The sequence below is a fragment of the Muscardinus avellanarius genome (assembly GCF_963383645.1).
Source record: "Muscardinus avellanarius genome assembly, chromosome: 13".
NCBI classification, from domain to species: domain Eukaryota; kingdom Metazoa; phylum Chordata; class Mammalia; order Rodentia; family Gliridae; genus Muscardinus; species Muscardinus avellanarius.
The window spans coordinates 1,384,464-1,495,643 of record NC_137799.1 but is presented as its reverse complement, the minus strand read 5'-3'; the positions used below and the strand labels follow the sequence as shown (position 1 = coordinate 1,495,643).

General features: G+C 59.1%; 2 protein-coding genes across 2 annotated transcripts; both read right to left on the bottom strand.

The window, feature by feature from the left end:
* Nucleotides 1-1,331: 1,331 nt before the first annotated feature.
* SEC16A (SEC16 homolog A, endoplasmic reticulum export factor) lies at nucleotides 1,332-35,459 on the bottom strand (the record flags this gene model as incomplete). Its single annotated transcript, XM_080709477.1, has 28 exons — nucleotides 1,332-1,400; nucleotides 2,389-2,466; nucleotides 5,435-5,514; nucleotides 5,654-5,791; nucleotides 6,134-6,245; nucleotides 7,159-7,215; nucleotides 7,347-7,424; nucleotides 8,624-8,815; nucleotides 9,918-10,000; nucleotides 10,448-10,678; nucleotides 11,709-11,892; nucleotides 12,151-12,264; nucleotides 13,839-13,979; nucleotides 15,783-15,888; nucleotides 16,057-16,168; nucleotides 16,297-16,414; nucleotides 16,578-16,659; nucleotides 17,363-17,460; nucleotides 18,453-18,692; nucleotides 19,707-19,845; nucleotides 19,941-20,002; nucleotides 20,518-20,660; nucleotides 21,306-21,489; nucleotides 22,021-22,219; nucleotides 22,709-22,832; nucleotides 25,153-25,250; nucleotides 28,782-28,918; nucleotides 31,818-35,459. The coding sequence occupies 28 exons, from the start codon at nucleotides 35,457-35,459 to the stop codon at nucleotides 1,332-1,334; spliced, it is 7,041 nt and encodes a 2,346-aa protein (XP_080565603.1).
* A 19,640-nt stretch (nucleotides 35,460-55,099) lies between these two features.
* Nucleotides 55,100-97,809, bottom strand: NOTCH1 (notch receptor 1; the record flags this gene model as incomplete). The annotated part of the gene is made up of 34 exons (XM_080709394.1): nucleotides 55,100-56,581; nucleotides 57,459-57,556; nucleotides 57,647-57,794; nucleotides 59,357-59,652; nucleotides 60,263-60,428; nucleotides 60,518-60,605; nucleotides 60,693-60,909; nucleotides 61,594-61,742; nucleotides 63,110-63,490; nucleotides 63,600-64,171; nucleotides 65,200-65,312; nucleotides 65,401-65,658; nucleotides 65,908-66,040; nucleotides 66,317-66,501; nucleotides 66,584-66,737; nucleotides 67,260-67,461; nucleotides 68,471-68,699; nucleotides 69,269-69,421; nucleotides 69,674-69,793; nucleotides 71,250-71,363; nucleotides 71,513-71,658; nucleotides 72,431-72,623; nucleotides 73,157-73,267; nucleotides 73,347-73,580; nucleotides 73,789-73,902; nucleotides 74,527-74,640; nucleotides 74,951-75,136; nucleotides 75,216-75,371; nucleotides 75,515-75,748; nucleotides 75,972-76,094; nucleotides 78,995-79,333; nucleotides 79,808-80,070; nucleotides 96,345-96,423; nucleotides 97,746-97,809. 34 exons carry the CDS (start codon nucleotides 97,807-97,809, stop codon nucleotides 55,100-55,102), a joined length of 7,614 nt encoding a protein of 2,537 aa, XP_080565520.1.
* Nucleotides 97,810-111,180: the final 13,371 nt, after the last annotated feature.

Below are 111,180 nucleotides of genomic sequence, written 5' to 3'. Positions count from 1 at the left end.
GCGCGGCGCGGCCCCGGCCCGCCCGGCCACCGCGCCGCACTGCAGCGGCCCCTGGCGGCCGGAGGACCGCGGAGGGATCCCCGCGGGAGCCAGGCCCAGGGGCCCAAGGCACAGACAGGCTGGGACGCCCCCAACTCAGAGGAAGCCACAAGGCGAGGTGCTTGAGAGCGAGCCCAAAATATTTTATTCAACAATTTGCATTTAGGAAAAATAGCGGCTCCCCCTGGGGAGGGAGCGTCTCGGGTGGGACTGGCCTGCAGCCGACAGCTCACGGGCTGTGCGGAAGGGCGAGGGGCTCCGTCCCCGCAGGGACACCAGCCAGCCACAGGGGCCAGCCTCTGGTGAGAACAGGTAGGTACAGGCATACTGGTCTGTGGAACATTCTGGAAACTGTTCTGGGGCATCTTTCCTGGATGAAGTGAACCAGAAAACTGGGAGGGGCTGTGCTATCTGCACACTCTACAATTTCTACACTAAAACACCAAACCAACCGTTTATGTTCCCTCAGCAGACTCTACCCAAATGATTACCTACTGATTTTATAAGTACTGAAATGTCCCCTCTCCTTCAGTCTCCTTAGATCAACAGAGTAAGAACAGCACAGGGACAGTCGGCGAAGCCTTAAAGCTGAGTGGGGAGGTGGTGGCTTCCTCGCGGGAAACATGGCTGCGCAGGCCCGGGGGCACTCGGGGCCAGAGGCCGGCCTGTCCCTTCAAGGTGCCAACTCCTCGGCAGATGTCCACGTGGGCACTTCCGCTACAGGCACTGCACCCCCTGGGCAGCCGCGCTGCACGGGGACCTGCCATTCCCACTAACACACGCCAACAAGACCCACAGCAGCTGTGCAATGGCCAGGTTCCAAGGGGCTGGTTGAGTGGACAGGTCCTTCAGCCTGTCAGTGCTCCAGGCCAGCGCTCTGGGCGGTGACCACCAAGGGCTCAGCGAGGCCACGCAGAGCGAGGCTGGAAAGGTCTTTATACCGGGGCAGAGCTCCTAGGCGCGGCTCCTCCTCAGCCTAGGCCTCGCTGCACGGGCGCTCAAGAGGCTGCGCTGTGTCCTCGGACTGTCCCAGGCAACTGCCAAAGGACACCGTTCTTTCAAGTAAAATATTTTGAGTCAGATTCGCTCTATCCAGCATCTGAAAGGAACCGTGGAATTAACTTTGCGATAATTCATACAGACAGATGGCGACGAGGAGAGAGACGCACAGTATGGCCGGCTCTGAGTTACAGCACGTCACACGGGGACTGGGAGACCCGCGGCCGTCGGTCTGGTTCTTGCGGAGGACAGTCGCCTCAGGGTTCCAACGCAAATCCAAAGCCGATATGCTCTCAGTCCAGTGCTGGGTATTTCCTCTGGCCAATCCTTCCTGGCCGTGAGCTCCCCGCGCTGGCAGAGGCCTGGAACAAAAGGAACAGCATTGACCCACGCCCGCCCCCAGGGCGCGCAGCGCCCAGGGACTGTGCACCAGGAGGCTGCTGCCAAGGCCCACGGGCAGGCTCAGCTGGACTGAGCCATGGGGCGTGCCAGGTGGCCCAGACCTCCCTGGCCCCCGCGCTGCCAGCACTCGTTTTCCTAGTGCACAGGACTGACTTCCTCTGGTCCCGCAGACCTGTGAGGACTGCGGCCCGCTCTGCGGAGCATGCCCAGCAGAGCGTCCAGGAAGTCCGGGATGGATGGCGGCCTGACCTTTGCTACAGAGCGGGGCGACGAAGTGAAGAGGAAAGAAGGAAGTGTCAGACCCTGAGCGGGAAGACAGACACGCAGGGGCCCTGGGGCCAGGGTGGACAATGGGTCGACCGGGGGCTGGGGGAGAGTGCAGAAGCAGGGTCTGCGAGCAAAAGGGCTGGCGGACCTCAGTCCAGAACATGGAGGTGTGACCCAGACACCTTTCCCTGCAGCGCTCCCCACGAGCTGGCGGCCGGGCCATACTCTACAGGGATAGGCTGGACAGAGGAGGACACTGAAGAGGGCAGTCCAGCATGCTTCCCTGGTGGATGTTCAAGAAGGCCAGTGCTGGGCACGGCGGCAGAGGGCCAGGACCCTGGTCTCCACGGTGGGCATGAGAAAGTAAGTTTCCTTCACTTCTGAAGAAAACCCCTGCCAGAGAAGGCCGCCTAGTCCAACCAGCGGCCAGGACGCAGGGCCTTCGCAGCCTGGGCCTACAGCAGCGCTGCCCAGCGAGCCACGCCCTCGCCCCGTGTCAGGAGGTCAGAAGGCCCCACTCCGAGAGGCCCCAGGGGCCAGGGAGGGAATGCAGCACGCTCCTCACACCCACAAAGTGCAGCTCCCGACACAGGAGAGCGTGTGGGAAGAAAAGACAGCTGGTAAGCAGTCAGGCCGTTGGCAGGAGAGCTGGTGCTATTGGGAAGGGGAAGGGCTGCTCACCTGTGCCAACTGGGCAGGGCTGTAGAAGGGCACAGCTCCGTGGGAAGGGCCCCCTGCAGGGTGATGGTCACTTGGAGCCTGCAGAGCAGAGAGGTCACCTCAGAAGAGCCGGGCAGCACAGGAGCTGCTGTCCCAGCTGCAGACACCGGCTGCTGCTCAGAAAGGGCCACTAACGCTCTCAAACAGGCCAGGAGCCGGGGCGGCTCTGCCACACCAAAGCAGCTGCACACACCGCTGCCAACGCCAGGGCTCGCACGGGTGAGGCGCTACGGGCCTGTGCCTGCATGCACCCCATGAGAGCGCCGGCCTTGCCTGAGCCCGCAAAGCCGGCTCCATGGCACACACCAAAGATGGAGCATTCCTTTCTTCCCCCAGACCAGCGGTGCGGCTGTCAGGCCGAGCTCCCGCTGCCTGCAATGACCCCCTTGGGCCTGAGCAGCAGGAGCAGCCCTCCACCAGGACTCCTCCTGACTCAGAGCCACTCGCAGCGCGGCAGGGCCCTGGCTGCCGCACGGACGGCCAGCTCAGGAGCCACGGAGCGCGAGGCCAGTTCCGGCAAGGCACCAACAGGGCCAGCCAGAAAAGCCCCTGGGGCGAACAGAAAAAGGAACACTGCATCCTGGGTTAGCAGGCTCGAGCGGGACGGGCGGTTAGTCACAGCGCAGGACACGCAGTAGCACGGGCACGCTCAAATGCACACGCAGACACACGAGCAGCTCTGAAGGACACAGCCGCCGGCGCAGGTACCTGGTCAAAGTGCCAGCTGACCTCCTGTGACAGCGAGCTCACTGAGCTACAGCGCGACAGCTGCCAAACAGCAAGAACACACACGAGAGCAGACGTGGGTCAGCGCTGCTCGGGCCGCAGCAGGGCCTTGCAACAACACGCCTCACGCGGGGAAGGCCACTTAGCATAGCACCTGCTTTCATGTAGCGGCCCACTGACACACTGCCGCTACGCTGGGGAGGCTGGGGAGCGCGAGGGCCCTCGGCCCGTGCCAGCTCACCCGCGGCACGCTGGAGTTCCTGAACCTGCACAACCCCTGGAGGGGGCCTCAACTGAGGAAGGGGCACCAGCCTGTACGCCAACCTACAGCTCAACAACCGTGAGCAGAGTCCAGGACCGGGGCACTTCTCAGTGTCCACTCTGCCCTCCTCATTTGAACACATTTTTTTTGTGGCACTGGGGTTCCTGGAAACCCTTCTACCTCAGGGCTACACTCCCAGACCTATTTTATACTTTTTTTAAAATTTGGAAACGGTCTCTTCAGCCAGAGTGGCTGGCTTCGAACCTGCACGATCCTCCTGTCTCTGCCTCCCAAGCGCAGGGATTACAAGTGTGTGCCACCACACCTGGCTTGAACACACTTTTAAAGGAAGAAGTCGCTGGGTGATAAAAACAGGCTGCTGAGCCTGGGTCCCAGGGGGACGCTCGTGCCGGGTGCTCCCTACCCCTCCTCCCGGGGAGGCATCCAGTCTGGAGGGCGAGAGTTCAGGACCGGGGGAGAAACTGCTGAGCTAAGCGACAGGGCATGGGGCAGGTCCCACCCTGGGGGGTCTCGTACCAGGCGGTGGTCCCGGAGGTGAGAGGGCACAGAGGCGCCCCGGGGCCCCCGCTGCCCCGCTGTGGGTCAGGCCCGTGCTGGAGCTGAGCCGCAGCAGCCTCCACCTTGGCTCTACTCTCACTCCCACCTCACAGAGGGAACAAGCAGCCATCAGGAGCGGCAGCCAGCCTCACCCGGCCTCCACAGCCCCAGGGAGCACGCCGGCGCCGCTGCACTGGAGCTCGGTTGGTCGTTTTAGGGGGAGACGTGTATTATTGAACTTTACTACTGCTATGTAATACCTCTTTCTTTCTCTTTCTCTCTCTCTTTCTCTCTCTCTCTCTCTCCTTTCTTGTGTGTGGTACTGGGGCATTCTACCTCTGAGCTATACTTCTAGTCTTTTTTTTCTTTGCGATACTGGGGATGGAACCCAGGGACATTCTACCTCTGAGCTACACCCCCTGCCCTATTTTTAGTCTTTATTTTGAAACAGGGTCTCACTGAGTTGCAAAGAGTCTAAGTAGCTGAGGCTGTCCGCGAACTGCGATTCTCCTGCCTCCGTCTCCCAGTGCTGGGATTGCAGGCTGCACCCACGCCCGGCTCTCCTAGCCCTATTTTATTCTTTGTTTTGAAGCAGGGCCTCACTAAGTTGCAGAGGCCTCACTAAGTAGCTGCAGCTGCCGCAAACCCCGATCCTCCTATCTTGGCCTTCCAAGTAATAGGATTATAAGCCTGTGGCACCATGCCCAGCTACTTCTCTCTTTTTTGACTTCAAATAATTTTATTTCATTTTTAAAATTTTTTTATTGTGGTAAAAATAAACATACTGGATACGGTGGTACATGTCTATAATCCCAATGAGACAGAAAGGTTACAGGTTCAAGGCCAGACTCAGCAACCTAGCGAGACTTTCTACAATTCAGCAAGACCCTGTTAAAAAAAAAAAAAAGACTATGGTGTAGCTCAAAGGTATAATGCCCCTGGGTGCAATCCCCAGTATCAAAATAAATGCGCGCGCACACACACACACACACACACAGAGACATAAAACCATTCCTGAGTGTACCTTCAGGGCACTGAGCAGTCACAGCTGTCCCCATTATCCACGCACAGAGTTCATCTTTTTTTTCTTTTTTTGGTGGTCCTGGGGGTGGAACCCAGGGGCTTTTCTACCTTTGGGCTATACTCCCAGACCTATTTTATATTTTACTTGGAAACGGTCTAAGTAGCTGAGGCTGGCTTCGAACCTGTGACCCTCCTGTCTCAGCCTCCCGAGCGCAGGGATGACAAGTGTGGCCACCGCGCCCAGCTGTGTTTCTTCATCTTTCCAAACTGAAACTCCATCCTGGGGAGCAGTCATCGGCCCCCCTGCCCTCGTGCCCCCTTCAGCTTCCCGTCCCTTCTCACCTAGGTGTGGCTATTTAAAGCAAAGCACTCTCTGCACACCAGGCGCTGGCCTGCAGGGGAAGGGCACTGCCCGGCAACCCTGGATGTGCGGCCTACCTTGGGTTCAGAGGTGGGCTCTGGATTGGCCTGAGTCCCCACCCCGCCAGCCCCGTCCGCAAGATGTGGTTCCTCTGCCTCTGTGAACGAGAAGGAGGATGCCATCACACACCCTGATCCCCAAGGCGTCCTTCGCCACATCCCAAGGGGCGGCCACCCATCCAGAGGGAGCTTTGGGATGGGCGCTGGCAAGGACCGGGCACTCCCCTGCCGCTCTACCTGGGCTCGGTGCAAACACGCTCGGCGGGATTGGGAGCGGGGCGAGAGGCGCAAAGAAGTCCGCAGGAGCAAGAGCCGGTTCATTCCTCTTGGTCCCGCCAGGGTTTAAAACATCCACGTAGCGGGCTCTGGACCCACCTACCGAGGAGGAAGGGAGGCAGATGTGGCAGGCACCCAAGCTCGTCGAGCCCACAGCATCCCCCGTGTCGGAAGAGTGGGTGCCCCTCAGACTCGTTCTGGCTCCTGCCCAGCAGTGAGGCAGCCCACTCCACAGTGCCAGCCTCGCTGACTGAGGGGCGGCTTCTCCGCCCGGCCGTGTGCGACAGACCTGGGCTCTTTCCTTGGGGACTCACCGACACAGAGCCTGCTCTCTCCCCAGCACCACGCCAGACGTGCACCCACGTCCCCGCGACGGCTCGGCGTGCCTGCCTGCGGTGTACTGGGCTGCCGAACACGGCTGAGTGCCAGTATGGCCGTTACCTGCTTTCCTGGAAAACACGTTCACAGAGGCGGCAGGAGGCCCTGGGGGCCCGGGTGGAGCTGCCTGAGAAGTCCTGGGGAGTGATGTTGGAGGCGGGGGTGGCGCCTTCTTCTGCAGAGGGAGAAACAGCTCAGAAATCCACTCGGCGCTCCAGAAACCCGGTTAGGATTCTTTAAAAGGAGGGCCAAAATGCCCGCCTCCATTTTTTTTTTTTCTTTTTGGTGGTACTGGGGATTGAATTCAGCAGTTTCTGAGCTACACCCCAGCACTTTTAATTTTTTAATTTTTTATGTTTTTGCAGTATTGGTGGTAGAACCCAGGGACATTTACCTCTGAGCTACACTCCCAGCCCTATTTTTTTTTTTTTATTCTTTATTGAAACAGGGTCTGAGCTGCAAAGGGCCTAAGTAACTGAGTCTGTCTGTGAACTGCAATCCTCCTGTCTTAGCCTCCCGAAAGCTGGGATTACAAGCGTGGGCCACTACACCAACTGGCTCACCTAAATTGTGTGTGTGGTACTGGGGGTGGAACCCAAGGGCTTTCTACCTCTGGGCTATACTCCCAAACCTATTTTTATACTTTATTTGGAAACAGGGTCTCACTAAGTTGCTGAGAGCCTCACTAATGAGCTGAGGCTGGCTTCGAACCTGTGCGATCCTCCTGTCTCAGCCTCCCAAGGGCTGGGATTACACACGTACCCCACCATGCCAGGCTTGGCACACCTAAATTTTTTTCTTTTTTTTTTTTTTTGAGGGTCTGGGGATGGAACCCAGGGGTATTCAACCTCCAAGCTACACCCTCTGCCCTAGTTTTTATTCTTTATTTTGAAACTGGGTCTCACTGAGTTGCAGAGGACCTCACTAAGTAGCTGAGGCTGTCCGTGAACCGTGATCCTCCAGTCTCAGCCTCCCGAATGCTGGGATGACAAGCGTGCGCCACCACGCCCACCTCGGCACACCTAAATTTTAAGGAGCAAAAAAGGCATTCCTTCCATTTTCAACAAAAACCTAAAATCACCATTTACCTCCTCTTCCGGCTCATTCAAATTCACCCACCGGTTTTTCTTTTCATCCCAAACAATCTGCCAAGATTTTAAAAATAAGAAGAAACAATCAGCAGCACGAAGCTAAACAAGTCTGCTCTGAACGTGACGCGCACTGCGCAGACCCCTGGCCCGCCCGGGCCTTACCGGGGCGGGGCTCCCACACTCACCGACTTGTTCTTGTCGTCTGGCAGATAAGCTTCCGTCCTTTTTTTCCCAGGCAGCCAACGAGAGAACCAGGACTCGTTCTAAAGGTAAAAGCACCCAAGCCGGGGTAAGGGCACTGGCGTAGCGAAGTGAGCCAAGCCTGGGGCGCCAAGTGCCGCGGGCCCGCTCTCAGCGCAGCCCCGGGGCTGGGGCCGGAGCTCAGGGCGGCTGCAGGGACGGGGTGCTGCGCTCGGGGACAGTTTCAGCTTGGGAAAGGGCTGTGTGGGCAGACGACAGTGACGGTCGATGACGACGTGAAAGCACTTAGCACTGGACTGTGCGCCTGGGAGGCTGGAATGTGGGCTCCATTTTAACTCTGTTTTACAGTGTTAGATATGTACCTAGGGCTTTCCATGCTAGGCCTACCACGGAGCCACACTCCAACACTGGGCCTATTGTGTGGGGAGGGCGTACTAGGCATCGAACACAGAGCAGTTCTTCCTCCCAGATATACCACAGCCATAGCTAACATTGTTTTTAATCTGAGATAGAACCTCCCAGGTGGGTGTAGTGGCTCACATTTATCATCCCAATATTTGGGAGACTGAGGCAGGAGGATCACGGGTTCATGGGCAGCCTCAGAAAGTTAGTGAGGCCCTCCACAACTTAGTGAGACTCTATTTCATAATAAAAATAAAATGGGGCTGGGGTATGGCTCAGAAGTTAGACTGCTCCTAGGTTTAATCCCCAGTAACGAACACACACATAGACACACACACCCCCCCAAAAAAAGCAAAGGAAAAGAAATAGGGCCTAAGTTGCCGAGGCTGGCTTTGAACCTCCGATCCTCTCATCTCAGCCTCCTGAGTACTGAGATCACAGGTGTGTGCCACACCTGGCTACTGGTTTTATTCGTAATAATTCCAACTAAGCATGATCCAATGCCTGTCCCTGGGACAACTGCAACTGTGGCACGCACACGAGGCAAGTGCTACCAGGCGGCAGTGGGCGGCGGCCACCCGGCGGCCCTGGGCTGCTCGGCCTGGAACTGTCCTCACTGACGTGGGGGTGCCCGCCTGTGTGCAAACACCAGACCCTCAGCTGCTAGCACTCCGCATCCCAGCCTGGCGTGAGCGGCTGCACATACGCTACAGCCCAAGAGCAGAACAAGACATGTGTGGTTTAACTGAAGCGCAAACAAAGGCGCCTTGCCGCCAACTCTCCAGACAAGCTGCCCGGGAGGCGGAGCGCGCCGCCTCTGCCCAGCTGGCCAGGTGTGCTGAGGTGAGCTCTGCTGTACCTTCTTGGGCTCTTTGGTCTCCTTCTTGACTGCTGGCGCAGGCCTCTTCGTTTCGGGAGCGGGTGTCAGAGATGGAGCCGGCTGTGTCAGACCTGAGTTGGTGCAGTCCCAGGCCGGGGGGCTCTCCGAGTCCTGCGCCGTCCTCAAGGAGCCCTGTCCCAAGGCAAAGCAGGAGCTGGCTTTCCTGGGGCTCTTCACAGGAACCGGGAGGGGGGGTAGGCGCTCCCACCACTGAGAGGGGCGGGCCAGCCCTCCTGTGCTGGCAGTGAAGTGCAGGCCACAACTACCAGGCGAGCCAGCAGCGACTGGCACCGCGCATGAGTAAACATGCACCGGGGGGAGATGGGCTACAGCTGGGCAGTCAGTGCACATTTTAAAGGGTAAAGCATTTAAAATATAGCCTGGATTAAGACATGCTACACTGCACTACAGTTACACCTTCAATTTTACTTTTCCAGGGATAGGGTATTCGGAAAGTCTAACTCATAATGAAAGTGCAAACTCTGAAACCGTCTATGTTCCAGAACATGTTCCAGAACATGCTTTGGACCAACATTTCTGTGCCTCCTGGTTGGGAGCAAACGCAGATGTCTATACCACACATATCTGCTAAAATGAGTTGCAAATGCAGGGGAAAGTCCCAAGTTCTGCTCTGCAAACAGGTGGAGCCAGGGAAGTGCTCCACCAGGAGACCCACCGAGGGCGTCTTCTCCTGGGCTGAAGGAGGTGCTGCCCAGGGGGAGTCTCTTTCCCTACCAACATTTTGACCAACACTTCATATTTTAAGGATCACAGTGATTTTAAGAGCTATTTATTTATTGCAGTAGTGGGGGGGTGGAACCCAGGGGCCTTCTAACTCTTGAGCTACACTCCAAGCCGAATTTTTTATTCTTTATTTTGAAACAGGGTCTCACTAAGTTGCAGAGGGCCTCACTAAGTAGCTGAGGCTGGCCAAGAACCTGGGTCCTCCTGTCTCAGCCTCCCAAGTACTGTAATTATAAGTGTGCGCGACCATGCCCGGCTTAAGAGCACTTTACAAAAAAATTTTTTTTAAGTAATCAATAGCTAGGCGTGGTGGCGCGTGCTTGTAATCCCAGCATTTGTGAGGCTGAGACGGGAGGATTGGGGTTCACAGGTGACGCTCGGAGGCAGAATGGGTTCCATCATCCCCAGTACTGAAAAAAAAAGTAATCTGTAATCTCTCTCTTCCTGCTTACAACTGAAGAATAGGGATCTAGACACCCATTCAATAAGCTTTATGGAAAACAAACACTGATAGAAAGACGAGGTGTACCGGAGCGGCAAGGCCTCCACCAAAGTCCTCTTCGCTGGCTTCCGGAAGGGCGTTCCTGACGGGCGCCTCCCGCAGTGCTGTTCCTGCCAACACAGAGCGCGCCTGGAGCAGGGCAGGGGCAGCACGAGGCACACCCACAGCCAGCGCCATTTCCCAAAGGCTTCCCCAGAGGAGAGGAAATTATTTTGTTTTTAAAAGCCAGGCTTGTTTGTTCAAAAAGACCAAGGCAGTTGGCACGGACCCAGGATGCAGCCCACCAACGGTCACCTCCAGACAGGTCTGCCCTGACCTGTGCACTGCACGGGGACTTAAACTGACTGCCCGAGACAGGCCTGCGCCAGCATGCCAGGCCCTGTGGTCACACCCCAAGTGGCCATTTATGCCTATGTCACAGCGTGTCCCACTGGAGCGAACTCTAACCCAGTGTATAACTTCTAACAGCTCTGGCCTGCAGCCTCACCGCCACCAATCACCCTGGCCCACCAGAGCCTGGTTCTGCTCACAGGACGGCACGGCACCTGCACACACACCTGGGTCCAGGCTCCTGGCTTCCGGGAGCGGAGGGGCGCTTTCCTGCAGAGCTGGTGCGCCAGGCGTCAGGCCCAGCCCCGGGAACAGAGCTGCGGAATCAGGCCCGGAGGACTCTGGGAAACCGGGTACAGTCCCTGGGGGTCCATAGCCAGAACCTGGGTCCAAGGAGCCTGGCGGCGGCACTGGGAACATAGGCACCCGGGCAGCGTGGGTCCGCGGGCCATCAGGAGCTGTGGGGACAGTGGGGAGCGAGGTCACCAGGCTAGCTCTGGCCACAAGCAGCTTCAAGGTGCTCCATAAACACACTTCTTACAAATTCTTCTGCACGGCCTCATTTCTTCCATCAATGAGATGGAAGTCCCAGTCATGGGCTAGAGAGAAGCACTTTACGTTCTAGGGGACGGAGACAGGACAGACACCGCGGGCTGCAGGGCGTGGGGTCAGACCCATAGCATGCCCTGAAGGCACGGTGGCCACCTAGCACGGGGCCTGCCGCATTCAGAGTCTTCTGCTCCAACACAGGTGCCACGCAGCCACTCAAGCCCTCACACCCAACTCCACACACGAGCAGAGGCCTACCCTGCCAGCAGCCAGCTTGGCGCTAGATACATGGCGAACAAAATGGCGAGCGGGACGCCTACAGTCCCAGCTCCTCAGGAGGCCGGGGCAGAAGAGCCCCCCAGGGTACATGGCCAACCTGAGCAGCAGCTTGAACCCCGGCTGTGACGAACTGAGCACCGAGGATGGAGGTGGGTGAGGAGGACGGGGTCTGCTAGGGAGGTGGACGTGTGATGAGGCCGCAGGGCACAAGGGGGTCTGTGCAGGAGGCCAGGGGGCGAAGCATACCTGGTAGGACTAGGGCTGCCACCGGACCTGTCTTTTCCAGATCAGGTGAGCCAGGGCAGAAATGGCACTTGCCTAACCAGGCAAGAGGCACGGGGTTCAAGTCAAAGGTCGAGACCCAGCTCCTGGGGAATGGGACTCCTTCTCAGATGGGCGGGGCCAGGGCAGCCGCTGCAGGGCGCACGGTGGGGCCTTGCCCGAGGCAGCTGGAGTCCAGAGGAATGGGCCAGGCAGCAGCAGCAACAGCCGCTATCTAAACTGCATGACTTCACAGCTTACCCAGGGAAGTAGAAAGAGGGAGGAGGAGACTGAGGGGCCCAAACACCACGGCGGCACCCTATGTCAACAACTGCTGGCAAAACACAGATGTTTGCTACTGAGGCAGGTGTGAGAGCAGGTGCACGCCGGCCGTCCCACCTGAGGGCAGCAGCTGCACGCCCTGGCTTAAGTGCTCAGAGCCTGGCATCAGCAGGGGGTGGTCAGCCCCCAGTCCCGCTGGCTGGCCGAGTACCGGCCCATCTAACTGCTCCACTTCAGAGCCCGGCGTGCTGGAACACCGCTGGGGGTCGGCTCCATCCTGGCTCCATGGCACAGCACCCTCCTAAAGGAGAACAAAGGCAGATGCCAAGCCTGGAGGGTGCTCTAGGGCCCAAGCTGCCCTGCATGAGCCTTCCGCCCCAACCTGCTCAGTGAGACCCGATGCTACGCCTCTGTAATCAGGGAATTCTAACAACACGCACGCTTCTAAAGTCAGACTGCCGAGACTGAACAACTTCCATGTGAACGCCACAGGGCACGAGCCATCCGGTACTAGGCCGGTACTAGGAGAGGCTGTGCAGCCTCAGCGCCAAGGCCATACCTGGACCTGCCTCTCCACGTGCTGCAGCTGAGCCAACCAAGTGGGCTCCACAAAGGACTCCTCCTCTGGCTTCTCCTTTAGCTGAGGGTCAAAGAGGCGCAACTGCGAAGCCACCTAGAACCCAGAGAACACGCAGCTGTGTCCAGGGCCTGGCGGCGCACAGCCACGGTACCTGGGAGGCTGACAGGATGATCGCAGTTTCACGGCTAGCCTCAGCAACTTGGTGAGACTCGGTTTCAAGATGAACAAAGAATACAATAGGGATAAGGGTGTAGCTCTGAGGGAGAATGCCCCTGGATTCCATTCCCAGAACCACACACACACACATACACACACACACACATACACACACACACACACACACACACACACACACACACACGTGTCCAAGTGCGCTGTACTCTGGGACCGCGTTCCTGGGAGAGGAAGTCATATTCAGCTGCAAGTGTTTGGAGAGTGTGCATGTATGCTATGCACAAACCCAACAAAGCTGGATGAATGGACGGAGCCTAAAAGATGAGGGTCTCCATAGATCTAGCGAGTGTGTCCAAGAGCAGGGCCTGGACTCCACCAGGCAGGTGTCGGGACCGCCCGCCGATGGCGCACCCTTGTGCGTGCTCTTTGCAGGAGCGTGGGGGCCGCAGGACGGCACAGATTAAACGCGTTTGGCTTGTGTCGGTAACTGCCAAAGCTGCAGAAGAGGATGTGGGTTCATTCACTAGTCCTTGTGGGGTTTTTTGTGTGTGGTGTTTAGCATTGAACCCCAAGAAATTCCACCTCCGAGCTCTACCCCCAGCCCATATTTTAATTCTTTATTTTGAAATAGGGTCTCGCTAAGTCGTGGAGTGCCTTACTAAGTAGATGAGGATGGCCTCAAACCTGCAATCCTCCTGTCTCAGCCTCCCAACTACTGCAATTATAAGCATGCACTACCACACCCGGCTTCCCATTGCTTCTGTATAAGTCTAAAAATTTCCAAGCCAGGCATGGTGGTGCAGACCTACAATCCTGGCAGTTATAATCCCAGACAAAAAGACTGCAGGTTGGAGACCAGCCTCAGCAACTCAGCAAGATCCTGTTTCATAATAGAGAAAGGGCTAGGAGTGTAGCTAGGAGTAGAATGCCCCTGGGATTCAATTCCCAGAACCAAAAATATAAAAATGTCCAGAATGCCATTTTCTTAACGTGCACATTTTCAAACCCGGAGCTGCAGGGGGAGGGGAGTGCCAGGACGCCGGCGCTGAGGCTGAGCTGCTGAGAGCAGCGGAGTGCTCTGCTCCACCCTGCCAAGCATCTCCCACCGCACAGTGAGGAGCGAGGGCGGCCGCGGTCCGGCCACCGCTCCGCCAGCCGGGGCCAGCTGGACGCAGGCTGCTGGCCACAAGCTGAGCTCTTGCCAGACAGAGCTGCCTCCCGAAATGAGCGGCCGGGCCGGGCCCCTTACTGTGAAGCATCCGGCTCAGTCTCTGTGGTGGCACGAGGTGACCCAAAGAGCTCCCGCGCCAAGACTCCAGAACACACAACCCCCTCCCCAAAGTACTTATGTACCTTGATGCATCCAAGAAGCAGGCTCCGGGCACCTGCTCCGGGTCCACTCACGGGGCCCCAGTTCCGCGTCCAGCAATCCTGGAGCCCCGCGCTTTCCGAGAGTCAGCCCGGCCCTGGCAGGAAAGGCGCGGGAGACCCACCTGAGCCAGCTGGCTGATGAGCACAGGAGAGTGCGCGTCCGGCTGCGCCAGGATGCTCTTGGCGATCACTTCGCAGTAGTGAAAGGCCTGCGTGGCCAGCCCCATCTCAGCCAGGCGGCAGGAGTAGATGAACTTGAACACCTAAAACCACCAGCAAGGCTCAGCGGCCTGGGGCCTTCCCGCCGTTCCCAGCGAGACCGAGAGACCGGATGGCTGCTCGTCGCTGGCCCCGTGCCCACAGGCCCGCCAACAACAGTATGGCTCCCAGCCCGCCACGCTCGAGGGTCAGCGTAAGCAGCTACGCTAAGAAACCTGCGCCGTCCTGACACCTCTCACAGGCGACGGCTCAGGACCGGAGTGCCATGGCAGCCGGGCACTCCAGTCACTCACCCTGCCTGTGGTACACGCTGTGCAAGAACACCCTTCACACACACGCGTGCGCACAACCAGGTCAGACTACAGAACCCCGTATTAAAAACACGTGATATATGAAAGCACTCAAAAACTAGTTTTTGAATATTTAAAGTATAAAGACCAGGTATGATAGTGCACACCAGTCATCAAAGCACCTGGGAGGCTGAGACAGGAGGATCGCAGGTTTGAGGCCAGACTCAGCAATTTAGCTAGAACCTAAGAAGCTTATCAAGACTCTTTCTCAAAATAAGAAATAAAAGCTGGCCGTGGCTTGTAATCCCAGTACCTGGGAGGCTGAGACAGGTGGATCACAGGCTTGAGGCGAGTCTCAGCAATTTAGTTAGACCCTTAGCAACTTTATCAAGACTCTTTTTCAAAATAAATAAGATCCGGTCATGGTGAGCATGCTTGTAATCCTAGTACCTGGGAGGCCGAGACAGGAGGATCACAGGTTCGTGGCTGGACTCAGCTACTTAGTGAGATCCTGTTTCAAAATAATGAATGCAAAATAGGACTGGGGGTGTAGCTCAGAGGTAGAATGCCCCTTGGTTTAGTCCCCAATACTGGAAAAAAAAAAAAAAAGAGCCAGGCGTGGCGGCGCACATTTCCAATCCCAGTACTTGGGGGCTGAGACGGAGGATCACAGGTTCGTGGCCAACCTCAGCAACTTAGCCCGTTTCAAAATAAGAATAAAATAAAGCCGGGTATGGTGGCGCATACTTGTAATTGCAGCACTTGGGAGGCTGAGACAGGAGGATCGTGGTTCGCAGTGGACAGCCTCAGCTACTTAGTGAGGTCTTCTGCAATTCAGTGAGACTCTGTTTCAAAATAAAGAATACAAAAATAGGGCTGAGAGTGTAGCTTGGAGGTAGAATGAACCTGGGTTCCCCAGTAACCCCTGCAAAAAAAAAAAAAAAAAAAAAAGAATAGAGCTGGGTGTGTTGGCGCATGCTTGTAATCCCAGCATCTGGGAGGTTGAGACTGGAGGACTGTAGTTCCAGGACAGCCTTAGCTACTTAGTGATGCCCTTTGTAACTCAGTGAGACCCTGTTTCAAAATAAAGAATATAAAATAGGGCTAAGGGTATTGCTCAGATGTAGAATGCCCCTGGGTTCCATCCCCAGTATTGCAAAAAAAAAATTTAAAAAGAGTAAAATAGGGTCGGGGGTATAGCTCAGAAGTCTAATGAATGCCCCTGGGTTCCATCCCCAGTACTACAAAAGAAAAAAAGTCTGGGAGTTAACTCAGTGTTAGAACACCCCTGGGTTCAACACCCTCAGTACTGAAATAAATAACAAATGGACAAATAAATAAGCTATTAAGATCCAAAAAGTAAACAAAAATCCTCAACTTGGTATGGTTTGGTTTTTGAGTTAAACGCAAACCATCCTGTATCCCGAGACATCCCATAAACCTCACCATATCAGCATAAGGTTAAAACCGCCTAGCAGCATCAGCTTGCTGGCACCAGCCGCCCCACCAGCCAGCCAGCCAGCCAGCCTGCAACCTGCGGCCACGCCCTCGGCTCACCTGGAAGTTCGGTAGGGGGCAGGTGTGCGCGCCCAGCGACTGAGCGTACTCATAGGCTTCTGTCCTCTGAATGGCCTCGTTGGTGGCAAACTTCAAGAACGGCAAGCTGCTGAGGAAGTCGAGTGTTCTGACTGGGAACGGGCAGCTGTGAGCCTGCCTGGGGCAGCCCCGAGGCCCCCCCGTGGCAGAGACGCAAGGCCGTGCTTCCAAGCCCACTGAGGAGCGGCCTCTCCTTGCAGGAGACAAATGCCGCTGCCTCCACCATGCTCCTCACCTGTGATTTGATCCGATCAGGACAAGTTTTGTAGTTTTCTTTGTATAAACCCCAAACCCAACCTGGGCCATAAGGTAGCAGAAGTGTGCAGCCTCCAGGAGGCCTTTTGAGGCTACAAGAGAGATAAGGCAGCTACGTCTCAGCCCGGGCTCTCAGGAGAAAGACCAGAGACACACGAGGCCGAGAGGCCCTGACTCTGGAGACGCCGGCACGATGTTCACCGCCCCGGGCCCGACCCACCTAGGGTGTCCCCCATCGTGGCCATGGTCCTGGACTCGACATCCACGCTGTTGTTCAGGTTGGACAGAACCATAGCGAGATGTGGCCTCCAGTCTCCCCACTTCTCATCTCCACAACACTGCGAGGGGAAGGAATACAAAACGCCCTCATCCTCAGAAGGCGCGCTTCATTTTCCTAGTGGCTGAGCCTCCCACACCACAGCAAGTCAGGGATGAGGAAGTGTTCAGGCAGCAAGCCCCGAGAGAACGGGGAGCCTGCAGCCCCGGGCACTGTGCGCTCACCGTGGACGCAGCGGGCATCCGCCCAGACATGAGCTGGTAGACCGTCTGCAGAGGGTCATTGATTGGAAGGCTGTTGGCAAACCTGGGTGGACAGAGAACAAGGAGATGAAACTCCGGCTCCTTCAAAAGAACCAAAGCCCATCTTAGCCCTTTTATCAATCATACTGAGGTTAGACTTTGGAAAAGCACACATATCTCCACTTTTAAAAGCTGCAAAGAGCCAGGCGTGGTGGCGCCGCTTGTATCCCCGCACTTGGGAGGCAGAGACAGGAGGATCGTGCAGGTTCGAAGCCAGCAGCCTTGCTGGCTTAAGAGACCCTGTTTCCAAATAAAAATATAAAAATTGGGTCTGGGAGTATAGCCCGGAGGTAGAAGGGTTTCCAGGAACCCCAGTATCACCAATAATAATAATAATAATAATAATAATAATAATAATAATAATAATAATAAATAAAAGCTGCCAAGGACCTAGGAATAGTGGTGCATTCCTGAAGAATTCATGGAGATTTTAGAGATTTTACATAAAATCTTTAAAGCCACCAGTTAAGGTAGGTGTGGTGGCATAGACTGGCAATTCCAGTACTTGGGAGGTTGAAACAGAAGGACTGTAGGGCTTGGCAACTTAGCCAGACCCTGTTTCACAATAAAAAAATAAAACAGGGTTGGGGGGGCTCAGAGGCAGAATGCCCCTGGGTTCAATACCCAGTACCACACACACATAAAAACTCGAGTTAATAAAAAATCTAAAAATCTCTTAGTAGGACAACCCAAGGACAAGCCCGTACCTGGTCATGACGCGCGCGTGCGTGCGGCTGTCCATCTTACTTGCAAGCAGGAGAGCGTGGCCCCACAGGCCGTTCTTCATGGCGGACTCCAAAGCGTCCTGCAACACGTTTCAGGGCGCATGTGAAGCTCAGAGCAACTTAGCACGCAGGGACAGCAGGAGGCCGACAGCAGGCTGCGAGGCGAACTGGAGGCCACCGAGCACACGCGCCCACGGGAGGCTAGAGGACTCCATCTCCCATCGCTGCCCCGCTTCCGCACTGTGTGCAGACCCTCGCGGAGGCACACTGCCTTCACTCTCCAGTGCAAAGCACAGCCCCCACCCCGATAAGCAGCACCCCACCACCCTGTGCCGTGAGGACTGCCGCGTCAGCACCGGGCCTCGGCCAGGAAAGCCGCCAGCCTCCACCAGCACTCTCCCAACACGGGGCCTTCGTTCACGCAGCAGCACAGGCGCCGGGTTTGCACCCCAGCACCAGAGAAAACCAATGCACACGGGAGGCTTTGGGGTGACCTCAGATTAGGACAGAATTTGGGCACTCGCACCCCGATGTGCAGAGCCTTGGGGCAGTGTGGCACTTGCTCCCCAAGCACACCTCGAGCAGGCCACCTTCCGCCCCGGTCCAGCCCTTGTGTGCGTGCCCCTCTCCCCGCCACTGCTCTCCCAGACTGCCGGCTCATCTCTGGCCTCCTTGCTCTGCACAGGGCGCAAACACCCAGGCAGGGCTCTAGGATCCAAGGCCCCTCTCCTCCCAACCCCAGCACTGCACACTTAAGAGCCGAGGACTGAGACCTGCTGCGTGAGAACACCTCTTCTGCCTGGCGCATGCACACTGTCGTCCGTGGGACTCGCAGGCGCAGCTGCAGTCAGTACACATTTATTTACTAAATGACGGGAAACCGAACCTGATCCCAACCCAGGCACTGTGTGGAAGGAAACACCACTGACGCCTTCTGCCACCTTCAGGTGGGCATCGTCCCGACAGCAGGACATATACCTGAGCAACCACAGTCCTCCAGGAGTCCCCGCCTTGTACCCAGTCCAGCAGGGCGCGAGAGAAGACACCCGTGGCCCTGCGCACAGCCGCTCACCTTCTTACGGCCGTAAAGCAGCAGCTCCCGGAACCGCTCGGTTTCCTTCTCCAGGGAGTTGGTGGTGGCAGTCGGACTGTCAGTGAGAAACGAGAGCTGGGCCTCACCAGACTCCTCCACGCGCTCCACAGCTTCGTTGGTGAAATCGATGAGGTTGGCTTCATTGGGTGACTTCCCAGGAAGCCACACTGTCCTGTGATCTCGTAGCAAAAGTTCCGCGATGTCCGTCCCCACCACAGTCTGGAGGTGAACAGGGATGGGACAGAGCAGCAAAAGACATTCTTCCCTTTTGTGGCTGTACTGGGGATTGAACTCAGGGTGGTGTACCACTGAGCTACAGCCTTAGCGCTACTCATTCATTTATTTATTTATTTATTTATTCGTTTATTTATTGCAGTGCTGGGGGTTGAACCCAGGGCATTCTACCTCCAAGCTACACGCCTCAGCCTTATTTTTTATCTTCTATTTTGAAACACTCACTGAGGTCTCACTAAATTGCAGAGGGTCTCACTAAGTAACTGAGGCTGGCCACAAACCCGCGATCTTCCTGTCTCAGCTTCCCAAGTACTGGTATTACAAATGTGCGCCGCCATGCCTGGCTAGCCCTTTTTTTTTTTTTTTTTTTTGGTGATAGTGGGGATGGAACCCTTCTACCTCCGGGCTACACTCCCAGACCTATTTTATATTTTTATTTGGAAACAGGGTCTCTTAAGCCAGTGAGGCTAGCTTCAAACCTGAGCGATCCTCCTGTCTCCACCTCCAAAGCGCAGGGATGACAAGCGCGTGGCACCACGCCAAGGTGGCTAGCCCTTTTTGAGACAGAGTCTCACTAAGTTTCCAGGGCTGGCCTTGAACTTTCCATCCTCTGACTCAGCCTCCCAAACTGGGATTACAGGTGTGCACTACCACTCCCAGCAACAAAAGCCTCTAAGATAAACAGAACTTCCGCAGGAGGGCAGGACAGTGCCCGCACTGTCAGGTGAAGGTCTTGGCCAGATATCCACAGCGGACACATGGTAGGATAGCCCGGCACAAAGCCTGGCTACCAACACAGCCGGGATGTGACAGGCTGTCACCTCCCAGGGCTAGTACCTCAAGTCAACCCAAACTTCCTCTTTCCCAGGCTGCTGCTATGACCTCTTCCTGAGGGGGCAGCCACAGGCCTGAAGCCCCCAGCTCGGGACACAAATCAGAAACAGATCCTGTGACCAAGGCCAACAGGGACAAGCCTCGCTCAAGTGAAAGGCAACATACCCCGTTCTGCCTGCACAACAGAATAATAAAATTCCAGAGAAGACTCGCAGACTCTTTGTCCATTAGATTTTCATTCTGCATACACTTTGTAGCTTTGTTCTGGGCAAAGTTAATAACATCCACTTTATGGGTGTCGTCTCTGGGAAAAGAACAAGTGCCAGTGAAGAGCCAGGCCCGGCCTCAAGGCCAAGCTCGCGGTGACATCACGGGCGTGATGCTCTGATGGGGACTCACTTGCCGAGCGGACCTGGGAACGCGCGCATCTCCTCCTGCTCGGGTGTGTGCTGCATCAGGGTCTGCAACGAGGGAACACAGGACTCAGGGGGGGCAGTGCGAGCCACATGCGCTGGCTGCCCTGGCAGACTGGGTGGCACCGCCACCCTGAGTGCTGGCCTGGACTTCCACACAGGCAGGAAAGGGTCGCTCAGGGGCCTGCCATAGGCCCTGATGGAAAGTCATCATCTTTAAGCAGCAGACTCCATTTTTTCCCCTTAAGCCTGACATAAGGTCCCACCACATGCAACAGGAGAGACTTCCGGGACTCCAGGGCAGGTGCTCCTCTCCGCCCCGGTCCCCTCCTAGCAGCCCAGCACTACGAAGCACCCTGCTCACCAACTCAAAAGGCAGGACTAAAGATAAACCACAAACAAACAGAAAAACCATGTCTCCACCCAGGGCAGCTGCTCCAACTGTCGTGCTCTCAGAAGAAAACAGAGGCGCCAAACGGAACGAGAGCCCTGAGCCCGTGCTCCAGGGACCGCTTCCCACAGGGCGTCTCCGAGGCCGGGCGCGCGCGGCCAAGCCCCGGTACCTCCATGCTGTGGACCTCCACCAGCGCCGGCTGTCCCTCCGAGGGCAGGTTGGGAACCACTTTGATGAGCTGACCACCAGGACCAAACCTGGCACAGATGTGAGGCACCGAGAACTTTTCAGGAGAAGTTGGTCTCGATGGAACTACGTTTAAATAAATCAGAAAAGAGCCGGTCAGCTCGCCACTTTCCGGTGCTTCTGAACCTGACCCACAGCTTAAGGGTCCAGTCACAAGTTCCCACCAGCTCAGCTCCAGACTGGGCTGGAGACTGAGCACCCGGGAGGAAGGCACCGTTAAGCATCCTGAGCGGAGGAGACAAGACCGTAAGCTGAAGTGATGCTTCAGGCAAGGACGACCACTGCCGTCTTCTCTAACTTCACACATATTTTTGTTTCCCAGAAAAGCATTTGATCACTTTGGAAGGGATGTTAGAATATGACACGTGGCCCAACGCTAGGGACGGGAGTCCCGAGGGAGCTGGAAGTTCCTTCTAGGACTGCTCAGGCACAGCAGTGCTGGGGACGTGGAGAGGAGCTATCTGGGTACAGCTAGGAAGGGAGGCCGTCCTCCACGTCACACTCCAAAAACGCACATGCAGCCACCGGGCAGCACTCTGATCCAGAGCCACTCTGCAATCCAGGGCCGGCACCGGCCCGTTCTGACGGGCTCTGCCACCAGGATGAGTGGGGACAGAGCCACCCTCGGGCTACGGGCCAGAGCCGAGCAGGCTACAGATCCCAGGCAGAGCCGCCCCCTCTTGGCTGTCAGCCTCTGAACTGCTCACGCACCTTGCTCCACAGCAGGCCAGCCGGTGTCCGCAGGGTAGCCATACTCTGGGAAGCCGTGAGCACTGCCAAAGTTACTGCCATACGTGCCAAATGCACCATAGGCATAGTCACCGTGGAAGGAGCCTGGGGGAGGCGGGACCTCGAAGGGACCAGTGGTCGCGTTGTGACTTCTGTAAATCTGACTCTTGGAAAAGAAAGTGAATGGGGAAAGTGAGCCGCCACGAACACCGGCAGGACCACGCCACGGGAATGGGTTCTCTGGGTTTTGGTTTGCATTTTTTTTTTTTGGTACTGGGAGTGGAACCCAGGGGCATTCTACCTCCAAGCTAAACCTCTAGTCCAAATTTATTTTTATTTTTATTTTATTTATTTATTTTTTTATGGTACTGGGGTTCTTGGAAACCCTTCCTACCTCCGGGCTACACTCCCAGACCTATTTTATACTTTTTATTTGGAAACAGGGTCTGTTAAGCCAGCGCAGCTGACTTTGAACCTGTGGGGTCCTCCTGTCTCTGCCTCCCAAGCGTGGGGATTACAAGCGTGTGCCACCACGCCCGGCTCAAATTTATTTTTATTTTAAAACATGGTCTCATTAGGTTGATGAGTCTCACTACTTGCTGAGGTTGGCCTCACACCTGCAGTCCTATCTCAGCCTCTGTGCTGGGACTACAGAGCTGCGCCACCACACCAGCTACGAGCTGGGTTCCAGACACACCTGTTGTGAGTGGGAGCTGAGGCTGCTGCGGCGACTGGGCAGGCTGTGTGCACTGTGCAGGCTCCGAGCTGAGTGCTCGCTGTGGACGCTGCGCCTGTCCGCCTCTTCCCCGTAAGGGTCCCTGCGGGGCTCCGTGTCGTCGTCGAAGCTCCCTGTGAAGCGAGGGTCGTACCTCCAGTGGTCGTCACCCTTCTCAGGCCTACAGAAGCAGAGCCCCAGGCAAACAGGACGGCCTCAGCTGCCAGACCAGGCCAAAGCCACAGCTGGCCCATGCTGCTCCCTGTCCCCCTCCATCCTGAGGCACCCCATCCTCAAGTGTCAGCCAGGCACTGCAGACCAGGCACGAGGAGGCGAACCCTGACTTGTGACACGCCTGCCTCGAGGACACGCTGCAAGTGTACCTCGAGTGTGGTCCCCTCCCTAGGCCGGGGGGGCAGTGAAAAAGAAGGGACACCCACAAAAGACAGAGCCAGACCCCAGACCCCAGGAGCTCCCCAAGCCGGCGTGTGCTGGAGGCCACTTCTCCTCTCTCAGCCCAGTCTGGAGATTACAGCCTATCTTTTCCTTTAGACCAAAACTCCCCCAAGCCCCAGAAGTACAGCTAACAAACTCCGAGGACAGGAGGCAGGTAAGCACACGCACACCTTCACTCCTGCCAGCCTCCGATGTCCAAGCGCATCTTACCAACCTGTCGCTGTAAGCATAGCTTTCCTTCCTACGTGGCTCGTACTCTGGGTCAAACCAGTACCTCCGGTCCCAGGAGCGGGGGTCCCTGAATCTAGAACTGTAGTAGCGATCCCAGCGACCTGGGTCTGTAAGCGAGGAATACTGCGTTAGCGTGGGAACAACAGAAGAGACCCAGTGCCACCGAAGGGGCCGCGCTGCCCGGGGAGCGGGGACGGGCTCCTGAGGAGCGGCAGCCTCTTCCTGGAGGGCGGGCCCGAGGGGGAGCCGGCTGTTCCTGCCTGCGTCCACACCTCCTCACAGCAGTCAGTTGGCTGTTCTCTCCATACGAGGGTTTTTGGTTAAAAAGCAAAAGAATGCTAAGAGACTTCTTTATTACATTCTTTGTCATATTTACTACCCTTTTCTTGTGGTGCTGGGGATGGAACCCAGGGGCATTCTACCTCCGAGCCACAACCTCAACCCTACTTTTTTATTCTGTATTTGGAAACAGGGTCTCAGTGAGTTGCAAAGGGCCTCACTAAGTAGCTGAGGCTGGCCGTGAACCGTGATCCTGTCTCAACCTCCCGGATGCTGGGATTACAGGCGTGCGCCACCACGCCTGCCTGGCTTTCCCTTTTTCTTCTTTGTGATGCTGGTGATGGAACCTAGGGCCTCACACGTTCTAGGAAGGTGCTCTCCCGCTGAGCTAACACCGAGTCCCAACTATGACTACTGAGAGTTAATCTCTGACCACCAAGTTTACTAATATTTCTTCCTCATGTGATTCAGAAGACTTTTGTATGTGTGTGGCACTAGGGATGGAACCCAGGAGCGTTCTACCTCTGAGCTATACCCCTAGCCCTATTTTGTCTTTTAATTTGGAAACAGGGTCTCACTAAGTTGTAGAGGGCCTCACCTGCTACAGCTGTCCTTGAACCTGCAATCCTCCTGTCTCAGCCTCCCAAGTACTGGGATTACCAGCGTGTGACACCACGCCCGGCTGATCCCAATGATTTTTTTTTTTGGTGGTAGTGCGGATGGAACGCAAAGGCATTCTACCTTAGTGTTACACCCCAGCGATTTTATTTCTTATTAAAAACAAGGTCTTACTAGGTTGATGAGCGTTTCACTACTTGCTGAGGCTGTCCTCAAACCTACGACCCTCCTGTCTCAACCTCCCAAGTACTGAGATTACAGGCATGTACCACCATGCCCAGGTGATCCAGATTTTAAGAAATAATCTCAACATTAAGCCAGGCGTGGTGGCACACGCTTGTAATCCCAGCATTTGGGAGGCTGAGACAGGAGGATCGCGATTCGCAGGGAGCCTCAGCTACTACTTAGTGAGGCCCTCTGCAACTTAGTGAGACCCTGTTTCAAAATAACGAATTAAAAATAGGGCTAGGGGGCCGGGCGTGGTGGCGCACGCTTGTAATCCCCGCGCTTGGGAGGCAGAGACAGGAGGATCGCGCAGGTTTGAAGCCAGCCGCGCTGGCTTAGGAGACCCTGTTTCCAAAAAAAAAAAAAAAAAAAAAAATAGGTCTGGGAGTGTAGCCCGGAGATAGACGGGCTTCCAGGAACCCCAGTACCACCAAAAAAAAAAAAAAAAAAAAAAATAGGGCTAGGGGTGTAGCTTGGAGGTAGGATGCCCCTGGGTCCCATCCCCAGTACTGCAAAAAAAGAAAGAGCTAGGCGTGGGCGCACGCTTGTAATCCCCGCGCTTGGGAGGCGGAGGCAGGAGGATCGCGCAGGTTCGAAGAGAGACCCTGTAGCTCAGAGATGGAATGCCTTTAGGGTCAATCCCCAATACTACCAAACAAATAAAAAAGACTAGTATCGTGAACAAACAGGATATACCATTTTTGGCAAGTGTGCAGAGAATTTCTCCCGAGAACAGGTACAACCCTTTGAGGGAAGAAACAGCCCTCCGGGGAAGCAGAAAGAAGGGCTGGCCAGGTGGGCACCACGGGGCTGTAGGCCCAGATCACAGGGACACCGGCCAGGCAGCGGCAGCTTCCAGGCGCGGCTCTGTGCTCCCCGAGCTGCATGAAGAAGGCTGGGAGGCAGCCGGGGCCTGGTGTGGCCCACGACCGCCGCCAGCCTGGGGGCCTCTGAGCAGCAAAGGCGACTGCTGCCTGTTGACTCCCAGTTCGTCAGCTCACAATGAGTCAGTCACAGGGACAAGGCAGCTCCGAGCTCCTGAGCGTCACGCTTCGCCAGGAAGCCCGACGTCACCCAAACCAGAGACGCACGCCCAGGCGGCAGTCTCGACGCGAGGTCTCGACGGACACGTCGCTGTGATTATTCTCAGATGCAATCAGCTTCCAACTACTCTGGCTCGTGGGTCAAAACACAAAGAAGGGACGAGGAAAGGGAGCTCGCTCCAGCCACCCAGCGAAGCAGGCCCCACACGGCTACACGCAGCCTAGACACAGCGCCTGCGATGGCCGCAACTCCTACACGTACCTCCGTAGTCGTACTGGCCAGAGTAATAATTGGCATAGTAATCACTCTGACTGCTCCATCCAGTCTTGGAATTATGGTACCCTTCAGGATACCCTGGCCTGGAAAACACAGAGAGCTGTTAGAAACACACTGCCTGCTCCCTTCTCTTCTCTTTGTGATACTGGAGTGGAAGCCAAGAGTGCTCTACCACTGAGCTACACACCCAGCTCTTTTTATTTTTTATTTTGTGGTACTGGAAATGGAACCCAGGGGCATTCTACCTCTGAGCTATACCCCCAGCCCTATTTTTTTTTTTTTGTAGTACTGGGGGTGGAACCCAGGGACTTTTCTACTTCCAGGCTATACTCCCAGACTTATACTTTATTTGGAAACAAGGTCTCACTAAGTTGCTGAGAGCCTCACTAAGTGGCTGAGGCTGGCTTCGAACCTGTGCGATCCTCCTGTCTCAGCCTCCCAAGCGCAGGGATTATAAGCGTGCGCCACCAAGTGGCCCCAGCCCTATTTTTAATTCTTTATTTTGAAACAGGGTCTAGGTTGTGGAGGGCCTTCACTTAGTAGCCGAGGTTGGCCGTGAACCTGTGATCCTCCTGTCTCAGCCTCCCAAGTGCTGAGAATATAAGTGTGCACCATCACACCCACTGTTTTTAATTTTGAACTCACTATAAGTTCTCCAGGCTGGCCTCAAACTTGCAGTCCTCCTCATCTCAGCCAGCCAAGTACAACTGATCACAGGCATATGCCACCATGCTTGGCTATTACCTGGTTCTTAAAGCATGGCAAGACATTAGCCACTGCAAAGTACCCCTTCGGCAGCAGGTATTAGTCAGAGGCTTTGGCTGTAAAGACTCTAATTAGAAGACACAGAATGGTAACAAGAGTGATATTATGGGTTCTCTACCACACGATGACTGGAATTCAGCTCAGCAGCATCACGATTCATCAGCAGAAGAGCCAGCCCTCGCCCTCAGCATGACGGCCTGCAAGAGGTCTCGACCCGCTAGCAGAAGGGAAGCCCGGAGCCTAAGATCAACCTCAAGTGCCAACTTCAACAGCCTTTATGGCAGCCCGCTGGCCACACGTGCCCTCGTAGGCTTGGGAGCAGCGCTGAGGGCCAGGCGTGTTCACTCCTAGGGCGGGCTTACGAGGGCTGGGCCCTGCGACTGTCTACACAACCAGAAACCAAGCCCGACTCTCAGCACACAAACGGTGAAACTTAGCAAAATGGTCATATATAAGAACTGCTGGAGCTGGGCAGGTGACGCACACCTGTAATCCTAGTACTTGTGAGGCTAAGATAGGAGGATTACATGTTCAAGGCCAGCCTCAGCAACTTACCTAGTCCCTATTTTAAAAAAACCAAAAAACAGCTTCCAGTCCGTTCACGACTCTTAATTAAAAGGACTGTACAGTATTTGAATGCTGTAAACATGGCTTTTCTCATGACCCTCAGGAAGTATCTTTTGCTCAGCTGAGTCTGGCTGCTTGGCCAGCACAGCCCTGTATTAAGGTCACCGGTGACCATCCCCTGCTGCCCGCTTAGCTGGCTGCTCAGCCATGGAAACTGAGCCTGGCCCAATCTGCACAGGAGCGGTTCTAGAACAGTGGCCTGACACAGAGCCAAACCGTGAGCACCACCTCCTCAGCAGGCCCGGCAGCCCTCACTGCTCAGCTTCAGCAGCTCGCCACGGTGGGTGCGCCTCACCTCACTGTGAAGCCAGCAGTGAGCACCGGCGCGATGCTGAACATGCACTCACCCCAAGGCAGGGTGGAGGGAGGCTGTGACAAGTGGGGCTGACACTCGCAGAGGCAGAATCCGCTCCAGGAAAAGCCATCTGCAGCTCTGGTAGCAAGACCGCCCCACGCCACTCAACCTGCCCTGTGGCTAGAGGCCTGAGGTCAGGGAGCCACCTCTGGCTCGAGTTAGCTGCCACATGATCTGCAGGCTGGCAAGAAGACTGGAGAGGTGAGAGCCTCGCCCTGGCCCTGCCCCTCTGTTCCTTCTCCCTCAGGGCTCTGGAGCCTGCCGCGTATGCCCTCTCCCAGGCTCTGGTCAGAGAGCACCTGAACTCCCCCCACTTCCCAGGTGGCATGCGCTGCAACTAAAATCTCAGACGCTGCCTCTTGAGCAGGCCCCCCTCGGCTGTTTCTCAGTGCTCAGGACAGAGGCCAGGCTCCTGCGTCCTCTGGCAGATGCTCTACCTTTAGCCCAAATTAAGTATCTCGAGACCAAGCGCAGTGTCACTGCCCTTTGTGCACACCCATGGCCAGCCAGGCCCACCTGGTCCTGGCATGCCTCTGGAGCCAGGGCACCAGGCCCACCTGGCACTGCCGGAACCAGGGGCACCGGGGCCAGCAAAAGGGCTGAGGCTCACAGGCAGAGCCTTTCACCTTCACACATATCACCAAACGCCACAGCAATTCGGCATACAGACCCTTCTGAGAAAAAGACTTTTGTGCGTTAGTGACTGGGCTTCTCTACATCGATAAGCTCAAGAGCAACATCCTGGTAGCCAAAAAGCTACTCCTGCGCGGCAACCCTCCTCAGCCCTGACAAGGAACAGGGCCGGCGCCGAGGCGCAGGGCCCACAATGACCAGGGTCCACGCCCCACTACACCAACAGCCCCAGTGCACAGCAGATCAAAGCGGCCTCGGGCGCCAAGAATGCAGGTGGACTCTGACCTGCTCAAAGGCTCACTCAGAGGAAGGCATGAGGCCATGGTTCTTTCCAAAGGTCTCCTAACAGAAAGAGAGGCAGAGAGCCCAAACAGGAAACAGCCAGAGATGGCAAAGGCCTTCCCACAGAGGTGGCAGTCGGACACAGAGAGCAAGCTTTAGACTCCACATCGTGAGCCAGGGTCCTGCTGTCCCTGGAACCAGTGCTTCCAGGCTGCTGAAGACCTCGGGAAAGCCTGCACCAGTTAAAAGAGGCCCCAGAGCTGGGCGTGGCACTGTAGCTGCAGTCAGTATATAAGGCTGAGACAGAAGGATCCCAAGTTTAAGGCCAGCCTCAGCAACATAGCAAGAGTGTTTCAAAATTTAAAAGGGCGGTGGATATAGTCGTGGTAAAGTCTGGGCCCTAAGCGCCTGTCAGCAAACTTCCAGAACTCGCATGCTCAGCAACTAAAGCAACTGCCCACGCAGACGCCGGAGGTGCGGAAGCGCAGAGACGGCTTCTGTGTGGCCAGCGCAGCATCTGGCCTGACTCCGGCAAAGCCAACGGCTAAATGACCAGCTCGGCTAGGACCACCTGCAGCGGTGTGTGAACTCAGCTTAAAAACACATCCTGCAGTTGGGCGTGGTGGCCACGCTCGTCATCCCCGTGCTTGGGAGGCGGAGACAGGAGGATCGCGCAGGTTCGAAGCCAGCCTCAGCTACTTAGGCTCTCAGCAACTGAGTGAGACCCTGTTTCCAAATAAAATAGAAAATAGGGTTGGGAGTATGGCCTGGGTTCCACCCCCAGTACAAAAAAAACAAAACACATCCTGCTGTTTGCCCGTACTGACAAAGTGTGAACATATGTTAACACGGTTTGCGTAATCCTTTGCAGACACAGGACTTTTCTGATCGCTGAGTTTTCCACACAGCCACTAACATACACACTGGTCTGAGTACAGGCTACAGCTCCCACCTGGGAGGGGGCCGCTCCGAGCAATGGCTGGCTCGGGAGCTGGGCCGCTCCGGTTCCGGGTAGCGGTAGTTCTCAGCATAGGCGGACGCCGAGCTGTCGCAGGGCCTGTATCGAGACTCGTATGGGCCGTAGGCGTCCTGTGGGAAGAAGGTTTGGGTGCCGTTAGCCTCACTGGACAGCGAGCTCACACATTCCCGCCGGCCGCTCTCCGAAAGCAGGACCGAGGGCAGATTTCCTCCCTGCACACAAAGCCTGCAAGACAAGTGCGTCAGGGGAGGCAGCAGAGCCTTCTGGAAACTGCCCGCCTGGCCCTGCTCAGGAGACAGTGGGGCTGGGCCAGCGTGCCGGCAGGCGGCCCCCAGGCCTGTGCACCTGCTCAAGGACTCTGAGTGAGGTCTGAGCCTCCCCAGGTCTCGATGCAGGGACGCCACGGTTGGAACGGTGTGTGCGGCCCGCCTCCACCACTACCTCAGTGAGCAGCAGAAGGGGGTCCACTGAAATGGGTCCTAAAGCTACACAACAACTGTGCCTAGGGAGGGGCCAGTGGCCACGTGAACATCTGAAGGGAAGAGATGATGGCGACGCAGCCGTGAGCCAGGATGCACCCTGGGAGGTCGCAAAGTCTCCCTCTGCCATCACCTGGCAGGCAACACAGGCACGGGGACACATTCCCGATGCCCACTGGAGGCTGCGGTGGCAAAAACAAAAGAACGCCCTCAGCCAGGCACGGGCGCACGCTTGTCATCCCGGTACTTGGGAGGCCGAGACAGGAGAATTGCTAGTTCGAGGCCAGACTCAGCTACTTAGTGAGGTCCTCCGCAACTCAGGGAGACCCTGTTCAAAATAAAGAATAAAAAAGCCGGGCGTGGTGGCACAAGCTTGTAATCCCAGCATTCGGTAGGCCAAGACAGGAGGATCGCAGTTCACGAGTAGCCTCAGCTACTTAGTGAGGCCCTTTGCAACTCAGTGAGACCCTGTTTCAAAAGATAAAAAATAAAAAATAAAGAATAAAATAAAGAAAAAAAAAAAGACCCTGTTTTTAAAAATAAAGAAATAAAAGGTTGGGAGTATAACTCAGAGGCAGACTGCCCCTGGGTTCAATCCCCAGTGCTGCAAAATAAAAAAATAAAAAATAAAGAAAGAGAGAAGAAAGGAATGTGCTCACCCAGAAGTGATACTGGGGCTGGGTGTGGTGGCACACACTAGTAATCCCAGTCTATGGGAGGCTGCTAATGGAGGATCACAGGTTCGCAGCTAGCCTCTGCAACTTAGTGAGACCGTTTCCAAATAAAATAAATAAAATAATTTTTTTAAAAAAGCTGAAGGTGTAGCATGGAGGCAGAATGCCCCAGGGTTGGCCGGGCGTGGTGGCGTACGCTTGTAATCCCTGCGCTTGGGAGGTGGAGACAGGAGGATCGCGCTGGTTCGGCACCAGCCTCGCTGGCTTAAGAGACCCTGTTTCCAAATATAAAATAGGTCTGGGAGTGTAGCCCGGAGGTAGAAGGGCTTCCCAGGAACCCCAGTACCACCCAAAAAAAAGAATGCCCCAGGGTTCAATCCCCAGTACAGAGACACTGGGCTGGGGTTCCTGGCTGGCCACAGGAAGGCCATGGCGCCCTCTGCAGCTGTGCCACAGCTCAAGCCGAACTGAGCTCCAGTCCCTGTGCAGAAACAGTCTACAGCCCTTCCTTCCAGAAGCGAGGACTCGCTGGTTGCAGGGGCTGGATGTGTAACTGCTCAGTAACCGCCGATCACCCAGGAGGGAGAGCAGTTGCAGAGGGCAGCTGACAGCTCAGACCTACTCCCCAGGCCTTTTCAACCGGGCCCCTCAACACGTGGCTCCCGGCCGACTGGTGCGCGGCAGCAGAATTCAACACCGCCTGGGGCACCACGGTAGCAGGCTGTGGTTTCCAAACTTTCCGTAACACAACACTTCTACCTTGGGGATACTGAATCGGGGCCAGAGGTGAGGAAAAGCAGATAATGATCAGGTGCATTCACTAGGATCATACTTTTTCAAATGACCACAAGACTAAACAGAACCTAAATTAAACAGCAGTGACCAGCTTGCATCACTTGGAAGCGGCAGGAGAGAACAATGAGCGCTCAGGGGACTCCTCCTCTCTCCACTCTTGGCGTGTGGCTAACACTCCAAACCTAACTTTTTTTTTTTTTGCAGGTCTGGGGATGGAACCCAGGGGCATTTGAACTCCGAGCTACACCCCCTGCCCAATTTTTTATTCTTTATTTTGAAACAGGGTCTAAGTTGCGGAGGGCCTCACTAAGTAGCTGAGGCTGTCCGCGAACTGCGATCCTCCTGTCTCAGCCTCCCGAGTGCTGGGATCGCAAGCGTGCCCACCGCGCCCGGCTCACACCTAACCTTTCATCAGTATTTTCTCTTGAAGTGGGATAGATGAGATTCTAGTTATTCCTGTTGCTTTTTTTTTTTTTTTTTTTTTTTTTTTTTTTGCGGGTCTGGGGATGGAACCCAGGGGCATTCTACCTACAAGCTACACCTCCTGTCCTATTTTTTATTCTTTATTTTTAAACAGGGTCTCACTAAGTTGCGGAGGGCCTCATTAAGTAGCTGAGACTGTCCGCTGATCATTGTCCATGATCCTCCAATGTCAGCCTCTCGGATGCTGGGACTACAAGCGTGCGCCACCACGCCCAGCTTCCAGTTGCTTCTTACTTTGCTTTATGTCGTTAAACACAAAGGCTCCCAGAGGCTCTCTGGCTTCCCAATATGTGCAGCGCTCTAATTCTGCAATCAGCCAACAGGTGCTCCAGGAGACAAGGGGCTCTTTTAGCCTCCGAGGCTGGGGGTTCTGGTATTACAAGTAATACTAACTCCTGGCAGAAACCCTCAAGGGCCTATGCTTGTTCGTGGCCAGGGAGGGTTTTTCTCAGAGGCACTGCCTGGCTATGAATTAAGCAGACAAGTCACTATCAACAGACACACCATGAGGAGAAAACCTGATGGTCAAGGTGAAGAAAAAAAGATGGCTGGACATTAACCTCAGCATTCCACTCTACCTGGTAATAAAGGGAGGCCGCCCCAGGGTCCGACAGGTAGGGCAGGGCGTACTGCGACTGGTAGGCATCATACAGGGGTCTGTAGTAGTAGTAGGACGCCAAGTCCTGAGGCGGTGGGCCGAAGGCGCTCGGCGGTGGCGGCGGAGGCGGGTGCAGCCAGGCCTGCTCTGACCGCACTGCTGCCTGGCTGGAGCTGGTGGTAACGACGGTGGCGCTGGAGGGCGGGGGCGGCCCAGGCGGCGCCTTCTGACCAGTTTCAGCCGCAGGTGGACATGCCGGTGGCTCAGCCGAGTTCTGAGGCGGTTCTCGGGTGGGTACACTCTCTGGCCCTGAGGGTTCTGGGAACGCTGCTGGGGGGCCTGGTGGGGGGGGAGTCTGTGGCTGAGGAGGCACCGGCGCTGACTGGGCCCTTCCTCCGCCACGCTGGTCCTGCACATCTTTCATCACCTGCTGATAGAAATGGTCTGGGTTATGAGCCCCAGGCCCAGGCTGCCTGGGGTGACTGGCAACAGCTTTCTGAGAAGCAGGGCCGTCGGCATGGGACGAGCTATACATTCTCACAGGATTTTCCAGAGTTGTATTTAATGTAAAGTCTAGGGCTCCAATGGTTTCTTCCCGGTTATTGGAGTGATGTGCCTTATCACTACTTGGTACCAAGGTGCTGTTTGTGGGTGGCACCAACATCACACTTGTGCTTCTGGCAGGGCTGTTAACAAACTCAGGAAGAACCTTTTCTGCATTATGATTCTTTTGGCTTTTTGGAAGCAAGTTCTTTGCAACTGGATGGGATGGCGGTTGAACCAGCATGTTAGCAGGCTGATTGGAAAGCAATTCAGAAGACCCGGAGCCTTGTGGGGCAGTACCCTGGGCGAGGCTGCCGGGCAGAGACAAGCTAGCGACAGCACTTGTTGGAAGCGCAGACAAAGCAGGGCGTTCTCCAGGACCACCAAGAGCGCGGCTGCTCACTGTATTATCCCCCGCCAAAGCATCTCCCCAGGACTGATTCTTCTCATTAGGATTCGGTGAGGACAAGGAAAAATTAATGGGCTGAGCCAAATTATAGCTTTGATCAGGCTGGGCAATCAAGACGGGCTGATTTTGCAAAGACTCAGTGGGCGGAGAGGACAGCAAACTCGCATAACCAGAACTTGCCTGCGACCGCAGGGCCTCGTCATCACCCACCTTGGGGGGATTCTCAAGGTTCTCGGAAGCGCCCAGGCCGGCTCGGGTCTGCGGGGGGTGGGCAGAGCCTGGCCGCCCAGGCTGCCCCGACACCCCCTCCTCTGGAGGCTGCACCACTTGAGGCAGCTGAGGTTTTGCAGGTACATAAAGTGCAGGGGCGGCAGGAGCTAGAAGGACGTTGCCACCAAAGTCCGGCAGCTCGTCCTGGGCCCACAGAGTGGTTGCTGGGCTCTCACACTTCAGGGCCCCCTGAGCCCGGGCGGAGGGCCTCTTCTCAGGTGCTGGGCGGACAGGATCCCCAGGCGGCCCCCCTGCGTGTGGAAGCCTGTGCCCCACTTCCGTCATGGTGGTCAGAGGCAGCGGGCAGGCCTGGGGCGCAGAGAGGGTCTCCATGTTGTCCGGCGGCTGCTCCAGGTTGCCGGGGGAGGCGTTGGGCAGGGCGGCAGCTGGCCGACGCTTCCTCTGGCGGTCGCAGGTCCCCCTCACTTCACCCACCACGTTGGCACGATCGGCCTCCACTGGTTTTACCCCAACTAAATGGGATTTCACTGGCTCAAAAGAGCTATTTACACTGGTCTGAAATATTCCGGTGGGTTTCGGAGGGCTTGGGGTTGAAGGCTGGGACGGGGGGCTGTGGTAATTCTGGCTGCCGGTGGTCTCATCTGTCTCGCCTCCCACGGGAGAAGAATCGATTTGCTTAAAAAACCCCCCTGCAGCTTCATCCTCGAGCTTCCCCACCTCTTGCTGAATGAAAGTGCCTGCTAGTTCTTGGGACCTGGCCGACCCTGGAAGACTCCTGTGACTCTGGCTGCTGTAGCTGGATGACACGCTGTCGGATCGCACGGGACGCGGCGCTGGGTCTGGGGCCTCGAGATTCGGCCCTCCACCTCTGGGGAGGCCCACAGCGCCATGCCTGGGAGCAGCCAGCCCAGGAAGGGACCCGTACCGGAAATGATCGCTCAGAGAAGAGAGGTCCAAACTTTGGGGCTCGCTCGGCAGAACTTCCTGATTCTGAACAAACTCCAGGTTCTCAACGTTCTCGTACTGCGAGCCCCGGGCACCCTGTGTCTCTGCGCCAGCTGCATCGCCCCACGGATCACTGGCACCGCTGTTAGTGGCTTGTTTATCGCGCCGCATGCCCGCAGACTGTGAAAAATAAGATTGTGCGTCTCCTTCCTGCTGCCCAGTCTCAGCGCTGGAGCCCTTGGGAAAGGCCTGGTAGACACCACCAGTCCCATGTACGGGATGGGGTGGATGGCACAGGCCAGGGCTGGGAGAGAAGCCATCGAAGTCCAATTTGCCGGCAGACCCTGCTTTTTCAGACGAGAGATTCTCTTCATTTTCTGTCTCTTCCCCTTGGAAAAACATGGAGAGCGCGCCTGAGGCAGCTTCCGGAGGGGCCCAGCTGGTCCCAGCTGCTGGAGGACAGTGCATATGGTTTTCAGGATGACTTCCCTGAGTGAGGGGGTTCACAAGGGCAGGGTCTGCCAGATGCTCTTTGTTCGCTCCTGGATTCTGCCTCAACTCCTGGCTTGCCCACGCACTCCCGATTCTCGGGTGGTGCCCAGGCGCATGTTCAGGATGCAAGTTACTTGCTGAGTGGTTTCCGCTCTGCTGGCGAGCCTCCTCGTTCCCTCCACCACTAGCTAAGGGTGCTGGAGGAGACACTAGCGAGCTATGGGGTTCGTGGCCAGGGTTGTGGTGCGGGTTGGAAGGAGCAGAGAAGTGGGGAACACTGGTGGCCTGGGGCCCCATGCTCTGAACAGGTACTTCTGGGCAGGGACAGGAGGGCCGAGGGCTTCCCTGCACCTGTCCCCACTGACCTGGCATCTGTTGACAAGGCTGGGGGAAGAAAGGGGCTGCTGCCGGGGCCACGGCACCATCACGTGGGGTGTGCCTACTCAGCGGCTGGTCAGGCCTAGGACCGGTCCCATCCAGGTGGCTCCCGTGGGACTGGTCAAGACCCATTCCTGGAATGTAGGGAGGTGGATTCGACAGAGTCTGAACTTCGGGCCCTGAGCTGGAACCGACCGCGGCACTTCTGTTCATCTCAGGCCCAGGCAGCGATAAAGGGACGGCCACGGGAGGAAAAGGAGTGGCATCCGCTCTGGGCTGTGACAGGGGTCCGGGCAGAGGCTCGGGGGGTCCTTGGGAGGAGTCTCCAGCATTCGCGGGAGGCACAGGCAAACCAGGCCACTGGGAGAACGCCGGGAGGGCTGGGCCTTGTGCAGTGGGAACGCTGCTCTTGGACGAAGTGCCCAAAGGTGTGTTTTGGAGCGTCTGTCTACTAAAAGCAAACGGATCTGTTACCGGCTGTAGCGGATACGTTATCGGAGCCACTGGTACACTACTACTGGCCGGCCTCCGGTGAGGGCTGTTAGCCCAGAACATGCTCCGAGGGTTCCCAGCTGGGGGTGGACCAGCCACACCTGACGGGACCGCCTGGGGCGGCGGCTGCATGATGAGCCTCTTGCACGAGGAGATACGGCTTACAGACAAGACGAGGCAGAGCCTTTCTTTGCACTGAAAAAGAAACAAGAAAAATAAGCATAAAATCCAAAACTATGAAAACAGAAGACTAAACATGACTTTGAGTCATTTAAACCCCGAGGACTACATGTATGCCATGCTTCCAGCCAGGCAGACGATGTCCGTCCTTGAGAGGAGCGGCAAGGGAGGACTGTGGGAGGGAGGACGGGGCGAGGACACTGACGGCCCGGCCATCAGCCAGCGAGTGAGTGCAGACCGTCCTGCCCCTCTGGGCCTCCCTACCCAGCCTGCCACGGCCTCTGTGGACCCTGGCCACGCTGGCAGGAACGAGGCACAATCTGACCGCCAGCCTGCCGGACACACCATCAGGAAGCACCTGTTAGTCTTCGACAATTCCCTGAAAACCATCACCAGATCCAGAAAGAGCTGATCCCACCATTAGAAAATGGCATGCTCTAATTAGTGCTTTTAAATTTGGAAAGGAAAACACGAGTTTAGACGTCACTCTTCCATTTCGAGGAAAAAGTATTATCAAGTACAAAGTTACAAAAGTACTAAATGCCTTTTATCTCACCAAGTAAAATGTCTCGCTTTCTTGTATCCTGCCTGGTTTTCCTTTGGAAACAGTGAAATAACATCGCTTCTAACTGCTGAAGCCGTAAGCAGGCTGGGAATAGTCATCCCAAGGGAACTCAAAACTCTCCAGCAGACTGAGCTCACAAACCCCTAGCAGGCAGAGTGAGCCCATCAGGACGACCAGAAAGCAAAGTGGCAAACCCGCACCACAGGGCCGTGTGGTTTCTGAACAGAATCCGCGGGTGCTACCTTGACTGGCTAGCCGTCCTTTCTGCACGTTGAAAGCCCCTCCTTTGCGCCAGTCCTTCTCCCCACTAAACACCCTTTGAACAGACTGGCTCAACTATGGTAAAAGAAAACTTAAAGGGAGCATCGTGGTGTGCGTCTAGTTTAATTTGTTTTTGTCAAATTATTTATCAAACAGAAAATATGGATACATGTATTATTTTATTTCTGCTGTACTGGGGATGGAACCCAGGGGCATTCTACCTCCGAGCTACACCTCCAGCCCTAATTTTTTATCCTTTATTTTGAAACAGGGTCTCACTGAGTTGCAAAGGGCCTCACTAAGTAGCTGAGGCTGTCCTCTTGTCTCAGCCTCCCAAATGCTGGGATTACAAGCTGCGCCTCCACACCTGGCTTGACACATGTATTCGTGTGTGTGTGTGTGTGTGTGTGTGTGTGACTAAGGGTGGAACCCAGGGGCCTTCTACCTCAGGGCTACACTCCCAGACCTATTTTATATTTTTATTTGGAAACAGAGTCTCACTAAGTAGCTGAGGCTGGCTTCGAACCTGCGATCCTCCTGTCTCAGTCTCCCAAGCGCGGGGATGACAAGCGTGCGCCACCACGCCCGGCTTTGATACATGTATTCTAAGTAAAGAGACTTACAAATAAAAACCCTACCTGAAAAGTAGTTCCAAAAACCTACTAGTTCACTATTATTGCCCACAATGCCCCTCTATGCCAACAAGTGACGCTCCCCAACTGACAAGCTCCTCGAGACCCATCCAACCGCAGTGAGTCTATCAGACAAGAGCAGTCTCGTCTGCTTGTGTTTCTTTGCTTGCTTGCTTGTTTTTGTAGAACTGGGGGTTGAACTCTGCGGCATTCTTCCTCAGCGCTGAACCCCCAGCCCTATTTTTATTCTTTATTTTGAAACAGGGTCTCGAGCCGGGCGTGGTGGCGCATGTTTATAATCCCAGCATCTGGGAGGCTGAGACAGGAGGATCGCAGTGCACGGCCAGCCTCAGCAACTTAGGCCCTTTGCAACTCAGTGAGACCCTGTTTCAAAATAAAGAATAAAAAATAGGGCTGGGGGTGCAGCTCAGAGGTAGAATGCTCCTGGGTTCCATCCGCAGTACTGCAAAAAAAAAAAAAAAAAAAAAAAAAAAGAAAGAAAGAAAAGAAGGAAACAGGATCTCAATAAGTTGGAGAGGGTCTCACCAAGTAGTTGAGGCTGGCTGCAAACCTTCAATCCTCCTGCCTCAGCCTCCCAGGTGTGCACCACCACACCACACTCTAAACTGTTATTTTAAAATGAAGACTATGGCCGGGCGCGGTGGCGCACGCTTGTAACCCCCGTGCTTGGGAGGCGGAGACAGGAGGATCGCACTTGTTCAAAGCCAGCTGCGCTGGCTTAAGAGACCCTGTTTCCAAATAAAAATAATATAAAATAGGTCTGGGAGTGTAGCCCGGAGGTAGAAGGGCTTCCAGAAACACCAGGACCACAAAAAATAAAAAATAAAATAAAATAAAATAAAATGAAGACTGTGTATTGCTTCACTTTATTTTACTGGGTACTGGGATTGAACCTAGGGGAAGTCTACCTGCGAGCTACATTCCTAGCCCTATTTTACTTTTTCTTTTGAAACAGGATGTCCTAAGTTGCTGAGGCTAGTCTCAAACCTTTGATCCTCCTGTCTCAGCCTCCCAAGTCCTGGGATTCCATGCCACCGTGCCTGGTTTCTATAGCTTCACTTTACATGGACCAAAAGTAGAAGCAGAACCTCCTGCTCCCTATTAGCTGACATTCCTTTCTACCTGCCCAACCGGCCAGAGCCACTGTGGACACAGCAACCCCTGCACGCATGAGCAGGACACAGACTTCCAAGTCCCTCCTGAAACCTGGCTGCAAGAAGAAATAGACATTCTAGGTCATTCTTCAGCAGACTCTCAATCACCCTAGCACTTGTTTTTAATATAAAATACAGTACAGGCCTAGAAGACTGATTCATCAGGTGTTACTGTGACAAGACAAGTGTCCCACTGAGCAGCTTGGGTAACTTCTTTAGCAGCAACCTAGTTTCTTCAGCTATAAAAGGAAACAATTGAGCCAGGCATGGCGGTGCATGCTTGTAATCCCTGCGCTTGGGAGGCTGAGACAGGAGGATCGCAGGTTCGAAGCCAGCCTCAGCTACTTAGTGAGGCTCTCAGCAACTTAGTGAGACCCTGTTCCCAAATAAAATAGAAAATAGGTCTGGAGTGTAGCCAGGTAGAAATCCCCTGGGTTCCATACCCAGGACCACCAAAAAAAAAAAAAAAAAAAAGGAAACAATATGATTTTTTTCTAAGGTCTTGTTTGGGTTTAATATTATGAGATTCTACTCACAGTAGATTCTGGGATGGCCTAATTTCTACTGTTATTTAACGGAAATCTTAGCAGAATCGAAACTGCACAGGTTTATGCTTAAATGTTTTGCTTGTAGGAACTAAAAAATATCTTCTCACCTCCACTGAATAGATACCTGTTTAATAGGCAAATACTACCACCTACAAAAGAGCCCCCTCGCCGGGCGTGGTGGCGCACACTTGTAATCCCCGTGCTTGGGAGGCGGAGACAGGAGGATCGCACAGGTTCCAAGGCAGCCGTGCTGGCTTAAGAGACCCTGTTTCCAAAAATAAAATAGGTCTGGGAGAGCCGGGCGTGGTGGCGCACACTTGTAATCCAGCATTCGGGAGGCTGAGACCGGAGGATTGTGGTTCGCGGACAGCCTCGGCTACTTAGTGAGGCCCTCTGCAACTTAGTGAGACCTGGTTTCAAAATAAAGAATTAAAAAATAATAATAATAGGGCAGGAGGTGTAGCTCAGAGGTCGAATGCCCCTGGGTTCCACCCCCAGACCCGCAAAAAAAAAAAAAAAAAAAAAGGTCTGGGAGTGTAGCCCAGAGGTAGAAGGGCTTCCAGGAACCCCAGTACCACCAAAAAAAAAAAAAAAAAAAAAAAAGAACCCCCTCAGCTGGGCGTAGTGGCGCACGCTTGTAATCCTAGCATTTGGGAGGCTGAGACTGGAGGAACATGGTTCGAGGACAACCCCAGCTACTTCGTGAGGCCCTTTGCAACTCAGTGAGACAGGTTTCAAAATAAATAATAAAAAATAGGACTGGGGGTGTGGCTTGGAAGTAGAATGCCCCTGGGTTCCATCCCCAGTACTGCAAAAAATAAAAATAAAGAGAGAGAGAGAGAGAGCCCCTCAGTCCCTTCCACTCCTCAACTGAGTTTTTTTCATTTTACTTTAATTAATTAATTTGTTTATTCATGGGGGGGGATTGAAACCAGGGGCATTCTACCTCCGAGCTACACCACCATTGTGTGTGTGTGTGTGTGTGTGTGTGTGTGTGTTTCTGTCTCTCACTAGGGACTGAGACCAAGGGCATTCTACCTCCAAACTACACTCCCACCTCTATTTTATTTTTATTTGGAAACAGTCTCGTTAGGTTGGTGCAGTCTCACTTGCTGAGGCTGTCCTTGAACCTGCAATCCTCCTATCTTAGCCTCCCAAGTACTGGGATTACAAGCATGCACCACCACCCGGCTAGCTGAGAGCTTTGTAACAATATGCCAATTCCACCTTGAACAATCTTATGACTTGAACACTATTCTTTTAATCTTCTCTATACTCACCAAGAGAAAAATAATGAACTGCCTGCCATTTGTCTCAGGATTACAGAAAATCTTATTCAGTTCGGCAAGTCATTTTAACTATCAAAAAGGAACCTGTTTCGGAGAGACTGGCTGATCTTGAAGACGCATATTCATAGAGCCAGCTCTCGCTAAAGGAGGACTTACGCAAGACCTTTCACCCTGTGAGACGCTGGCTGCCGGACTGGAGTGAACACGCCCTCTCCTCTCCCTGCCACTCGCCTCCAGCAGTAGGAGTGTAAACTAAAAGGAGCACCAAGAAACAGCAGAGAACTACGCTCTGCCTACGCTCTCTCATGGTGCCTGACAGCGATGCTCCTATCAGACGAGGGACACCTGACGCAAACAGGATAAATGCCATCTCTTCTAAGGTAGACTCAGGAACGAGGACACTCAGACTCTGAAGGGAGCAGCGGGAAAGTAAGGAGAGGGGCCTAAGCGAAGCTAGGACACTCTGATGGTCATGAGGAGTGTTGAGAGAAGAAGTAACGTTAACACGTACACAGTGCTTCCTACAACTCTCAGGATGATCTGAGAGTCACTATGATGAGGAACCAAGCCACCAAACAAAAAGAACAGATATGCTGCCTACTTATCATCTTTGCAAAACACCAGCACCAAAAGCCTGAGAACGCAGACAGGGCGAGAAAAGCTACAGGGAGGCTGTATTGTGCCGAAGCTTGCGGAGGTACCACTCGGGGAGAGCTTTCTGTGACTTGGCTGCTGGTGCTTCTTTTTGAACTAGGGATTGAATGCAGGGGCATTCTACTTCCTGGCCACACGCTGGCCCTTTTTATTTTTTATACTGAAACAGGGTCTTGCCTAGTTGCTGAGGCTGGCCTTGAACCTGAAATCCTCCCGCCTCGGCCTTCCAAACACTGGGATTACAGGTGTGCCTGCACCACTCCTGGCAATTCTGTTGTTTCTGACTGCTGTACCTCTCTGCTTAACACCAGCACCATACACATTTGAGGTTAAAATGATGTTACTGACAATGCAACCCAGTCTACAATTCATTTTAAAACACTCTTAAATGAAGCCGGAAAAAATAATTTAAGTGGCTTTGAGGCCCGGACGCTCCATGTAATTCTGGCATTCCCCTACCCTTGATAGCCTAGTCCTCGACCTCCTTGCGACATCCCGGTGACCCTGCCAAGAAATTACAAATGAACAACAATGCTGCTTCTGGGTTCAAACGTGAATGTGTCTCTTCGACTAGCATCGCTAAGGAAAAGTATTCCAGCCACCCAGAACCAATCATCTTCGGAGCTCTCGACTCAAAGGACACGTTCAACTGCCACAGAAACTTCCTCGACGTGCCTTCGTTTTGGAAAGTTGCAGCTTTCTGTCCCGTCCAGAGAACGCAGCGGCGGCCACCACCAGGCTCCCGCGGCCCGATTCTGTGCGCACCGGCCCGGCCCGCCACGTCGGGGTCTACGGCGGCCCCAGCCCCCCGGCGCTCGCCCCAGCCGCGGCCCAGGCCGGTCGCCCTCCCCGGCCCCGCGGAGTCCCTCCCGGGAGCGCCGCCCGTTCGAGGCTGGGCCCGGCGGCCGCCACGCCAGGCCGGCCTTCCACGGCCTCGCCCCGCCGGCCGGCCGGCCTCCGCCTCCCTCAGCCGCTCAGCCTCACCCGCGCGGCTGCGGCCGGCCCCTCAGGCGCTGCGGGCCAAAGCCCACCCGGCGGCGGAGACGAGTGGAGAGACGACAGGCGCCGCAGCCATCTTGGCACATCCGGCTCCGGCCGCCGCGCCGCCGACGTGTCCGGCGACGACGTCAGCGCGCTCCGCCCAGGCCCCGCCCCCGGCTCGCCCAGTCATTCACTGCCTCACGCCCGCGGCCCCGCCCCCTCTGCGTCGTCCAACACGGCCCCAGTCCCCTCGCCACGCCCCCTAGGCCCCGCCCCCGCCACCCTCCAGTCTCTCAAGGCCTCATCCCCCTCGTCCCGCCCTGGCCCCGCCCCGCCGCGTCTGTCCTTCACTGCTCCACGCTTCTGGCCCCGCCCCCTCTCGCGTCGGCCCCTCGCCGCCCCACCCTCGCCACGCCCCCTTCGGCCCCGCCCCCGGCGCTGTCCAGTCTTTCGCCGCCCCACCCCTGCGCCCCGCCCACAGCCCCGCCTCTCGCCCACCTGCCGGGGCTGGACGCCCCGGGACAGCTCCGGGGAGCCGAGAGCCCGGGCGGACTCGGACGCCGGCACGCTCCTCCCACCCTTCCGTTAGACTCTGCTGGAGGCCGGCGGGGCGACCGCGCATGCGCCATGCCGCCCGCGGCGCAAGGGGCGGGCGCGTTGGCTGAGTGCGCGCGCACGCCACCGCGCTGGTTGCTTGGTTACGGGATGCGACTTCGCCGCGGGCGGGGAGCTCCAGCCTTCGCCCGCTGGACGCCCCGAGCCCGCCAGCCTAGACGCTGGCGCCGGGCTTTCGGACGCCCGCCGGCTCTGGCCCGCGGCGGCGGAGCCCGGAGCTTGGTGGCGCCCGCGCTGGACCCCGGCTGCCGGATCTTCCCGCGCCCTTCCCGCCCGACTCCTCCCCGAAGAGGCGCGGCCCAAGAGCAGCCCCGCGGGATCCGGCCGCCTCGGGGTCTCCTGCCGTGGGGCGCTTAGACCTCCGAGGCAGCCGGTGATACAGCGAGGTCACCGAGCCGGCAGAAGGACGGCTGCCCCCTCCCGTTGCCTGTCTGGCGCACAGGGCCCGCGATCGGCGCAGATCTCGGGAGGCCGATGCTCCCTCGTGGGCCTTCGTTCGCCCCATTAGCTCGCCAGGACCTGGCCACCCTGCCCGGTCCTCTTACCTGCCCCCTGCCCCTCCACAGGGCACCAAGGCGGCAGGCCTGCCCGCCCAGCGCCCTCGGCTCAGCCGCTGGGAGGACTGAGCTGCGGGGGTAGAGCCACCTGGGCGCCGGTGCTCGGGAGACAGGAGGGGAGCTCCTTTGCGTGAGCCGGGAGGGAGCCGCCACGCAGGCACAGCCCCGGGCGGTGCGGGCTGAGTTTCAGCCCATCTGACGTGGCACCCAGGCCACTCCGCTAAGCTAACATTTGCCTTTCAGGAGCCAGGTTCCCAGCCTGTTTCAACACAGAGTTGGGGAACACGTGGCACAGCCAGCCTGCGGCCCCAAGGAGAGGCAGCAAGGACAGAACGATTCCGTTTAGTCCCGGTGGTCACAGCGCTCTGCGCGGACCTTGCCCCACCAGAGAGGCGGCACTGTGGACATCCCTGAGGACGCCGGGGGCAAGGAGCAGGAGCCTGCACTACCTGTGCAATGCAGGGCACCTGACCCCTCCAGGGAGGCTGGAGAGGCCGGCTGGGCGGGTGCTGCTCGCTGTCCCCTTCCCCTCCGCCCAGGGCGGGCCCACCCTGCAGCCCCCTGCTTTGCAGCCTGGCCCCGCGCCCCCTGGACGCGGTGTGGCCTTTGTTGGCTTCCTTAGCCCCGCTGCACATCACTGTCCTCTCTGAGACGAAGCAGGAGGCGTGCCTGGACAGGGTAGGGTGGCGGTGGGTAGTGCTGGGACAGCAGGTGTGAACTGGGCTGTCTGGGCAAATGGAGTGTGAGCAAGTGACAAGCCGCAGGATCCTCGGTGCTGCCTATGAAGTGCCTGCCCAGGCTGGCCGCCATTCCGCTCCGCTAGGCCTCCCTTGCTGCCATGTCCCGTGGTCCTCCTCGCAGCCTCCTCCCTGGAAACCGGACACAAACATCCCTGTCCCTGCGTCTGAGGGGCCAGATCAGCCCTGCAGAACGCTCCACCACCGCTCCACGCCGCGTTGCCGAGGACCCGGGACACGGGGCTGTGTGTCAAGGCCACGCCAGACCCCCTTGTCCTGTGGGTCACCAAGTATCGCAGTACTTGGTCACTGTGTTCTCAGTACCTCAACCTGGGCAGCCTCACTCACTACCTGCTCATGGTGACCACTGGGTGTTTATAGGGGTTTACACCCAGAGCCGGCTTTGTGAAGCATGCACCGTACCTCAGTGATGTGTTTTGTTTTGTTTTGGTGCTGGGAATTGAACTTAGAAGCGTTCTATCTCCAAGCTACACTCCCAGCCCTATTTTGTTTTATTTTGAACCCCGGGTTGTTTTTGTTTAGTACTGGGGATGGAACCCAGGGGCATTCTACCTCCGAGCTATACCCCAGCCCTATTTTTTATTCTTTATTTTGAAACAGGGTCTCACTGAGTTGCAAAGGGCCTCACTAAGTAGCTGAGGCTGGCTGTGAACCATGATCCTCTGTCTCAGCCTCCCAAATGCTGGGATTATAAGTGTGTGCCACTAGGCCCAGCTCCCAGAGGTATTCTGTTTCTGAGCTACACCCTCAGCTCTATTTTATTTATATTTATTTATTTATTTATTTTTGTAGTACTGGAGATGGAACCCAGAGGAATTCTACCTCAAAGCTACAGCCCCAGCCGTATTTCTTATTCTTTATCTGAAACAGAGTCTCACTGTGTTGCAAAGGGCCTAAGTAGCTGAGGCTGTCCATGAACTTGGATCCTCCTGTCCCAGCCTCCCAGATGCTGGGATGACAAGCGTGTGCCACCTCGCCCGGCTACTTTATTTTTTAGTTGAAAGGAGGATCTTGGCTAGTGGCTTGGTAAGTTGGTGAGGCTGGCTTCAACCCTGTGATCCTCCTGTCCCTGCCTCCCAGGTGCTGGATTACAGTTGAGCACCACTAAGCTCTTGTGTATTTTTATTTATTTATTTTTGTGGTACTAGGGATTGAACCCAGGAACATTATATCTCTGAGCTACACCCTCATCCTTATTTTTATTCTTTATTTTGAAACAGGGCCTTGCTAAGTAGCGGAGGCTGGCTGTGAGCCTGCATCCTCCCGTCTCAGCCTCCCAAGTGCTAGTGTGTGTGCCATCACACCCAGCTTCAATGATAATTTCTTTTTTCTTTTTCATTTCTTTTTTTCTTTTTTGTTGTTGTGCTGCTGAGGATGGAACCCAAGAGCTTTCTACTTCTGGGCTACACTCCCAGATCTGTTTTATATTTTATTTGGAAACGGGGTCTAAAGTTGCTGAGGCTGGCTTCGAACCTGTGCAGTCCTCCTGTCTCAGCCTCCCAAGCGCTGGGATTACAAGTGTGCGCCACCACGCCTGGCTTCAGTGATAATTTCTTATTTCATATTGAAATGATGACATTCTGGATATATTGGGTTAAATAAGATATACTATGCAAATGTATTTCATCTGGTGTGTGTGTGTGTGTGTGTGTGTGTGTGTGTGTGTGTGTGTGTGTGTGTGTTTATATTTACTGGGGATGGAACCCAGGGTCCTTATTCTTCTGGGCTACATCCCAGACCTATTTTATTTTTTATTTGGAAACAAGGTCTCTCTGAATTGCTGAGAGCCTCACTAAGTTGCTGAGCCTGACCCCTCCAATCCTCCTGTCTCAACCCCCCTAGCACTAGTATTACAGGCATGCGCCACCACGCCTGGCTAAACCTTTTTTTAAATATAACTACTAGGATTGTCAACATGATCCACATTGATGTGAGACTATAGTACACCATTAACTTTTTTTTTTTTTTTGGCGGTACTAGGGGTAGAACCCAGAGGCTTTCTACCTCCAGGCTATACTCCCAGACCCATTTTATATTTTATTTGGAAACAGAGTCTCACTAAGTTGCTAAGAGCCTCACTAAGTAGCGGAGGCTGGCTTCGAACCCGTGCGATCCTCCTGTCTCAGCCTCCCAAGCGCGGGGATTACAAGTGTGTGCCACCACGCGGCCCGCCCCATTAAAATTTTTAAAAAGACAAATATAGCTACTAGGAAATGTAAGATTCCATGTGTGCCTGGCACACTCCGCGGACAGGGCTGGCAGAGGGAGCACACATGGTGGAGGGGTCAGGGCTCCTCACCAGCCTCCCTAGGCTGGAGCTCGTCACCTTGAATCCGGCTGCTCGACTACTGGCCAGGGGTCCTCCATGAAGCACTGGGCCACCTGTAAGGGCCTCCTGCAACCATCCTCATGAAATCCACGCCAGGCCAGTGCTTGGCCCGGCCTGGTGCGTGTTGACTGCGCTGCCCCCGGCGCATGGTGGGCTGAGCGCGGTACGCCGCCCCTCCTCTGGGCACAAGCCTGGCTCCTGATAGGTCTCAGGGAACATCCCCCTCAGCCATGGAGCTGAATACTCCCCAGAGAAGGTGATGAGTAACAGCAGGGATGGGATGTGCAGGCAGGAGGCAGGCGATGCCACGCCATCCCGGGGCCAATCAGAGGCACGGGAAGAAGGACATAGCGTCTCCTAGCTGCAGTGGGGCCTTGGAACAAGCAGGGAGACTTCCTTCCCTGCACAGTACATAGATTCGCTGAGCCCCTAGCTGATGCCAGGCACTGCAGGGGCTGGGAGTGGGGTGGGGGCCAGGCAGTGGCAGCCTCTCCTCTGAGGGGGGCACTAGTACCCATGTGCCCCGTGGCACCGCCCGAGGAGGGATAGGAAAGTTCTGTGCTCAAGTGGATGGTCTGCAGGGCTTCTCCATGGCGGCGGGGGTGGGGGCAGGCCTGGTGGGGTGTGGCTCTGTGGGCCTGCAGAGGATTGCAGGGGACATCCAGAAGCCAGGGAAGAGTCCCAGGCTTTTCACTGGGGGATGACTCGATTGGTTTGGCCCCCTGGAGGCTGGCTGGGGAGGTGTTAGGGAGAGCAGGAGCTCGCAGGCAGCCTGGTGCCCTCAGTGAGCAGCTGGGCTGCCAGCGGACCGGGGGCAGAGCTGACCTGGGTGAACCACCCGGACAGGGAGCCCGCTCCCGCAGCAACCACATCTGCAGCCCCGTCACATGCATCAGCCAAGCAGACACGGACGGCGAAGAGCCTGGCGAGGGCTGAAGCCGGGCGGTGGGGAGGTGGCAGGAGTGGCCTGGCGCCTGGGGCTCTGAAAGGGAAGAGAGGGCCTGGACGGGGGCACTCCCGTGTCAGAATCCCACCACGTACCAGGCTGGCCGTGGCCCGGAATTACTACTGGCAGAGTGGTCCTGCCTGAGGTCCATCCCCCCAACAGGGCTGGGCTGGGTGACCAGACTGTGAGCCCTCCCAGGCCCAAGAGCAGAGGCGACCTCTCCTAAGGACCTGGAGTCCCGGGCCCACCTCTGTGCGCCCCAGCTTCCTCGTCTGTAAAGTGGGTGAAACACTGTCTCAAGGATGGTGGTGAGTGGGGTGAGAGCCTGGTGCAAGTGCCCTTCTGGAGGGCCACCCGCCGGCCCAGAGGCACTGGCGGGGCGCCGCCAGCAGGGGGAGGCAGAGAGCCGCTCCAGATGAGGCCTTGGGGAGTGGGAGAGCTGGTTTTGCACCCCACTGCAGCCAGAGGAAGGTGCTGGCTTCCCTAGCACCCTAACGGCAGCCCCAGGGGGCAGTCTCCGAGTCCCTGGGGCAGTGGGGTTTGTGCCAGAGCTGCTCCTGGAGTGGAGCCTAACTGAATAGCGGGGGCACAAAGAATGCTCTTTAAAACTCATAATGAGGCAGAGTGGGAGTGGGGACGGTAGCATTACCTGTAATCAGTACTTGGGAGGCTGAGCCAGGAGGATCACAGGTGTGTGCATTCAGCCTCAGCAGCTTAGTGAGGGCTTCCACAACTTAATGTGATCCTGTTTCAAAGCAAAAAATAAAATAGGTTTGAGGGTGTAGTTCAGAAGTAGAATGGCCCTGGGTTCCATCCTCAGTACCCCTCACTAATAATAATAATAATAATAATAATAATAATAATAATAATAATAATATAATCCGGACATAATGGCACACACCTGTAATCCCAGTATTTGGGAGGCTAAGACAAGAGTATCACAGGTTTGAGACAAGCCGTGGCAATTTAGCAAGACCCTGTTTCCAAATAAGAAATAAAACTAGCTAAGCCAGGCATGGCGGTGCACCCTTGTAATATCAGCACTTGGGAGGCCAGATAGGATCACAGATTCAAGGACAGCCTCAGCAAGTAGTGAGAATTATCACTCTAGTGAGACTGTTTTCAAAAATAAATTGGGGCTGGGAGTGTAGCTCAGAGGTAGAATGACCCTGGGTCCAATCCCCGGTACCACCAAAAATTTAAAAAATAAAAATAAATAAGATAGTCGGGCGTGGTGGCGCACGCTTATAATCCCTGCACTTGGGAGGCTGAGACAGGAGGATGGCACAGGTTCAAAGCCAGCCTCAGCTACTTAGCGAGGCTCTCAGCAACTTAGTGAGTCCCTGTTTCCAAATAAAGTATAAAATAGGTCTGGGAGTAAAGCCCAGAGGTAGAAAAGTCCCTGGGTTCCACCCCCCAGTACCATAATAAATAAGATATAAAATTGGACTGGAGGTGTAGCTCAAAAGTAGCTCCCCAGTACCACACACACACACACACACACACACACACACACACACAGCTGGAGGTATAGCTTGGAGACTGAATTCCCATGGGTTCAATCCCTGCTATCCCCCAAAGTGCCTGGTGGTGACAAGGGCTGCACCGTTTCTGAGTCCTAACCCCGCACCAGGCAACATAACAGGACCTTAATGTCGGTGACTATGCCGGGTATACACGGGCCCAGGAGGCCAGTGCTTTACCTGCGAGGATGCTCCCGCGACCTCCAGTGGTCACCCACGGCCAGGGGAAGGAGCCACAGTGAGGCATTCCAGCAGAGCGGGCCAGGTGCACTCGCGTGCTCCTGAAAGCAAAGAGGCAGGAGATAGCAGCCCCCAAGGCTGTCCAACAACCTGGACCTGAGTCTGCAAGCTGGGTGAGTCCTTCTGGGCGGTGTGCGCACACCACGGTAGCCACAGTGCACACAGCTCCTCCTGGCTGAGGACCCTGCCTAGCAGGAACCTGTTTACCTGCGCAGGTGGTCCACATCCCCTGACCTCCCGCAGGCTCAATTACCCAAGACTGCCGGACCACACCGGTGGTTCAGGCGCCGGTGCAACACTTTTGCAGAATGATACGTCGCTCAGTGCCAGGGACCTCTGTTGGGAACACTCCTAGGAGCAAAAGTAAGGCGTGCTCCTTTGCCTGTGCTGACCCTAGGCAGAGGGCCTCTCCTGGGGCTGTGAGGAGCCTCCCAAGCTGTCAGTCAGTCTCTCGAACGACTTTCTGGATGAGGGAAGGGTGGCCGCCTTTTGAGCGCCAGAGGGCGCTGGCGCTCCATCGCCGGTGCTCCCAGAGGGCCCTCCGGGTTAGTGGGCACTGGTTTCTCTCCAGAGAGCTGCAGAGCCACGCTGGGGGCCACACAGCCACGGCAAGGAGCAAGACGCCAGCATCCCAGCCTGCTTCCTGTGTGCTGGCCACAGGATGCTGGGCTCACTTTGACCTGCAGAAGTCTAAATCTAGCTGGGCCTGGTGGCCCATGACTGTAATCCCAGGATTTGGGAGGCTGAGACAGGAGGATGGCAGGTTCTAGGCCAGCCTCAGCAACTTAGAAGAGACCCTATTTAAAAAAAAAAAAAAAAAAAAAAAACAATGGCTGGAATTGTAGATCAGTGGCAGAACTCTCCTGGGTTCAATCCCCAGCCACACGCACACACTAAAAAAGTCTAAGTCTGTGTGTGTTGTCCAAGGCGATAGCCATGAGCCACGTGTGGCTACTGAGAGCCGCAGTGTGGCCGGCCCACTTCAAGGCGTGGGCCAGCGAGATGCACACAGGATCACAGGCACACAGGAACACAGGTTAAAAAACAACGTGAAACTGCTCGTGAGCTGCTTATATTGATTATTTCTTGAAATGATAATATTAGGATTTATTGCATGAACTAAGGTGTCTATGATTAAAATAAGCTTTTTGAGCTGGGTGTGGTGGCACATGCTTGTGATCCCAGTACCTGGGAGGCTGAGACAGGAGAATCACAGGTTTGAAGACAGCCTCAGCAAGTAGTGAGACTCTCATCAACCTAGTGAGACTCTGTTTCAAAATAAAATATGGCTGTTGGTGTAGCTTAGAAATAGAATGCCCTTGGGTTCAATCCCCAGTATTTAAAACAATAAAATAAAAAAGCTTTTTGAGCCAGGTGTAGTACATGCCTGTAATTCCAGTACTTGGGAGGCTGGGGCAGGAGGTTCGCACAGGTTTGAAGACAGCCTCAGCTATATAGTGAGACAAATAAAATAGGTCTGGGAGTATAGCCCCAAAGTAGAAAGCCCCTGGTTCCCATCCCCAGTACCCCAAACAAGCAAACAAAGAAAATAAAGAATAAAAAAAATAGGCCAGGCATGGTGGTGCACACTTGTAATCCCAGCATTCGGGAGGCTGAGACAGGAGGATCCGGGTTCGAGGATAGCCTCAGCTACTTAGCGAGGCCCTTTGCAACTCAGTGACACCCTGTTTCAAAATAAAGAATAAAAAATAGGGCTGGATTGTAGCTCGGAGGTAGGATGCCCCTGGGTTCCATCCCCAGACCCGCAGAAAAAGAAAGAAAACAAGTGCAGTGCCCAGGCTCCCGCGGGGTGGCCCCCCGGGGAGGGACAGTACCAGTGCTTGGGACACAGCTGGCCGCAGTGCCGGGGGTCGTCCCCTGGGAGTGCGCTGGCCGCGGAGGTAAGCTGGGACTTTGGGTCAGTCTGCTCAGGCGCCGTAACAAAGCGCCGCAGACCAGCGGCTTCCGTAACAGGAATCGACTCTTCTCTCAATCCCTGGAGGCTGAAGCCTGAGGCCTGGCGCAGCAGGCTGGTCCCACTGAGGCCGCTGTCCTCAGCCTGTGTCTGTGTCCAGGTCTCCTCTTACAGGGCAGCAGTCTTCCTGGGACAGTGCCTATTCTTTATCTTATTTATTTATTTATTTTTGCAGTACTGGGGATGAAACTAAGGGCCATTCTACCTCCAAGCTCCAACCCCAGCCCTATTTTTTATTCCTTATTTTGAAACAGGGTCTCATTGAGTTGCAAAGGGCCTCACTAAGTAGCTAAAGCTATCCACGAACCGCGATCCTACCCTCCCGTCTCAGCCTCCCAATGCTGGGATTACAAGAGTGTGCCACCACACCCCGCTAGGACCAGTGCCTATTCTAACAACCTCCATAAAGTCCCTGTCTCCAAACACAGCCACATTCTGAAGTGCCGGAGTCAGGGCTTCAACATAAGAATTGGGGGGGGGGGGGCACAATTAAGCCCAAGTAGACCAAGCCAGGGCTCTTGGCTGAGTTAGGCCTGAGGACGGGCCGTGTCCTCCCTGGGCGCCTGCGTGGGCGCCTGCGTGGCCCAGGCAGGAAGTTCCCGCGGCAGGCTGGCAGAGCAGGCTGTGCCCTCATCCCCGCGTGGGCGCGGGCAGGGCAGTGGGGGCGGCTGGGCCCTGATGGTCCCAGCCTCCTGCAGCGCTGCAGAGTCCGGCGCTGGGCAGCTCAGCGAGCAGCCAGGCTGAGTGGCAGCTGGAGACTGTCAGGGCGGGGACTGTGCCTGGAGGACGGGGCCAGCTTGCTTGGCTGTGGCAGGGCACGGGCCAGAGGCTCGCTGCTTCTACAGGACCCCAGCTCCACAGTGCGCACAGGCCCGCACGCCCCACATGTTTGCGTCTGCTCTGGTTTAGTCCTTGTGATATTTCTGCTGGGATTTCTGTTGTCAGGAAAAGAAGGCCGACTTCAGACCGCCTCCCCGTCGTCCCCCAAGCTCCTCCAGCTGCCCCAGGGCCCCGATAACTTTGGGGGCCCAAGAGTTCCCGTAAGAGCAGCAGGACCCCGAGGCCTGGCCTCACATCCGTGGGAGCAGACCTCCTGAAGGCCCACACGCTGCGGGAGGGCTCTCTCCGTTTAGAAACAGCGCATCTCGTTGAGACCCACGGTTGTGAAGTAGCCATTTTGAGTGTGGGGGCTGCTGGCACGCGCAGCGCTGCAGTGGCGACAGCCACAGCTGCCATCCGGTGCCGGTGCCAGAACATTCCATCGCTCCGAGTCAAAGCCGCAGCCATTAAGAGCCACACCCGCCCTCTTCCCTCCCTGGGAACGCCCCGTCGGCTCCCTGTGTCTATGGATTTCATTGCTGAGGACCTCAGCTCAACAAAACCCTCATCAGTGACTCTCGGTGGAAGACTTCTTTCACTAAACACATCGTCTGCGGGGCACCCACGATGTAGCGGTGTCAGAGCTTCATTGCTTCTCACGGTTGAATAAGATTCTGTTGTAGCTGGGCATGGCGCCTGTAATCCCAGTGCTTGGAAGCTGAGACAGGAGGATCGCAGGTTTGAAGCCAGCCTTGGCAACCTAGGCCCTCCCACAACTGAGTGCCACCCCGTTTCCAAATACGAAGTCAATGAGCCAGGGGTGGGTGTAACTTGGAGGTGGGACGCCTCTGCTTCAGTCCCAGCACCAGTCATCATCACCATCTACTGCAAGTGTCTTAGGGTTCTCCAGAGAAACAGAACCACTGTGACGTATATACAGAGAGTGACGGTAGGGCCGGCAAGTCCCGAGAGCTGCAGTCGGCAAGCTGAGAGCCCAGGAGAAGGGATGGGGTATGTCCCAGGCCACAGCCACAAGCTCCAGATGAAACAACAGCCGGGCTTTCAGTCTGGAGTCTGAGCGCAGAAAGAGACTGGTGGTGTGGCTCAGCAGAAGCCGCAAGAAGCCCCCTTTTATTTGGCCTTTTCTCTCATCCAGGTCCTCCACTGATTGGACCAGGCCCACCCATGGGGGGCAGGCCCTCTGCTTTTCTTCTCTACAGATTCAACTCCAGTCACCTCCAGACACACCCCTGGCCACGCTCAGGGCCGGCTGGCTGGTGGGCCCGGCTGCTTTGCTGCCGTGGACATGGCTGAGGACACACCGGTACGTTGTTTTCACTTTGGGGGGCATACATGGAGTGGGATTTTGGGGTGCTGGGAGTTCTTTGGGCAGCGTTCAGGTTGATCCTCCCCCTGGAAGTCAAGAATGAGACGCTCTGCAGCGTGGCGGCCAGCAGGGGCAAGGTGCCTGGACACGGCGGCCATCTCAGCTTAGACTCATTCCCACAGCCAGGCCAGGGGGTGGGTAGCACTGTGCATCCGCAGGGGCCCGCCTGAGTCCCCCTTGTCGCTTTGGTGTGTGACTGCCCTGCAGGCACAGGTCAGCAGAAAGGAGATGGGGCTTCACACCTGCCCGCGCTGGGCTGGGGGCTCTCTCAGGTGTTGACGCCGCAAAGGGAGCCTCTCCCGCAGCCGGCAAGCCCTGGGGAGAGTTGTACAGATCATGCCCGCCGCTGCCCACACAGGTGCTCCGGGCTCTGTGGGCCTCCCGCTGCAGGCCCTTCCTAAGGTCTCCAGCGCCCCCAGGGGTCCGGCCATGGCTGGGAAGCCCCCCCCCCAGCCTGCTATGGGTCTCCTTGGTGCTGCCCGAGGGAGAGATGAAGTATCTTTACTGCTCTGGCTGAGAGGGGTGGAAAAGCTCTGTCCTGACTCTGCCCAGGGTCCCTCCAGGCAGGAGGCCCCTCGGGACGAGTCAGCTGCGTCCTCAGGACTGGGCGACTTCTTCACCGCTCTGTCTGAAGACTCCAGGCAGACTCAGAGCAGTACAACCCCACCCCAAAGAGTGACAGGTGACAGGGCCGACTTTAGCAAAATCTGAATGACCATCAGAATCATTTTTATTGCAAATCAGTTAACAAAAAAGATGAAAAAAATACATAATTTCCATCATCTACAGTTCTGCATGTAGATAACTTTTTTTAAAAGTTTTTTTTTTTCTGTAAACTACACTCTATTTTATAAAACACAGTAAAAATCAACATCCTGGACGTGTCTGCTCATATCCACTAGGATGGCACAACACTGCCCCCCGGAAAAGCCGGAGGGCTGCCCTGAGGAGGGGGTACCGACCCAGTGAGCCCGCACACGGGACGGGCGGGGCGGCAGGCGGCGCAGGGCCGCCCTGGGTTGTGCTCTTAGGAGCTACGGTTCCAGCAGCTGCAGGTCACGAGGCCTGGGTCACACTGAGCTGAGCCACATCCTGACATCCCTCATCAGCTTGACACAGGACAGACTTGTTCGTTGAGATTTTTTAAACAAAATCCACCTTTAAAAATGTATTTACAGACATTTACTCTGCCACAGGCGTATACTTGAAAGGATCCGCTGGGCAAGCACCCCCAAACCAGGAGGGAAGCCCACAAGCAGGCCTCACCTGGCCCCCAGCCCACCACAGCCAGACGGGGCACCCCGCCCAGGCACACAGGGCTGAGGGGAGAGAAACAGAGGACGCAGCCCGGTTCCTCCAAAGCCCACACAGGCCCCCGCCTATGAACTCAGGCGGGCCTCGGCAGCCCAGTCGCGGGAACCCAGGCCAACGCTGCGAGTCCATCCTCCGCTTAGACAGTGCTGTTCACGGTGAGGTGCTGGGGCCCCCGACGGGTGGCCTGGGCAGTGTCCTTTCCCAAAGGAGGGTAGGAGTTCTCCATGTGGCCCCAGGCATCCGCACACTGACACCTGGCGTCGTGAGATGCTTGTGAGGGAAGGGGTGGGAGGGAACAAGAACTCACGAGACCAAGGAACACTACGCACACTGAACCCGAAACAAAGATTCGTGATTGGTACCTCGAAGAACTGTCGCCTGGCGAGAATACGTCTTTCAACGTTTTAGAACCATCATTAGAAATACCAACACCTACGACCACGTCGTTTTACTGAAGCTTCCTGTTTTAGATGCAAACTAGTCCACGTGCCCCTCCGTGTCCAGGCGCCTCCCCTGGCTGCTCTAAACGCGGGTGAGGTGGGGGGAGAGCGGGTGTTGGGCGCGGGGCATCTGGGGAAAGGCCGGCGCCTGGGGGCTTTTTGGGCGGCACAAAGCAAATCTCCCTTCTGCGACGTTTCCTTTTTGGACTTTGAAAGGAAGAAATCAATAAATAAATGGCATCTATAAATCACGAATCTTTATACTTTACAAACAGGAACAACCTTCACCCTATGTAGGAAAACCATGACTCTGAGAACTAGTTTATTTCCTTGGAACAGATAAAAAAATTTTACCTGGTGCCATAGAAAACAGTACGTATAAATAAAAAGGCAGTGTTTCTGTGTAAAATAAAAGTACATAAATAAATACTAAAAAAAAAATTGAGATTCTTGTCCTCTTATTTTGTATAAAAACATATTTTTTTAAAAAAAGGCTCCTTTGGTCGGCCCTGCATCCTGGAGTGCGGGAACGCCCGCCCGGCAGGGCTTGGGAAAGGAAGCTGGGGTCCCGCGGGCGCAGCTGTTTACTTGAAGGCCTCTGGAATGTGGGCCATCTGGGACTGCATGCCGGTGGGCGGGCTGGAGATGCCCTCCGACCAATCGGAGATGTTAGAATGCGGCGACGAGCTGGACCACTGGTCGGGGGACTCGGGAGACGGGGTGAGGAACGGGTGCTCGGGCACCTGCAGCTGGTGGCTGGGGGTGCTGTCCACGGGCGAGGAGGAGTAGCTGTGCTGGGAGGGTGGCGTCAGGAACTGGGCGGTGGTCATGGGCGGGACCAGTGAAGACGGCAGTGCCGTGGGCAGGGCCTGGCTCTCCTGGGGCAGGGTGGTGTGCACGGTCAGGCTGCTGGGGCCTAGGGACTGCACGTCTGCCTGGCTGGGCTCCCCACCCAGGAGGCTGCGGCCCAGGTGCCCACCGGCTGCTGCGCTCGCGCCGAGGTGTGGCTGCGCAGGCGCCTGCAGGCCCTGGGGCTGCTGGATGCTCGGCAGCTGCATGCTCTGCGGCTGCACCTGTAAGTTCTGTGGCTGCACCTGCTGGGTCGGCACGAGGTGGGGCTGGGCGGCAAGCCTGGTGTTGGGCAGGCCCTGGTAGCCCATCATCTGGGACAGGGTACTGGCGGGAAGGCCGCCGTGCAGCGAGCCCATCATGCCGTGCTGCAGGGCGGGGGCCTGCGTGCTGAGCGTGCCGGGAGCCACGGCCCCTCGCAGCTGGTTGTACTGGCTCGGCACCATGCCACTCTGCATCCGGGACAGCCACTCGCACTGGCCGTTCAGGCCCGTGGCCCCGCCCACAGTGAAATTCACGGCCCCCGTGCCGCCGGCGCCCAGGACCGTGCTACTGCCGGAGGCCACGGGCAGGTGGGAGAGGCGTGGGGGGCCAGGCTCGAAGGCCAGGCGGCCTCCCCCGCCCAGGGCTGTCATCTCGGGCTTGGGCGCCACGTTCAGGTGGCTGATGCCCAGGTGCGCGTCGGGCATGCCGGGCAGATGGTTGAGCGGCACGGAGGGAGACTGCTGGAACGGGGAGGGCAGGAGGGGTGGCGAAGCCACGTCTGACAGGTAGCCGTGGGGCGACTCGAGGGAGTCCACGGGCGACAGCATGCTCGAGCTGTCCAGCAGGCAGCCCTTGCCGTCCTGGGACTTCTTCCTGCGTGCCTTGAGATCCTTGGCCTCCTTGCCCCCGCAGGCCAGGCCTTTGGTGCTGGGCTTGCGGGCCTTCTTGCCCTGCACAGTGGGCTTGAGGTTGCCCAGGTAGCCGTTGGGCGAGCAGAGCGTGGGCGACAGGCCGGGCGCGCCGCCCAGCGCGGGGCCGTGCAGCTGAGGGCTGCGCACCAGGTTGTACTCATCCAGCAGCCTCACGATGTCGTGGTGCATGCGCTCCTGCGCGATGTCACGCGGCAGGCGGTCCATGTGGTCTGTGATGTCCCGGTTGGCAAAGTGGTCCAGCAGCACCTTGGCGGTCTCGTAGCTGCCCTCCCGAGCGGCCAAAAACAGAGGCGTCTCCTCCTAGGGACGCAGACACAGGGCAGGTGAGGGGCCGCACTAGAGCGGGGGCCTGCCTGGCCATCCTCCCATGCTCCGTGACCATTCCCACCGCCCACAGCGCCTAGCCACCAGTTTCTGGCCATCAGTCCCTGAGACCCACCAGATGCTCTAAATCCGAGGCCTTCGCCCATACGTGGGTCAAGATCCCAGTGAAAACCTAGCGGCTGCCCTTGCTCCCCCCTCAGGCAGCAGGAGCTGAGGCTCCCACGGGCACTGTGGCACAGGGAAGGAGCCTGGGGGAGCCTGCAGGGGGTCAGAAGAGGTCCCGGTGTCTCAGCTCCTTCCCTGTCTGCTCTGCCCAGCAGACGTGGCCTGTGCCCTGAGAGGCTGCCGTGCGGAAATACTAAAGGCTCCCGAGGCCTGGGTGCCTGCCGACCAGTACGAGTCTATGAGGCCATCACCCCGCGAGACAGTCAGGATCAGGATCTGAGTCCAACAGCACCCCCGGCCTGGCACCTCCGTGACTCTCACCCAGGAGGGGCCTGACCAAAGGCAGCCAGACCAGCAGAGTGCGGGCGCAGGGCTGAAGCTGCACTCTATGCCCGGAGGACCCCGGCCACAGGCAGGAGATCGGCGAGAAGCCTTGGTTGGCGCGGAGAGGGAGTGGCCCAGCTCAGCAAAGAGCTGCCATGGCCTCGTGGGAGGGCGAGATGGAGAGGGGCCACGACGAGGGAGCCCGCACTGAGAGTGGCGCCTGCGCTGTCCGTGGTGCCACTGTGGGCCAGGCACCCAACCAAGGACGGCTGTGGTGTGCGACGGGGACGGGCGCAGGGGAGCCGGCTGTGCCCAGGCACCCTGAAGGGCCCGCACACATGCGCAGGCCCCGCCCCACACTCACCTTGTTGTTCTGCATGTCCTTGTTGGCTCCGTTCTTCAGGAGCACGACCGCGGCGTCCACATTGTTCACGGCTGCGGCCCAGTGCAGGGCTGACTTGCCTGTGGGGCAGCAGACGGAGTGGGTGAAGCTGCCCGCAGCAGTGTGCCCGTGTCCCCCCGACCCCCTCCCCGCTGCCCTGTGGCCCCTACCCAGGTCATCCACGGCATTGACGTCCGCATGGGAGTTGATGAGGTCCTCCAGCATGCCCTCCACGGCCAGGCGCGCGGCCAGGATCAGCGGCGTTGTGCCATCATGCATGCGGGCGTCCAGGTCGGTGGCTCGGTTCCGGATGAGGATCTGGGAGACACGGAGGACTCAGGCGGGCGGCATGAACGCGAGTCAGATGCCCCAGACAGGGACCACACCTGGACCAGGGCTCGGCCGCCCTCGAGCCCGGCACAGCTTGGGAGGCACTGATTTGTGCTAGGGGCTGGAGGCCACGCAGCCCAGACCCTGGTGACCACGTGTAGCCTCGCGACCCCCTCGCCACGGCCTGCGTGAGCACCTCAGAAACAGGAGTCCACTCTCCTATCCAGCCACAGAGGCGGCAGCCAGGAGTGAACCCGGCGCCAAGCACCATCCCATACCGCAGAGCCACTGAGATCAGCCACGTGCACCCAGGGCCAGGAGACGGGCGGCCCTGCGGTGCCATCTTGCCCTGAGCAGCTGGTGGGAAGGGTGGTCACCCTACTGGTGGGTGAGAAACCCACAGCTCTGCCCTGGCTCCACAGAGCCCCACCGGAGCCTCTGTCTCTGTGCTGAGGAAGCTGAACACAAAGGTACACAGGTGCTTGCGAAGCCTGGGCCTGCTCCTGGGGCTCGTTCTAACTTTTCTCTTAAGGATAGCCTCAATTCTTTCTTTCTTTCTCTTTTCTTTCTTTCTTTCTTTCTTTCTTTCTTTCTTTCTTTCTTTCTTTCTTTCTTTATTTATTTTGTTTGCAGTACAGGGGATGGAACTCAGCCAGGGGCATTCTACCTCTGAGTGCCACCCTCCAGCCCTATTTTTTTTTTTTTTTGGTGGTACTGGGGTTCCTGGAAGCCCTTCTACCTCCGGGCTACACTCCCAGACCTATTTTTACATTTTTATTTGGAAACAGGGTCTCCTAAGCCAGCGCGTGCGTCTGGCTTTGAACCCGCGCAATCTTCCTGTCTCTGCCTCCCAAGCGCGGGGATTACAAGCGTGCGCCACCACACCCGGCAAGTCCAACCCTATTTTTTATTCTTTATTTTGAAACGGGATCTCACTGAGTTGCAAAGGGCCTCACTAAGTAGGTGAGGCTGTCTGTGAACCGTGATCCTCCTGCCTCAGCCTCCCAATGCTGGGATTACAGTAGTGCCCACCATACCGACTTCTTAATTCTTATTTCTGCAGAAGGGCAACCTGTCATTGGAGTTCAGAAACTCCCCAATGGCAAGCTTCCTGTGATGGCCAGCTTGTGCCCATCTGAGTCTGCTCCGGGGGGCCGGGAGCCTGGCACGGACAGGAGGCCTCACTGGCTTTCAGGAAGAGCCTTTGCTCTAGGGAGTGCCCCGAGACCCAGACTCCAAATCCCACAATCCAGCCCTGCGCCGGGCTCTGGGCAAGGCCAGAGCAGAGGTTTAAAGGAGGAGCTCAGTCTCTAAAGGCCTCTCACTGCCAAAGGCCATGCCTGCAGCCGTGGCTGAGGGGAGGGGCTAAGGGGGGCATAGCGCTGGACCGGGCCTATAGCCTGTGAGCCCCCGTAAGCCTGTCCTGTCCCACCTGCAGGCTCCATGCTGGGCCACTCTGTGGGTAGCTACCTGTGGTAGCTTCCCACAGAGGACAGAGCGCACCCGACTGACACCTGGGCACCCCAAGGGGCTGTGAGCAGCAGGCCTACCTGGAAGACGCCCTGGGCGTCTGCGGACACGGCAGCGTGCAGCGGGGTGCGGCCCATGTTGTCCTGAATGTTGGCGTCCGCGCTGGCCTCCAGCAGGCGCTTGGCGGCATCCGAGCGCGAATAGCGGGCCGCCAAGTGCAGGGCGGTCTCGCCGGTGCGGTCTGTCTGGTTGTGCAGGCTGGCGCCCTGGTAGATGAAGTCCGAGATGACCGCAGGCGCGTCCTCATCCTCCTCGCTGTTGCCCGTCTCCAGCCCCCCTCCGCTGCAGGAGGCGATCATGAGCGGGGTGAAGCCATCTGCAGGGGGCGGACAAGGGGCTCAGCGTCAGCCCCTCGGGGCGCTGTGTGGACAGGGGCGCTGTGTGGACAGCGCTGTGTGGACAAGCGCTGTGTGGACAGGCGCTGTGTGGACTCGGGGCGCTGTGTGGACAGGCGGCCTGGTATACGCGGGACCTGCACGCAGCAGCAGCTGCTGAAGCATCCTGCTCCTTGGGGACAGGTACTTGCTGGCAGGTGGTGGAGATCCCACCAGCCTGCGCCAGAGAAAATATGCAGACAGGCAGTGCTCTCTGGATGTCTCACAAAATAGTGTTCAGGGCACAGAGTGACCTCAGAGCAGACTCCCAGGCTCACTGGCTCCCCGCCTCCACCAGGAAAAACACTCAGCGCCCCCTTATCTTTATTTGACCCCTCAATTGCACCTGAGGCTACCACTGCTCCCTACATAGTCCCAGCATGCTCCTGGGGGCAGTGTCCAGACTCTGGGTATCTAAGAGGTGGATGAGCCTGAGAAGAAGCCAGTGAGGAGCAGGTCAGAGCCCCTCCTCCGGCTGCGTGGTCTCCCCTGCGGGAGGGAGGGCAGCTGTGGGGTGGGGGGAGCAGCTACAGGGCAGGGTTGGGGTCTCACCGGGCCCTCGGACGTTGACATCCACGCAGTCAGGGTCGGCCTCGCCCTGGGGCGGTGTGGGAGCCATGGCGGACACGCGCAGGTCTGCAGCGTCCAGGTGCTGCCGGGTCCACTGCCGGTGGTCTGTCTGGTCATCCAGGTCGGGAAGAACCACAGGTTCCTCGAACTAAGTTTGGGGGCGGGAGCAGAGACATGTCCTGTGAGCCCCGGGGAGAGGAGGGGCGCAGAAGCCCCCACGGAAGCCCTGGGACTCACCCGAAACTTCTTGGCCTCCAGGCCCTCATCCCCCCACTCATTCTGGTTGTCGTCCATGAGCGCGCCGTCCGAGGCATTTTTCAGGGGCCTGGCAAGGGGGTAGGAGGTGAGACTGAGCCCCCCCAGGAAGCACAGAGGGCCTGCCTCCCAGCCCCCGGGGGCAGCGTCCACTCACTTGAGGCCCACGGAGTCCTGGCCCAGGGGCTCCCGCCGCTTCTTCTTGCTGGCCTCCGACACCTTGAAGCCCTCCGGGAACCAGAGCTGGCCATGCTGCCGCCGGCGCTTGCGGGACAACAGCACCCCGAAGCCCACAAAGAAGAGCAGCAGGAAGGCGGCCGCGGCCACGTACATGAGGTGCAGCTGCGAGGGCGGCGGCGGCTCCACCGTCTCACCTGCGGGCAGCGCCCGCGTCAGCGCGCAGCTTGGGAGGCGGGGGGCGGCGGACTAGCTCCGTGCCTGGCCGCCTCCTCACCTGCTCTCCTCCATCCCGCCCCCCAAAATAAGGTCATTTTCTACGCGATTAATCAGAATTGCAAACTATTGCTAAATTCTCTCCTGCACCGGCCGACTATCTGGAGACGGCGCTTGCTTTTCTCCCCTCTCGGGGAGAAGGATTAGCCAACTTCAAATCACTGCACTTGCACTGAGCTGTTAAGACAAAGGATTTAGGGGGATTTTCAAGATACAAACTTCAACACTTCACATGACACCGATCAATTCTTCTCTCTTTCTCTCTCTCTCTCTCTTTAAAAAGCTGTAATGATTTTGAAATAATACCCAACAAAGAAAAATCAGGGGGAAGGGGTGGGGAGAGAAAAGGCTCCCACATTATGGGGGGTGTGCTCATCCCTGGGGGCAGCTCCTCCGACAACTGTCATGGCTGTCACGGAAGGCGTGCCATGCAGAAAATTCCAGAAGGAATTTTCTAAACTCTGCGGGGCAGTGGCACCAGGGCGAGAGCATGTGGGATGGGCACGCCCCTCCCAGGCAGTGGTGGCACCAGGGTGAGAGCGTGTGGGACGGGCGCCCCTCCCAGGCAGCGGAGCCCAGGTGGGGGCGGGGCGGGCAGCACTCACTCTGCACAGCTTCGATCTTGTAGGGGATGTTGAGGCTGCCCAGCGAGGCCAGCGCGCCCAGGAAGGCAGCCACGTCGGTGGCGCTCTGGAAGCACTGGGAGGACGACTGGACACACTGCCGGTTGTCGATCTCCAGGTAGACGATGGACCTGGGAGTGCACACATGGGGCTGGGACCAGACGCCGTAACGGCGGCCCCCGTCAGCCCTGGCCCCAGGCCACTGTCCTGCTGGCAGGAAGCAGGTCTGACCCCGGGAGCGAGCCGCCCTCCTGCAGGCGCCCACCACAGAACCTCGGCACGCTCTCCCAGCCCCTGCGACTCCCTGAGGTGCCCAAACACCCAACTTCATCTCAGTGTGATGCCCAGAAAGCTGGACCCCACCCAGGAGCTGTACCAGGCCCCACAGAGGTGTGCGTGTGGCCGCCCAGACCTCCACAGGGGTCGGGAGATGGGCTCAGAACCTGGCAGGAGCACGGGTGGCACAGCAGCAGGATGCCCCCTCCCACGCAGGGCTCCAGTGCCAACACCGCCAGCCATCCCGCAGAACAGGGTCACGAGCGCAGAGCCACGCGTTCAGGGCGCACGAGGTGCACCCGGCTATTCCGTGGGCCAAGCAGGAAAGGGTGAGAGGCTAGTGGGCCATGGGGAGAGCCCAGCCAGCCGGCGCTTCTGCACCCCATGACAGCAGCACGCACAAGCTGCCCCCATGCCGCCCCAGATGAGGCAGCCACAGCGAGTGGGCTGCCTTCTCCTCTGGGCGGGGGTCAGCCCCGTGGGGGCCCCTGAAGACTTTGTTTTATATTTTGGTGGCACAGGGACTTGAACCCAGGGTCTTCTACTACGGAGCCACATTCCCAGCCATTTTTCTTTTTTTAAGAAAGGGTCTCAAGCTGGGCGTGGTGGAGCATGTTTGTAATTCCCATACTTGGAAGGCTGAGACAGGAGGATCAGGGTTCAGGGCTCATGGCCAGCCGCAGCTACTTAGTGAAGCCCTCTGCAACCTAGTGAGACCTTGTTTCAAAATAAATAATAAAAATTCGGGCTGGGGGTTTAGCTCCAAGATAGAATGCCCCTGGGGGTTTAATTCCCAGCACGCGCGCGCACACACACACACACACACACACACACACACACTCACACTCTTACTAAATTGCATAAGCTAGCCTTGAACCTGAAATCCTCCTGTTTCAGCCTCCTGAGTGCTGGGATTACAGCTACGCACCATTGCATGAGGCTTCTAGAGGCGTTAGCCAGCTCAGCCTCTGTGCTACACAGAACCTCAAAACCGCTGCGTGGGCAGAGGGCTCTGCCGACCGGTGCTACCCACGATGCCTTCCCCCTTGGCTGTGCAGGCTCTGAACTCCCAGGTCCTCCTGGAACCTAGGCGTCTTTACCGTGAAGCCGGGCAAGGGCTGCCTGCCCCAGGTGCGCTGGCAGAGTTAGGCAGCTCTGACTGGAGGGCTGGGAGGGGGCGCCGAGTAACCGACGGCACTGGCTGGAGCCGTGGCACACTCACCCGCGAACGTCCATGGGGTCCAGCTCTCTGCGCTGGCGCCCGCCTCCACCGCCGGGCAGCAGCAGGGAGCGCTTGATGGGGTGCTTGCGCAGCTCCTCCTCGTGGCCGTAGTAGGGGAAGATCATCTGCCGGCCATGCGCGTCACGCTTAAACACCACATTGGTGTGCAGCAGGCGGCTGAGCTCGCGCAGGAAGTGGAAGGAGTTGTTGCGCAGCTGCTCGGGTGGCAGCAGCACCACCAGCACCAGCGTGCCGGCCGCCAAGCGCTCGGGCACGTGCTCCGCGCAGTCCAGCCCGTCCCACTCGCACTCCGCCACGTTGCAGCCCTGGTCGCAGTGCCCGTCGCTGAAGTGGTCCTTGCAGTACTGGTCGTACAGGGGGCTGCGGGCACGGGGTGCTCAGGTTGCTGCGCAGCGGGCCGCCCGCCCTCCCCGGCAGCGGCAGTCCCGAGGGTCCCGGGCCCTCCCGCCGCCTGGGGCCCCGCCCTTACTTGCACTGGCCCTCGGCGTGCTGGCAGTCGAAGCCGTCGAAGAGGCAGCCGGCCGTGTTGCACTGGCTGTCGCAGCGGCCGTCGCTGAAGTACTTCCAGCACTGCAGGGCCTGCGTGCAGTTCTGCCACGGGTCGTTGAAGTTGAGCGAGCAGTCGCCGCCGTCCCAGCCGCAGGCATGGTTGTTGCACTGGGGGCTGCACACCTTGTTGCCGGCGTCCTCCCGGCACTCGGGCAGCTCGCAGGCCTCCTCGATCTGGGGGGGCGGGATGGCGCGGCCCGCCCCGCCGCCGAAGCTGTGGTCCAGGATGTGGCACAGGAGCCCGTTGAACTTGGCGGGGCACAGGCAGCGGTAGAAGGGGCTTTCGGCCGTGGGCTCGCAGCTGCCCTGGTTGTAGCAGGGGTTGGCGCCCAGGCAGGGGCTGCTGGCCGGGAACTGGCACTCGGGGCCCGTGAAGGGGCTCAGGCACAGGCAGCTGGGGCTGCGCGCGCCTGAGACGCACGTGCCGCCGTTGAGGCAGCGCAGGGAGCCGCAGGCACGGCCGTCGTTCTCACATGTGGCGCCCTCGAAGCCCTGTGTGGGGGCGCAGGGGTCAGGGCGCGGTCCCCCACGCCATGCACCCAGCCCAGGCCAGCAGCACCACCACTCCCACTCCTCAGAGCGGGGGCTTCAGCCTTCCCCCCGCCCTAAGACACATTCCCGGACAGTGAGAGGCCCGGGGTCCTGAGGGTTTGCCAGGTGGAGGGAGGGACAAGCCGGCAGCACCCAGGAACTTAGGGCCGAGCTCGTGGGACACTCTGGTGGCCGATGTGCATCGTTATAGGTGTGCCGGACACCCAGAGGCACGCTGCAGCAAAGCACAGACGCGGAACATGACCGGCACCACCCTGGGCAAGGCCTGGATGGGGACACCACGAGGAGAGGGGACCCAAGCACTCCGTGCCTCGGCTCGAGTGTCCCATGAACCTACACCTCCTCTCAAAGCTGGTTAAGACGGAACAGGCGAGTCCTGTCGTTGCAACCACTGCGCCGTCGGTTGGACGGTCTGACTCTCTAGCCCCTCGGGGCGTCTGCCTACTGTATTTTAAGTGTGTTCAGAATTATAGCCATCATCTTTTTTCTCCAATATTCCAGCCTGCCTTCTTTTTGTTGTTATAGGCAGAAATAAGGCCCAACTTGAAGGCTTTTGTTTGGTAATTTTTTTTTCAGTACTGGGGATGGAACCCAGGGCCATTCTACCTCCAAGTTACACCCCAGCCCTATTCTTTAGTCTTTTTATTTTTGAAACAGGGTCTCACTGAGTTGAAGGGCCAAGTAGCTGAGGCTGTCTGTGAACCATGATCCTCCTGTCTTGGCCTCTCAAATGCTGGGACTACAAGCATGTGCCACCATGCCTGGCTTTGTTTGGTCATTTTAAAAAATTTAAATAGGATGTTAATAAAATATAATTGGCAAAATTTATCAATAAAAGAAATAAATGTAACAAATGAGGAGCTGGGGTATCCTTCCCCAAGAAAGTGTGCCCAGAACCCTTAGAGGGTGAGCTCTGGGGAATGAGGCTGCCCAGCTCTGCTGCGCGTGGCTGTTTGTTTTGTACGTACCGCAGGACACTTGCAGATGAAGCCGCGGGCAGTGTTGGCGGCCACGGCACAGGTGCCCCCGTTCTTGCAAGGCGCGCCCTTGCAGCCATTGATGACAGACTCGCAGCGGCGCCCTGGGGTGAGTGGGGTGAGAGGGACCATGAGGCCCGCCCCCGCCCCGCCACCCCACCCCTCGCCCGGGCTGCAGCACTCGGCGCTCACCAGTGTGGCCGGCACGGCACTCGCAGTGGAAATCGTTGACACGCTGCACGCAGTTCTGGGTGCCACGCGGGTCGCAGGGGTTGGACAGGCACTCGTTGACGTCGCCCTCACACCGCTCACCCACGAAGCCGGGCGGGCAGGTGCAGCTATAGCCGCCCACCTGGTCCACGCAGGTGCCGTTGTTGAAACACTTGGGGCTCCGGGAGGCGGGGTCGAGGGGCGGGGCACAGTCGTCCACGTTGATCTCGCAGTGCACACCTGCGGGTGGTGCCGTCAGGGCTGGTGCCGGCTGCAGCCCCGCCCTTCCACCCTGTGCGTCACGGCCCCCTTGGATGCTCAGGAAAAGCAGAGTGCTGACAGTGCCGGCTGGGCCCCACATTTTCTGCCAGGACACCCCCCACAGCCCCTTCGCTGGCCAGCTCTGACCCAGCCCCAGCCCACAAGGCACACTGGAGTTTCAGCTAGTTGTCCCAATGGACGTGGGACCCCGGCCTTGGTGGGGCTCACCCTGGGTGCCCCGGGGGCAGGAGCACTTGTAGGTGTTGGTGAGGTCAATGCAGGTGCCCCCGTTCTGGCAGGGCTGGGACAGGCACTCGTTGATCTCCTCCGAGCAGTTGGCTCCGTGGTAGCCCGCCACGCACTGCACAGGGAGAGAGCCGGGGCCGGCTGCGGCTCAGCGGGGCAACGGCACAAGCTCCCCACTCCGCCGGGCAGACAGGCAGGGTCACCAGCTGCCTTCCCCCACAGCCGGGGCAGGCCTTTCGGCTAGAGTCTGCCTGGCAGTGGGCAAGACCTGGCCCATAGGACCGAGGCGAGGGGCCGCGAGCCCGGCGGGGGGCCCTCCTCGGTCAAGGGCCGGCTGAGGGCGCAGTCTCCTCAGGCAGGTGCCTCTCACGCCACGCCCCCAAGAACGCACCTTGCAGGAGTAGCCGCCCAGGTAGTCGGTGCAGGTGGCCCCGTTCTGGCAGGGGCTGGGTGAGCACTCGTCCACCTCTTCCTCGCAGTAGCTGCCGGTGTAGCCTGCCTGGCAGCGGCAGCGGTGGGTATTACCCGCGTCCACACACAGCCCGCCGTGCCGGCACAGGTGCGCCACGTCGACGGCTGTGGGCAGGGCAGGGGGAGAGGGAGGCTCAGGCTCGTCCTTGGGACCAGCCCACCCGCCCCGCCGCCGGGCGCAGCTCACCTTGCTGCCGGGCCGCCACCTCGCAGGAGACGCTAGGCACATCACAGTGCAGGCCAGTCCAGCCGCTGTGGCACTCACAGCGGTACAGGGTGCTGGCCTGCCAGCACTTGCCCCCGTTCTTACAGGGAGAGGAGTCGCACCAGCGCACCAGGTCCTGTGGACAGGCCAGGGGCAGGGCGCCATGAGCACCACCCACTCCCCCGGCTGCCGATGGGAACCCTCCTGCATCCCCACTGGGTGCTCAGCAAGTGCACCAGCCATGGAACCGTTCTCACACCCGGGATGGGCTGTGACCCCCTTCTGCAGAACAGAAGGCGGGGACGGAGAGGCCTGGGAGCCTCGGCTCCCCAGCCCCGGAGCAGCTCGGGCCCGGCCCGGCTCTAACTTACTCTCAGGCCCTGGAAGGCTTGGCATCGTGGCCCATGGGAGGGCGTTCAGCGGCAACGAGCACTTCACACTCATGCCTGACCCAGCTAAGCACTAGCTCAGCCACTCCACCGAGATGACCCGCTTCCCCACCGGCAGGGCGGGCTCGTCGCCGGCCACGGAAGGTATCCCGTCTACACACCCACGACTCCTCCCGCGCAGCACAGCCCAGGCTGGGCACTGGCTGGTAATTCAGAGCCTGGGCTTGGCAGTCCCCCCCGGCCCAGGGGCACGCAGTCCGCCCGCTCACCTGGCAGTTGAGGCCAGTGTAGCCCTGGGGGCAGGTGCACTTGTAGGCACCGTAGCTGTCCTGGCAGGTGCCGCCGTGCAGGCAGGGCCGCGAGTCACACTCGTTCACATCGTGTTGGCAGTAGCTGCCCGCGAAGCCCGGTGGGCACAGGCAGGTGAAGGCGTTGATGCCATCCACGCAGGTGCCACCGTTGAAGCAGGAGCTGGAGGAGGGCAGGCGAGGAGGGGTGAGGGCATGGGCCAGCCGAAGGCGCTGCCACAGCAATGTCCCCGTCGGGGCTCACGTCGCGGCACACCCCGCCTCTGCCTTTGATGTTTTTGGTGGTGTTGGTACTGGGGATCGGACCCAGGGCATTCTACTGCTGAAGAAGACCCCCCAACCCTTTTCACTTTTTATTTAGAAACGGTTTCACTAAGTTGCTGAAGCTGGCCAAGAACCCGTGATCCTCCGGCCTCAGCCTCCCAAGTAACTAAGCCTGGCTCATGCTGAAAGGGGTTTTACACACACAGGTAATGGCGCTTAAAGAAAAGAGGGAGAAATCAGAGTGTGCAAGTAAAATGGAAGATCACCCCGTCACAAACCAGAGCAGACACTGAGCACTGAGCCCCTGCGACCAAGGCCAGAGGAAGCGGGCGGTTACCAGGCTCCGTCTGACAGAAGGCCTGCCAACTCTTTTGGATGGCTGTGGGGTTCCTGTTTCAAGGCCACAATGGCCCTTCTAGGAGGGATACTACAACACAATGAAGGCCTTCCAGTTAGGGGTATGATCAGAACAGGTTTGCCTAGCATTCACGAATCCTTGGGTTATGTCCCCAACACTGTAAAAAACAGACTCGGCCAGGCATGGTGGCGCACACTTGTAATCCCAGCATTCGGGAGGCTGAGACAGGAGGATCCTGGTTCACGGACAGCCTCAGCTACTTAGGCCCTCTGCAACTTAGTGAGACCCTGTTTCAAAATAAAGAATAAAATATAGGCTGGGGCTGTCCCTCAGAGGTAGAATGCCCCTGGGTTGCATCCCCAGGACCGCAAAAAAAAAACCCAAAAAACATAAAAAACAACCCAGCGGATTCTACTCCATTAAAACCGAGTGTCTAATAGACCTGGACACACACCTGCTCAGCGGGCCAGGATGCCGGATGCCGTGTGGCCCGCTTCCCGCTCACCTCAGCCCGGTCCCAGCGTGCAGCCGGGCCTCGGCGCAGGCTCACCTCTCCGTGCAGTCGGGGGTGTTGTTCTCACAATGGATGCCGTTGAAGCCCGGGGGGCAGGTGCAGGTGTAGCTGTCCACGCAGTCCGTGCAGTTGCCCCCGTGGCGACAGGGGTTGCTGGCACACTCGTCGATGTCCTCCTCACAGAAGGCTCCCTGGAAGCCAGGCAGGCAGTCGCAGAAGGCCGTGTTGATGCCATCCGTGCAGGAGCCGCCGTTGTGGCAGGGGTCTGGGAGGGAACAGAAGGGTGAGCCTGCGGTGGGCGCGGCGCCACCGGCGCTGCCAGGGCTGCAGCGAGGCCGGCCCTCGGGGGCAAAGGTGTCCTGGGGCCTAGGGTCCGCGCTTCCTCAGGCCTGGGTGGGGTGACTTGGCTTGCTTAATGAGCCAAGCCAGAGCTGAGTGGCACTCTCTCCCCTCCCCACTGTGACGCCTGGCCCACCCTCAGTGTCTCCCAATCCCAGCTTCTGTGCCTGAGGGCAGCCAGGCACCTTGGTGGGGCCTGACAAGGGCTGAGTCGGCTGGCCCGTGTCCTGCAACCACGAGCTGCCCAGCTGGTTTGGAGGCCTTTCGGAACGCTCCGGGTTAGGCCCTGCAAGGCCCACAGCGGTGCTTACTAGACAGCGCCTACCCCTGCCCCTAGCACGTCGTTGGCATCTGACCTCGACTCCCCAGCAGGCCTCTGGGCCCTGCCGGCTGACACCACCTGGGCTGGGCGCTGGCACAGCCCCTCTCCCCTGACCTCCAGGGGCTCCCGGTGGACAGACACCCAAGACGGCTGGAGCCGGCTTGGCCACTCACTGGGCCGGCAGTCGTCAATGTCGGTCTCACAGTTGCGCCCTGTGTAACCCGCCTGGCAGAGGCAGCGGTAGCCACCGTTCGTGTTGTGGCAGGACGCACCATTCTGGCACGGGCTCTTCACACACTCGTTGACATCAATCTCGCAGGTCTGCCCTACAGTGAGGAAGGAGGTCAGCCACCTACAGCCTCCACCCCAGGCCCCAGCCGCTCCATCTCCCCAACCCCCCAGCGTGGGCCTCCTCTTCTCAGGACTGGCCTCTGTCCCCCAACTTTGACTCAGGAAGCCTACAGATCCTTGGGATGGGAAGAGACCTTGGCACCTGCATGCCTGTCTCCTACGACAGAGCCTGTGCCCTCCTCCCCTCCCACCCTGCGCCCCCTCGGCCAGGGCCAGGCCTGCCTCACCCTGCCAGCCCACGGGGCAGATGCAGAAAAAGCTCTCGTAGTCCTCGGACTCCTTGCACACCCCACTGTTTTTGCAGGGGCTGGGAGCGCACGGGGCCAGCACCACCTCACACGTGGCTCCTGGGGAGAAATATTCAGTGAGACCCGGGACCAGTCTGGGGTCTCACCCGACCGGAGCCAGCTGGCACCCATGGGAAAGGCACTGTATGTTCCCAGCCGAGTTGGGTCCCAAGCCTAGGAGGCTGAAGACAGACCAGACGCTCACGCTGAAGCCGCTGCCAGCTTCCCCCAGCCAGGAGCACCTAGAGACGGGAACAGGTGCCCCAGCTTGGTGGGGACCTGGGAGCTTTGGCACCCCAGCCCCCTCCTCATTTTGGGGGGACAAAGAAAATCCCTGGAGCAAATCGGGGGCTCTGGGTCACAGGAGGCTATTGGCAAAGGCCACAAGGGCAGAGATGAGCTCAGGCTCCCCACTCTGGAGGGGAGACCACACCACTGCAGCCCTGAGCATGCCCTGCTTGTCGGAGCGCACCAGGTGCAGCTCAGGGCCTCAGGGAGGCTGGTAAAGCACTGCTGGGAGCATATGCACCCCAGTGACTCCTGGCCGGCGCCTCGGGCCGGCTTTCCTGTTTACAGCCATGGGCGGCCTCCTCGGAGCGAGGAAGCATTATCTTCCTCGTCTCCCGCCATGTCCCCGGCCTGCTAGTGCGACTTTCCAGGCCTCTCTCGCTATCGGTTTCCACGGTGACCTGGGCAGGCAGGAACTTCGCAGAGTTTCCGACAATTGTACAGAGGGAGGCAGGAAGCGGGCAGGCAGGAAGCAGGCCAGCCCCGGCCGGCTCCTCCCGCCAGCCCCATGGCAGTGCGTTCGAGGGGGCGCAACGTGCACACGGCCGCCCTGAGCTTCCTCGCTGACTGACTTGGGAGACAAAACCCAGGCCCCTAACATCGGTCTAAGAAAACACTGTTTTGGACATGGGCTGCAGGGTATCATGGGAACACAGGCACAGACCCCCACCCTGCCCAGGCAGGACCCCTCAGGATGCCCAGAGCAGCATCCTCTGCACCCATAATGGGGTCCACGGGCCCTCGCGAGGTGGACCTTCATGTTTAATGCTCGGGGCCCACTGCCCATAGCCCCTTGGGCTGGGCCGCTCAGGGAATTATCCCTCGACGCTGCTCAGTCTAGACAGAGGGCCCCTTGTTTCCATCACACAAAGGGGCTCATCGTCAAATGAATCCCTCAGGCCTGGCAGCCGGGGAGGGCGGCATGGCCCCAGAGGCCCAAGTGGATTGGGGGTGGCAGCCAGGGGGGGTCCCTGCAGCCAAACCCCATTCCCCGCTCTGCCCACAGAGGGTCTCACTGACTTGCCTCCCACACAGCCGGGCCACAAGAGATACCCAGGCCACAGATGCTGAAACTTCCTACTGGGCATCCATCTGTTTGTACAACTGGCCGCTCTACCCCCAGGCCCAGGCCCAAATACTGCAGGGCCTAAGGCCTTCAGTAAGGCACAGAGCCTTCCAGAACGCCTGTTAGACAGGGGTGTGGGAGCTACACGCGGGTGGCCCTCACCTGTGTAGGGCAGCAAGCAGCTGCACTTGTAGCCGGCGATGTCGTCTATGCACGTGGCCTGGTTCAGACATGGGTTGGAAGCACACTCGTTGATGTTGGTCTGGCAGTTGGGTCCTGGAGAGAGGGGACAGAGGTCAGCGCATCTCCCCCTGCACACTCCTTCTTTCCTGGTGGGGAGCAGGGGCCTATCTGCGCCTCGGAAGGCGACGCCCGCGCTGCATCCTGAGCCCCCAGCGGTCAGTGGCTAGCCCCGGTCCACTCACCACTGAAGCCTTCCCGGCACGTGCACACGTAGCCGCCGGTCATGTCCTTGCACGTACCGCCGTTGACGCAGGGGTTCGACTCACATTCGTTGTTGTTGACGTCACAGTTGGTCCCGCTCCACCCAGGGTCGCAGTCACACTTGTACCTGGAAGGGTGCCCAGGTCAGGCCTGGCCCGGTGGCATGGGCCTGGGCCCCGGGACCTGGCTCTGCCATGGCGTGGGGGTGTTCCCCCCACCTGCATCCTTTGAAATGGGGTGACAGCGCCCTCCCGGGTCACAGCTGGTGAGGCCTGTGTATAGCAGCTCTGGGACAGCACCGGGGCCAGGGAATGCAGGGGCCTCAGGGTATTGGGGGCCAGAGCCGAAGGCCCTCCATTGCTCATTTGGTGCACGACCAACCACTGACCCTCTGTATGGAACTTTGTGTGTGTGTGTGTGTTTGTGTGTGTGTGTGTGTGTGTGTGTGTGTGTGTGTGTGTGTTACTGGAGATGGAGCCCAGGGGCATTCTACCTCCGAGCTCCACCCCAGCCCTATTTTTTATTCTTTATTTTGAAACAGGGTCTCACTGAGTTGCAAAGGGCCTAAGTAACTGAGGCTGGCTACGAACCACGATCCTCATGTCTCAGCCTCCCGAATGCTGGGATGACAAGTGTGCGCCACTGCGACCGGCTGTGCGAAACAACTTAAATGGCTTTCCAGGCAGAGCGGTGCCAGGCACGTTACAGGGGTGTGCTCTGGACACTGCGCCGCCACTGGGGCCTCAGAACACATGTGGTCAGGGCAGAGACCAGGCATCTGGAAGGCCTGGACGGCCCACTGGCCTGGCAGGAGCCGCTCGCCCCTTCCGCCCGCCTGCCCGCCCGCCCTCACAGAACCCCGAGGCCAGGCGGACGCTGCCTGCCACAGCCTGCCGTACCCGTTGAGGCTGTCGCGGCAGGCCCCATGGACGCAGGGGCTGCTGTCGCACTCGTTGACCTCGGACAGGCAGGTGGGGTCGTGGTAGCCCTCGGGGCAGCGGCAGGTGAAGCTGTTGATGCCGTCCTCACAGGTGCCCCCGTTGTGGCAGGGGTTGCCTGCGCACTCGTCGATGTTGATGTTACACATGCTCCCTGTGGGAGGGGCTGGGCTGAGACGTGGAGACCCTGGGGGCTGGGGCCGCAGGCAGGCGGCCTCCCGCCATCAGCCAAACCAGGGAACTGCAGCTCTTCTGGGGTGTCCCAGCTGCTTCGCCCCTGGGGCTGCAGGCCACGCGCTGCCACTCCCTCTGCTGTCCTCTAGGGGCGTGCGCGGGCAGCCACTGTCCCCTGGCTACTGAGAACCCAAGGACCAGAAAGGCCGGGGGGCCTGCTCATGGCAGGTGGCAGAGTGTGGGCCCAGGAGCCTGGACTCCGAGCACGACCGTGTGTGACATGGTCAGGCTGGCCCTGCCCACAGAGATGATGGGCTCGCCAGGTCTCTGCTGTCCACAGCGTTAGCCAGGCTAGCGGCTCCACGGCTGGGTGCTGGGCACCCGGCTCTGCCATCCAGACACTCAAGCCCCGGCCAGTCCCAGGGTCTCCCAGCCTGCCCATCCTGGATCTTTGGGACTGATCTCAAACGCTGACCCCTGCCCCATCTGTCCCTGTCCGGCAGGACCGCGCACCTGTGTAGCCTGGCTCACACGCACACTCGTAGCCATCGATCTTGTCCAGACACGTGCCTGAGTCGCAGGGGCTGGAGGCACAGTCGTCCAGGTTGACCTCACAGTTGGGTCCTGGCGAGGGTGGGTGGTGGTCAGCACCAGAACCCCACCCACTCCGCCCGCCACCGCCCGCCACCGGCACGACGCGCACCTGTGGTGCCCTTGAGGCAGGAGCACAGGTAGGCATTGTCACGGTCCTGGCACGTGCCCCCGTGGCGGCAGGGCTGGCTGTGGCATTCGTTGATGTTGGTTTCACAGTGGTGGCCCGTGTAGCCGGGCTGGCAGAGGCAGGAGAAGGCTGCCACGCCGTCCTGGCAGGAGCCGTAGTGACAGGGGTCAGGGTCACACTCGTCGATGTCCACCTCGCAGTGGGTCCCTGTGTAGCCTGGGTCAGGGCACAGGTGGACACGAGCGCGCTCAGGGCCTGCCCCTGCCCGGACATGGGGCCGCCAATTCCTTGAGACACCGACCGGAGCCAGTCTCTTCCACGGGGTCTCCCTGGCCCCAGGCACAAGTATTCTGATCTGTGCCCTTCATGGCTACCACTCGCCCCGGCTGCCCAGCGCCCAGCCCGCATGGCCTCCCCACTGTACCTTCCGAGCACACGCAGGTGTAGGTGCTGGGCCCGTCCAGACACTTGGCACCATTTTTGCAAGGCGTGCTGGCACACTCGTCCACATCATACTGGCACAGGTGCCCGCTGAAGCCTGTGGCCCAAGGGAGGCGGTCATGGGCAAGGGTGGCGGCCCCTTCCCCAGCCAGACCCCAGCTGCCAGTGCCTGGCTGGCTCGCCCTGGGAGCCCCAGCCTCTGCTCAAATCCCCACTCAGACTGGGACAGTCCGCTGGCCTGCCTCCTTGCACTCTGACAGAGGGGCCTTTTTCCCAAACTGAACTGGTTGCTATGGCTACGGTCCTGCCGGCTATGAATGGGCTCTCCCGGCTTGCCCAGTCTGGGACAGCTGATTTACATCTCAGGGGCCTGGGCCCAGGTCTGCTGCATGGCAGACAAGTCACCTTTCTGAGCCCTCTCTTGCTTCCTCTGAGCCTCCCGGGCTACCATACAGGCCAGAGCGCCCTGCACGTTCTCACCGGCCATGGCGGCCCCCTCCCAGCCTTGGGGATGCGCTAAAGCCCCTGGCCTCTCCAGGCAGGAGGAGCTGCACCCCACCAGTAGGAAGGAGGGCCTCCAGGGATCCACCGCCAGCAAGGGGCTGACACCTACTGCTCCTCGGGGACCTGCAAACATCCCCACCTTTGCCCCTACCCTGCTAGGTATCCCCCGGGAGAGCAAGGGGCTCCGTGGGCCAGGCCCGGCCAGGCGTGGACTCACCTGTGGCACACTCGCATAGGAATTCATTGATCCTGTCCAGGCAACGGCCACCATGCAGGCAGGGGCTGCTGGCACACTCGTCTGTGTTGACCTCACAGTACACACCCTCATAGCCTGTGGGAGGGGGCGGTGAATGGCTTCAGTGGCCCCTGCCACAGTGCCACAGCCAGGGACTCTGCACAGGAGTGACCCCAGTTGCCACCCCAGTGCCACAGCCTGCACACAGCAGCACCCTCCTGCCTGGTCTGCACCCCCGCCTGATCCATCAACCCAACTCGCCCTGTTCTCCGTGGTGCAGGGCGCCAGAGCCGGGTTTCCCCGAGGGCAGAGGCGGCATGGCCAGGGTGCTCCTGACCCAGCCCTCTGTCCGCGGCAGTGCCCTGCTCCCTGCCTGACCTCCGGGTGGGGCAGCCGGCGGGCTCACCAGGCATGCAGATGCACTGGAACTCCCCAATCTGGTCCAGGCAGGTGGCATCGTTCTGACACGGGTTCGAGATGCACTCGTTGACATCAATCTCGCAGCGGGGGCCGGTGTAGCCCTGCAGGCACTGGCACTCGAAGGAGCCCAGTGTGTTAAGGCACTTGCCCGCGTGCTCACAGGGGTTGGCGCCTGGGGAAGGTGGTGGTGAGGGCCGCTCCTGGCGCCCAGCCTCCCACCCCGGGCTGGTGCGGCCACCCCGTGCACCTACCCAGCGCGCACTCATCCACGTCCTGGCTGCAGGCTGGCCCCGTGTACCCCGAGGGGCAGGTGCAGATGGCCTTGCCGTTCACAGGGTTGGTATCACAGTTGGAGCCCTCGTTGCAGGGGTTGCTGATGCAGGCATCACTGAGGTGGCACAGCAGGCCTGGGGCGGGGGCAGCGGTCAGCGGCACTGCCCTCGCAGCCTGGGAATGGCAGGTGCCTCCCGCCATAACTCCGGCCCTGGCAGGAGTGCCGTCTCTGCCAGACCCCGGTGGAGCCTGGGCCCCCCCAGCCGCCGTCGCTCACCTGTGCGGCCGTGGGGGCACTCGCAGTAGAAGGAAGCCACGCGATCATGGCAGGTGGCACCGAGGAAGCAGGCAGCGCTGGCGCAGTCGTCAATGTTCTCGCTGCAGTCCTCGCCTGTCCAGCCGTTGACACACACGCAGTTGTAGCTGCCGTGGGTGTTGTGGCAGGTCCCGCCATTCTGACAAGCGTTGGGCATGAGCTGGCACTCATCCACGTCCTCTGTGCAGTACTGACCTGCAGGGGTGGGAAGGGGACCGTCGACCCCAGGCAGAGGGCTGCAAAGCCACCCCCTCCAGGAAGCCCCTTGGGAGGACTCATCCCCCACGGCCAGCACAAGTCCCTCTTTCCCCTGTATACGACAGTCCCTGCCCAACTGGAATGGGTCTCGGGCCCTCCCCCTACTGTGTGCACTGAGGGAGGAGGGCCATCCCGCCAGGGCCACGTCCCGCGTACGTGCCTGTCCACTCCGGGGGGCAACGGCAGTTATAGGTGTTCACGCCATCCACGCACGCGCCCCCATTCTTGCAGTTGTTTCCTGGACAGTCGTCCACATTCTCCTCGCAGTTCTGGCCCGTGAAGCCTGCAGTAGAGGTCCCGGGCAGGGTGACACTTTGTTCGCAGGGGTCTGGGCCCACCACAAGCCACCTGCCCTGTGCTGGGCTCCATTGGGAGGACCTAAGATACCCTCCTCTGGACGGAAGGGCTGCCCCTCCGCAGCCCTGCCAGGGCCCTTGGGGTCTTCCTGGCTCCTGTGACCAGTGCCCACAGGTGACATGCTCCTCTCAAAACACTGTGAAAAGGGCCAGCTAAACAGACAGGAACCAAGAACACAGGGTCACAAAACCCCTCCTAACAGGTGGCTCCTGCAAACAGTACTGTCTGTGCACCATGGGGGTCCTCATGACTCCACGAGGTGGCCATGGGTACCTCACATTACAGGAGCTGATGCTGGGACTAGGGGCCCCAGCATAAGAACAGGAGTAGGTACAGCCCAGGTGGGTCTGCTCAGTCAAAACATGCCCCCCAAGGCAGAGGCAGGCTAAGGCAGCTCCCTAGCCTGGGGCCGCCCCCCGGGGTGTAGCCCTGCAGCATGGCCCTGGAGGGCCTCTCCAGCAGCCAGTTAGCTATTAATCCACACAACTCCCCCTGGGTCAATGATCAACCCAGAAAGGCCTGTCTGGCAACAGCCAAACCTGCAGCCGGTTACTAATTAACGCCCCTCCTGGGATGCCGTTGAACCCCTCCTGCCCTTGGAGAACCCGCAGGTTGGCTCCTCCCAGATGCTCCCCCCTCCCCCAGTGCACTACAGCAAAAGCCTGAGGCTAGGAGCAGACAAATGCAAATCTAACCCTGGTTGGGGGAGACTGGCGGCCAGACTGGAACTGGTGCCAGGGTTCCACTGGGGAAGTGGGAGGCCTAAACAACTCGGAGGGTGTGCTCTGAAGTGGGGTGCAGGTCCCAGGTAGCCTGAATCTGGGGGTTGCCCTGGGCAGCTGAAGGGCTCTGCCGGGGAAGGAGGAGGGTGAGGAGCCTCACGTGGACATGCCGCCTGGAAATGGAGCCCGTGAGAGCCCAGGACGGAACAGGCAGAGCTCAGCAGGGTGGGCAGGGGCCAGTACAACACTCAGCCCAGCCAGGGTGCCTGAGAGACGGCTGCTGCTCAGGTGTCTCTGGGGGTCCTAGAGCACCGGAGGGCGACAGGAACCTCTCCTGGAGTCCTGGTGCAGGAGCCACCCGGGAGTCTGAACAGTAAGTCTGGCTGAGTCCTAGACCGAGACCCTAGGGTGACAGTCCTCAGCGGTCACCAGCCGGCACAGCTGAAGGCCACGCTAGGCAGCCAGCACTCTCTACGTCAAAGGGGGGACCCAGCCCTGGCACCTGGCCTCTGGGACCTGCCCGCTCTCTCCTGCCCCTTCAAACCCAGGGGCGGTGTTCAGGCAGTGGCTCTGAGCAGGCACAGCCTCTCCTGGAGGGCCTCATTCACCCAGCCCACAGGGTCCACACCAGCTCATGGTCCCTCCTCAGCTGGCACCACAGTGCCACGAGAGGGCTGCCCTCGACCCACCTGAGGTCCCGGGCCTGAGGTCACACACCACCAAGCACAGAACTCCATGGCCACCAAGCACAGGAGCCCCGTCCCTCGGCCCTCCCAAGACATGCTGGCCAGAGGGCCTGGGCAGGCGAGGCGGCTGGGGAGCTGCCTGTCCCCCCAAGCTGGCCCAGCGACTTTCAGGAAATGCACAAGCTTGGTGTCTGCACGCACAGGCCCGGGGCTGGCCTTGCACAGTGCGGACAGCGCTGAGCTTCCCCTTTGGGTGCAGAGGAGGTGGGGCAGCCCCGGGGTCACCCCCAGGTCACCCAGGGCCCTGTGACTCCACAGCACCCAAACCTGGCCTCCACTCCCCAAACCTTCCCCCCTCCCTGCACCTAAACGCCACGGTGCAGCTGACAGAAGAGGTTTTCAAAGGCTTTTTTTTAGTGCTGGGGATTGAACCCAAGGCTTCATATGTGCTACACAAGCACTTCACCACTGAGCTACGCCCCCCTCCAGCCACAGAGGATGTTTCCAAACCTCTATGCTATTATTTTTAGAGCTGCAGCAAAATTTACACAAACAAGAACTGCAGATGAGCCGGGTGTGGGGCGCACGCTTGTCATTCCAGCATTCGGGAGGCTGAGACTGGAGGAGCGCGGTTTGCAACCAGCCTCAGCTACTTAGTGAGGCCCTCTGCAACTCAGTGAGACCCTGTTTCAAAACAGAGAATAAAAAAAAAGGCTGGTGGTAAAACTCAGGGGTAGAACGCCCCTGGGTTCCACCCTCTAGTACCGCCAAAAAAAAAAAAAAAAAAAAAACTGCAGCAGAAAGGATGGGGCGTGCCTGGGGGTGCCTGCTTGCCCACACAGGAGAGAGCAAGGCCACAGGAAGGGCTGCGGCAGCGCGACGTCCTCTCTGCCCTGCCTCCCAACCCCAGGCTAGGCTCCCCATGCCGCTAGAGTCCTGAACCCCCATGCGGGTCCCAGGGACTCAGTCGGAGGGGAGGCTGGTGCGTGGCCTCAGAGGCTGACCTGGGCCCAGCCCCAGGAGGCTCAGGGCAGAGGCAGACGCCACAGGGAGCTCTGGAGTAGCAGGACACCCAGGAAGAACACGCCTATCCCAGAAGCTGGCTAGGGCTGGAGCCAGGGGCCCGTGGGCACACCTGTCCAGGTCACAGCAGACCACATCCCTGGGCAGAACTGGGGTGTCAAGGTGGTGGTGGGTTACTCAGCTTCTGGTCTGGCCCTGTGCAAACTTCCCCTCAGGAACCCCCACAGCACACACAGGGCTGATCACTGCCCATGCTCACGGAACCTGCCTGTCCTGCCCAGCTGGCCTCCTCAGGGCCCTCCTGCACTCCCCACAAACCCTGGGCCCTGCGCCTGGGGGTCCCCTGCTGCGCTGTCCAGGCCCAACATGGAGTACCTGCGGCCGCACAGACCCACCTGGCAGGCACGCGCACTCGTGGGTGGTATCGCCCGTGGGGCGGCAGGTGCCCCCGTTCTGACAGGGCGAGGGGCTGCAGGGCACGTAGGGAAGCTCGCAGTGGGGGCCGGTGTGGGTGGCGCGGCAGGCACAGCGGTAGGAGCCGACCTCGTTGTGGCAGGTGCCCCCGTGGCGGCAGAGCCCCGGGCTCTGGCTACATTCGTTCACGTCCAGCCTGCAGGTCGGGCCGTGGAAGCCAGGCGTGCATCGGCAGATGTATGAGGCCTCGAAGGGCAGGCACTGGCCGCCATTGGCGCAGGGGTTGGAGGCACATGGGTCAGCCTGCTGGCAGGACTTCCCTAGGGAAACGAGTTAAGAGAGGGTCAAGCCGGCTACCCCTCTGCAGCCAGGGCCTCCCTGGAAGCCGGGGGGCAGCTCTGAGTGCCAGGGAGGCAGTAGCCTGGGCCTGTCTCCATGATCCCGGGGTCCAGCTGTACAACACAGTTGCTTTTCTATAGATGACGGACCAGAGGTCCTAGGAGGCCAAGTGGCTACCTGAGAGCTGTTTGCACCCAGCCCGTCTCCTCCCCAGCCCAGGGTACCCTGGAGAGGGCAGGGGCAGGGCTGGCCACCAGCACTGCCTCTCCTCAGAAGCAGGGACAGTGAGGGTCGGGGCCTCAGAGCAGAGCAACTGAAATCAGACCACTGCACGCTGGGAAAAGCCCCTCAGAGCCAAGCGGGCACTGGCTCTCCCCACGCATGTGCAATCCTGTGGACAGCAGAGCAGCCTGGGCAGCCCACCCTGGGGCAGGGCCCCGTGCTGACCCCCTCACCTGACCAGCCTGGGGGGCAGCGGCACTTGTACTCCGTGAGCGAGAGCAGGTCGCAGGTGCCCCCATTCCGGCAGGGGTTGGCCAGGCAGGCGTTGTCCAGGGGCGTCAAGCAGAGGGGCCCAGAGAAGCCCAGCGGGCAGCTGCAGGCATAGTCCACTGTGCCGCCACGTTCCACTAGGAGGCAGGTCCCGGTGTTCTTGCAGGGAGAGCTGAGGCACGGGTCGGGGTCCTGGCACCGCTGCCCCACGAAGGCCCCGCTGCAGCTGTGAGCAGACACGCCAGGCAGTTATCTCCCTCAGTTCACCCATCATGGCCACCACTGCCCCTGCCCCCCAGTGCCCAGGCTCCAGAACCCAGGTGTGTGCAACAGCTGCCTAGTGGGCAAGGGCTCCTTGGGGCACCAACGCACTCTGCAACCGCGCCACAATGGGGCTGCCCGGCTGAGAGTGGGCCAGTGCCACTGAGCTGTTCACTTTTAAGTGGTCAGTCAGCCGGGCGGGGTGGCACACACTTGTCATCCCAATACTTGGGAGGCTGAGACGGGAGGATTGCAGGTTCAAACCAGCCTCAGCAAATTAGAGACACCCTCAGCAACTTAGCCAGACCCTGTTTCAAAATTAAAAAGGCAGCCAGGCCCGGTGGCACACGCTTGTAATTTCAGTACTTAGGAGGCTGAGACAGGAGGATCGCAGGTTTGAGAATGGCCTCAGCAAGTAGTGAGCCTCTCACCAACCAAGCAAGACCCTGTTTCCAAATAAAAATAAAAAATAGGAGGCCGGGTTTGGAGGCGCACACTTGTAATCCCAGCATTCAGGAGGCGGAGACAGGAGGATCGTGGTTCGGGGACAGCCTCAGCTACTACTTAGTGAAGCCCCTTGAAACTCACTGAGACTCTAGGCCTGGGAGTGTAGCTTGGAGGTAGAATGCCCCTGGGTTCAATCCCTAGTGCCACACAAAAATAAAAAGGGATGGGGGGGGTAGCTCGGAGGAAGAATGCCCCTATATTCAATCCCAGTACAAGGTAAATAAGAAAGCGGCAGGGCCCATGTTAACTGCATCCCGCCCCAGTACGATGAAATGGTAAGACTGCTTAGTAGGCGGCTGGCCAGCGGCCAGGACGTCCCAGCAAGACCAGCTTGGATTTCAGTCCCAGAGGTGCCTGGGTCCACCCACGGAGCAGGCAGGGGCCCGCACACCAGGCCAGGCGGCCTCCCGCTCACAAGGCTGGTCTCTCTAGCTTCTCCGTGACGAGTGTATCTCATGCCATAATGAAACAGCGGACACGTTTCTACTTTGGAGCACCATTCCCGTGGCGATGGCGGACACGCCACCCACTGTCCCTTCCTACGCTGAGTCCTTCCCGCCAGGCATCTCACACCCAGGTGCTGTGCCAGTCCTCACACGCTCGGCTCCCAGACAGAAGGCACCCCCTTCTGTCACTGAGTGTTCAAAACACATTCGGGCACCTCAACAAGGGCAGAAGGACTCATGTTACAGCTGGGAGGCGGAGGACAGGGGGGGCGCCTTCCTCAGCTCTGTGGGAGCTGCTCCTGGCGGGCTGGGGACCTCCCACCTCTCACAGGACTGTCCCTCCCCTGCCCCAGAGTCCAGACAAGCAGGTAAGGGGCCCTGCTCCCTGGCAGGCCCTACAGTTTCTTGAGTTCCCTGCAGGGATGAGTCCAGCGTCTGCCATACCTCAGTTCTGGGAGCCTCCCCAACCACCTGCTGGCCTGGCCTCCAGAGACTGAGCCATAAATTGCGGCCTCTGTCACCTCTAGGCCTCAGGGTCCCGGGAGAGGTCTGGGAGCAGCCGGGCGGCACTCTTCCCAGCAGAGAGGCCTCTGAGGCGGAACACGCTGGCTGGCTGGCTGGCTGGCTGGCTGGCAGCCCCGGGCCGCGGCACTGGGCGGGTATGGCCTCTGAGCCCACCTGGGATGGCTGCCCCCAGCCACTGCCTGCCCCTGGACTGCCACACGAGCCCCTGAAGCAGCAGCTACCGGCAGCAGCTCTCAGCTCCCGGCCTCCCGCACCTGCCCTGCTCCTGGACGGCCAGCTGAACTCAATGCTACATCAGGGCAGCCCAGGGAGGCAGGCGGCGGCTGGCAGAGGCTGGGCCGCGTGCGGCTGGGGCCCCATGTGCCTGTCAGCAGCTGGGCCGCTCCCCCATCCCTGAGGCATCTGTGCCCCATGAGGCCTTTCATCTGTGGCCGTGGCGTGGTTGGGGAGGTTGCAAAATGGCCACTCCAGCTGACCATCTGTTGCCAGAAGCCAAAAGTCCCAAACCAACTGGCTTAAAGAAAACACCCCTGCCCCTCCGGGAGTTAACTGGGGCCTTCCTATGGTTCTAGCCAGCAGGCCCAGCACGGAAGGAGCGGGTAGTGGGCAGCTGGCTCCCCCCGTGTGGCTGGCCACTCAGCATCACACCTGTCTGTGGCACCACGCTCCCTGCAGGGCCACACACAGGAATGGGGGAGAGGGCCTGGCCCTGGCTGCACAGGGATCCAGTTACTGGCCTGCCCAAGTGGCCACTGGAGCCCGGGATCTGGCAGGCTGGGGCTGGGCCAGACAGAAGCAGCCCTCCTCTCTATCAATGCCCCTTTGTCAGGCCAAAGTTGGCCTCGGCAGCTTGGAGAAAAGGCTTTTTTTCTTTCCAGCCGCTGACAAAGTCGGCAGGGGGTGGGTGCGGGACAGAGCATCAAAGCAGGGTCTGGAGCCGGCTGTCCACGCCTCCCTGCACGCACGCACTCCAGGGCTCTAGGCCAGGCAGACTGAGATTCCACGGGACGGAGCCCACCTGTGCGGGTAAGAGGAAGCAGGCCTGCCCCCAGCTTTGGGGAGCCCAGTGCCCCCTCAGGCGGATCAAGTCTCTGTCGCTGTACCCAGTGGGGACACCCTGGACCCCCACCCCTAGAGCAATCCCCTAATGAGCACGTCCTGGTAAAGGTACTGCCTATGCCTCTCCAGCCACAGGCAGCATCTCCAGGGAACACCCTTCCCCCAGCACCCCAGGCAGGGACCCCCACCAGGAGGACTGTGGGAGAAGCTGCCTGGACGGGACACCCACTAGTGAGGCTGTGAAATGCAGGAGCAGTCAGGGGAAAACATAACATGCCCAATAAATCAGGTGTCAGCGGCGGGGATGAGGGCGGCCGGGAGCAGGTGTGCCTGCGGATGGGACAGCTGCTCCTGCCAGGCGGGCGCGGCCAGCAGCCAATCCCGGCGGGCGGGGCAGCCGCTGGCCTGGAAGGCTCCTCCGTGGGGGAATGTGGCAGCTGAGAGGGCCCATTGTCCCCTCTGCCACTCGGCCCCGGGATGCGCAGTGAAGGCATGCTGCCCAGCAGGGCCTGCCACCCGCCCCACAGCTGAGGGGCGGAGGGATGGCTGTCCCTGAGGTGTCCGAGCCAGGTGTGAAGGGGCCTGGCCACAGGGTGTGGCTTGGGGTCAGTGCCAAAGGCCCTTCCTCCTCCCTCCCTGTGGCTCCCACTCCAGCTCTGCCAGTGCCCAGCCTGTGCCCACCCGCCTACTTGACACCGGCCACAGAGCTACAGCTGCCTGAGACTGATGCCCAGCACCTCATCTCCCATGGCACTCAGATACCCCTGAGAAGGTGGGAGAGACCTGGACCTGGAGGCCATGGCTGGGCAGTGCCAGGGCCACCTGCCCCCACACCAAGACCCTCTCTGCTCTGGTGGCGGCAACATCAATTACCAGTACCAACGGCCATTCTGTCCTCAACACCTGTCCTGGCAGGTTGGCATGAGCAATGGCACCGGGCACCTGGGTGGGGCCGAGGAAGTCACACCCAAGAGCCGCCTTGCTCAGCAGGGAGTCCCGGAGCATGCCCAGGCCCGGGCCCCGCCGAGTGACCCGCGACAACCTGCTGCCCTTGCATCTGTGGGAGGAAGATCAAGACTGCCTCCCCTCCCCGCAGCCCAGCCTGGCTCCCCTTGCTTCCTCCGAGGCCACCAGGCACCTGCTCCTCCTCTTTCCTCTCCCCTCAGTGGCTGACAGGGACAGCGGCCTGGCCTGGCCTGGTGCTGGGCAGGTGAGCGGCAGGTAGCCAGGCCGGGAGGCGGCAGGCTCCCAGCAGCCGCGCTCAGAGCCAGCGGCTCAGCCATCCCCAGCGCCCTCTGGCTTTCCTGGAGGCTCCATAGAAATGTGACTCCGCGGAGACCCGGAGACAGATGCTGCGGTGACCTTTCACCCAGGACTAATTCTAAATTGCGCTGTTTTCCTTTCCAAACTAAGCGGCCATCTGCCACCCCCCAGGGACAGATGACAGCTCTCTCTGCCCCAGGGGAGGAGGGGGCAGCGGGACAAGTGGGGGGATTTACTCAGCTCCTGCCCTCAAGGAGTTTACGGTCAAGTGGAGTGGGGGGGACAGGCAAGAGGTGGGTGTGGCCAGTGGGGGCCCTCACTGGCTCAGCAGGAGGAACCAGAAACCCCAGGGGAACCACCAGAGGAACTCGGGGGACGGGAGGAAATGCTCCAGCAGAAGAGGGCATGCAGGGACCCCCGGCTCTGCCCACCACAAACAGTCCAGGTGGTGCTCGGTCTAGCCTCCGTTTCCCTTGAGTGCAGGGGCAGTCGGGAGGGCCTGACATGGGCTTGCAGGAGGCCAGTGTGCCTGAGTTATTTCCAGCTGGACAGAGGGGCTCTCGCTCTGGCCACCCCTGATTCACACGTGGCAGGCCAGCCCCCAAGAACCTGGTCACAGGTGAACTCCCCCCTGCACAAAGCTGCCCTACCCTGCTCTGCCCCAGGGCTAGAGCCTACGGCAAGGGGGTGGTGTGGCAGCGGTGCCCAGGCTGAACACCAGGGCTGCACTCTGAAAGGGGGGCCAGGCTGCACCTGCCAGGACAGAGGGGCACACTGCAGCACCACCCCTGCACCGGCTCTACCTGTCCCTGCAGAGCACCCCCTGTGCAGCAGGGAGGCACCCAGACTCCCTGGCCTTCCCCACGCCCCTCTCCCAAGAAGTGCAAAGCTTCCCGCAGCAGAGAGGCCACTAGCAGCACTGAGGACCTCCTTCTCCCTAGCCGCCCAACAGCCCCGCTCCAGGAGCCAGTCAGATCCCTGGGCCCTGGCCCCTGCCCCGAGGGCTCTGCCCAGCAAGGGGAGCCCAGTGTGAGGCCCCTGCTCTGCGGGTTCCCACCCAACAGGCATGGCCAGCCGCTGTCTGAGGCAGCTCCACGCAGCCGCAGCCTGACCCTTCCCCGCTCAGCCAAGACACCGAGGCTGGCTGCGGGACCACCAACACCGAGCCCAAAGCCAGGCAGCCGACTGCACAGTGGCCACCTCCCCTGGCCACCCTCGCAGGCTGAGAGGCCATGACCCCCTGCTGGAGAGGAAAGACTGAGGCAGGCTGAGTAAACAGAGCCTTCATGGGGTCAACTAGCTCAGTCCCGGGGACAGGCCTCCTCTCCTGAGGGGAGATGGGGAAGTCCTGGGCCTCAACCCCTCCCTCAGGCAGAGGCCAGTCCAAGTCCCCTGATTCCCAGGAGCAGGCATTTGTGGCAGGCTGGCAGAGGCTCAGTGAGCTGCTGGGTCACCTCTGCCCCCACCATGTCCCCTTTCCTGTTGGAAACAGCTCCACTCTGAGGACAAAGCCCCAGAAGATGTGAGGCCCTTACTGCTCACAGCCCCACCGCCTCGCCTCCCCCATCCCCCAGGACAGAGACCAGGACACACACGGTCCCAGGTTCTCGCCCATCCTACCAGGAACCTTCCTCTAACACCTGCGCAGAGGACCGGTTGGCTGCTAGACCACAGTGAGGCGGCTCCCAGCAACCAACTACACACACCCTCCGTTCCCACTTCTTCCCCACCTTGGGTGGGAGACAGACTCATGGGTGCCCAGGCCCCACTCCTACCAGGGACGGGAACACTGCTGTCCCCAACTGTGGCCTCACCTACCCCAGCAGGGGTGACAGACAGGGACAACTGAGCTCAGGCCTCCCTGGCTGCTGCAGCATTGGGCTGGGGCTGCCCTGGCTCCTAGAACCCCAAGAAGGAAGGCAGGCACCCAAGGGCCACAGCGAGGCTGGGCTCAGAGAAGGGGCTGGGCAGGACTGCTGCACTGGCCCCAGCCCAGAGCACCACTGCCAAGACCAGGAGGTGGGCTGGGCAGGGCAGGGGACGGAGCAGGCCTGGGGCAGGTGCGGCCAGCCCGGGTGGCGGGGCCAGTGGTGGCTTCCCACCCGAGCCGCTCCCAGCACACTCAGCCCCTTTGTCTTCAAATCCTTTCCCCGGCATCCTCGGCAGGTTTAAAATATGCTGAAGAGGAAGCACAGGGACGGCTACGCTTCCTCGCCTGGCGGGGAAGCCCTTTGTGTGGGAGATGGATGGGGACAGAACCTGCCCGCCCTCCGGGGAAGCCACCTTTCCCACTACAGGGCAAACAGGGCCCCGCTGGGCTCATTGTCCAGTCGCTGCTGCCCGTGGGAAACGCCACCTCCTGAGCACAGAAAGGCCCTCGCAGGGGTCAAGCAACTTCCCGGAGATGGCCCAGCTGGAGTGGGCAATGGCCACCCGTGGGGGCGGGGACCACAGTAGGGCCAGCCCCTCCCAACACCGCCAAGCAGCCAGCGGCCACTGCTGGGTAGGGAGACCTATGGAGCCCCAGCTGCAAAGAGGCACGTACCCCGGACCCCCGACTGCCCCTCGGGACCCGCGGGGACAAGGCTCCAGGAGGCAGGGGGTAACTGGAGCACCGGGCCTCTGCTCCCAAGGGCGGGGCCCAGCCCCACTCCCAGGGCCGCTCAGACACCAGGAAGGCGATCGGTGATCAATAGCACGCGAGAGTGCTGCCAGGAGGCTTAATCCAAAACTCGATTAATTAAGCCTGCAATTGCAGACCGAGCTTGACGCCAAAGCCAAGACTCTTCCAGCACTTCCCGCCTGCTTCCTTCCCTGAGACGCCCTCGGGGACGACGGCCGGAGGGGCTGCCCGCAGGCTGCTCCAGCCTCTCCCAAGGGCCTCCCATGGACAGGCCCTCAGAGGTGGCTGGGTCTGAGTCCGGCCATCTCTGTCGAGGACACCAGGGTCGGGTGGGCCCTGGGACCCCAGCATCTCTCCAGCACAAACCCGAGCAGGTGGGGACGGAGGCCATGGCCCCCTGGCTTCTCGCCACACACCCCATCTCACAGGTCCTCACCATGGCTCCACAGACTGCAGCTTAAGCAGGTGTACGCATAGCAGCTTCTGGATTTCATGGTGCCTGGCCCCGGGAGGCAGCTGGAGAGCCAGCAGGAGCCCCGAAAGGGGTAGAAGGGTGTCAGCCAGCAACCCACCCCTCGGCTGGACGCTGGCCTGGCCACCTGACTGTGCCAGCCTGGGAGGGCCGGACAGACGATGGGCTCTCGCGTGGGACAGCTCAGCCGAAACACAGAGCTCCTGGGGTGGGGGGCGGGGACAAGCTCTGAATAAGAGGCCTGGAAAGTGGGGTGTGCCTGGTGCCCAGAAAGGACCCCCACCCCACTCTGCCCCCTCCTGTCTGGCACAGCAGCGTTGCTTGGGCCCACCCCTGTGCACGGAGCCCATAAGGCCAGCCTACCCAATGGTGAGCGCTATGAGTGGGGATGAAGCCCAGGTCACGGCCACCCACGAGAGCAGGGTCACCAGCCGCTGGGTGGACAAAGGGAAGGGCAGCCCTTGGCTGCACTCACCAGCTCCAGGAAGCCTTCCTGACTGGGCACCTCTGGGCTGTCTCCTGACCCTGCAAGGCTGGGTGGTGGCTCCAGTGGCCGCCCCAGAGGCCACCTCCACCCGACACTCAGCTCCCCTTTCTGACCAGTGGGGAGGGGACTGCCCGTCCCCCTCGCGGGCCACCGGGTGTAGGGCTGTCTCGGCGGGCAGTCTCCTGTGAGAGGTCCTGGGTAGGTCTTGAAGGTCCTAGGCCTTTGCTCTTGAAATGCACTGAAAGCCAGGCGTGGTGGCGCACGCCTGGAATCCCAGTACGTGGGAGGCGGAGACAGGAGGATCGCAAGTCCGTAACAGCCTCAGCAACTCAGTGAGGCTCTCGGTAACTTAGCAAGATCCCGTTTCCAAATAAAAAATAAAATACGGCTGGCATTATAGGTAGATGGCCTCTGGGTTCCACCCCTATTACCACATAAAAAAGAAAAAGAACAAAAAAGCACCGAGAAAGCAAAAATGTGCCCTGATCCTGCAGCAGGGGCTGGTCTATGACTCTTTTTCTTTCATTCTCTCTTCCTTTCTTATTTTTGCAGTGCCCAGCACCTCACATTTGCTCCCCCTCTAAGCCAGTGGAGCGCCCTTTCTTTCTGAGGCCACACAGAACCAGGAAGGGGTTCCAAGTGGGGAGTGAAGGGGCGGGCACACTTCCATGGGAAAAGGTGTTCTTGGTAAAGGTGTGTGTCGTGCTGGGGACCTCTGAGCTACGCCCTCAGCTCTTCTTATTTTTTACCATGAAAAAGATCTAGCTAAGTTATTGCCTCAAATCTAGGTTACAGCCTCAAAGTGCGACCCTCCTGTCTCAGTCCCCCAAGTACTAGGATTACAGGTGTGTGCCACCATGCCCAGGTACCATCAATCACCACCTGCAGCCTTGGAACGCTATAATGAAGCCGGGCGTGGTGGGCACGCTTGTAATCCCAGCACTTGGGAGGCGGAGACAGGAAGATCACGCAGGTTCAAAACCAGCCTCAGCCACTTAGTGAGGCTCTCAGCAACTTAGTGAGACCCTGTTTCCAAATAAAATATAAAATAGGGCTGGGGGTGTAGCCTGGAGGTAAAAAGTCCAGTACCACACACATACACACAAAAAAAACCCAAAAAACTATAATGATCTCAAAATGTGAGATTCTGCATAAAAATAAAGCCCAAAAGACCAGAACCACTCCAGGCCAGCAACCCCAAGGGACACTCCCCCAGGGAGGAAGGCGGTGAGGGGGCACTCGGGTGAGGTCAGGTAGCCCACACTGTGAGGAGGCCGACTCTTCGGCCTGAACCACTGACCAGACATGGTTGGCCTGACCCGACCAGGTGCTCAAAGGGCCAGTGGGCCCAGCCTGGACTGCAGACCCACCTGGCCCCAGGCCTGGTGTGTGTGCCGCTGACAGCTGCCGGGCAGGCCGCACAGCTTTGGCCTCTGCCATCGGTCAGTCATAGCTATAGCCTTGCCTGACCCTGGAAGGGGAAGTGAGGGAGGGGGAACGCCCCAAGGGGCCCCAGGAGCCACGACGAGCCCAGGCCACTCACTCCACGTAAGGACGAGGAGATGGAGGCCCCGGGCAGAGTGGCCCAGCACCCTCTCGCCCTCTTACCGAGAAGCTGCTAGGGAAAAACACACACTCGAAGGCCCGGCTCCCCCAAGCCTCACTTCCAGTAACTGTCGTTTCCGCTTATCGACAACGAAACCGAGAGGAAATGGTGGGAGGTACGGCCCGCCGCGTCCCCGCGGCTCAGCCCCAGCCATCTTTCCAGCCTCGCCACCCACCTCTGTCTCCCACGGCCTCAGCAGCCCAGGAGGACAGGGCCAGGCCCCAGCCCCAGCCCCCAGGGCCACCCCGGCTCTGGGGGCCTGGCCTCGGGCACAGGGCCGATCACAGAGGACATGAGCGGAAAGCCACACCCTCGGCAGCACACCTCCAGTTGACTGCCTGGACCCCAAGGCGCTGGCACATGGGAGGGACCATGGACGCTCCTGGTAAAGCCAGGTCTTCCTGCTGCGGGCGGTGCCTGTGGCCTGCACTACGACACACGCCAGCCAGGGCGCAGGAGGTGGGAGGCCAGGAGCGAAGCCAGCTCAGTCTTGGCTCCGAGGAAGTCACCAGGCGCCTTTCCTCTGCCCTCCAGCGACATGTCCCTTATCTGAAGACTGGGGGAGGGGGGGGTGTCAGCCTGCCAGGCCCACGTGAGATCACATACACACACGTGAGACGGGCGCGTCACCGCGGGACCCCTCCCCAGGCCTGGGCTGGGGTGAAGTGGGTTTTCTGCAGCATTGTGGGGGATTTGCTCAGCAAGTCAGCAGTGTAGACAGAAAAGAGCTTTTACCAACCCAAAAGTTCAACCACTTCCAGCACTTCAGGCCAGGCAACAGGGGTCCAGCCTGGTGACCAGCTGTCTTATCTACCCATCAGGGCAGGCAGGAGCTGCGCCAGGAGTGACCACAAACCACTTGGCCTGGTAAGAGCACTGGCCCCTGCTGTCCCTGTCCCCGGCAGCCCTGTGCAGGGAAGGTGGGCGAGCGGACAGGGAAGACACCTCTGGCCTGGTCTCATCCTGAGGATGAGGTGGTGTCTGGCTGCTGGGGCACTTGGCAACCTCAGGTGGGGTGTCAAGTCATGGCCTCGACACCACACCCCTGACCCCTGCCAAGGCCCGCTTGAAACTGGGACCCCAGATACTCCTTCCAGGAAACTGCAGACAGTTGCAGGGCACCCCACTGGCCAAGCAGAAAGAGGCTCCAGACCAGACCTCAGGCCACAACCCTCACCCCCAACCAGGGCACCCCAAGACTCAGCTCAGTGATGTCAGAGGTTCCAGCAGCCCCACCTGGGGGCCTGGCAGGGCAGAGGAGGGGTACTCAGGCAGGTACTCAGCCCCACCAGAGGCCAGCGGGAGAGGGCAACGCTTGTCCTGGACAATTTGCTCTGGAGTATAAATGAGCCTGTGCTCAGATAGCAGAGTGGGACGCTTTCGGGGACACCTCTCCAGAACACCTCCACCCCCAGAGCAGAGGGCGTAGGTGGCTGCAGCAAAAAGGGGCAGCTCAGGGGTCCAAGGCGAGAAGGGACCCCCGTCCCACAACTCCACAGGTCTCAGATGCACAGAGAAAGCAAGCCCCCGCTGTGACGGCATCTAGCTGCTCACCTCCCTGCGACCACAGGGGTCCAGATGATCAGTCACATCTCTCTGGCCAGGAGGGGCCAGTGGGGACGGAGCACCCAGGCAAGGTGTTCCCACAGCTGACATTAGCCGCCCTCCTGCCCAGCCCCGGCTAGCCCCCATGGTTCCCGCCTATGTCAGGCTGAAAGTTCCTCTCCTGCCCAGGTGGGCCTGTGTCCGCCCTGCCCACCCCACGCCCAAGAGCCACCAGGCAGTGAGCCAGCCCAGTGAGACCCTCCCTGTGGCCGGCACTGGGCACGTGGACCTCACAGGCTCCTCCTCTGGGCTGAGAGAGGCTGACAGGCTTGGTGGCTGGGGGAGCGGAGGTGGGGAGGGGGCCCTGGGCAGGGCAGGGTTGTGGACGCGTGGGGCTCACTGACTCACTGGGGTGGCTCCCGGCCGCATGGTGACCAAGAGCACACAAGCCAGGGATGAGCGCCATTCCTCCAAGAAGCCGCCCTGGACGCCCTCCAGCTGGACCGGGACGCTGAGTGTACAAGGACTCAGATGCTGCTGCCCACCTCTGGCCAATCCCGACAGTTTTAGGCAGCAAAAGCCCAGCTCTCCAAGAAGTGAAGTGCTGACCTCAGCCGCCGGGACATGGCGCTCGCTCTGTGACAGAGGCCAGGCACACAGGCCACAGATTACAGCATCATTCTCAGGAAGCGACAAATCAGGAGAAAAGGAAGGGGCTGGGGAGTGACTGCCCTTGGGTGATAAAACGTTCTAGAACTTGCTTGACATGGTGGCGCCCATCTGTAATCCTAGCAACTTGGGAGGCTGAGGCAGGGGGGTCGCAAGTTTGAGGCCAGTGTGGGCAACTTAGTGAGACTCTGTCTCACAACAAAAACAAAAATGGCCTAAGGCGTGGCTCAGTGGTAGAGTGCCCCTGGGCTCAGATCTCAATACCACAAAACAGAAAGAGTAGCTGGGCACAGTGGCACACACCTGTAATCCCAGCACCTGGGAGGCTGAGACAGGAGGACCACAGACTGAAGGCCAGTCTCAGTAACTTAGTGAGACCCTGTTTTAAATTAAAAATAAAATAGGGCTGGGAGTCTAGATCAGAGGTACAACATCTCTAGGTTCCATTCCCAGAGCCATTTTAGAAAAGCATTCTGGCCAGGCATGATGGCGCACACTTGTAATCACAGCATTTGGGAGGCTAAGAGAGAAGGATCATGGTTCGAACACAGCCTCAGCTACTTAGTGAGGCCCTTTGCAACTCAGTGAGAGCCTGTTTCAAAATAAAAAATGGAAAATAGGGCTGGGGGTATAGCACGGAGGTAGAATGTCCCTGGGTTCCATCCCCAGTATTGCCAAAAAGAAAGCGTTCTGGAGAACAGTGGGTATTGTACAACAAGGGTATTGTGCCCTTTGGGTAGCTAAAGGCAAGCTTTATGGCATGAGCACCCCTCAGTCAGTTCTCAGCTCCCTCGTGCACCCACGGCCTGCCAGTCCTGTGGATCAGCCTGTCCCCAGGAATGTCCCCAGCCCCGGAAGACAAGAGGTCGAGCAGGCCTAAGCCTGGAGCCCAGAGCAGCCCCACCTGGAGAACCCGCCCGCCGTGTGATCAGGCCTGGCTCCTGGGCAATGCTGCCACCACCTCTGGCGCACTACTGGCTGCCCCAGGGTCCGGCCTGCACACAGCCGAGGAGGGGCCACCCAACCCAGGGGCCCCATGAGCAGAGGGGACACCCAGGTCCAGGGAGGAGATGCGGGTCTTTGGGGCTCAGCTAACTAGGGCCAGCTGGGCTCCGTGTCTCCCAGGCGGCATGAGTGGGGGTAGAGCACCAGAGAGGCCGGCCTGGGAACCAAGGCCGATCAGACGCGAACGGGCCCGCCACGATGCCCCGAAGCCAGCCGCTCGTTAAAGCTGCGATGCTTCCTCCTCAGCCTCTGGGGCAGCGCCAGAGCACTGGCTACGCCTGTACACGAATGGCCCCACCCCGCTGCCGGCCTCTCAGCCTCGGGTTTTCCCACCTGTAAACTGGGGATGAAACGGAAGGCCGAGCGCTCACCTGCTGCAGGCCGAGGCTGGATCAAAGCAGCGCCTGTGCCTGGAGTCCTCAGCTTTGCGTTCTGTGCATGCGTGCGTGTGGTACTGGGGCTTGAACCTGGGGCGTTCCTCCTCTGGGCTACACCTCCCCGCCCTATGTCTTAGAGTTGTGAAACAGGGTCTCACTCATAGCTGAGGGGCTCCCTAGTTGCGGAGGCTGGCCTCTAACCCTTCTGTCGCAGCCTCCCAGGTACCGGGATTACAGGCATGTGCCGTCACGCCCAGCTTCACCGTTGTGTTTTCACTCTCCCCTTCCAACATTATTCTTTCAATGGAGACAGTGTCAGCTGCCACCCAGGGGCAGGGCTGCCCACGGAGGCACCATCCTTCACAGAAGGCCCGGCTCTGGTCGCTGGCCCGCCCCACCCAGTTTCACCCTGGACAGAAACTGTCCATGTCCTGGAAGACCAGGCGCAGACAGGGGGGACTAGCGGCGCCTCCCCGGCCGCCCCAGCCAGGACAGCAGGTGACTCAGCATACACCACCCGGCCAGGTGACAGACGGCACGTAACTGTTCCGCTCAGTTCCTCTCTGGCTCCAGTCACTTCCCACCCGCCCCGGGCCCCTCGCAAGGGAAGTCACACCCCTGGCTGGGCTTCCTCACTGAGAAGCTTGGCCCGGGGCAGGTGGAGGAAAAGGGGCAGGGTCTCGACCCCCGGGCCAGCTTCTTCGGGCCTCGGTCCTCTGACTCTCTCCTGCCTGATCCAGACAGGCCCCAGGGCTGCTGGGAGTCACACCAGGCCCTCACCCGTCACAGACAATTGCTGAGCACCTCTCGTGTCCCGGCTGGAAGGCCACCTCCACGGGGCAGGGGCTGTGACACACAGCAGGCGCTCACACCGTAGGACGCAGAGGGTCCTCAGAACTACCAAGCCCCACCTCGGCACCTTTGGGATTCTCAGAATCCTAACTGCACACTTAGGAGTGAGGACCTCCGAGCCCGCTGCTCAGCGCCTGAGAAGGCGGGGAGGAGACACTCTCACCCGGAGCCTACTGCACAGCCCTCCACGAAATCCTGAAGCACCACCAAGACATCGACTGTGTATCATACTGATGTACAGATGGGGAAACTGAGGCTCGGCTACCTGGTGGCCCAGGAGCACGGAGCCAACAACAGCAGAACAGGCCTCAAACGCAGAGCACCAGCCTTCCCTCCCAGTTCTCTGGGCATGAAGGCTCACCCCACTCTGTGACCCCCGGAAGACGCCTCCACCAACCTCTGGCTTGGCACAGGCAGGGCAGCACCCCAATTCCCCCCGTGCCTCTGCCCCAGCACAGCCAGCCTGGCAAGCATCCCAGCCAATGAATGCAGTCCTCGTGCTCTTCCCACCCCGTTCAAATGAGGAAAGGCAGGGCTACCTCAGCGTCCCTCAGCACCCCTGGGGCCACAGTGACCCCCGGGGCCTGCCCCAAGGGCCACTCACCTCTCACTACAGCCACCAGAGCCACCACACCCAGCAGCCACACAGAGCCACCATGCACAAAGAGACTGTGCCTGCCCCCAGGACACACAGCCCAGCCTGCGTGGCCACTTGCTAGTCAGCCCAGGGACACCGGGGCCTCCTAGGAAGGCACGTGGCACCAAGAGAACCCATTTTTCCAATCCTGAATCCTGCAACTCCCTGGCTGGTGGCGTCTAAGGAAGAGATGATTCACCAGGTATTACTGTGCCCGTCCCATGACTCCATACTGCCCAGACTCTTCCCACAGCACAGCGGGCACCAAAAGCCAAGAACTTCCTGAAGGTCACAGCTGGGTGCTGCAGAGAGGCCCGTGGGCTCCATATCCTGCACCCGCAGAGGCCCCAGGAGGAGTGCGGGGGCTCTCCCAGGGCCAAGCCCAGGGGGTGGGGGAGACGGCACCCCAACTAGGTGTGAGCCCCAGGCGTGGGCTCCTTCATGGCAGCCCTGGCTGTGGCCCCAGCCTCCAACTCTGCCGCCTAGAGATCGGCACTTCCGCCTCATCTTCTAATTGGATTTGTGGGGTGTGCACAATGGGGCCTCTGTGGGCAGAGCTCGGCCCAGTGCCAGGCCAAACTGAGGCAGACTCTCCTCCAAGAAGGAAGGGGCGTTGGGCCGGCCCCCGTGGAAGAGACATGGCCAGGCATCGAATCTTTGTCGGTGGCCCAGCTTGGGCTGCGAAGAGCTCGCAAACGCGTCCCCACCTTGGGGAGAGGGAAAGGGCCCCCCACTGCACTACGGCCCTTGCTTTGAAAGAGCCAGCCCAGATGCCAGAGAGCAGAGGGTTGGATGGAGGGGCACCGCTACAGGACCAGGCAGGCCTCGGACCCAGTGTGCCATGGACCAGGCTGTCCGCGTCCGCTGGTGGCACCAAGAAAGGACCACCCCCGCATTCCCCGGCATGGCAGCCCTCCCGCCCTCCCAGAGTCCTCTGCAGAAGCAGGAGATTCTCGGCCTGCCCTGCACAGGAGCAGGCGCTGTGGCGGGGAAGGGGTTGCACGTTCTGGGAAGCCACGCATAATTAATCACACAGCATTAATCCGCCTCCCAACAATAGCCGCTGCGCTCCCACTGAATCCCAGCTGTCGCCTCTGAATGGAAGGAAACAAGATTTAGGGCATCAAGCGTCCATGAGGCTTCTGCAGGGGGAGAAAAGGGCCCCAAAAAAGCAAAAAAAAAAAAAAAAAAAATGTAGTATGCATTCATTAGTGCCTAAGACACAATCGGCTTTGTCCAATAAACTGCTCACGGACCGGCTTAATTGGCTTCAGTTTGGGGCGGGCAGGCGGGCGCAGGGGACAGGGGGCTGCCTGCCCACAGCCCGGGCAGTGCAGGCAGGGGCCGCGGTGTTGTCAAGGGGATGGGCCCTTGGGCGGTTGGAATGAGGGCCGCGGCCGGGCTGGAGCCGCGTCTGTCTGCAGCCTCCAGGAGAGGGGAGGCCTGGGCCTCTGTACCTCCTTAATATTCCCGTCAGGGATGAACCCAAGTTGAAGGGCATCAGCCCCGACAGAGAAACTTGAGGCAGCCAGGCAGAAAGCGGCTCCCAAAGGGTTTCCCAGCCCACTGCAGGTAATCCCTCAGCCCCCAGTCATGCCCATTTTACAGCTAAGACAGAGGCAGAGAGGCCCAAAGCCCATAGAAGCAGGAGACTTTAGTCTGCAGGTGCCGGGCCAGAAACCAGACCCCGCCGGCCCAGGTGGTGCCAGTAACAACAGTTCAACCTCACCTGCAGCCCAAGGAGTGAGCAGCACCTCGCCAAGGGTAGGTTTGTTTTAAAATAGCCAACTTCCTGCACAGAGGCTCACCTGCCCGGCGCGGGTGCAGAGGCCCAGGATGCTGGCGGGGAGGGTAAATGTTCCAGATTCCCCCCCAGGTCGACTGTTTCTGGGGAACTTCAAGAAGAAATGGGGTACTGGAGATTCCCTCTCAGTGCCTCAGGAGCCCAGGGAGGCCCACGAAGGAGCGCCAACCACCAGCGGCCAGCTCCACACGCGGCATAATTGCTGGTGATTAAGTAATTGCCAGACTTTGTCCAATAAAAGTCAGCACGTGATGTGCCCAGCCTCTGGGCTGCCTCCGGAAGACAATGGCCCAGTGTCCTGCCCCAGAAGGCAGGGCTCTGCCCGGGACCAAAGCAACAGGTCCCCGCAGGGTGGTACTCACACACAGGCCTCCGTGCCGTTGACCATCTCACACTGCCCACCGTTCAGGCAGGTCCCACCTGGCTGGGAGCACCGCAGACCTAGGAAAGAGGCAGGAGAGAGTCAGCCTGCGCTCCCCACGGCCCACCCCTCCGTACCCTGGGGATGGGATCTGCCACCAGCCCTGGACCCTCGGGGGTTCCATGTGATATTGAGGGCCGACAAGGGTCAGGGCCATGAGAAGCCCCGCTGTGAAGCCCGCTGGCTTTGACATTCTACCCAGAGTGCCGCAGGTAAGGGGCAGGTGGCAGGTGAACAGCACATTCACAATGGGGAGGGGCAGCCTGACCCACCCCTGGGCAGCAGTGGGAAACACCAGGACCACTCAGGCCATCTCCCAGACTTTGCAAAGCCCCTCCCCACCCGCCGGCCCACTGGCTGTTGGCTGGGGAGCCCGGCAGGCCTGGGACCCCAACCAGCCGCGGCGATTGTCCCTGTTCAAACACAATCGGCCAGGGGGCCTGGAGGGGGCTGGCCACACAGCTCCCCGCTCGTGGGAAAAGGCGACAGCTGCGGAGCCCGCTGCCCCGCCCGCCAACAAAGCGCGGGCCAGGGAATCAGAGCGGCCCATTGTCGCTCCGGGGCGGTCTCCTGGGGCACTGCGGCTGCACTCGGGAACCTGCCCCGCCTCTGCGGACACCCAATACCTGCTCCCTGCACCGGGCACCTCTAGGGGCAGCCCCCCGTGGCACCCCGGGGGGGATGAAGAGCCCCTTTTGGGAGGAATTTCCACCCCATGCTCGGCAAGGGATCATTAATAAAGTCCTCCCTCCCCATCGTGGGGCTACAGAAATTAAGTTCCTATGTGGGGGCTGAAATAGGATGTCACACAGAAACCAACTTTCTGAAAGACGCTAGCCAGTTCTTCCTCTCTAACTTTTTGGGGAGAGTGGAGTCAATCACCATTAGACTCTCCAGAACTCTTCCCCGGCAAATCTCAAGCGCCTCTCCCACCGTCCCCTCAAGACTTCCAAACTCCAAGCCCGCAAAGTCAAAGCCGGTCCACCTGCCACGGCCCAGTCCTTCGCACACCGCTCCTCCCTCGACTGCCGGGGAGCGGGGCTGGGGGCGGCGAGCCGGCGGCGGGGGGCCACCGGGAGGGAGCTCCGGCCCGACCCCTCTGCGCGCCCCGACATCCGCCCGGGGCCGGCCGGAGGCGGGGAAGAGAGAAAATAAATGGCCCCAAGCAGCAACAGGAAACCCAAACCGACTCGACTCAAACCGAAAAGTTAGCAGGCGGCCCGCCGCCCGCCCCCGCGGCCAGCCCCCGCGCGGCTCGCCAGGCGCCCCGGGGTGGGGCGGGGGCTGGCCGCCCCCCACTCCACCGGGGCGCAGCCGAGTCCCGGGGCGCGCGGGCGCCTACCTCTCGCGGCGGCCAGGGCGGGCAGCAGCGCCAGGCAGAGCAGGGGCGCCAGGGGCCGCGGCATGCCTGCCCGCCCTGCCCGCCGCCCGGGCGGCCCGCTGCGGGGCCGGGCTGGACGCGCGCGCGCCGACGGCCCTGGCTGCGGCCCGCGCTCCGCTCCGGCGTGGGCGCCGCGGGCTCTCGGGGTCCCGGGCGCGGCTCGGCCACCCGGCTGGTTCCTCCGCTGCGCCCGCGCCCCGCGCCCCTGTGCTCCCTCCCGCGGCCGAGGCACTAGTGAGGCGCCGGCCGCGGGGCCCCGCCCCGCGCGAGGCCCCGCCCCCTGAGGCCCCGCCCCCAGGTGGCCACGCCCCCGAGCCGCCTCCGCGGGGCGCGGCGGGACCCCGGCCCCGAGCGCTCGCGGGCGGGCGGCCGAAGCGCGGGAGGAGGTCGGGAGCGGGCGCCCAGGGACTACTTGTTGGGAAGTTCTCCGAGTCGAAAAGTTTGAGCCGGGGCTGCGGAAGGATCCGGCGCTTTGCAGCTCAATGGCGAAGCAGCGGGCGGGGTGGGAAAGGCTGGGAGCCCGGTCCTGCGCCGCGCGGGGGCCGGGGCCGTGGCGAGGAGCCGCGCCCGCCAGCTTTGGGGGGGCCCGGGGCGCAGGGCTCTGGGGAAGCCGCGGCCGCGTCCCAGGCCAAGTGGCTCCGGGCCCCGGAGCCCGTGGCGGCGGGAGGATGAGGCCAGGCACCCCTAGCCGGGACTCCAGAGCGCCCGACCCGCAGCGGTGGTGGCCTGTGCCCTCCGCCCCTCTACAGGGAGCTTGCAGCGCCCAGGGAAACAGCCAGGGGACAGTGCCTCGACGGGGGCCCTCCAGAGGGGCCAGCGTCTAGCCGCCCCGCCCCATTCACGGTCCACCACCGCGCTGCCCACCTAAGATGGCCCCGGAAAGCGCTTGGCCCACCGGGCGCAGCCTCTCCTTCACGCGCTCTTTCCAGTTGGTTTATTTCCCACAGCGATGCCAGACATGGGCACCCTGTGCCAAACCCTGTTAAGCGCTGTGCCTCGGCTGCAGCACAGAGCTGTTAAAGCCTGGAGGGACGGCCTCCGCCCAGCCCCAGCCCCGGGCCCTGGTCTTCTTGGAGCAGGGGCCATGCCTCGGGGAGCCTTACGGCTGAGGAGGCTTGAGAACCGGAAGGTCTGCCGAAATCCGGAGGTGGGTGGCCAGGCAGCCCTAGTCCAAGGATGCCAGAGAGGTGGCACAGCTGTTCCCCGTGCCCAGTGGTGTGAGCTACCGTGCCAGTGCAGGCAGCCTGTCCAGGCTGGCAGCTGCTGCCCGCCCGGAGGGCATCCTCCCCTCTCCCCCAGGAAGCTGGCCTCCCTCCCTTCTCTGCCCAGGGCAGCAGCTTGGGGTCAGTGCCCAGGAGAGGAGGCGCCGGGAGGCAGCAGCCATGTTTATATAACAGGGATGCAGCTCCCATAGAAGGAAGGGCCGTCGGCCTGAGGTTCACAGGCTCGGGCTCTGAGCCACGTCCCGCTGTCTCCTGGGACAGGGACAGGAGGCCTCTGGCTCTTGGGGATGCCACTGCCTGGAGCCCTCCATCGGGCCTGTGGGCCCCAGGCCAAAAGTCCCTGCCGTCCGGCGCTAGCTGGGCAAGTTCTCAGCCCTGTGTAGAGGGGAGGACGGGGCACTGGGCCTTCTGCCCCCAGGTGCCCACACCTCTGCCAGCAGGGAGAGTCATGCCTGCTCGTGGCCACCACTGCCATCAGACCAGCAGGCGCTGGGCACCACACTGGTGTTGCTGATGGGGCACAGTGCGCACGGCCTGGGGACCGCAGGCCTCAGCTCCAGCATCTGGCCCCGTGTGAGGACAGCGGCTGAAGAGGGGCCAGAGGCTGGGCCCTGCAGGCTTTCCCTCCTGCTGGCCAGGAAGGGGACGGCCCCTGGCAAGAGGGTGTGAAGCTTTTTCATTCACAAATTAGGCCAGTGCTTCCAGAGCCCTTAGCCAGGCACTTGAGAGCTGAAGAAGTCGGGGGCCCTGACCAAGTGGGGGCAGGTCCGGAGGGCCTGGGGCCTGAGCCCCTCTCCTGTGGGTCAGGAGGCTGCTTAGGCAGACCCACTTGGGTGAGCCCCCATCTCCCCTCCGGAGATGTGGGCCACTGTTGTCCAGAAGTGCAGCGGTGGGCGCTGCCAGGCGTTGTCAGTACTTCAAGAGCGGAACACCTAAGTCAATCAAAGCTGGGTCCCTTCCCACAAAGCACAATCCATCCCAGAGGCATTTATGGAGTGTCTGCTGTGTACTAAGCCCCAGGCGCTGTGTGGCATAAACCCCCGGAGCATTATAACACACAGGCACCCTGGCTACAGACCAGGGCTGGCTCCAGCCCCAGGTGACTTGGTTTTCCTGGGGGAAGGTGCGTGGTGGAGAGGGGTCCAGCATGTCTAAAGCTCCCCAGCGAGCTCCAGCTGTCCTAAGGACTCGTGGGCACTTGGCCCCCTCTCCCTGACGCTGAAGCGCTAGGGGTGGGTACACGGGGCTCCCATTTTCAGGAGGAAAGTTGAGGCTCAGAGATATCATGTGGAGACCAGCTCCGGGTCAGGCCAGGGCGTAGGCTCAGGAGGCTTAACACGGACGGAGGGCAGGCAGAGAGGGGATGACCGTTCATTGGGGCCCTGACCTGTCCTGAGTGGGGGCACGGGAGCAGCTGTGGGAATATTCCAGGCCGCCTTCTGAAGCGGATTGTAGAAATACCTACTGCTTGCCAAACCTGGGCCTGGAGGGTGGGGAACTGTCAGTCTCGAGGGTGCCCAGCTTACGGCCCAACGTCCATGTTCATCCCAGCCAGGCCGGGCCCAAGTCACGGACCCGGAGGCGAGGCCACTGACCCGCCGGCCCACCGTGGGGCTCACTGTCCTCTGGTCCTCGGTTTCCCCTTCTACTCAGTGCCATTCCAGATCCTGTCTCTTTTACTTAAACCGCTTTGAACATTTCCTGGGGGTTTGAGCCTCTCTCCAGATGTGGCTTCCGTGGCCTGTGGCATTGCTCCAGATGGACAGCCAGGGAGTGCCCCCCCAGGGGCCGGTGCTGGGCACCCAGGCTGTGCTTAGTACTGAAGCCATGTTTTAGCCTTCCTACCCTGCAAGGGGCTGTCCCAGAACCCCCGGACTCTCAAGGAAGCTGCTGGGTGGCCACCTGGCCAGCACTTGGACGGGGGCCCAGAGTGCCCGCCTCAGCTCAGCTGTAAGGACAGCAGCTCCCAGGTGTGGTCTGGACTCTGCCCAGGGTCTTGTCTGCCACTGCCCACAGCAGCCACCACTCAGGAGTTTCTGCTGCCCAGGAGGCCCAGGAAGAAGTTAGATCCGCTTCACAGGGAGGCCCAGGGCATGCTGCCCGGGCAAGTCCTCACACAGGTCCCCGGCTCCAGAGCAGGCGAGCTTCCGGTGTGCTTCTGGGGTCTCTGAGGCTACAGAACTGGCCGGTGGAAGGGACCTGGCACTGCCCTTCTAGAAGGGGCCGCAGGCTGAGTAGCGCCGTGCAGGCCACTGGCCGGTCCTTCCCGTGTGTCTCAGGGCTCAGACCCTCCACCCTGGAGGAAAGAGCAGGTGGCCCGAGGAGGAGGCTGGCTCTTGGGTTCCACCAGGCCCAGGTCCCCTCCGCTGCCCGCAGCGCCCGGGCTGAGCTGGGCCTACTCCTGCTGCTTCCTGGGAGCTCCCAGGAGATGGTAAAGGAAGGCAGGGCCTGCTTGGGGACCCCAGGCCTCGTGCAGGCTGGGGGTACATGGAGAAGCTGTCCAGGCCTGCCAAAACCTGGAGGCCTTCCCAGAGGAGGAACAGGGGCAGTGTGGGCACTGGGGACAAGGGGCTAAAGTCAGAGGCCTCCAGGCAGGAGCCAGGCAGAGAAGGAAGCTGCCCTCGGGCCTGGCTTGAGGAGGGCTTTGAGCAGGGTATGGTCAAGCCTGGAGTCTGCCTAACCCCACACCCCAGCTCCTCGGGAGCCCCTGCAACCGGGGCCAAGCACCCCCGCAGAGGCTGAGGGGAGGAGCTCCCACCAGCCTGGCCCCCTGCCTGCTGCAGCTCTGAACTTTCTCCAAAAAAAAAAAAAAAAGGCCCCGGGGGACGAAACTGTGAAGCCCCGCCCCTTGGGCTTGGCACCAACTGGGCCTTCTCGGCTGAGTCACTGGAAAAGCAGAGTCCTGCCTCCCATCTCCTCCCTTCCTTCCTCCTCTCCTCCTTCCTTCCTCTTCCTCTCCTCTCTTCTCCTCCTTTCCTTCCCTTCCCTCTTTTCTTCCTTCTTTTTCTAAGTCATTCTTTCCTTCCTTTTGAGAAGCAGAAGTACCTAGGAAGCCCCTCCCCCTCCCCTTCTCGTGGCAGGGGATTGACCCAGGGGCTGTGCCTCTGAGCCCTTCCCCAGCGCTTTCTATATTTTATTTTGAGCCAGGGTCTCGCTCAGTTGCAGAAGCTGGCCTCAAACCTGCCATCCTCCTGTCCTAGCCTCCCAAGTACTGGGATTATGGGCGTGGGCCACCGTGCCCAGTGAACACTCCCGTTTTTAGTCTGTTTTGAGTGTGCCAGGGCCTCGGGGGTGGGGTCAGAGGCCACAGGAGGAGCATGGGAGCGGAGCCCTGCAGACCTCCGGCCACCTGTGTCCTGAGCCCACCCAGAGGGGCTGGGGCGTCCTGGTCTCCCGCAGTCCTCCTGCGAGAACTCCAGTCTCGGGCACGGGGTTCTCAGGGGGCCTGAGTTTCCTGGAATTTGCTCCAGACACATTTAGACATGTTTAGAGCTTCCGTCCTCCCCCACACTCTCCCCACGGCCCCCTTTTAAAAACAAAATGGGCCTGGAAGTCGGGGTTTGGGTTACAGGGAGCTTGGGGAATCCTGCTGGGGGAGTGGTGTGGGGAGCAAACATTAGCAGGTACAGCACATCTGCGAGTTATTTTCAGGTCTCCAGGGGGGAGGGAAAAGCCCCCAACAAGCCTTAAGTAAGACCAGAATTCTTTTATATCTTTGCCTTGACAGCTAGGGAAAAAATTTGCCAAAAACCAGAGGCGCTGCTGAGGATTGGCGTGGGAATGTTAGTTTAGTCAGACTTGCTCTGGGCCGTTTAAATAAAAACAGGCACTTTGGTGGCAGATGCCAGTTGGATGCACCAGCACTTGGCGCTGCTGGGACAGGACCCAGAAAGGGAATTTGCACCCTCCTCTTTGTTGGTTTGGTTGGTTGTTTTTTTGTTTTTGTTTTTTTATGGTACTGAAGATTGAACCCAGGGGCATATTACCTCTGAGCTACATCCCCAGCCCGATTTTTTTTTTTTTTTTTTTTTTTTGTGGTACTGGGGGTGGAACTCAGAGGCTTTCTACTTCCCGTCTATACTCCCAGCCTGATTTTAGATTTTATTTGGAAACAGGGTCTAAGTTGCTGAGAGCCTCACTAAGTAGCTAAGGCTAGCTTTGAACCTGTGCAATCCTCCTGTCTCAGCCTCCCAAGCGATGGGATTACGAGCATGCGCCACCACGCCCGGCTCCCAGCTCTCAGCCCGATTTTATTCTTTATTTTGAAGCAGGGTCTCACTAAGCTGTGGAGGGCCTCACTAAGTAGCTGAGGCTGGCCGTGAACCCGGATCCTCCTGTCTCAGCCTCCCAAGTGCTGGGCTTCCAAGGGTGTGCCACCACACCTGGCATGCAGCCTCCTTTTTGACTTGGCCTCTCAGCCTCCTTTACCAGACCAGCATTTCTCCAGTAAATATTTGGTACAATCATTCCAGTCAACAGGAAAATCCGAGTCTTTAATGCGGCTGGAAGAGCATGGCCAGGCACCTCCTTCCTGGGATTCTGTAGCCACGCGAGGTCTTTGCCCTACATAAATCAGCCACTGGAGCTCGAGGGAGGGTAAGAGGGTCCTCTGGTGACAGAGCCAGAGGTGGTGATGGATTCATGCGTGTTCCCAGGGTCTCGCTGTGGCCAGACGAGCCGAGAGGGGCCCTGGGAGCCCCGGGGCCGCAGCTGCTTCTTGCCCAGGGTGCCTGGCAGACCCACAGGTGGGACCAGGATTTGTGGACTGCCCGAGGCTGGTGCCCCACTGTGCCCAGCTTCGTGCAGACGTTGGTCTGTGGCCCTCCTGGACTCCAACCCAGGAATGCTGGTTCCCTTAGACCAAGGGCAGGGTCAGAGGGAGCGATGGCCCAGGGCTTTTCCTGTGAGGGCAAGTGTGTGGGTCCCCTCCTGGACCGCCCTCAGCAGTGGAGGGCTGGGGCTAAGTCCCTCTGGGCCCCGAGTGTGTGTGAGGGTTTGCTGCATGAATCTGACCTGACCGGGGCCACCTCTCCAGGTCCCCAGGACCCTTGCTCACGGGGGAGCTCTGCCCTGTCCCCAGAGCTGGGTCTCTTGGGTGAGCTTATCAGAACCTCTGTTGCTCAGAACGGTGAGTCTTGAAGTTCCTTTCCTAGGAGAAAGTAGAGTGAAGCAGCCACTGCCTGCACCCCCAGAGCCTGGTGCCCGGGAGCTGAGGGGCAGGGCCCATCCTTTGCCTCACCCCTCCAAAGCTGATACAGAGGGCTGGCAGCCCAGAGGGCCAGCTGGAGGCATGCTGGGCCACAGGCGGCTCAGGACCGGCCACGACAGCCTCTCTGTCCGTCCGTCCGTCCATCCGTCCGTCCATCCATCCATCCATCCTCTCTCTGTCGGTCAGTGTGCTGGGCCCCTCCTTGGCTGCGGCTGCCTCCCTCGGGGGCTGTCGCAGGCCTGGAGGCTGTGCTGAGGAAAGTGAACCCCAGCCTCTCCCACCAACGGGACCCAGCAAGTGTCAGAGCAGAGGGAGACCACCTCCACCCTTGGGGATCTGGGGGTGATACTCTTGTCTTGATTTGGGGGAGGGCTGGGAATTGAATCTTGGGGCAATCTACCCTTTGAGCTGCACCCACCACCAGCCCTATTTTATTTTTTTCTTTAGTACTGTGAATGGAAACTGGGGGCATTATACCTCCAAGCTATACCCCCAGCCCCTATTTTGTATTCTTTATTTTGAAACAGGGTCTCACTGAGTTGCAAAGGGTCTCACTAAGTAGTAGCTGAGGCTGTCTGCAAACCACAATCCTCCTGTCTCAGCCTCCCAAATGCTGGGATTACAAACGTGCGCCACCATGCCTGGCTTCCAGCCCTATTTTATTCTTTATCTTGAAACGGTCTCAGTAACTTTGAAGGGCCTCGCGGAGCTGCTGACGCTTACCTCAAACCTGCAATCTTCCTGTCTCAGTCTCCTAAGTACTGGAAATACAGGCTTGTGCCATCACACCAGCTCCTATTCTATTTTTTATTTTGAAACCGGGTCTCACTAAGTTGCGGAGGGCCTTTCAGAGTTGCTGAGGCTGGCCTTGAACCTGCGTTCCTCCTGTCCCACCCAAATACTGGGATTGCAGGTGTGCGCCACGTTGCCTGGCTGTCATCTCAGGGTTTGAGGAGACTCCAGGGGCGCAGGCCAGCACCAGGGCCGGGCTAGCGCGTCTGCTCTGGACTCAGAACCTGCTAGTAGGGCCCCTGCCGCAAAGCTGGGCTCCAGCTGCCACTGAGCGGGGCTGATTTCCTTCTTGGTGAGCCTGAGCATTCGTCTGTGTCGGGAGGGAGAAAACCGGGGGGGGGGGGGGGGAACACAAGTACCATATGCATGTATGCCGCTGTCGGTACGCTTTACAGTATGATGTGAGACTATAATGTACCAATAAAAGAATAAAAAATATAAGAAAGGACTGGGGTGGAACACAGAGCTTGTGGAAAGAGAAAGGCAGTAGATGGGGAAGGGAGGGGGGCGAGGGTCACTGAGCCGGGAGCTGGACGAGGTGACAGTGGGGAGGGAGAGGCGAGTGCGGGGCCTGCAAGCATCTGAGGGAAAGCTGCTGGGAGAGGGCCCAGTGCACTGCCCTCTGCAGTCCTCGGGCCCCCTTCTCTGCACCCACAGGAAGGGACCAGGGAGCCCAAAAGGACTGACAGGGGCAGGCGGGGGGTCCAGCTCCGGGCAGCACAGCCATGTGAGGTCATCTGGGCCAGCTGCTGTCCTTTCCTGTGTCTGTTCTTCCCGCCAAAGCCCCGCTTGTGGGGTGTCATGGCTTAAATTATGACCCCCTCCCAAAAGATAGGTTTGATAAGCTGGGCACGGTGGTACACACCTGCCATGCTAGTACTTGGGAGCTAAGACAGGAGGATTGCGGGCTTAAGGTCAGCCTCAGCAATTTAGCAAAACCCTGTTTCAACATAACATTTTTTTAGCAGGGCATGATGACGCACGCTTGTAATCTCAGCATTCAGGAGGCTGAGACTGGAGAATCGTGATTTGTGGACAGCCTCAGCTACTTAGTGAGGCCCTCTGCAACTCAGTGAGACCCTGTTTCAAAGTAAAGAATAAAAAATAGGGCTGGGGGTGTAGCTCGGAGGTATAATGACCCTGGATAGCATCCCCAGTAATGCAATAAATAAATAAATATAATTTTTTTTAAAGGGCTGGGGGTGTGGCTCAGAGGTAGACTTGCCCTTGGGTCAATCTCTAGGACCAAAACCCAAAAGAAAGCAAGCTAGGTTGGAGGCAGCCCTAGCCCAAGTACTGAGGGAACTTTGAACAGGAAGGAAGGCTGTGGGAAGACAGGAGGAGCTGGAAGTTACGGCCCAGCCCAGGAACCAAGGAGCGCCAGCCTGCCACTGCGGGGCCAAAGAGGGTCCTCCGGGGTCTTCAGGGGGCGGGCCCTGCCTCCCGGGCAGGACCACGGCCCACCTCACTCCTACATAGGATGGTGCAGTAAGGCCTGCCTGACCTGAGCCCAGGCCTCCGGGGGGGGGGGATAGCACAAGGTGAGGCACCAGCTCGTGGTTGCCGGCCAGTCAGGAACCGGCGGGGGAGAAAGGCATCTTTATGCCGCACAGGCACTTTTTGGGCTTTGTGGCTTTGCCTGGGGCTGTCGGGTCACAGCCCGGTAACAGGGAGAGAGGCCCGCCGCACCCGCTGCACGGCCCGGCAGGCCTCTCCTCCGCTGTGACCTCAGAACGACACGTCTCGGTGTCTGTTCAATCCAAAGCGCACGCACGCCCCAGCACTCAGGGCAAGTGCTTTTGGGCCGCTCTCTGTGGTCAGGGATCCCCTCGCCTATAGATCTGCTCAGGGGGGCTGAGACGAGACCTAACTGTGCCCCAAAAAAGAGGCCCGGTGGGGCCCACGGCCAGGACAGAGGAAGGCTTTCCCTTAAAACCCGCAGGCTTGATGGTGGGGCTGAGCCTGGTACACATCTGGAATTCCAGCGCTTGGGCAGCTAGACAGGAGGATCACAGGTTGGAGTCCAGGACACATTAACTCCTTCAAAGTACAAATAATAACAATAACAAATAAAAAGCAGCCGAGATGTAGAACACTCCTGCATTCAAGCTCCAGTACAAAAAAAAAAAAAAGGCAAAACTGTATCTCAGAGCTACTTGCTGGGTTTGTCTGGCTTTCTTTGTCCCTACCCAAGGAAAGAACTAAAGCCATGTGGGGCTAGTTTGGGTTACAAACACTCCAAGGCTTTTATTTATTTATTTTTTGCAGTACTGGGGATGGAACCAGGGGAATTCTACCTCCAAGCCCTATTTTTTATTCTTTATTTTGAAACAGGCTCTCACTAAGAAGCTGAGACTAGCCACAAACCTGCGATCCTCCTGTCTCAGCCTCCCAAGTACTGGGATTACAAGCAAGCGCCACCATGGCTGGCTACTCCAAGGCTTTAAAAGTGGAAACTAGCTTGGCATGGTGGCACATGCTGAGACAAGAAGATCACAGGTTCAAAGCCAGCCTCAGCAACTTAATGGGACACTCAGAAACTTAGTGAGACCTTGTTTCAAAATAAAAATGGCTGGGGGTCAGCTGGGTATGGTGGAACACACTTGTAATCCCAGCATTTGGGAGGCTGAGACCGGAGGATCGTGGTTTGCGGACAGCCTCAGCTACTTAGTGAGGCCCTCCGCAACTCAGTGAGAGCCTATTTCAGAATAAAGAATAAAAAGTAGGTCAGGGGGTGTAACTCGGAGGTTGAATGCCCCTGGGTTCCATCCCCAGACCCGCAAAAAAAATGAGACAGGAGGACTGTAGTTTCGGGGCCTGCCTCAGTGACTTAGTGAGGCCCTCCACAATTTAGTGAAACCCTGTTTGCAAAAAAAGAATAAGAGCCGGTTGTGGTAGCGCACACTTGTAATCCCAGCGTTTGGGAGGCTGAGATAGGATCGCAGTTCGCAGACAGTCTTGGCTACTTAGTGAGGCCCCTTGTAACTCAGTGAGACCCAATTTCAAAGTAAAGAATAGAAAATAGGGCTGGGGTGTAGCTCAGAGGTAGAATGCCCCTGGGTTCCATCCCCAGGACCAAAAAAAAAAAAATGTATGCTGGCTGGGCGCAGTTGAGTGGCACAGTGCTTGCCTAGCAGGCGGGAGAACCTGCTCTCCATCCCCAGCGCCACTCAAATAAATAAAAGCTGGATTTTCACTTGTTATAGAATAAAACCACTAATGCTTCCCAGGAATGTCCGTTGTAGTGTAAATACAGTTTTTCCTCCTGTGTTTGGTTCTCCCCAAAATCCCACTCAGGCCCCAGTCTGAGGACTGTCACCTCAGATTTCACCTCCAGAGTGAGGCAGGGATGGAGGGAAATGGGGAGCCGGCCCCAGGCCGGGGAGCCCAGACCCCACCTAGTTCTCTGCTGCAGGCCCTGCGCGGACTCACCTGCTCTGGGCACCTGTGCGGGACACTGGCCGAGGGGGAGCCACTGGGCCAGGGCCATGGGCCTGACTGCGATCAGCACGTGCTGGCACCCGCTCTTCCCCGGATCCTCTGCCCAGTGTTCAGACCCTGTGTCCCAGGGTGGGCTGTGGCCAGCTGGCATAGGGGCCCAAGCGAGTGGGAAGTCCAGTGTCTGGAGGGTGGCTGAGCAGGAGATGTACGCCATCTTCCCACGCCATGGGAAGGGCTGGCTCAGCGCCTGTCATGACAGACACTATGTCTACCCTTCCTGCTGGGCCCTCGAGGTCAGGCAGGGCTATGCGTGTGACCTCCCACTCAAAACCCCCTTGCTGCCTGCTCCAGAAGCAGGACCCTCCCTCCTGGAACCCCGCCCACCTATGCCCACCTTTTGTTTTTTTTTGCAGTACTGGGGATGGAACCCAGGGGCATTCTACCTCTGAGCTACACCCCCAGCCCAATTTTTTTATTCTATATTTTAAAACAGGGTCTCACTGAGTTGCACAGGGCCTCACTAAGAAGTAGCTGAGGCTGTCCGCAAACTGCGATCCTCTTGTCTCAGCCTCCCCAATGCTGGGATTACAAGCATGCCCTACCACGCCCGGCTCATGCCTACTTTCTTATCTAGAGTGGCAGGGCTGTGGCCGGGGGCCACCCTGTCACGAAGCAGCCGTGGTCCTCCCACCGGTCAAGCTGCGCCCGCCGCTGTGGTCCAGGGGTAGCAGGTGCTTCCTCAGCCAGGTGCTGGGGACCTCAGAGCCGCGCAGCGGGATCAGAGGTGCTGGGGCCCCATAGCTAGGCCACAGGTTCTGTTTTCTCTGGGAACAAGAAGGCTTCCCCTCTGTGGTGTGGGGAGCGGGCCACAGGGCTGGGGCTCGGCGCCCAGGCAGTGCTCACGAGGTGGGTGGAGTGTGGAGACCCCAACAGGTGGAAAGGCCTGGGGAGGCAGGTGACGGGGCCCGTCCTGACAAACGCTAGGAGCCGCAGCGGCTGGGCAGGAGAGGGTTCCTCTGCGGTCATAGCAGGGGCACTGCCAGATCCAGGGCCGACACGGGGGGTGGGGGGGCTGCACCAGGAACGGCCCCTACGCCTGGACTGGGGGCCATGGCCAGCTGTCCTCAGGTCCTTGGGGCCCTGACGCCTCCTGCTGCAGCCTGGGAAGTGACCGCTGGCCCTGGGGCATCTCATGTCTCAAGGTTGTAGGAAGGAAGTCTCCCAGGAGGCTAGCCCAGCGGGAAGGCCAACCTCTGGGGTGGGGATCCAGGCATCTGGAACTGCCCCCTGGTGCTAACGGGAGGAGGCTGGGGCTCCAGGCTTTGCCCTGCCCCAGCCGGGACTCATGGACGCCCATCTTGACTTTTTTTTTGCTGTACTGGGGATGGAACCCAGAAGCTTTCTCCCTCCAAGCTATACTCCCAGACCTATTTTATATTTTATTTGGAAATAGGGTCTCACTCAGTTGCTGAGAGCCTCACCCAGTAGCCGAGGCTGGCTTTGAACCTGCAATCCTCCTGTCTCCGCCTCCCAAGCGCGGGGATGACAAGCGCGCCCACCACGCCCAGCTCCCATCTTGCCTTTTGAGGTTCCCTTATGTTCCTCAGTTGACCGAGGCCAATGCATCCGCCTGCTCTACTCAAACCACGGGGTACATCAAAGGTTAGAAAAGATACCGGGTAAACTCTGGGTGCACTAAGGAAGGTTTAGGCTGCCTCAGCCATGCTGTCTGTACTGCCCAGGAGCGCAGGCCGTCTTGGGAAACACCCGCCGGAGGCGGGGCTGGGCACGCGGCAATCACAGAGCGAGGTGGGCACTTTACAGTTTGTTCTCTCATCGGGAGACACCCAGTGGCCCCTCTGCAACACAAGCCCCGCTGGCATCGACAACCGGGGACGGGTTCACAACCTGCCCGAAAACCAAGCTGACTACTTGGACGTGTGTACCTGAGGGGACTTGGGTCAGGATTCTGGGCGCCCCCTGAGCCCGACCCCACAGAGGTCTGCTCTGTGGGGCCTCAGCCTCGTAGGGTGGAGGGCAGGAGCCGCCCACGGGAGCCCAGGGGGCAGGCCCGGCAGCAGGAGCAGTAGGCTCCTCTTCTGCTGTGGCTGGGAAGAGCGTCCTGCAGGAGGGGCCACTAAGCAGCTGGGTGGCTGCAGACGCCAGGCAAGGGGACTGCCACCCTCTGGGTGAGCCCAGCCAGCCAGCCTGGTGGCCCTGGGACAGGGGCGGAGGCTCACAGGGAAATCTGACAACTGGTCCCAGCCTCTGCCTCTGGGGTACAGTAAACAGGAAAATCCACGGGGGGCAGGAGGCAGAGGAAAGAGCTGGGTCAAAGGCTCCGCAAAATGTTTCGAGTCGGCAGGAAATGGCGACTTCTTCATGGCCCATCCTCCCTGCTTGCTGAGCCAGCTGTCCGGCCAGTGGCTCTGCCCCCACGCCGACACAGCCCCTTCAGCACGTGCTGTGTCCCGCCCAGGCTTCCCAGCTGCAGCTGTGCTTGGGAAACCGAGGCCCAGCGGGGGAAGGTGCTCCAAGTTCTCTCTGCCTGTCTGGCAGGCCTCCTCTCTCTGCAAAGAGCCCCTCATAGGTGAAGAAGGCCCGGGACACTTTCCGTAGATGCCAGGGCCCTCTGAGTCTCCCCCTGAGATGTAAACCTTGCCCTGTGCACCGGACATTGTGGGAGCAGCTGGGAGCTGGTGAGGCTCCAGGGCGAGCCAAGATCCTGCAG